A 144,179-nucleotide genomic window follows, 5' to 3' on the forward strand; every position below is an offset into this window, starting at 1 on the left:
GTGAACAGCAGTGTATTTATTTTAGGAGACAGTGCGGACACTCCACCAGAAGAGCCACGGAAAAGTGCCCACTTCTAAGTGCCACACAGACATGCAACTTAGCTAAGTCCCTTACCACGAGCCCGGCAGCCGGAGGCAATCTATGCATGAACCAAAGCAAATATAACAACTCCACCTAGGCATGAGCCAAGGTAAATATAACTGCTCCATCTATGCATGAGCCAATGCAAACATAACAGCTCCATCTATGCATGAGCCAATGCAAATTTAACAACTCCACCTAGGCATGAGCCAATGTAAATATAACAGCTCCATCTATGCATGAGCCAATGTAAATATAACAACTCCATCTATGCATGAGCCAATGCAACTATAACAGCTCCATCTATGCATGAGCCAATGCAAATATAACAGCTCCATCTATGCATGAGCCAATGTAAATACAACAGCATCATCTATGCATGAGCCAATGCAAATATAACAACTCCATCTATGCATGAGCCAATGCAAATATAACAACTCCATCTATGCATGAGCCAATGCAAATATAACAGCTCCATCTATGCATGAGCCAATGCAAATATAACGAATCCACCTAGGCATGAGCCAATGTAAATATAACAGCTCCATCTATGCATGAGCCAATGTAAATATAACAACTCCATCTATGCATGAGCCAATGCAACTATAACAGCTCCATCTATGCCTGAGCGAATGCAAATATAACAGCTCCATCTATGGATGAGCCAATGCAAATATAACAACTCCACCCAGGCATGAGCAAATGTAAATATAACAACTCCATCTATGCATGAGCCAATGCAAATATAACAGCTCCATCTATGCATGAGCCAATGCAAATATAACAACTCCATCTATGCATGAGCCAATGTAAATATAACAAGTCCATCTATGCATGAGCCAATGCAACTATAACAACTCCATCTATGCCTGAGCCAATGCAAATATAACAGCTCCATCTATGCATGAGCCAATGTAAATACAACAGCTCCATCTACGCATGAGCCAATGCAACTATAACAACTCCATCTATGCATGAGCCAATGCAAATATAACAACTCCATCTATGCATGAGCCAATGCAACTATAACAGCTCCATCTATGCATGAGCCAATGCAAATATAACAGCTCCATCTATGCATGAGCCAATGTAAATACAACAGCTCCATCTATGCATGAGCCAATGCAAATATAACAACTCCATCTATGCATGAGCCAATGCAAATATAACAACTCCATCTATGCATGAGCCAATGCAAATATAACAGCTCCATCTATGCATGAGCCAATGCAAATATAACAACTCCACCTAGGCATGAGCCAATGCAAATATAACAGCTCCATCTATGCATGAGCCAATGTAAATATAACAGCTCCATCTATGCACGAGCCAATGCAAATATAACAACTCCATAATGGACTTCCTCATCTGAGAAGTTCTCCAATCCATGTCAACTGATCTGACCACCTCTCATCTTCTTCTCCCTTAACGTCTCATAAATCATTCATAGCTCCTCGTTAGCCTCCAAAGGAGCCTCCCGCTCTGGAGCCAGAGATCAATAGGAAAATGGGCAAAATGACTTGAATTGTGGACATGTAACCCAATAAAATACTTGGGGCCATAATTAGGATGAGGTATGTGTCACTCTTGCACCATGCATGGTGATGCTAAAGTGACGCAAACCTTAAGTTATATTTTTGAAGCCACAGAAAGCCACTTAGCCTGGCTTTGAGTGGCTCCAAAAATATGGATTAATAGAATGAGAATCACTGCAATGCCTTTGTCAGAGCTGTGAATGTTTTCCATGGGTGTTGCCTGGGTGTTCCCACACAACACCCATGGTTTTGAATGCATTTGTAGTTTTTCAAAACATTGTAAACCTGGCGGCGCACCAAAGTCTTATGCCTTTTGAGGAGAGATCTGACAAGGAGAAATATCTTTATTTTTCCCTGTTTTTCCTTTTTGTATGTGTGCTGAATTCTGCGGCACACATAGAAAGAGCAAAAGCCTCTCAAGATTGTTTTGTGTGATGGAAGGTGCCCCTTCATGCGCTAAAACAATCTTGCATGCAATAGAGAGGATTGTATTGGCACTGGGGAGCCCAATGCGCTCCAGCACTGGTGGAAAAGTCAGAAATGTACAGTATGGCTTAAATATGGTGCAATCCTGCCCTTTCCCAGTGACCCAGTGCAACGCAGAAAGATCACATGTGCTGCACTGCACCACTTTCTAATAATCATGACCCTAAAGTTCAAGTGATCAGTGCTATGGTACTCCAAAGAGCTGACCAAAGAAATAAACATATCTAAAACCTGATCTTAAAAACCCAGCACACCTGTGTTTTGAAAGGAACAAATAAAAAAAATATATTTTCAAGTAATTGGACTCCTTTAAAAATGGAGAAAGGAGAAGTAAAAATATCTCCTAACATGTTTTTTATTCCAAACAGCGGATTAATCCCCTCTCACTGTATGAGAGGGTCATACCAGACCTTTACAAATAAGGCGTGTGGAGTTTCCCACCTTCTTTATTTATTTATTTATTTAAACAGTTTTATATAGCGCTGGCAAGACCCAAGGGTATCAGAGCGCTTTACAGGAGAAGGACAAGATCGAATAATATCATAATAAACTCAAACCAAAAAGGAACAGGCAAAATATGAGAACAAAAAGTAATGGACAATAGAGAAAAATCAAAGGTGCAGGCAGTAACATTAAGAACCAATCTGGGCAGGGCATTGGATGACTGAGTAAGTGGAACATTCCAGAGTAGATGGGAGAGGGAATAGGGGTAGGGTGGGGTTAGGGAGGGAGAAAGGAGAGAAGAGAACATGAAGATGAATGAGGTGAGTACAAGTGAACAGGAGGAAGGAGGTAGGAGTTAGATGTGGGGAGTTAAGCAGGGGAGGCCGGTCAGGGAAGAAGCGGAGAGGGAACATGGTAACATAGGGGTCAGGTAAGGAAACAGCTGGGAGGTAAACAGGATTAAGGACCCCAATATTTGAGGAGAAGGTGTCGTTTGAGATCTTTTTTGAAGCTGAAGTATGAGGGGTTGCAACATAGATCTTTGGGGAGGGAGTTCCAATTGTTGGGAGCATTACAGGTGAAAGAGCGTGCTTGGGTAGATTTCTTGTTAACCAAGGGAGGGACCAGCATGAGGGCAATGGTGCTTCTCAGTTCTCTGGAGCAGCCAGCTTTGTGAAGTTGTAGGGAGAGTTACAGTGGGGTTTGAGGATGCAAGGCTTTATGCGTAATGCAGGCTTTCTTGTAGATGGATCTGCCATCCAGGGGAAGCCATTGGAGATCTTTGAAGATGGGGTAGATGTGATCCCACCTCTTAGAATCAGAGATAAGCTGGCAGTGAGGTTAGGGACTGACTAGATTGGGGTCAGGTGGACTTTAGGTGTACCTAAGAGCAGAGAGTTGCCATAGTCGAGTCTGGAGAGAACTAAAGATTGAACAACAGATTTAAAGTCATCAACAGGGATGAAGGGCTTGATTTTTTGAGGTGAAGGAGTAAAAAGAGAGCTCCTTTGGCAGCGCTTTTTATGTGAGGGGAAAGGCTGATGTTATGGTCAAGGCTAATTCCGAGAGATTTGACTGAGCTAGACGTGGAAAAGGAGCATTTGAGAGCATTAAGGTCAGAGAGCCAGTGTTGAATGGGGAGCTGGTTATTTTTAGGGGCAAAGAGAATGATTTCAGTTTTTTTAGGGTTGAGTTTCAGGTGGTTGAGATGGAACTCTTGTTGGATCTTAGGGTGTCGTTTAAGTGCAGAATGTCTGATTAGGATTTAATTTTGCAGTAAAGTTGGGTATCATCTGCATAGAGGTGGTACTTGATACCTGCTTTCTTTAGAATGAGGGTGAGGGGCTCCATGAAGAGGTTAAATAAAGAAGGAGAGAGAATAGACCCCTGGGGAACACCCAGGGAGAAAGGCATAGGTTTAGAGAGGCAACTGCTGATTTTAATTTGTTGGGATCTGTGCTGGAAGAAGGAAGTGAACCATTCAAGAAAGCGACCATTGAGGCCAAACTGAACTTTGAGGGTATTGAGTAGGGCAGAGTGGTTGACAGTATTGAAGGCAGCAGAAAGGTCAAGAAGGATGAGAAGGCAAGCCTCACCATTGTCAAGGGAGTGATTGATGTCATCAACTATGTTGAGCATTGCAGTTTCAGTGCTACAACTCTTTCGGAAACCTGAATGCAAAACATCCAGAAGGCAAAATGAGTCAATGTGTTTGTCTAGTTGGAGCTGGACGCATTTTTCAAGGGCTTTGGAGAGAAGAGGTAGATTAGATATGGGGCTTAGATTGTTAAGGTCATTAGGGTCAGTTGTAGCATTTTTGAGGATGGCTGAGATTTGGCCCAACTTTAGGGAAACAGGGACACAACCCGTGGCCATGGAGGAGTTTATGATGGTAGTCCAATAAGGAGTGATGATATGCTTAATGTCTTGAACGATATTGGCGGGGAGTGGGTCCAAGGTACGAGAGGAGGGTTTGAGCTTGGAGATGATGTTGAGAACTTCTAGCTCGGTAACTGGGCTAAAATGAAGACAGGAAGCAATGTTTTTAGGCTGTGCGCTAGGGGGGGAGAGATCCTGGAGGGTGACCGTGAGCGGGAGATGAGCAGGGTGAGAATGGGGAAAAGGATAAAGAGGGGTCGAGGGAGAGAACGGCGGCAAGGGTGAGAGGACAAGGAGGGGAGAGACACATTGCGGGGGGAGTTGAAGCAAAGGATGCGTCAATCTTGACAATATTTTCAGAGAAGAAATTCGCAATTACTTCACAGTTCTCGGTGGTGGCGGTCAACTTGGGGGTGGCAAAAGCAGTTTGTTTTTTGATAATGTTGAATAATTCCCTGGGTCTATTCTTGGCTCGATCAAGTTGAGCGCGGAAGAAGGAGGCCTTTTCACTAAGGATGTGTTTTTTGTAGTTATACCTAGCGGATCTGAGGAGGGCGAGGTTAGAGGGAGAGGGGTGTTGTTTCCAAGAGCGCTCGAACATTCTGAGTGCACGTCTCTCATTGCTGAGTTCAGCATTAAACCAGGATTTGGAAGGAATGTTTTTTTGAGGTTTTAATTTGGCTGGAGCAATTTGGTCAAGGACTTCGATGATTGTTTTGTTGTAGTGTTCAGTAATATCATTAACATTTTGTGAGGGAGGAGGAAGTTGAAGTTTAGCTTCGTGTTTAGACTCTAGTACCCCTTGGGGAATAAGGTGAAGGTTTCTGGTTAATTTCTTAAGTTTAAGGTTTATGAGGGGAGGGGAAGGAGTAAAGCTGTTGATCATGAAGAGGATGAGGTGATGGTCCAACCAATCAATGGGGACAATGTGCGAGAGGAAGGCTAAATCTTTGCTAGTGATGATGGCATCTAGCGTAGCTCCTTAGTCGTGTGTAGGGGATTGGCAAAGTTGGATCAAGTCAGTAACGTCAAGAAGGTCTTTGAGGGTGAAAACCGAGGGGTCATTCTTATTGTTCCAGTGGATATTGAAATCTCCGAGGAAAATGTTATTGGAGTAGGAAATCCAGGCTTGGGAAAGTAGGTCAGACAGTTCATCTACAAACAATATAGGGTCACCAGGGGGTGATAGATATTATGTAGCCGAATAGGGGGGGGGGCTGAACTATAAATTCAGCTACAAGGTATTCGAAAGTGGTTTGGTCAGAGTTCTTGACAAGTGAGATAGGGAGGCCATCATTATAGATGATGACTAGACCCCTCCCCCCGATTTTGACAGGCCTATTTTCTCTGAGGATAGAGTAACCAGGGGGGGAAGAGCATGTCAAGAATAGGAGAGGAATGAGCCTTGAGCCAGGTTTCCATAAGAAAGGCGATATCAATGGCTTCTCTGAGGAGAGTCTTCGAGATTTCTGTTGCATGACGTGCAGCCGATCGACAGTTGATGAGCATGCAGTGAAGGGGTTTGGGATTGATAGCAGGAATAGTTTCAGAGTAGACAGTGGTGCGTTGTGGGGGAGGTCTAGGCAAGCAAGGGGAGATGGGGGCGCGGCTAATCCCCAGGATCATGGGGATAGTGGAGTGAGGAATATGCTTTTCCGTAGTCACAAAATATAGTGGAGGGGGCTTGGGCGAGCCAGCGACGTTAGCGGTGACGTTTATCGCAGGGGTTGCCGAAAAGGAGGGCAGGGGAATGTGAGATTCACCAGTCAAAGGGTTGGTGGGTAGGAATTATTTGGGACCCCTAGGTCCAGGGAGGAAGTATGGGTAGGCGTAGGAGGATGGATGGGAAGGCAGTTACGAGGGAGTCCATCTTAGAGGATGTCATGAAGAGAGGTGCCTCTTTCAGGGGAAGAGTGTCGCCGAAGGAGATGGGATGGTTGGAAGGTTCAGTATCACGGAGGGTGATCAAGTCTTTCCTGAGGGATGAGAGTTCCAAAGACAAGATAGAGAGGTGGAGATCAATGTTAAGAAGCCATTGAGTTAAGAAGGAAAACGATAAGGGGGTCCGTGGTGATGGGGGCTTGTTCCAAATTGTCCTGGGAGAGAGGGATAGGCAGTGGGAGAGGGCGGACCCCAGCAGGTGGGACGAGAGGGGTGATCCCGATTCTGACCTGATGAAGGCTGGCTGTGTGGTCGTCCACTAACTCAGAGGTCTGATGGATGCTGTGTGAGGACGAGGGGGGAGTGGCTGGGAGCACTCAAGTCTTAGAGGTTGAGGATCGATAAGATTGGGTGGAATAGAAGAACATTGTGGTGCGGTAAGGGATAGGGAGTGAGGGGATTCAGTGTGTTGGACGGGGAGTAGGGGCATCAGAAAGAGTGGGAGAGGAGGAAAGAGGGGAAGGAGGGGCGAGGTTGGGGTTGGGTGTGAGGGGGTCAGGGGGTCAGGGGGAGGAGAGGGTAGAGGGGAAAAGAGAAGAGGGATCAGACAGCAGGGGAAAGGAGGAAAGAGGGGTACAAGGGAAGAGGTTGGGGATGGGAGAGAGAGTGTCAGAGGGGAAGGAAAGGGTGGAGGTCAGATAAGACGGGGAGGAGTCAAGAGAGGGAGCAGGTGTAGTGGTAGCGGTCAGATGCAGGGACTGGGATTGAGAGACTTCGAAGATATTAGAGGATACAGGGGAGGTGGGGCTGGATTTAGGAGCAGTGTTGTTATGAGGACTTTGTGTGTTTGTGCGGCTGAGGAGGAATGAGAGGGTGAGGATAGTAAATCGTAAAGGTGGTTGAAGTGGTGTTCGAAGATGGTGAGGTTGTTTTCAGAAGCTTGAATGAGGATATTTTTGCTGATTTAAAGATGGAGATGTCAATTTCTCCAGAAAATGTGGAGGATGGATTGTGGATAGCTTCAGGCCATATGGAATTTTGGTACATTTAGGTGGCGGAGGAAGATACTTTTCCATTTAGAGGGGTGCTTAGAGTAGAAGATGTAGTTGGTTTTAACAATGGATGTAAGGCTTAGGTAATTATCTACAAATAGGGTTTCTTGGTGACAAATTTGGAGTTTATGTTTCAGGTTCTTTTTGGCATTTTTAGTGCGGTTGGGAGGGTAAAGGATGGTCCAAGAGTTGAAGCCAAACCTGGTGATTAAAGTGTCGGGCGGAGTGATGGTGTGATTGTAGGGAGGCATAGTAAGACAATTAGGATGATCGAATGAGTGGGCAAGAGAATTAGTGGGGTGCAAGATGGAGGGGGCGAGAGGACGGGGGAGTGAGAAAAGTCAGAGTGAGAGATGTTATGTCCAAGGCTGGGGCAAGAGTTATGAATTGTCGTGGGTTGAGCTAGAGAGGAGTTGGAGTACGGAGGGAAAATCATAGTTAGCCACCTAGTTTTGAGTTAACACAAATGGGGAGGAGAGGGTGACTAAGTGGTATGCCGGGGGGAGGATCACGCGACTTGGATGAGGAGAGGGAGATGTTGTTTGCATTTCTATTCTTTGAAGAGAATGTGAAAGAATTAGTCTCCCTTACACATCCTGTGAAATACTATGGTAACAACAACACTTCACAGAAATCTAAGATCATTCGTTTTTCGTTCAAAGAAGTTACCCCCAAAAGGAAATGTTTAATCCCGCTAGCAGGATAAAGTGTCTCATTTTTTTTCTCAACACTTATTGTCTCAGGCCAGAACAAGATCTCTTGGATCTGAATGTTCACCCAGCCTCTAAGCTTTCCTTCCTGACTAATTTTTTAGAGGGCTGTGTGAAAACTCATTTCAAACTCTTTAGAATAGATGAACTTCAAGAAGGTTTCAGGTGTGAGAGATTGCAGGCTGCACTCCTAACAGACACTTTTTTTTTAATTGTAAGAAAGGTTTATTTCAACAAAAAATGCTTGAAGATTTATAACAATCATAATGTGATCATATTCATGCAAGATACAGCTGTTAATAAAAGACATAGGCTGTAATGAAGATGAATCAATATAACGCTTGTTCTCATAACTAAGAAATATTAAACAAGGTGGATTTGAAACTTCTTCATTGAAAGGCTGATGGCAAATATATCATCTAGATGTGCTTTTGAGAAACACAGTAACAGGAGACCATAGTGAATCATGCTTGATAGCTAAAGAAATAGGTGAAACAAACTCTATCCAATCTGTGGTTGAAACACGCACCATGCAACCAGGCTTTAAAAGATATCTCTTTTGGATTTTTCAATTTTTTGTGATTTTCTGAAAATCAACTCTCAAAAACAAGCCAACAAGTGTAATATTTAAAGAACTTTGTTTCTAATCATCAGAGGATCATCCAAAAAATAAATTTTCATGGTTAAAAGAAATGTAAGTATCAAAAATAGAAGGTGTCTTTCTCCAAAGGTTCGTCCAAATATATGGGTGTAGTTCCATGAAAAGAGCATGTTTTTCAAATAGCAGTTGCAAGTACAACATGTAGACTGTAAAGTAGATTGTATTGTGTTAAGTGCTGATGTATTTAACAGACTCCTAATATAAATATACAATACATTTAAGTTATTTTTGCAGCTCTAGAAAATGTGCATATTTGTAACCAATGCTTATTCTACAAGTGTACTGAATAGTTGATATTAGAATCTCATTTCCATAATCATTCGGTTTCCATGTGAACATTAGAAGCAGCGCAAACTTTGCAAATTATGGATGCTACAGCCCCTGCTCATAAAATACTAGAGACTCTATCATTGAATGGAACATCCACACTAAATCATTAAATCGTTTCCAATTTGAAAGTGGAATTTTGAATAAAATATATGCTTTAGAAAACAGGTGTGCTGGGTTCTGTAATTAAATTACCTACCTATAAAAAACCTTTATGTCTCCACGGGCACCAAAATATAGTTTTATTATGTGTCTTGATAGAATTGCTATACAAGATTGCAAATTGAAGAACATTATATTTTCTATCTTGTGGGATATACAAAAGTTGTAGTAATCTACAATCATTTTTGAGAGGACGTGTTGGCATGGCAGTTGGTCTTTGGCTGCATGATGATAATTCCATGAATTAAAAAGGTGAAATATATTATTTTTCAGAACAAAGGGTCTCTGGCTGCATGACAAAAATTCCATGACTTAAAAGGTGAATATATTATTTTTCTGAACATAGGGAGGAAAATTAGGTATGTGCATCATTCTACCAGTATGAAAATCCCTTTATGAAAATGGAATCATGATAATATGGAAATCTGGAAAATTAACACCCCTGTTTTGTTATTCTGCTTTAATCTCAGAAGGGACAAACATGGGTTTTCCCATTCTGCAAAAATGGAATATAAGTTCACTTAAGACCAGGCTGCAGTGTTAATGAGAATATTAAGATAACATAAATAAAATAATGGGGACAATCCAGTCAACCTCACTATGATAAATGGAAATAATTCCATTTAGTGACAAAAGTGCTCATCTTATCAAAACATTCTTCAAATTTGTAATCTTGTGTCCTATTTAAAATTAGTTTTTACCTACCTAAAGAGTTTTACATTGATCAGTGTTCTATTTTTTACCTGATAACTAAAACAATAACAAGCCACTTAGTCATAGAGACAGGAATAGAGTGTTAGATATAAATAAGAACAAAATGTCTGTAAAAGCTGAAATATCAACTTGTCAATCCCCATACTTAACACCTAGAATGTTTAAGTTTTGTCTTGATGAAGGGGATTCCCCGAAGCTTGTTCCAGGATGATTGTTTTGCGGTCTAGGGAGGACCTGGCCTTTCAGTTCGGGCTGGACTGTGCCCTTTGGGGAGCATAGTCAGGACTGATTTACATATGGCTGTGTTCAAACTGGAATGGCATGGCATTCATACCATTAATGGAATTAACCCATATTTGTGATGGGTCAATGTTTGATTTGCTCAGCATTCAGTCCATCAATTGTTTGTGTAGCAATTTTCACCCTGTAGGGGATGGATTCAAGCTAGCCTGGATGATGAGGGGCGATACCCTAAAACCTGTCCCAAAATGCTTATTTTCTGGTCCAGGGAGGACCTGGGCTGTCAGTTCGGGCTGGACTGTGCCCTTTTGGGAGCAGGGTCAAGACTGATTTGCATATGGCTGGGTCCAGTCTGGAATGGTGCAGTGAGCAAAAGGACAATAGATTTAACCCAGATATGTGACTGGGGGTGAATAACAACCTTGTGTATCCAATCCTTGACAAAGTAGTGAGCATAGGTTCATTATCAATGAGATAGGAAACACAGCTTTTGTGTGGTATTGACTATTTCCCCCCTGAATGTTGCACAAAGTTCAATGAAGGACAATATCCATCATCTTATTCTGAGACATCAGGTTCAGTCTTACATTTCTCAAACACACCAGGAATGGTAATAAATTTGGAAGTAGATTTACAAACATTTTGCACTGAGTTTGCATTACAAAAATAAGGCAAACCAGTTAAAATTTTTATTTTTTCTCATTTACTTTCCTGCGCAAATCTTGTTACCTAAAAGTAATGCAACACAGTCTCTAGCGCTGGTTTGCATTACTTGGCACCAAGAGGGTGCTCCATGAACGGTCCCAGGCAACCACCCATGGTTTTTATTCAAAACCCTATCTACGAACTTTTGAGACAGGATTTTGGGTAAAAAAAATGACACCATTTGAAATCGGTTGTTGAAAGGATAAATATTTTATTTCTTGTTTTTTTCTACTTTGCCTGTGTGCTGCACTGTACATCACACTTACAAATTGAAATAAGTTGTAAACGAAGTCTACGCATAGTATTTTCTACTGGAAGGGGCACGATTGTTGCAGGAACATTCTGCACAAGCACTAGGTAGAGAAGAGCAGAGATTCACAGCTTGGTAAATATGGCTTTCTTCTACTCTCTACTTCTCATGGAACTCAGCAAGCATTTTAGCGCTCCACAGCATTGCATTAGAATTTGGTATGTTGGTCCCTTAATGTCAGCAAAAAAGCAGACAAAAAGGGCCACTAAAGTGGGCTGCTTACAAATGTCCCCCCACTTTCTGCCCCATTGTGAACTGTGAACTGCTAGATGCTGTGGTAGTTGATCCGTAAGTGTCCTGGGTCCTGCTAACCAGCCCAGCACAAGTACTCTTTCCCTTAAACTATATACATGTGTATTGGTTCGCCCAATTGTCAAGTACTTTTACTACTCTGTAAGGCTCTTGTATATCGAACCAGTGTTACCCAGGGCGGGTATGTAAAAGGGGTACCTTGCCCGCCACATGATTTTGCCCCCCTGAGTCGCCTGCTTACAATTAAAGTCTGATGGTCTTCCATGTCAGCCCTGTACGAGCAGCTTGCCTGATCGAATTTGAACTTGCGCACAACATGTGTGATAGGGTCTCCTTACTGCATTTAATATATATCTGGTACCCCTAAGGTAAGCCTCCTATAGCCTAGGAGGCAGGGTGCATTACACCATATGTGAGGAAATATATGTGTAAGCAAATATTGCCCATTAGTAACATTTGAAACATAATTCTGCCGTAAGTGACCAGCAGTCAACTGGATAACATGGGCTGGCATATGGGCATTACCTACATGTCTAGCTCCATGATGGCCCGGCAGATTTTTTTCATGTTTGGTTTCGAACACCATGCTTTTTAACCCCGAACACGGCAGTGATGTCACGGTTTAACGAGCATGTACCTAGATGGCAGTTTAGATGGTGTCCACCAAGTTATCCCAGTGTTCTCATGCCTAAGCACACTTTTCTGAAGGTTTGCCTGTAAGACTGAAGTCTGACCTTCTCCTGGGGAGTCTGTGCCACTCGTACAGGTCAGAGACAAAAGACCTGTGCTATGCAGCATGGCTAGTGCTTAACTCGGTGTGGCGGTGAGCCTCAAAAGCTTCACTGATGCTACTGGACATAACAACTGTCCCCCGCTCAAGGACTAAGCCACCTCTTGCCCCAAGCACTGTTTTGTGTGGGAAGGTGGGAAATTATCTGTGCTGGAGGCATTCACCTCTATAAAGGCTGACCACACCTCTAGTGGCTAGCAGCTGATTTGTACATCCGAGGATCGTTTTGGACATCTTGAACTTAGCTTTTAAACCAGGTTCTGTCTATTTTTAGGGAGATACAACCACAGGATGCCGCTACTACTGGGACGGATTGCCTGCAGGACTAGATGCCAATTGAATATTAGTCCTCAAATCCATTAACATCCCCTAAATCCAGGATTTAAGGGGCACCCTAGACACCAGAACCTCATATTAGGTGTTAAACAAGAAGAAACCTGTGTATGCATAAGAGCAGAACTGTGCAAAGGATAGGCATGAAGTACTGCACCTCTGACAGCCACCAGGCCCTCGCTAGACTACAACATGCTCAGGAACAGAGACTGGTTCCGAAAGACATGTCACTTGAATAGGATTTTACCTGAAGTAAATGAAAAGACTGAAGGCATTTGGCAAAACAGGAACACGTTTATTTAATTTAACACAGCAGCTGGTAGAGTATCGACAGAGTGTGTCTGAGGAAAGTCTCACTTTGTACATGTTTTGGAGTACAATATATTGATCTCGAGAGATACAATAAACCAATTCTGCAGTCTTGAAAAAGCAACTCAGTCATAAGTTAACAATTTTTTACTTCTGATGGCGGGCACAGATGTCTCTCAACCTCGAGGAGAGCTGGTGTGGGCCATTATGTATGTGTCCACCAGGTTGACCCAACCTGTCGGGATATGGCTCGGTTTTGGTGAATATGTAAATACATTTATCAGGACAATGTTGTCCCCCTCTTGTACCGATATGGCGGAAACAGCTCTTATATGATCAACCTCATTGAGAGTCTAGAATACAACCCTATTGAAGATACCCTAGAAACATTAGACATGGAATCCATGTACATGAAAATCCTTCAAAAAGAAAGCCTTGAGGTGATAATGAAAATTTTAAAATCCTGCCCTGCACCGTGCCATAGTCCAACAGTGTTCATTACAGATTGTTTGGAAATTGTATTATTAACAACAAACTATTTCATGTGTAAATCCACATCCTACCAACAGTGCTCAGGAACTTTGATGGGAGCAATTTGTCCCCCTAATTTGGCCACTTTGTATGTTGGTAACCTTGAGATAGAATATATTACTACTACTACAAACCCTTTCTATGAGAATATCAAATGCTGGAAACACTATATTCATAATATTTTTATGATCTGGAGTGGCCCAGACTTACTTGAACATTTCATATCATATCTGCACACGTGTCAGTCATCTCTTAAATTCACATATGATACCAACAAGGAATAGGTCCCATTCCTAGATATGGAAATCAAGAACAAGGAAAATGTACTTATTGTGAGCCTATAGGAAAAGAACGGAATGGAACACACTATTGCAATACAGAAGTTTCCACCCTGAGCTCTAAACTATGGACTTTCAAATGGCCAAATCTTGAGGCTGACCAGAAATTGCACCCAAAAAGAAGACTTTTTCGGAGAGGGCTCTATTCTGAGCGGCAACCTAAGAGAAAGAGGGTACCCAAAGGGACTAGTCAAAACCTCTAGGAAAAGAGCATTGTACAGCCCACAAGAAGCAATACTCAAACCTAAACAAAAGATCCCTTGTAACTAAAACATTTGTTATACCACATTTTGTCCACACAGTACGAAAATTGTCAAAACAATTAAGCGGCACTGGACTACTTTGAATGTCATGGGTTTATTCAAGGAACTTTCACTTCTTTTGTACAGAGAAAGGGAAAAACATTAGAGATGATCTAGTACACTCAGACACCAGTATCACCAACCAAGAAGAAACAATCCAAAGCATATCGGGACTCCCGTCCATCAAGGGTCATTACAAATGTGGTGGGTCTATTGCCAATACAACACCAGTGAATTTGTACATGGAAATATAAAGATAACCCTACAAGAGCACACTAATTGTACAACTTCTCACGTAATCTATTACATATGGTGACCTTGCAACCTAATATACTTTGGTCAGACATTACAACTAGTGAAGGCACAGATTGGACAGCATAGAAGTCGAATACAATGTCTAACGGAAAATGATCCGTTAGTGCAACACTACACAGAAATGAATCATACGGCTGAAGACGTACGCTGGCAGATCATTGAGAAAGCGAGGTCCCCAAAATGTGTCACTAATCCTACAGCGCCTAGAGTTCAAATGGATAGAGAGTGCAACTCTATTAGACATGGAGTCAACAGCCTACAGGAATGGCACGAGTTTTTCACTGAATTAATACCATGACCCATCCATCACTATATAACTTTTGCACCTAACCCCGGTCAACCCAGGAGATAGGGTTCCTGGTAAATATTTTTGTATTTCATGACTTTCATCAGGAATGAACTCGGCCCACATGATCTGTATAGTGATGTACAATCAGTAATGATGTACTTGTAAGATGCACCTATGTAAACATGTTCAGATATTCACTGTTATGAACACTTGTCCAGTGATTATTTCTAAATTATGTGTGTGCAAGTTCAATAGATGAAACATGGATATATACCATTGAATTATTTCTCACTCTTGGACCATGCCTTGATCATCTCTGTGAATTGTGCAGGTTGTATAATAAGAGGATTTCCTATCATGTATTTTAACTGTAACAAACTTTAACGCTCTTAATTTGGTATTGACTGACACAATGAGTATGGTTTATCAATACCCCTGATGGATTAACACATTGCCAACCGCCACCCCCACCTTTTTCTCTGAGACTAAATAATTAGTTCGGATCAGATTCCTATCCGCCGATGCCTTCACATAATTCTTCACCTTTAAGATTGCTACTAGACATGGGAGAGTTGACTCTCTAGCCTCACTCAACCACAGTCACACATGACCACATGATCGCAGCAGAGGACACGTCCTCCGATGTCAAAAGACCTCCTTAATCACAAACCTGGAAGACATGTGCAAGGGTGCGATAGACGAGACCGTGCAGAGCAACGCCCCGGGCATGCCAATCAGAAAATACACTGACAGCCTCTAATTCAAGTGAGTATAAGATTGGAACCTTGACCATGGGACCTCTGCTACCTACCATCCAAGTAACCCTGAATTTATCCCTCCCCAGGCATTGCCGACATCGACCCACACCCCTTGACAAGCCGCTTTTGAATACAAACAAAAATGGTGAGTCCGATTATACCATACCCGGTCACCCTATGGAGATTATGTCATTCTTGACATCCTGTTACCATTATCTTTAAGCATGACGGTCAACAGGGGTTGCTCAACTAAGTTTCGCGTTCCACGGGGAACACAAAATTACCCCAAATTCTGCTTGCCGCGGCTTTGCGAAATTTTTTGCTTGTTCGCGTTCTCAAAAAGCGTGTTCGCGAGATATTTCCCCCCCCGAGCAAGCAAAGAGCAATTGCCAACAGGAAAAAACATCGCGAACAAGCAATTCCGCGTGTTCACGGAATTTATGCGTGTTCGTGGAGGTTTTTTACCATTTTGCAGAGATTTGTGTAACACGATTACACAAATTCCACCCACCCCTAATTTACCATACACCTACAGGTGCTCTTTCCATGAATATAAAACTGAGGAACAATTTAAACAAATGGTGAGTTTCCATAACTACAGTGTCACCACACATAAGCTATTAGCTCGTGGTTTGGTCTGATAAAACACCCTCCCCCTCCCCAGGTTTCCAACATTTTTGGATATAAGAAGAAATAATCCAGCATCTGTAATAGCGCTGGACACCTCTAGCTTAGGTGCTCCATAGGTAAGCCTATTTAAATTCACTAAACGTAGCCCTCACATACCGCTCCTTAGACTCTACTATTATTAATTTAATTAATATTAATGAATGCATTTGCAGTCCCCAGGATACTCCTGTCCTGAAGAGACGCTCACATTTCAAGTAGTATCGAAACATCATCGCCAACCTCTAAGGATAGCCTAAATAAAGCACCAGAGAAGGAACCGGTTCTTGGTCCGGATTATTGAATCAGAACCACACAGACATGCCAAGACACTCCAATAACGTTTTGTTTGATTCTAAGTCACTATATGTCCCTTTTAAATAGAGGGTTGGTTATGGTCACTTCCATGTGTCAAAATTTTCTATGTTTTTTTCCTTTTTAGAGATAACATCCCTAGGAACTGCTGCTTTTGCTTTGTATTTATAATCAGACTCGTGTGATATGATATGCCTGAAACTAATGAATAACTGCATTACTCATTGCAGCTGAGCTGATTATAAATTGTCATATCCCATGGGATACTTTCTTCTCAGAATAAATAATTCAAATGTAGTGCTGTAATTGATGAAGGGTAGACGGACTCTACCTTATTGTTAATTCAACGCCCTTTTTTGTCTATGACTAAATTAACACACATTTAAAGCTTTGTGAAAAAAGATTTTTACCTAAAAATGAGTTCCATGTGATCAACGTTTGCAAGGTAGTAGCTAATACCCATTTCGCATGGACATATGGGTCGCTCTTGTTTCTTTGAAATATAACTTCTAATTTAAGCAATGCCTGATCTGTGAGACCAAAGGTGCTCAGGAAGTGGACGAAACTGGGATTTTTTTTTTCTAATTTGCATCACATGTTTCTCAGAAGTAATGCACAGCTTTGGGAAGTCAGAATATCATCTGCTACAACTATACACTACTGTCAATGCAACACGATCTCTACATTATACATGGAAAGGTCCTACACGGGTGGTAAATAAAGGGGACGCATCCTTTACCAACAGGCAGAAGCATGACCTGCTTTCACTCCGCAGTCACTACACCGACTGTGACGTTACCACGTGTTCCTTTACCATGCATCCTTGTGACTCATGTGTGCACCAGGGTGCCTCCCTACTTACCTTTGTGAGCAATGTCTGTGCCAGCTTGCCTTTCTATGTACCCTTTTAACCAATGGCTGTGCCAGCTTGCCTTTCTATGTACCCTTGCGACTGATGTGTGCATCCCCTTGCCTTCCTTTCTGCCCTTGTGACTGATGCATGAATTAGCTTGTCTCCTTATCCATCCTTGTCACTGATGTGTGTGTCAGCTTGGATACTGATCTACCCTTTTGTCCCATATGTGCATCAACTTTCCTCCCTTTGTGCCCTTGTGACTGATGTGTGTGTCAGCTTGGATACTGATCCACCCTTTTGTCCCATATGTGCATCAACTTTCCTCCCTTTGTGCCCTTGTGACTGATGTGTGTGTCAGCTTGGATACTGATCCACCCTTTTGTCCCATATGTGCATCAACTTTCCTCCCTTTGTGCCCTTGTGACTGATGTGTGTGTCAGCTTGGATACTGATCCACCCTTTTTGTCCCATATGTGCATCAACTTTCCTCCCTTTGTGCCCTTGTGACTGATGTGTGTGTCAGCTTGGATACTGATCCACCCTTTTGTCCCATATGTGCATCAACTTTCCTCCCTTTGTGCCCTTGTGACTGATGTGTGTGTCAGCTTGGATACTGATCCACCCTTTTGTCCCATATGTGCATCAACTTTCCTCCCTTTGTGCCCTTGTGACTGATGTGTGTGTCAGCTTGGATACTGATCCACCCTTTTTGTCCCATATGTGCATCAACTTGCCTCCCTGTGTGCCCTTGTGACGGATGTGTGCGTCAGCTTGGATACTGATCCACCCTTTTTGTCCCATATGTGCATCAACTTGCCTCCCTGTGTGCCCTTGTGACGGATGTGTGCGTCAGCTTGGATACTGATCCACCCTTTTGTCTCATATGTGCATCAACTTGCCTCCCTGTGTGCCCTTGTGACGGATGTGTGCGTCAGCTTGGATACTGATCCACCCTTTTGTCTCATATGTGCATCAACTTTCCTCCCTATGTGCCCTTGTGACGGATGTGTGCGTCAGCTTGGATACTGATCCACCCTTTTGTCCCATATGTGCATCAACTTTCCTCCCTTTGTGCCCTTGTGACTGATGTGTGTGTCAGCTTGGATACTGATCCACCCTTTTGTCCCATATGTGCATCAACTTTCCTCCCTTTGTGCCCTTGTGACTGATGTGTGTGTCAGCTTGGATACTGATCCACCCTTTTTGTCCCATATGTGCATCAACTTGCCTCCCTGTGTGCCCTTGTGACGGATGTGTGCGTCAGCTTGGATACTGATCCACCCTTTTTGTCCCATATGTGCATCAACTTGCCTCCCTGTGTGCCCTTGTGACGGATGTGTGCGTCAGCTTGGATACTGATCCACCCTTTTGTCTCATATGTGCATCAACTTTCCTCCCTATGTGCCCTTGTGACGGATGTGTGCGTCAGCTTGGATACTGATCCACCCTTTTGTCTCATATGTGCATCAACTTTCCTCCCTATGTGCCCTTGTGACCGATGTGTGTGTCAGCTTGGATACTGATCCACCCTTTTGTCTCATATGTGCATCAACTTTCCTCCCTATGTGCCCTTGTGACCGATGTGTGTGTCAGCTTGGATACTGATCCACCCTTTTGTCTCATATGTGCATCAACTTTCCTCCCTATGTGCCCTTGTGACTGATGTGTGTGTCAGCTTGGATACTGATCCACCCTTTTGTCTCATATGTGCATCAACTTTCCTCCCTATGTGCCCTTGTGACGGATGTGTGCGTCAGCTTGGATACTGATCCACCCTTTTGTCTCATATGTGCATCAACTTTCCTCCCTATGTGCCCTTGTGACCGATGTGTGTGTCAGCTTGGATACTGATCCACCCTTTTGTCTCATATGTGCATCAACTTTCCTCCCTATGTGCCCTTGTGACCGATGTGTGTGTCAGCTTGGATACTGATCCACCCTTTTGTCTCATATGTGCATCAACTTTCCTCCCTATGTGCCCTTGTGACTGATGTGTGTGTCAGCTTGGATACTGATCCACCCTTTTGTCTCATATGTGCATCAACTTTCCTCCCTATGTGCCCTTGTGACCGATGTGTGTGTCAGCTTGGATACTGATCCACCCTTTTGTCTCATATGTGCATCAACTTGCCTCCCTGTGTGCCCTTGTGACGGATGTGTGCGTCAGCTTGGATACTGATCCACCCTTTTGTCTCATATGTGCATCAACTTTCCTCCCTATGTGCCCTTGTGACGGATGTGTGCGTCAGCTTGGATACTGATCCACCCTTTTGTCTCATATGTGCATCAACTTTCCTCCCTATGTGCCCTTGTGACTGATGTGTGTGTCAGCTTGGATACTGATCCACCCTTTTGTCTCATATGTGCATCAACTTTCCTCCCTATGTGCCCTTGTGACCGATGTGTGTGTCAGCTTGGATACTGATCCACCCTTTTGTCTCATATGTGCATCAACTTGCCTCCCTGTGTGCCCTTGTGACGGATGTGTGCGTCAGCTTGGATACTGATCCACCCTTTTGTCTCATATGTGCATCAACTTTCCTCCCTATGTGCCCTTGTGACGGATGTGTGCGTCAGCTTGGATACTGATCCACCCTTTTGTCTCATATGTGCATCAACTTTCCTCCCTATGTGCCCTTGTGACCGATGTGTGTGTCAGCTTGGATACTGATCCACCCTTTTGTCTCATATGTGCATCAACTTTCCTCCCTATGTGCCCTTGTGACCGATGTGTGTGTCAGCTTGGATACTGATCCACCCTTTTGTCTCATATGTGCATCAACTTTCCTCCCTATGTGCCCTTGTGACTGATGTGTGTGTCAGCTTGGATACTGATCCACCCTTTTGTCTCATATGTGCATCAACTTTCCTCCCTATGTGCCCTTGTGACCGATGTGTGTGTCAGCTTGGATACTGATCCACCCTTTTGTCCCATATGTGCATCAACTTTCCTCCCTTTGTGCCCTTGTGACTGATGTGTGTGTCAGCTTGGATACTGATCCACCCTTTTGTCCCATATGTGCATCAACTTTCCTCCCTTTGTGCCCTTGTGACTGATGTGTGTGTCAGCTTGGATACTGATCCACCCTTTTGTCCCATATGTGCATCAACTTTCCTCCCTTTGTGCCCTTGTGACTGATGTGTGTGTCAGCTTGGATACTGATCCACCCTTTTTGTCCCATATGTGCATCAACTTGCCTCCCTGTGTGCCCTTGTGACGGATGTGTGCGTCAGCTTGGATACTGATCCACCCTTTTTGTCCCATATGTGCATCAACTTGCCTCCCTGTGTGCCCTTGTGACGGATGTGTGCGTCAGCTTGGATACTGATCCACCCTTTTGTCTCATATGTGCATCAACTTGCCTCCCTGTGTGCCCTTGTGACGGATGTGTGCGTCAGCTTGGATACTGATCCACCCTTTTGTCTCATATGTGCATCAACTTTCCTCCCTATGTGCCCTTGTGACGGATGTGTGCGTCAGCTTGGATACTGATCCACCCTTTTGTCCCATATGTGCATCAACTTTCCTCCCTTTGTGCCCTTGTGACTGATGTGTGTGTCAGCTTGGATACTGATCCACCCTTTTGTCCCATATGTGCATCAACTTTCCTCCCTTTGTGCCCTTGTGACTGATGTGTGTGTCAGCTTGGATACTGATCCACCCTTTTTGTCCCATATGTGCATCAACTTGCCTCCCTGTGTGCCCTTGTGACGGATGTGTGCGTCAGCTTGGATACTGATCCACCCTTTTTGTCCCATATGTGCATCAACTTGCCTCCCTGTGTGCCCTTGTGACGGATGTGTGCGTCAGCTTGGATACTGATCCACCCTTTTGTCTCATATGTGCATCAACTTTCCTCCCTATGTGCCCTTGTGACGGATGTGTGCGTCAGCTTGGATACTGATCCACCCTTTTGTCTCATATGTGCATCAACTTTCCTCCCTATGTGCCCTTGTGACCGATGTGTGTGTCAGCTTGGATACTGATCCACCCTTTTGTCTCATATGTGCATCAACTTTCCTCCCTATGTGCCCTTGTGACCGATGTGTGTGTCAGCTTGGATACTGATCCACCCTTTTGTCTCATATGTGCATCAACTTTCCTCCCTATGTGCCCTTGTGACTGATGTGTGTGTCAGCTTGGATACTGATCCACCCTTTTGTCTCATATGTGCATCAACTTTCCTCCCTATGTGCCCTTGTGACGGATGTGTGCGTCAGCTTGGATACTGATCCACCCTTTTGTCTCATATGTGCATCAACTTTCCTCCCTATGTGCCCTTGTGACCGATGTGTGTGTCAGCTTGGATACTGATCCACCCTTTTGTCTCATATGTGCATCAACTTTCCTCCCTATGTGCCCTTGTGACCGATGTGTGTGTCAGCTTGGATACTGATCCACCCTTTTGTCTCATATGTGCATCAACTTTCCTCCCTATGTGCCCTTGTGACTGATGTGTGTGTCAGCTTGGATACTGATCCACCCTTTTGTCTCATATGTGCATCAACTTTCCTCCCTATGTGCCCTTGTGACCGATGTGTGTGTCAGCTTGGATACTGATCCACCCTTTTGTCTCATATGTGCATCAACTTGCCTCCCTGTGTGCCCTTGTGACGGATGTGTGCGTCAGCTTGGATACTGATCCACCCTTTTGTCTCATATGTGCATCAACTTTCCTCCCTATGTGCCCTTGTGACGGATGTGTGCGTCAGCTTGGATACTGATCCACCCTTTTGTCTCATATGTGCATCAACTTTCCTCCCTATGTGCCCTTGTGACTGATGTGTGTGTCAGCTTGGATACTGATCCACCCTTTTGTCTCATATGTGCATCAACTTTCCTCCCTATGTGCCCTTGTGACCGATGTGTGTGTCAGCTTGGATACTGATCCACCCTTTTGTCTCATATGTGCATCAACTTGCCTCCCTGTGTGCCCTTGTGACGGATGTGTGCGTCAGCTTGGATACTGATCCACCCTTTTGTCTCATATGTGCATCAACTTTCCTCCCTATGTGCCCTTGTGACGGATGTGTGCGTCAGCTTGGATACTGATCCACCCTTTTGTCTCATATGTGCATCAACTTTCCTCCCTATGTGCCCTTGTGACCGATGTGTGTGTCAGCTTGGATACTGATCCACCCTTTTGTCTCATATGTGCATCAACTTTCCTCCCTATGTGCCCTTGTGACCGATGTGTGTGTCAGCTTGGATACTGATCCACCCTTTTGTCTCATATGTGCATCAACTTTCCTCCCTATGTGCCCTTGTGACTGATGTGTGTGTCAGCTTGGATACTGATCCACCCTTTTGTCTCATATGTGCATCAACTTTCCTCCCTATGTGCCCTTGTGACCGATGTGTGTGTCAGCTTGGATACTGATCCACCCTTTTGTCTCATATGTGCATCAACTTTCCTCCCTATGTGCCCTTGTGACCGATGTGTGTGTCAGCTTGGATACTGATCCACCCTTTTGTCCCATATGTGCATCAACTTTCCTCCCTATGTGCCCTTGTGACCGATGTGTGTGTCAGCTTGGATACTGATCCACCCTTTTGTCCCATATGTGCATCAACTTTCCTCCCTATGTGCCCTTGTGACCGATGTGTGTGTCAGCTTGGATACTGATCCACCCTTTTGTCTCATATGTGCATCAACTTGCCTCCCTGTGTGCCCTTGTGACGGATGTGTGCGTCAGCTTGGATACTGATCCACCCTTTTGTCTCATATGTGCATCAACTTTCCTCCCTATGTGCCCTTGTGACGGATGTGTGCGTCAGCTTGGATACTGATCCACCCTTTTGTCTCATATGTGCATCAACTTTCCTCCCTATGTGCCCTTGTGACCGATGTGTGTGTCAGCTTGGATACTGATCCACCCTTTTGTCTCATATGTGCATCAACTTTCCTCCCTATGTGCCCTTGTGACCGATGTGTGTGTCAGCTTGGATACTGATCCACCCTTTTGTCTCATATGTGCATCAACTTTCCTCCCTATGTGCCCTTGTGACTGATGTGTGTGTCAGCTTGGATACTGATCCACCCTTTTGTCTCATATGTGCATCAACTTTCCTCCCTATGTGCCCTTGTGACCGATGTGTGTGTCAGCTTGGATACTGATCCACCCTTTTGTCTCATATGTGCATCAACTTTCCTCCCTATGTGCCCTTGTGACCGATGTGTGTGTCAGCTTGGATACTGATCCACCCTTTTGTCTCATATGTGCATCAACTTTCCTCCCTATGTGCCCTTGTGACTGATGTGTGTGTCAGCTTGGATACTGATCCACCCTTTTGTCTCATATGTGCATCAACTTTCCTCCCTATGTGCCCTTGTGACCGATGTGTGTGTCAGCTTGGATACTGATCCACCCTTTTGTCTCATATGTGCATCAACTTTCCTCCCTATGTGCCCTTGTGACCGATGTGTGTGTCAGCTTGGATACTGATCCACCCTTTTGTCCCATATGTGCATCAACTTTCCTCCCTATGTGCCCTTGTGACCGATGTGTGTGTCAGCTTGGATACTGATCCACCCTTTTGTCTCATATGTGCATCAACTTTCCTCCCTATGTGCCCTTGTGACTGATGTGTGTGTCAGCTTGGATACTGATCCACCCTTTTGTCTCATATGTGCATCAACTTTCCTCCCTATGTGCCCTTGTGACCGATGTGTGTGTCAGCTTGGATACTGATCCACCCTTTTGTCCCATATGTGCATCAACTTTCCTCCCTATGTGCCCTTGTGACCGATGTGTGTGTCAGCTTGGATACTGATCCACCCTTTTGTCTCATATGTGCATCAACTTTCCTCCCTATGTGCCCTTGTGACTGATGTGTGTGTCAGCTTGGATACTGATCCACCCTTTTGTCCCATATGTGCATCAACTTTCCTCCCTATGTGCCCTTGTGACTGATGTGTGTGTCAGCTTGGATACTGATCCACCCTTTTGTCTCATATGTGCATCAACTTTCCTCCCTATGTGCCCTTGTGACCGATGTGTGTGTCAGCTTGGATACTGATCCACCCTTTTGTCTCATATGTGCATCAACTTTCCTCCCTATGTGCCCTTGTGACTGATGTGTGTGTCAGCTTGGATACTGATCCACCCTTTTGTCTCATATGTGCATCAACTTTCCTCCCTATGTGCCCTTGTGACCGATGTGTGTGTCAGCTTGGATACTGATCCACCCTTTTGTCTCATATGTGCATCAACTTTCCTCGCTATGTGCCCTTGTGACCGATGTGTGTGTCAGCTTGGATACTGATCCACCCTTTTGTCCCATATGTGCATCAACTTTCCTCCCTATGTGCCCTTGTGACCGATGTGTGTGTCAGCTTGGATACTGATCCACCCTTTTGTCCCATATGTGCATCAACTTTCCTCCCTATGTGCCCTTGTGACCGATGTGTGTGTCAGCTTGGATACTGATCCACCCTTTTGTCTCATATGTGCATCAACTTTCCTCCCTATGTGCCCTTGTGACTGATGTGTGTGTCAGCTTGGATACTGATCCACCCTTTTGTCCCATATGTGCATCAACTTTCCTCCCTATGTGCCCTTGTGACTGATGTGTGTGTCAGCTTGGATACTGATCCACCCTTTTGTCTCATATGTGCATCAACTTTCCTCCCTATGTGCCCTTGTGACCGATGTGTGTGTCAGCTTGGATACTGATCCACCCTTTTGTCTCATATGTGCATCAACTTTCCTCCCTATGTGCCCTTGTGACTGATGTGTGTGTCAGCTTGGATACTGATCCACCCTTTTGTCTCATATGTGCATCAACTTTCCTCCCTATGTGCCCTTGTGACCGATGTGTGTGTCAGCTTGGATACTGATCCACCCTTTTGTCTCATATGTGCATCAACTTTCCTCGCTATGTGCCCTTGTGACCGATGTGTGTGTCAGCTTGGATACTGATCCACCCTTTTGTCCCATATGTGCATCAACTTTCCTCCCTATGTGCCCTTGTGACCGATGTGTGTGTCAGCTTGGATACTGATCCACCCTTTTGTCCCATATGTGCATCAACTTTCCTCCCTATGTGCCCTTGTGACCGATGTGTGTGTCAGCTTGGATACTGATCCACCCTTTTGTCTCATATGTGCATCAACTTTCCTCCCTATGTGCCCTTGTGACTGATGTGTGTGTCAGCTTGGATACTGATCCACCCTTTTGTCTCATATGTGCATCAACTTTCCTCCCTATGTGCCCTTGTGACTGATGTGTGTGTCAGCTTGGATACTGATCCACCCTTTTGTCCCATATGTGCATCAACTTTCCTCCCTATGTGCCCTTGTGACTGATGTGTGTGTCAGCTTGGATACTGATCCACCCTTTTGTCCCATATGTGCATCAACTTTCCTCCCTATGTGCCCTTGTGACCGATGTGTGTGTCAGCTTGGATACTGATCCACCCTTTTGTCTCATATGTGCATCAACTTTCCTCCCTATGTGCCCTTGTGACCGATGTGTGTGTCAGCTTGGATACTGATCCACCCTTTTGTCTCATATGTGCATCAACTTTCCTCCCTATGTGCCCTTGTGACTGATGTGTGTGTCAGCTTGGATACTGATCCACCCTTTTGTCCCATATGTGCATCAACTTTCCTCCCTATGTGCCCTTGTGACTGATGTGTGTGTCAGCTTGGATACTGATCCACCCTTTTGTCCCATATGTGCATCAACTTTCCTCCCTATGTGCCCTTGTGACCGATGTGTGTGTCAGCTTGGATACTGATCCACCCTTTTGTCTCATATGTGCATCAACTTTCCTCCCTATGTGCCCTTGTGACTGATGTGTGTGTCAGCTTGGATACTGATCCACCCTTTTGTCTCATATGTGCATCAACTTTCCTCCCTATGTGCCCTTGTGACCGATGTGTGTGTCAGCTTGGATACTGATCCACCCTTTTGTCTCATATGTGCATCAACTTTCCTCCCTATGTGCCCTTGTGACTGATGTGTGTGTCAGCTTGGATACTGATCCACCCTTTTGTCCCATATGTGCATCAACTTTCCTCCCTATGTGCCCTTGTGACCGATGTGTGTGTCAGCTTGGATACTGATCCACCCTTTTGTCCCATATGTGCATCAACTTTCCTCCCTATGTTCCCTTGTGACCGATGTGTGTGTCAGCTTGGATACTGATCCACCCTTTTGTCCCATATGTGCATCAACTTGCCTCCCTGTGTGCCCTTGTGACCGATGTGCGCGTCAGCTTGGATACTAATCCACCCTTTTGTCCCATATGTGCATCAACTTGCCTCCCTGTGTGCCCTTGTGACCGATGTGTGTGTCAGCTTGGATACTGATCCACCCTTTTGTCCCATATGTGCATCAACTTGCCTCCCTGTGTGCCCTTGTGACCGATGTGCGCGTCAGCTTGGATACTGATCCACCCTTTTGTCCCATATGTGCATCAACTTTCCTCCCTATGTTCCCTTGTGACCGATGTGTGTGTCAGCTTGGATACTGATCCACCCTTTTGTCCCATATGTGCATCAACTTGCCTCCCTGTGTGCCCTTGTGACCGATGTGCGCGTCAGCTTGGATACTGATCCACCCTTTTGTCCCATATGTGCATCAACTTGCCTCCCTGTGTGCCCTTGTGACCGATGTGTGTGTCAGCTTGGATACTGATCCACCCTTTTGTCCCATATGTGCATCAACTTGCCTCCCTGTGTGCCCTTGTGACCGATGTGCGCGTCAGCTTGGATACTGATCCACCCTTTTGTCCCATATGTGCATCAACTTTCCTCCCTATGTGCCCTTGTGACCGATGTGTGTGTCACCTTGCCTCTGGGTCTCCCAGTGATTCACGCCATGCATTAAGATACTCCCAAACCTGGTCATGGGTTCTATTTCATCCTTTATGCCTTTCCTTTTAGGGTTATGTCATATCTCACCCTTGAATGCTTGCCACTGCTCTCCCTACAAGTCAACTCCCATGTGTCATCTGAGGCGAATCCAAGTTGTGTAAATGAGAGGGCAGCAAAACCCACACAATGAATAAGATACTCCCAACATACCCTTCACGCCCCTGGACCTCTCTCCATCAGTATGGCTGCTGTGTGATAGACCAGCCTAATGTTATGTGGGGCTCTCTCTGGGAACTGTCTGAATCTGAACAGGTTCATTCTCAATAGCAGGTCAGGTTTTATTTTGCATATCTTTTTTTCAGAATTAACCATCCCTCCTTCTGTACAGGGTCAGTGGTGTATAGACAAGATTAGTGCAGAAACTCAGATTTTTTTAACCTGCTGTGTTATCTTATTTGCAAAGTTAGCAACAGTGAAGATTTACATGCTATGCTGGTGTGAGTTTGTAGCACTTACCTTTCAGCTTTTCTGTCTTCTGCTGCACCCCTCCCCCCCCCCACCAGTGTTGCGTAGATCAATACACAGGTCTATGTAACATCACTGTAGCTCCATGAGAACAAACCTTCAAGCACACCCCTCAGACACAGTCCTCCCTGTGTTACAGCCGCAAGCAATGTTCATGCCATGGTGCTGTCTCTCTTCTCTTGGCAGTGTCAGGGCACTAGATTTATCACTCAGACATTCCCCCAGGAGCAGTCCTCCATCTATCTACACTACTATGTTCTCTACAAGGCTCTAGGGACTATGGCACACACAAATCCCAAGCAGATACACATCTTCTCGTGACATTCTGCTATCACTCATTACTGAATCCCAGCTGAATATGTCTTCAGCTGACAGCCAGATGTCCCCATGAGATGTCTCCAATCAGTTTGTAACTGCTTTGTTGTGTTTCTGTTTCATAAAATATTTGGCCACAGTGATCACACCGCCCAAGGAATGACAAGAGTTTAACACAAAGGCTGAAATAAGGGTGCTCAGAAAAGCTAGTGGCACACACTGTTGGTTATTCTGAGGTTGATGTAGGTTGCTGTGGTCACCGATACACAGGGACATAATCTGGCAGTCAAGAATGTCCTATGGCCAATGGAGTCAGGAATGGTCTTCATCAAATGAAATCACAGGTTTAAATGCTGATCTGCTGTGATCAAACCAAATTGCTATGTTTTTGCAAAGCACATGGAAGATCACAAACGCAACAAAGTCTCTCCTTGTATGACACTGTAACACACCTACACACTCCTCAGAATACCTTACTGTGCAGACATCCCTTCTGCTCAAAATCACACATGGATGCCAGGACTTGTTCATCATTGGAAACACATTCACCAAGAAATAACAACGATCTAAATAGAGTGAACCTTTTCAAACACATTAACAATTTGTGTTGTGGGTAGTAGGAGGCCCACCAATCAATACGACCCATCCATAAACTGGCCTCTCACCCAGGCTGCTGCTTCCCTATTAAATATTCAATAACAACTTTATGGATATTTAAACACACTCCACATGCAGTGCAAGGGGATATACACTGGAAGACACAAGCCACTGAAAGCTGATCAGCCAAGACTAAAGGTCATTTAGTTCTCAAAACACACTCTCACACACACACACACCCGTGTCCACGCACACACACACACACACAGACACACAACCTTTCGTAATATGGAGACTCAGGGCCCTAAATGTATCTTGCTTTTCGGACTGTCTGTCCTCCGTGATGGAGGTTTCAAAGCCTGAATTATATATTGGATGAGAGAATCACCATCTCCCTTGATGGAGGTGTTACTGTCCCACCATTGGTTCTCGTCCTTCGATGGTGCACATTATTCTGCCTTCAAACATTACTCCATCGCTGTGGGAATAACAGTAAACCACCAGCCACATTGATAGACTTCCATCATATGGGTCCCCAGCATGTATGTATTGATTGAGTAGACACATTGCAGACCTGATCTGGCTTGGTGCATCCATGTGATATATTATATATTTAGATATCTTGCACTCTGGTAACAAGCAACCATTAGGTGTGTGTGTGTGTGTGGGGGGGTTAATTTGTACCACCCACATTATACTTCAACTATAGCATGTTGGCACTCTGTTTTTATGAGTCTGGTCAACAACCTGAGCTCTTTAATTTTAACTAGAAAGAAAATGGAGGCATGGTTATCATGATAAAGATAGACTATCATATATGACAGCTCGCAGGAATTACAAGAGCTCCATTTTATCTGCCATAGCAGCCTTCTTTTCAGAAAAAATTTCCAACGCCCAAAATAAATCTAGAGAAATCTTGAGAGTCGTAAACGATCTGTGTAATGATGCCAGAACCTCTCCTTCTCAACCCCCATCCCAATTGATGTGCAATCAGCTTAATGATTTCTTTAAGGAGAAGATTGACATCATAAAGGATAGTATCCAAACTACCCATCTCACTGAAGTTAGCTCGGAAATCTGCAGAAACCCACACAATCTCCAGGCTATCCCTCCCATCGACCCACCCAAATTGATGGAGCTGATGAATCGAGTAAAGTCTGGATCCCCCAATGACCCCTGTCCTCCGCATATATTGAAGGAAGTCTACTCAACACTCCCTCAAGGAATACTCCCCCTCCTGAACAGATCCTTATCACAGGGAATAGTTCCCAACTCATTTAAAAATGCCTCTTTATTTCCATTAATTAAGAAACCCGGGTGCTGATTTATCCAATCTATCAAATTATCGCCCCATATCTCTCCTTCCATATGGCGCCAAGTTGCTCGAAGCCCATGTGGCTAGCTGCATTTCCAACTTCATAGAGACATCTGACTACCTGGAGCCAAACCAAGCTGGATTCCGCCAGGCACACTCCACCGAGGCGGTGATCCTCGCTGTCCAGAATACTCTAAGGACCAACGCCGAAATGGCATACACCAGGCCCTCGTACTCCTGGACCTGTCGGCCGCGTTCAACACGGTGGATCATACCATCTTATTACACCGTGTTGAACAAGCCGGCCTTAGCGGCTCGGCATTTGGCTGGATTAAGTCCTTTCTGATGGACCGATCCCAGGCAGTCAAGCTGGAGAACTTTATGGCAACTAAACTTCCCACTACCTGCGGTGTTCCGCAGGGTTCATCATTATCTCCCCTTCTATTTAATTTATACCTCAAACCGCTACTGCAATCACTAAAAAACAGGAAAGTTACCATCTACAATTATGCGGACGACCTGCAGCTGGTATTCCCTCTAAACTCATTGGACTCTGTTGAGGAATTCCAGACCACTATGCTGCACATTCAGGGCTGGATGGATCAGAACCATCTAAAGCTCAATCCTGGAAAGACCGAGCTGGTACTCCCAGGTAACAGTGTATTGAGTTGGAGCCCTCATTTTTGGCCGACTTCAATGGGTTCTCCTCCATCTCCGTCTCAGTCAGTGAAGAGCCTTGGGGTCACTCTTAACTCCGACCTTTCACTGAAAAGTCAGGTCGGAACGGTGATCTCTTCCAGCTTTTTCCAGCTACGAAAGATCAAGAAAATCGCCCATCTGCTTACCCAATCTGCTCTTATTCAGGTGGTAATCACCTTGGTCCTTTCCCGACTAGACTTTTCCAACTCCATTTATTTGGGCCTCCCCCTTGCTCTTTCTAAACGCCTGCAGATTGTTCAAAATCAAGCTGCTAGATTAATATTTAAAAGCAATCGCAGGAATTCGGCCAAACCTCTGTTAGCTTCCCTTCATTGGCTCCCTATAGCCCACCGGATTACCTTTAAGGTAGGCTGCATAGTTTTCAAAGCCCTCCATGGCAAAAGCCCTAGGTTCGTCAATCATTTGATAAACAAATACGAACCGACCCGTAACCTTCGTTGTGCCCACTTGTCCCTCCTCACGTTGCCCATGTTCAAAAAGAAACGACTTGGTGGATCCCGATTTGCTTACCTTGCCCCAAAAACATGGAACTCCTTCCCCCTGTCACTCCGGAACTGTACTAAGCTGGCGGAGTTCAGGGGCGCTCTGAAGACCTGGTTATTCAAGCAAGCGCACGGTTAGGGTATTGTTTTACCATCTGTCTCACTTTAGCGCCATGAAACCCCTGGGTGACCGTGCGCTTAATAAATTCCGAATAACATAACATAACATAACATAACAATAAGATATTGTAATGAGTAGGTTGCCACAAGGAACATGTATTTTAAAAATTGAGTCATTAAGTCCACAACTACTTCAACAGTGGTAGTAGACCATGACTACACATCTCACAATACGTCTTAATGGATACGTTAGATGTATGTGATATTGCACTTTTGTCACATCATATGTCACCTATTAGACTTTAGAAGTCTGTATTAGACCTGTCAGCCTTAGCGTTGTCTGCCCCTAAATATTTTGCCTCCTCTCCACCATTTTGCTGTGCATTATATCACTGCTAACAAGACAGTCACACAATAGAGGTATTAGGTGCACCTCAAGGGGCCAACATCTGTAATGATGGGGCAGTCAAACCCACTGTCTAGAAGTTCCTTCCACCTTCCAGAATGAGGGCAGCAGGGTATAAAAAAGGGAACCCCAAATGCCAACTCTTTTGTACACTTCTGGACCTGTGGGTACTCTGCCAGGAAGAAGGGAAGCTGTGCTGAAAGGGCTGTTCTGAAAGCAAGGCCAATATTAGGTACAAAAGTAACATGGTTGTTAACTGTCACTGTGTAAACTATACATTAAAAAAATCACATTCGTTGGATTATGTAATCAGTGATGTCATCAATGATGTCATTTGAGATGTCACCAGAGATGTCATAGATGATGCCATAGAACATGTAATGAGTGAGGTCATAAGCAGTGCATGCTGGGGGTGCAGGTTATGGTTAGTTCTGCTAACAATAATTGGCGAATCTCTGTATTTCTAGGAACTTCAAGGTTTTTCCTTCAATGTAAAGTAATATTATGTTAAGCCAAACCCCGCTGTGTATGGCACAAATGTGGGCAGGGAGACAGATCAAAAGTCTGATCCCATCCGGCAGGAGCATTTTCAAGGATCCCACCTGCTGGGAGCGGAGTTTGCTTTTACTCTCATTTGGAAAATGCCCTCACCATACAAAGCAAGCACATGTCTCCCTGCCTGCTCCAAGGGACACGGCAAGTAAGCAAGCCCTGGAGCATGACTTAGGGAAGCATACTGTGTGGCCGCACTCCCATTTTCATGTAAATAGCATCCGTAGTGGATGGGGTCTCATGGCGTCCTCCGCTATTTGGGACATTTCAGCCCCAGGGTGGGCTCTCTTGGGCCAGTAATGGTTCCATATGCAGAGCTGAATGGGGGAATGGATTTTAATAAAAATGAATTCAGTAGTTAATCCGGTTATAAGAGTTTCAATCTTTGTTGTACTTGCTGGACAGAGGGTTATTGTGGCTATTGTGGCAGGGCATCTCTGCGTGTTGCATGGTGCACTGCAGGGGATACTGGGGCTCTGACTCCATGCTGCATGTTACTTTAATCACTGAATGTACTCTGATTGCTCTCAGTCCCCGTGTGGTGTGCCATCTTTACTCCAGGGGCTGGGACACATTTTGTCGGGTGAGCAGTCTAGTTTATGGTGACTGGCTCTCCAGCGCCTATTTAATGCAACCCAAAATACGCGGATGCATGCAGCCAGTCAGTGCACGTCGACATCCGAACTGTGGCCAGCACCACCCACTCTGTTCAAATTGCAGGAAGTAGGACCAGAATGTGGTCAAGAGAATCACTTATGTCTTTAAAGGTTAAATCATGTCCAGGTAATCCTTGCGCAAATTTGGAAGATGAACTTTCTGAATATCACTGCCCAGAGTTTAGTTTTGAATTTAACACTCATTTTGAGCGTCTGATGAACTTTCTAATGAAAAAGACACAAGGATAAGAACCTATTTGATCAATTGTAGATCTCTACCTAAACCTGCTGCTGACATATAGGTAGCTCTGATGGATAAACGAAAAGGTGAACGTCATCATCACTAGCTTCCTATGCATTGTGCCTCTGGTGGCCCACAGATATGCGACCTCCTCCGATTCCGACAGAGGCAGCTAAAAAACTTGCCATTAAGTGAGTAACTGACTTATTCTTTACTACACAAGAATGTCAGATTTCGTCAACATGCTTTGGGAGGTTGCGTTGCATTAGGGAATTCTTCCATTTGCTTCCAGAGGAGAGCGCTAGTGACTTCCCAGTTGGACTACGCCAAAAGCTTGTAACCGGGGCTACCAGCTTACCTGAGACGTAGATTACCGATGGTTCAAAAAGCCGCAGTGTGGCTGATTTGCCAGGTCCCTTTCTGGCAGCATGTATCCCCCCACCTGAGACACTATATTGACTCCCAGTGGCTAGGAGGATTGAATTCGAGGCTCTGCCCTTTGCTCTCTAAGCAATGGTTGATTGGGGCCCAGGCCATCTTAAGCATGGGCTCAGCTCATATTATTAGGAGTGGACGCTTAGATCTAACCACCAGCGACTGCTCGGCGACCTGTGGTATGATAAGGCCCGACAATGGGGTCGATCCTTACAGTAAGGACCACAAGACCGTCAAACCCTTTGCCAGCATGCTTGCATAAACTTGAATCGGAACCCATGTTCAGGACAGCCTTACAATATGGCTTTTCGAGCAGGGATAATATTTGTCAGTTGTGAGGTCTCTGATGTAGTCTGTGTAGCACAGGGAAACCTCTGTTTGAGGTAGCCATGTGCTTTAGTAAGTTCTATTATTTAAGGCACAAAAACAAAATGATATATTGGGTCGTGGTATACCACGGAAACATGCTGATGAAAAAACACAATGTAATTGGTTAATGATAGTCTTAAGAAAATTGAAAAGGTAGCTATCTTGTTTAGTCACACTTCAGCTGTGTTGTGTGTTTAACTGTAAAATGTAGGTCAACAACAGAGTTTAATGTACAGGATGGATTCTGTTTAGCACACTCTGTAGTGGTAAAAAAATGTAGTTTTAATGATATATCTATTTTTTAAATAAAGGTTTACAGAGTATTGCAGTACTACCGCTAAAGTATCTAGAAAGTACTTGTGTGCTTAAAAAATAAAAACGTTTATATCAAAGCATTACATCGGTCAAAATATGAGGTCGTTCTTAAAGAGCCTTTGTTTCTTTAAAAAAATTAATCTAAATACATTAGCAAAGTCAAGTTTTGAGGTTTGTAAGAGAAAGATGGTTTCCCTACGTAGCTTAAGGTACAAAATGGACACTAAAGTTCAGCTTTTGAATAGTTATTATCCAAATGAAAAATGGAATACATTCCATGATCTCTAAGATATTCTAAATCTGTCTTGTTTACAAGTCCTCAAGTTCTATTCAAATATTGCAGCATTTATACTCAACCTCTTCCACTTTTGTCTCTTGCAAATGTTGGAGAAGACAAAATGTGTATTTGTAAACATAGACCTCAAGGTGGAAAATGCCCCTTTGATCTCCATTTCTGGTCTCATCCCAGTGTAGTGACCTATAGCATTGCCATACCGGTGGATAACCTTAAAGTAGAGATGGTCACACAGAGAAACAGTCCAATTGATGTTGTTTCTACGCTTTCAAGGCTAATCAGCCTCAAACTCCAATTTCTTGTCATGCTCTGTGACCCAAAAAATGGAACTGTGCCCAACAATCCACACATGAATGACCTTGCGTGCATGGATATTGAAGAATGAAGAACTCCGTAGCAGACATAGAAACATATACAAAGTTAGTTGATTGGCCATTAAAAAAACATAATGTTGAAAGGAGCTCAATTATTGGCTTGAATACAAATGTGGCCACTAATGTTGTATAATACTACCAAAAACAACAAAGCGATGTTACAAAATAGATTAAATAGCAGCAATGATTTTTTACAGGTATTACAAAGACATGTGAAACACCAAAAACTGGTCACTGAAAATCATCCCCATAGAAAATTAGATATTAAATACAAAAAATAAGAAAGGCATTATGTTAATGATTATTAAGCCAAATTGTGTTATAAATCAAATACAGCCCCATACTATCAAACACATATTTATGCTCATATGGCTTTGTACAAAATAGAAAACTAGATAACAAATACAATGAATAAATAAAGCATTATCTCATTTGTTAATATTACAAAGTAAGCTGTAAACAAGTTACAATCTTCCTAAATAGCAACATCACCCACATAGATTCTGATGACTGTTCAAAAGCATAGCAGCTCCATTTTTTCTTTAGCAAAAAAAAGAAATTTCAAATTCCATTTCATCACCTAAATGTTTTTCCATAAAAGTTCATTGTGGAATGCTGTTTGACAAATAATGGAGGTAAAACCAATAAACTATTAACATTTATATTACAACAGTCGCTACTGTAACCATTGAATTCTTATGAGTTCCGTACAACAGTTTTGCCCCCATTCAATACAATGCCTACACAACTATACCTGGAGAAGAGAAAAAACTGCTAGAAGCACATTAAATCAATAGACAGAAGAAGAAGGCCTAGAGGAAACTGATACTATGTGTAAGAATCATTATGTTTGTACTATTTTAACAGAACGTAAGCAAAGTAGTAAAAAGGTTCATACTAAATATTTGACAAAGACAATACTATTAACAGTTAGTGACTGTAACAAATGGGACACTTTTATAATAAGAGGCAAAATTAGGAATATAACAGCAATGCATTATGAAACTTGTGTCCTCAAAATTCTGGAAATAGACAAAATCACACAGAAAAAATATTTTCAACATATTATTGAGAGCATTTCACGTGAAGCTATTAATTTTCATAATAAATATCAATAACTATTGACAATTTGCAAAAGGAAAACATAATAAGAGGAAGCATTGAACCAGGGGCTGGAAGCCTACACACTCAAAACCAGACTTGAAAGACTGAAGATCAGGCTCTCACCCTAATCTGAATGGGGTTGAACACGAAAGACTGCGATGCATGCTGGGAATCTCCGTGACCCCTCAAGAGCAGCTATGATTGTACCTGCCCTGGGACCGTAACCCTACTGTCGCTGCACAGCCGAATCCAAGAGGTGATCAGTAAGACCATCACTCAAGTGACTCTTTCTCTTCCCACCCATTTCCCAGAGAAAGAGGCGATCTAAGGCCATATGTCCCTAATGTCTTCTGCATTTCCGACTGCAAACATGTTTTAACTTATGTACAGAGCACAAATTGCAATTTGGTAACATGTTAATAGATCACAGTTTTAATTTAGTGATTCGGTAATTGAAAGAGGCGTGTTTAGGGTGTGCCTTTCAAATACCGAATTGTTCAGCTATGTATTGAAGTTTTGCAACAGAATTACGGTCACAAAATATTCATTTTTTACTGGCACCTCAAGAGTGTTCGGAAGCATCCTCAAATGGAAAGATGTCCCACAGGACCCCTACCCCTTTATAAATGTTGACTTAAATAATGTATAGGAGCAGCCAGTGCTCCCAGGCACTACAGCCTACTCTTAAAAATTGATTTAAAGGTTTAATTTTATATTTTGAAACACATCCCTTTTTCTTTTATGAAAAAAAGGCTGCATTGAAAAGAAAACTGATTACTCCATTAAAAAGGAATTGCAGATATGGTGGTCTGCTAGCCCAACAGGCCACCTTCCCTGGGATTGCGGTACTTGCTATGGGTCACAAGTTGCAGCCTACCCCATTAAAACTCATGCAGTACGTCTATTGTGGCACCATTAGGAATCTCTAATACTAACTTGTCCATTTCTATGCATTAGGAATTGTAATTTCCTAATTGCGATTTGCCAACAATCTCAATTAGGAACTCGTAATCTCTGATTCTGTACTTATAGCCCCAACTGATATCTTTCCTCTGAAGCAAGAGAGGAGCCTAAGTAGCCACTGGGATGAATTCTTCCTGATCCGCCACATGCCTGAGGTCCCATCCAGCCATTTGACTGGCTTGATACTTCGCCACATGTCACGTGTCATGCAAGGGTGACCAAACTTACCCAATCATCAGGCCTCCTTTGGGTGCTGGCCTGCTGACACACAGAGACAGGTTTCTTTGACACTCTACTCAGTTTAGTTCCATTGGGATCACAGCCCTTAAAAATGCAGACAAATTCACACAAAATATGCACTAACTTTTTTGACAGAGTTGCGGCATCTAAAGCAGTGGTGACTTTTTTGTCGCAGAAAGACAATGTGAAGTGGCTGAAGAAGGTCCAAGTGCGTTCACTTGAATGGATACCATGGGGATGCATTGCAACTGTTCATGCTCTAGGGGTGTTTATACTTCCATGTTCCATGTTCCTTTCCTAAAGGGGTTTTTGACACAAGGGGGTATATTCATGAGAGGTTTGTGTCATGCTTGTACCACACATCGTGGTACATTTGTGATGTAACCCTCTAAGTCAGATTGTTTTAGCCACGCAAAGCTACTTTGTGTAGCTTTGAATGGCTTAAAAAGCCTGGGGTACTGCAACGATGCGCACATTGCACCGTTGATTTACTCTGCACAAAGGAGGCGTTCCATGGGCACTGCGCGGATAGATTTTGACGTATTTCCAGGTTTAACAAATCTAGTAAACCTTGAAAAAGATACGTATCCGCAGCGGAGGCTTAACAAGGAGAAATGAATGTATTTCTTCTCGTTTTTTCCTCTTTCTTTGTGTGCTGCATACTGCAGCACACATAGGAAGAGGAAAATGCATGTGCGGGGGAGATCCCCTTCATGGACAAAGACAATCCTGCCTACAACACAAGCCCCCTTGCACTGCGGTGCAAGGGTGCCTGCGTGGGCTCTCAGCAGCCAAAACAGCTCGCGCAAGGTAAAGGGAGAGGAATGGGATACATACACTGCATTTCTGAGCCTTTCCCTGTGATCCAGGGCAGCACAGCAGTGTGACATCCTGTGCTGCCATGCACCATGAACTCATAAATGCGTCCCAATATGTTTTTGCTGCTGGCAGAGCGGTCTGACTGCTGGGTCAAGGATGCATAGGGGCATGTTTATGAGCAGCGTGGTGCAGGAGCGACACAACTACAACATGTGACTTATAAACCCTGCAAGGCCACCTTGCCTGACCCTGAAGGGCTTCATAAATCTTGAGTAATGCAAAGCATTATTCTGCGCCAGTGAGGCATGGCCATGGGTGGTGCGTGGGTGTTCCGTGGGCGGTGTGGTGGATGTTCCGTGGGTGGTGTGGTGGGTGCTCCGTGGGCGGTGTGGTGGGTGTTCCGTGGGCGGTGTGGTGGGTGTTCCATGGGCGGTGTGGTGGGTGCTCCGTGGGCGGTGCGGTGGATGTTCCGTGGGCGGTGTGGTGGCTGTTCCATGGGCGGTGTGGTGGGTGTTCCGTGGGCGGTGTGGTGGATGTTCCGTGGGCGGTGTGGTGGGTGCTCCGTGGGCGGTGTGGTGGGTGTTCCGTGGGCGGTGTGGTGGGTGTTCCATGGGCGGTGTGGTGGGTGCTCCGTGGGCGGTGTGGTGGATGTTCCGTGGGCGGTGTGGTGGCTGTTCCATGGGCGGTGTGGTGGGTGTTCCGTGGGCGGTGTGGTGGGTGTTCCATGGGCAGTGTGGTGGGTGTTCCGTGGGCGGTGTGGTGGGTGTTCCATGGGCGGTGTGGTGGGTGTTCCGTGGGCGGTGTGGTGGGTGTCCGTGGGCAGTGTGGTGGGTGTTCCATGGGCGGTGTGGTGGGTGTTCCGTGGACGGTGTTGTGGGTGTTCCCAAGCAACATCCATGGATTAAGATGTATTCCCAGATATTCCAGAAGTGGTAGGCCTTGGAATGCGCCAAAAACCAAATCCTCCCCAGGTGAGGAGAAACATCTTTCTTTCACCTAATTTTTTCTCTCTCTGCGGCGCACATAGAAAGAGGAAAAAGCCGCAGGAGATTGTTTTTTTGCAGGAAGGTGTCTGTTCCTGCAGAAAAGCAATCCTCCTTACAATGGTAAGCAACCAAGGTCCTGCGTTGGTGCTAGGCAGCCAAAGGGAGCCGGTGCTGGGTCAAAGGTAGCAATGTGCCGTATTGAATTAAAGGCGCTGAGCTACACTGCGTGACTTGGCAATAAATATGTCCCGTAGTGTTCTAGGCTGGAGTGTGGTGCAGGCAGGGGCAGGCTGTCATATCAAAAAACAAGAAGTGCAGGTGCTCACATAACTCTTTTAGGATCAGCTGTGTACAGGGGGGAATTACTACCTCAGTGCTTGTGGCCTGTGCAGTTCATTTGAGCGTATGTTGGCATAGATATCACTGATATGCCTCTTACGTTTTTAGTAGCTTGAGGGCTGTCACGGCGCTACCAACAGAGTAACCCAGTATCAATAAGTATCTTTCATAATCTGGCAATGCCATGGCCGGATCATAGACACAGCAAAGTCAAAGGTTAATGTGCTAATAATCACTTCTTTACAAAGGATTAAGACAGCCAGTCAAGTCCTCTGCTGACCTTAGTAGAATGCTTTACGGTGGCAGGGACATGCAAGCATACTTTAAAGTGCCTGTGTTTGGTAGAAAAGATAAGGAGGCCAGGATATGAGGTCTGTACATCCATTAAATATGTGCTTCTGTGGTTTAATATACGAGGCCACACAGGAAAAGCATGTGCCAGCCACATTAGAGTTGCCTACAAGTATGGCCATAGGAGATTGTAGATGTTATTATTGACTGCATGTCCCCCTGGGTTTGGCAGTTCCACTATGGACGTTAATCTTTCTGAGATATGCGTAGGACGATTTTAGGTCTTGAGCCTGGGTGCACTAATATGGGTTGTTTTCCATTATGTTTAGGTTGTGATTATTATCACGAATTTTGACTAGTATCACGATTTTTGACTATACTGTGTTGGATTATTATTTGGAATACTAAGGAGAAAATATATACCTACAGATTCTAAGACCTTGACTTAGGTATGGCTGCTTTGATTTTAATTATATCTTTGCGTTAGTACTATGTGCTTGTTTGAAATAATTTGAAATAATATGAAATTGTTGCTAAGTGTCTCACACGATTTTGAAATGGCCAATTCTGGTTATTTATAGGCTTTCTACTGCAATAATAATAGACGTCGGACTATCATATCCTCTATCTTAATCCCTTGAAGAATAGATTAATCGACAATTGAAGGGAGAGACATATTTATCCAGGTAGGATAGTTTTTGATATAACTATGTGACATTTCGCTACCGCACTGAAACTGATGGTTGTATATTTTAACTGTATACACGCGTGTATCCGGCCCAGGGCTAAGATCATATGGAACCAATGTGAATGTTTGGTTTCCATATAAGCAGTAATGATATCCTCCCCAACTCTCTCGGCACAGGTATATACTTGTATATGGAACCCTTTCTACTACAGAGCATTATTATGGTTGGAGATCTGTTTATTCTCTAACTTATTTTTGGGAGAGACAGTGAATCCCATTCATGGTGGTTATACTATGAGGTTCTTAACCCACCCCTAACCGGATATGCTCAGTGGTGTTTTTTTGTGCATCGACGTTTGTGGCCATTAGTATTATGTCCTTTGTGATGTGTTTTATATATTTCTTCTTTCCAGTTAGGTTAATTCAGACATTATATAAGAATAAGATTGTTGATCGAAAGACACCAACTTGATCTTTCGAGTCTAGGAAGGATCCAATATACATCTGTGGAAATCATTGTACATGGTGCTCACAATCACATACGGTATGCAGAGACCCTTCTTTCCCACTCTCTTTCGTCGTCTTTTTTATTATTTGTAATGTTGCTTTGTTACTCTTAAATAATTACGGTGTCTTAATAATACAAGAATTGGTTAATTGTCAACTCAGGTTGTATGAGTCCGTCGTTTTTATTGACAACATTAAGAGCTCATTATGATTAATGAAAAGTGAGGTTGTAGTCCTCCAAAAAACTACAGACAAAAATGTATTGTCATGCAACTTTATGGTGTGTATTTTTAAATGTGTACACATGTTACATGTATTTATATTTATTTATATGGTTGTATGTATTTTTATATGTGTTTTTATTTATATTTGCGTGACACTTTGTCTTTATGTATATTTGATTATTCCAGCCCTGAAGAAGTTCTGGTGTTCAGAACGAAACGCGTTGGCTGATGATTCTCTTGACAAATTGATATAAGAAAATAAATACGAATTGAGTAAATATCAAGAATTCTTGTTTGGAAGAGGACTCTGAGAAACCGGAATTGACTGTATTACATTTGAGTGGTGCCCAAAAACTTGGTGATAATCATTTTGGACTCGTGTTTCACGTGTGGTGCCCTTGGACAGAGGGCATCAGTTTTGCAAGTGGCACACTGAACTTATTTGCGAAATAACTATTATCTTTGGTCGATATGAGATTGGTGCTATATCTTGGTGCTTATATCCACTGTCCATTCTCTGGTCTTAGATTGACTGCATGTCTCTTGAATTGACATCTGACAGTGGCAGAAGGGCACATCTACCCCCCCTGTCAAGTGGAAAGTGTGAGTGCAGCAGAGCTCAGTCATCCTCAGAGCTATTCATATTGAATCAACCACTTCAGATGTTATTTAATGTGAAATTCGATACAAAAGATATCTATATATTTGTAAATGACATTAGCAATAGCTACAAAGACATTACCATCTTCCCAAGCCTCAAAGACCACTATACTGGAAACTAAGTATGAAGAGATATTCTTACTTTAAATAGTTTTGCCTTTCTAAAACTCTTCATGGAGCCATTGGGTCTATCAGTCCAGGACAGAAGATTGATAAAGGTGCCCAGCTCCACTTTGGGCCCATAGACTCATTCACTGATACTGTAGAATTCCCACCATCACTGGACACTGTAGTGTAGTTCCTATATCCCTGATAGGCTCTGCGCATTGGAATGATATACACTATAGATTTGACATTGGACTGAGGTCAGTATGTCTCTATCCAGTACATTAAACTTAATTACTTGTGTGTGCCAGCTAACTCAGAGGTCACTGGAAACTTCTCGAATGAACAAAAAGGGATTAGTCTCTGATAACCGCATTGACATGACAATTTTGTTTCCCTTAGAATTGGAACACATCTCAGGATCGTGGAAACAATAGATAACAGCTTCACTCAGTCAATTGTGCAGGCTTAGTTTCTACAGAGTTACACAGAAATAGAGAGACAGGCATTTCAATAAAAAGGGTTTATTGAACAGTCTTCCTTCTCATGCAAGAGATATGAGCTGATACAATCGTAAGACAGAATGCGAAGTATAATACAAACTGCGTTAGCAGTGAGATAAAATAATACTGTAATAGCATAGTTTGTAGCTATCACATATATTCATAAAAATACAAACATAAATAACACAGGCTAAAATGTAAACACTCATCTGTTGCTTCTAAAATAGTTCTACCCCAGTGTACCTAACCTAAGTGTAGTACGAAGTAAGAAGTAGGTGCTGTTTTCTAAAGTATAGCTAGCTATAGTTTGTTTTGCCAAGAGTTGCCAAGAGTCCCTCTAGGGCTCGATCTCTAACACCCCACAAGGGGAGTCAGAAACACTGGAGCTGGATTCTCTGTGAGGATGATGACAGCGTCTGGTCAGTGCGTCAGGTGGGAAACTCAACTTCCTTTCGAACTTGTCGTGGCAAACTGCATCGTGTAAGTATGTAGCCGAGCTGTGCTGTACCCGGGTTTGTCATGGCAAGTGAAGGTATATTTATACCTTGAAACTATTTAGGAATGCCAGTATTGACATAAAAGTTGGGCAGAGGAACGTCATGAATGAACCCCTAAGGAATAGATGTTCATGCATAATAAACAAGTTCTTGGAGAAATCAATAACCCAAGAAGTGCTAAAAACATGTCAAAAATACATTTTAAAAATGCATTAAAAATGTTGCTAAGCATAAAATGCAATTATGCTATACGCATTAAAGCAATGGTTCACTCTAAGCATATGTTGACATTTGAATGCTACATGAATGAATCATAAATATATATACATATGATGAAATGGCTTGTAAATACAGAAGAAAAAGATGGGAAACCATTTCATGTCAGATTACATAAATCATTTGTTTGTGGACAAGGTGACATGTTGTCTCTGGAAGTAAGAATTATGTTCTCTATGAATAGTTCTACTACAAGCAGATTAATGTGCCAAAATAAAAAATACACATTTGGAGAAAAAAAATTCATCATAGGAAAAAAGTTCCAAAGTTAGTTCCTTGATGTGAAAAATTGAAGGTCAAATTCAGAGTTTCTCAGTACACTGTGTGCTAAATCAAAAGTCAGGGCGTGGGCTTGGAGAAAACATGAAACCTTCTATTTCTATAGACAAAAAGTCATCTACCGTTGTAGGTGAGAGTTGGAATACCTCATTCAGAAGACTAACTGCACATATATGTGAGCCATCGCCTTCAGCATTAGAAGCATCAGCAATGTTCGTATTGGATGTTACCTGCATGCCTGTTGTTTCCTCTCGTACCTCAGCAGCCGCAATTTGCGTCTGTGGGATCTCAATGAATGCCGTCATCAGGATTGGTAGCCGCTGGGAACAACACAGAGCATGGGCTGTTACTGGGTCCACCAGAGTATCAATATCTGTTGGCATGACTGATGGGAGTGTTAGACAGATGTCTAGCATGCATTCTTCACCGCAAAGCAGGCAGCATAGAACAGGTAAGATGCAATCTTGTCAGATTGGTCTGAATATCAGAAACCATGTGGTATTTAGTTCTCGTAGATGAGGTACACCCAAAATTTGGATGACAATACATCTCCAGTAGAGCTCTCTTCACAGTGAATTGGGTGTCGCTGGGGCGCTGGAGATTTGGCTTGCCATATCGGAGCAGTAGGAATAAAAACAGGTCCTCTGCAACGAGTGCTAAAAGGAGTGGCAGTCCACCAAACACAGAGTGCATGAAGTTTGGAATGATTCTGAGGACTGCTTGAAAAGGTGCTAACAGTCCTGAACACACGTTCTTAAATACATGTACAATACATCTCGTATCAGACATGTTTAAGATACATTTCTGAGAAATGCATGGGGCAGTTAGAATTCAAAAGTGCATGTACCTCAGCAGAAGTCCTTGCAGCTTGTAGATCAAAGGTTTCAATGGCACAGTTTGTTGCAAAAGAATGGCTTTCATTCTCCTTAGAGTATCATTTCGTATAGAAGAAATGTCCAGTGAAGGCCATAAAGGTGTCTCCCTGGCTGTCTGTATTTGCGGAAACAAAACTTGCATACAGAAAGTGACCCTGGATGTAACCGTTACTAGATATGGGATACCTGGCAATATGTCACAGCAGCTGTGATCATTCAACATGAGGTAACTTCCATTTGAAAGTAGTCCAAAAATTGGATTAATCACTGCAGCTGGTTAGCCTTGCAGGTGACAGGATAAGTTAGTAGTGGAACAATCACAGGCCCTATGTAAATTAATACCCTGACAAAGAAGAGAACCGCTTAGTGCATTTTTACAGTTTGTACCGCTAAGAAACACTTCACGCCCCCCTCTCCAACATCTATGTGTATAAGATAAATCCTAAGATGTCTTGATGTGTTTTTTACCCAACCTTTTATATTTGCCTGCTGGTATATGTTTTAGGCAATACTGAAAATGGAAAGTTGTAACAGGCAGAGTAATTGTACCATGTATGATCCATTCGGTAGCTGTTTTTTCTGCCTTGTGAATGGTCATTTTTCCAGGTTTTCAGTGCTCAGAACCGTATAGTCTGCTCCCCTTTGTGCCAGTTTGATCTGTTTATCAGCTTTGTTATATTATGTTAATAAGATTTTTAAAGCGCTCTGCTACCCAGAGGTGTCCTGGCGCTGTACACTACCATCTGAAAAACAAATTATGGACAACACAGTGGGCCGGAACGGTTTACCTGGAGGTTTTCAATCCCTTTCGAAACAGGAGCAGTTCTGTCGAGCTCTTTAAAGAAAAGGGAAGACTATTCCAAGCCTTAGCAGCACAATAGCAGAAACTCTTCCACCCCAGCTCTGTTTTGCCAAGCGAGGGAGAGAGACTCTTTGGCTTGCATTGAGCGAAGGGCCCTTCCAGGAACATGCCATTGAAAAGAATGCTTCAAAAAATCAGGGCCAATACCATTTAGGGCTTTAAATACCAGGCACAAAGCCTTAAACTGAATCTGAGAACCAACAGGGAGCCAGTGAGGGGCTCTAAGTTCTGCCCTAACTGAGGCAAATTTGGGAATCCCAGCAAGCAGTCTGGCTGCCGCATTCCGCACCATCTGGAGCCTTGCCAACTGCCCTTTCTGGGTGTTAATGAAGAGAGCATTGCAGTAATCCAGACACAAGAGAATGAGTGCTGTGACTGCTATTTTCATGCTGTTTTCCGGAACGAAAAATGTGATCTTATGCAAAATGTGCAGAACAAAAAAACAGGAGGAAACAACCCCACTGGCTTGATCACAATAAGCCAGTTTCGAGTCAACAATCACTCCAAGATTTTTTGCCCTATTCACCGGAATTGGGAGTGTGCCCATTGTGTCTGGCCACCAATCGGTTGTCCACGGATGGGCAGAGTTCCCAAAAATAATGACCTTGGTCTTCCCTGCATTCAGCTTGAGGCAGTTTGACGTCATCCATGCGGCAATGGCCTGCATGCAGTTGTGACAATTTACACCAGTCTCTGCCTCCATGCCTTTTTTAATAGATAACACAATTTGTGTATCATCGGCATATGAGGTTAGCTGGAAACCAAATGATCTGATTAATGGTGCCAATAGAGCGACATACACATTAAACAGTATCGGGCTAAGCAAGGAGCCCTGCGGGACTCCACAAGGGAGAGAAAATGGCTTGGAGCTGTCCCTGCCCAGATCCACTGTTTGAGTTCTGTTTGCCAAAAAAGACTTCAAGAGGGCCCAGGGTTTGCCGTGGACTTCGACAGCTGATAAACGGTCCATCAGCACTTTGTGATGAGCCGTATCAAAAGCGGCTGAGAGGTCAAGCATGATGAGTATAGCTGCCCCACCCTGATCCAAGGCCTGTCTGATCTCGTCTGTAGATTTTATTAGCGCCAGCTCTACGCTGTGCTCTGATCGAAAACCAAACTGCGTGTTGTCAAGCAGGGCATTGGACTGAAGATAGCGACTAAGTTGACCATTCATGGCCCTCTCAATCATTTTACCCGGAAAGGGAAGACGAGAGATGGGTCTATAAATACTCAGATCTGTAGGGTCTAAGTTCGATTTTTTTAATAACGGCAAATAGAAGCTATCTTCAAAGGCCCAGGGAAATTACCTGAGTTAAAAATAGAAGCAAACAGTGGAGTAAGAGCTTCCCCCATGATTTCTGGTACTGCCTTCAATACAGAAGCTGGGAAGGGGTCCAGGGGAGAACCAAACCGGATCTCTGAGATCAATTTAATTATTCCTTGCTGTTCCAGCAGAATAAACTGATTGAATCTGGGGATGAAACCCCTCTGGACAGCACTTGCTGAGGACAGCACATCATTGAGGGTGAGAGTAAATGAAGAAGAGATTTTTTCGACCTTTTGTGAGAAAAAAGTAGCTAGGGTCTCGCACAGTTCAATATTGCTCTCAGTCTTAGGACTGGGGGCCGTTGTAAGCAAAGAAATTGTTTTAAACAAGGCTTTAGATGATGAACTAGCGATTCTAATTTGTTCGCCAAAATAAGCCTTTTTAGAATCACTAAGAGCACCGATCGCTTAGAGATACATGGCTTATGTGTTGACAATGCTTTACAGGCAGAGTCCACCCAATCTGTATACTTAGTTGTGGCAGTTTCTACATCATAGGAAAATATAGGTAAATAATTTTTTTGCGTGTTATTCAAAGCAGTATGATCTATGTTCTTCCAATCCCTAAACATAAGAGCTGTCCTAGTAAAGGGTGGAGGTGGGCCATGCTTGTCGTATTTGAGCTGAAATACCACCGCCAGATGATCTGTCCAAATATGTTTTTTTACCTTGGTGTAGATTACATTTGGATTGTTAGAGAAAATGACATCCAACATATGGCCAGCGCAGTGAGTAGGATCAAGAATTAACTACCTAAGATCACCTCCACTACATATCTGCTAAATATCACTAAATATCAGTGAGATTGAATTCTGAAAACAGTGACGCAGTGTTGATTAAATGCCAAGGAACGTAGCCTGGACGACAGAGTCGTTAACCCATTGTCTACTACAGAGAGAGATTTCTCTAAATTAATGCAATCAATTTCTCGTATTCGTTCTGCAGTCTCTGCTGGGGTAATCTTCCATATTTTGTTATAAGCAGCGTAGATACCATCGTATCTGAAATGTTTTTGATGCAGTTTTCTTGGTCCTAGCAAAAAATCCCTATGGTCTTCACCTTCTTTAAGTAAAGATAAGTGTTGTTTTACTTCCTGCAGTGTAGCTTTCTGTAGCCAATCAAGGATAGTTTCCCTACACTGTATGTTGTTACTACCCCTGGATGCTGTCTTTGAACAAATCGTGGGTCTGGCCTATTGATAGTGAAACCCTGTGTTTTGTTCAGAAATCTATCTTGACAGCTGTTTGTGTCTGTGGGCCAGAGCAACCATTTGTTCCAATCTGGATCTGATCAGTTGTGATGCAAAATAGTATGTATGTCGACCTCCCCCCGTGTAGTGCTATCACTTGCAGGTGCAGGTATAGACAGAGTGTTCATGTCTTTGAGCTTGGCTATCCCAAGGCAAGATGTTTGTTGGACAGTGTCATTCGAAAACATAATTTGCTCAGGGATGATACAGGCTCTAACCAAAGCTTCTACCCCCTGCACTTGCCAATCTTTTGTACCCCAGGCAGATTTTGTCTCAATGTTGTCTTTCCAAAAGTCAAAACCCTGTCTAGACAGTTGGGCAATAGAGGCTGCAGAATAAATCTGTTTTGTATTGTCAACATATTTTTCATTCCTTTCTTGTTCACATTTTTAAAGTAAAATGTTTCAGCATTGGACACATTGAACCCTGAAAAATATGGAAACTTAATTGCAAAAGTTTTCGAGCTACCCGTTGGAGGTGTAGGACAATGTTCCCATTGGTTATATATAAATACATTTCTAGGTGACGCAGATTTGTGCTAGAAATGATGACCATAATGGTTACAACAATACATTTGTTCATAGTATGATGAACCCTCTAAATATTCATGAGTTGTGAATACTGCAGACATTTCTAGATCAGTCATCATGTTATTAATCATCAGAAAAGGTACTAGAGGTACTAAAGTCACTTAATGAATTTCTTTTTGTTTGTTTTATTTTTTTATTCAGGTATTTTCCCAATTTTTTGGTGTACAGGGCACAGTAAAACATCACATTCAACAAAATCATAAATTAGTATTGACACAAGCACAGAATATAAACTGAGCATGAAGAGGGAACCAAAAACAAAGAAAAAAACAAAAAAATCCAAAACAGAAGCAGGAGAGAAAAGTTCGAACAATACTATATCATATAACATCGTATAGATAAACCAAAGCCTCATAAAATACATCCACAGAAAGAAGAGCAAGAGGTCGAGGAGGAAAGGCCAAGGATAATCCACAGTGTACTAAAACAATAGAGAATGAAAAAAGGAATAGAAAAAAATACATAGCAAACTACAGACAATCTTCATCCTTCCATCTTTTTATAGGTTCCCAAATTTGTATGCCTAATTTCCTTCCCTTTTTTCCCTTCCTTGCATAAATTGCTTTCTCTAAATTATATATCATAAGTAGTTTAGCTATCCATTGATGGTAGGTCGGTGGGAGGCGGTCAAGCCATGTGGAGGCGATGCATAACCCCAAGACTGCCATGACTACAAAAATAAAATATCCCCATTCTGCCTGTCTATCAGCATCATTCACTCCAATCAAAATTATTGATGGTGTTAAATTGATTTCTATTCCTAATGACCTTTGGAAAAACAACCCAATTTCATTTTGTGTTGTTTGCAAATGAGTGCATGTTGCAAAGATAGGTACAATGTCAGCCTCCAGGCTGGCACATCTTGGGCAGTTGATCCCCGTTGTCCCAACCCATTGTGCAATTTTTGCAGGTGTATAGTATAGTAAGTACAGAGTTTTAAAATGTTGTGCCTGGAGAGCCGCTGAGCATAGAATTTTCTGTCCCATCTCTAGTGATAAAGGGAAGCTTTCTTTTCCTATACCCAACTTCAGCACACATTTATCTTCATATTTCTCCATGTCATCCTGCTTATGATCTATCAGTTCAGCGTAAAACCTTTTGATTGTGCCTGGATAATGTCCATAATTGAATTCCTTTCAAACCCCACCGGTCCTCCCTTTTTTGTCACCATAAAGCTTCTAATTTGTAAAAATTCTAAGAAATGTCTTGAATCTAAACCATACACCATTCGAATATCTGAGAATTGCATCATTCCCTGTGTCCCCCTAATATCACCAATATTTGTTATCCCCTGACTCCCCCATTCTGCAAACACTGAATCAGAAAATAAATCTTGGGGCAGAGTAGAATTATTAATCATTCTGGTATACGCATTATCTTTCCCTAGACAGAATTTTTTTGTGAAAGCTTTTCAAATATTATGCGCTTCAATGATCGTTTTAAATCTAGTCCTTTTAAAAGAACTAGAATCAGTGTGTTTCAAAAAGGCATTCTCCGCCTCAGCCCCCAGAAAAAGGACAAATATGGCTATTGTGCCTAGCTCATCCTGCCCTTCCAGCTCATCTCCCCGCAATAAGCCTGTCATACAGTAAAGTTTTAAATCCGGCAGAGCCCACCCTCCCCTTTCCCTTGGAAGTGCCATAAACCTTAATGCTCTTCTGGTCTTACCTTGTGAACAAACAAACCTATTAATGATGTGTTTTAAAATCTTAAACTATTTTGCTTCAAAAAACAACGGAACTGCCCTAAAAATATAAAGAAACTTTGGGAGGATAAGCATTGTTACAATATTGGTACGTCCTACTATGGAAAGATGTAAGTTGTGAAGCCTGTCCAAATCCTTCTTAACTTTGATAATTATTGGAGTTATATTTGCTTCAACTAAAGTATCTAACTCCGAAGGGATTGTTACCCCTAGATACACTCCTGACTCAACCACCCGCTGGTCGGAACAATCCACATTCCTGTTCTTAATTATTTGCTTCTTGGAGGTATTCAAAGCATATCCTGAGACCTGACCAAACCTCAAAGCTTTAACCTCGACCTGCATTATAGCCTCTGTGGGGTCTGGAGTGACAACCGCCACGTCATCCGCATATGCCAAAATCTTACAGTGACCCCTGATTGTAGGCAAAGGGGGAATATTGTTGTTCATCTCCATTCTGCGTATCAGCGGGTCCATATACTTTGCAAATAGCAGTGGGGAGCTTGGGCATCCCTGCCTTGTTCCCCGCTTAATTTGAAGTGGCAATGTGTACCCCGCATTTACCCGTATACAGGCTGCCGGGGCTGTGTACAATACTTGTATTGCTCTGACAAACCCATCCCTGTAGCTGGCTCTTCTTAAGATAAACCACAGATAGTCCCAGGAGACCCAATCAAAAGCTTTCTCAGCGTCTAATAACATCACTGCCATCGGGTCTCCTGCAACTACTGAGGCATCAAATAGGGTAATAACCTTCCGTGCGTGGTGGGTGGTTCCTCTCCCTGGGATAAACCCATGCTGATTGCTACTCACCACTGTGTCTATTATGCTAGCAAATCTTATCGCCAGTGCCTTAGAATAAATCTTTGTATTAGCATTCATCAGGGTGATTGGCCTATATGAGCCAGGTTCACTAGACGGCTTCCCCTTTTTTTAAATAATCACAATATCCGCCTCGGCCCAGGAGCTGGGTATAGATACCCCTGCCTGTGCCTGCTGCATTGTATTTATGAAATCCTGGCTAAGAGTATTCTAAAAGATTTTAAAAAACTCGATTGGGATTTGATCTGGCCCAGCCGCCTTCCCGGAATGGAGACTCAGTATAGCAGCCAAGATCTCTTCTGGCTCTAGGGGTGCGTCTAGTCTTTTGCATTCCTCCTCCGTTAGTATAGACACCGGTATATCCTGCAGGTATGCACATATTTAGTCAGGGTCTTTAGATTGCTGCTCATCATATAATGTAGTATAGAATTGCCTAAAAACTTCATGTATCCCCCCAGAATCTGTGAGATGTCTTCCCGCACTGTCCTTGATCTCTCTCACCACTCCTGTAGCTACTTTCTGTCTAGTGCGTACCGCTAGGGTATGTTCCACCTTTTCACTAAACTCATGGCACCTCCCTCTGTTTGCTAAAAAAATCTTGGCAGCTTTGTTAGCTATATCTTCTTTTATCTCCATTTTTGCTTTAGCTACTTTAATAAGCACTTGATCAAGCGGTGCCCCTGCTATCACACATTGAGACAGCTCCTCCTCAGCATTCAGTACAGCCTTAGTTAATTCTGTGATTTTTACCTGCTCCTGTTTTCGTTTAAAGGAGTTGAAGCTTACGGTCTCCCCTCGAGCACCCGCCTTAAAGGCATCCCATACATTGCCTGATGCAGTACTATCCCTATTATTCTCAAAAAAGGTTCTAATCCATTGCATCATGTGCTTTATATAGTTATCGACTTTCAGCAAACCTATCTCAAACGTCCAGACCCGCTCCCTTCTATATGTTGTTGCTGTGCTTAGGTTAGATGATTGTGTTCGGAAAGTATCCGAGGGAGCCTTTTGATTTTTAATTGAGACAACAGAGAGTTAGATGAGAGGAAATAGTCTAACCTTACACATACCTTATAAGGGGCTGAGTAAAAAGTGAACCCTTTTTTCACTAGGCTTTAAGCTACCCCAGACATCCACCATTCCTTGCAAGACTGCGAATTGCTTGGCAAACCATTTTTTTCCTACCTTGATATCTCTCACTGGACTCCAAACCCAATCCCATGGCACTATTATTATTAAAATCACCGGCCAAAATAATACGTGGGGACCAATTCCAGATCCCAAAAATTAAAGATCTCTGGATCATCTTCCGTTGAGCCATAAGTTGAAGCTAGGGTAGTCCACTCCTCATCAATTAAGCATTCTACAAGAACCCATCTACCCCACTGATCTTCAAGTTTCTTTATTATTATGATGTCCCTGTGTTTAGATAGTATAGCAACTCCTCTATTCCTGGACCCTTGTTTTGAGTATGTTAACACATGAAATCCTAGTTTTTCCAAAAGATACCCTTGTGTCCCCTCGATGTGTGTTTCCAGGAGACACACTAGATCTACCCCCATAGTTTTCAGTAATGTGGCCACCCGCTGTCATTTCTGCCGATCATTTAAACCACAGACATTCCATGTGACTAGTCATGTACCCATTTAAAAAACATCCGGCAATTGTCCTAACCAGTTATCCATGCAGAATTTACACAACTTACTGTCATTATTTTCTTCATTACATATTTCAGACATTTGAACTTCATCGCTATAAGTGCTCCACACCTTCCAACTTGTATCCGTTCCCTGTATACCCAAGAGCTGTTTCAATGTGCCGTGCCCTGTACACACTCCCTGACCCAACTCCCACCCCCCCCGAGAACCCACCCTGACGAGCCCCCCCCTTACTGCCAAATAGGTCAATCCTGACCTATGTGTGACAGCTGTGACCCCAGGTTGCCCCCCCCTCCCCTCCCCTCCCTATTTACATCCTTATTTATTTTTTATTTCTTAGTATTTTGTAAAGCGCATGGTTACACTAACAAGTGTGTCCCTGCGCTGAAAATGCTAAAGATGTTTCCAAAAGTTCATACTTATTTCCGATCTTAGTCCTTGGGGAAGAGGATTGTTTTTAGGTCTCTTCTAAAATGTGGCTCAGAGGGTTCTGTACGCAGTTTTTCTGGCAACTGGTTCCATGTCCTGTTACATCCTTTCATTTACTGACACTGCTGTTAATGCCTAGTCTAATGCTGAGGCCTTCAGGCTTTAACCTTGGCTACTTAATTCACTTCTCCATATTTCTAATGGTGCGATTTTCGATTTGTCTGCCTCAAGGCAACTGTCATATTGCTCTGGTCTCTTTAATCTTTAAGTTCAGTAAGATATGTTTGGGCCTTAACTTCCGAGTAAAATACCCTGAACTGCCCATTTTCCCCTACTTTGAGCCGACATGGGAAGATCAGGAAAGCCTTGCAGCCTAAGTTCTGAAACTGTGATATTAATTGTCTCATCCGCCACCTTCTCTCGACTGTGGCGTGACAAAAGTCAGGCCGGGCAAAAAATGTTGTACCATTATTGGTGTACCTAGCTACAGGTTTAGCCTTGATCATAATTTCTTCTCTCAACAAATAATTCCCTACATAAACCAAAATAGCCCTCGGCTTATCTGCTGTATTTCCCTTTCTCTGAACCAAAAGAAACTGGTGGGCATGTTGCACCTCATTTTCCCAACTCTACGCAGTTATTTCAGGGAGTCCCCCTCTGAGCAGTTCAATAACCTATTCCCGCACATCTAGTCCCTTCTTCCCTTCTGGTACACTGAGTAGCCTTATATTGTTGTGTCTTTGTCTATTCTCGAAATCCTCGAGCTTCCATAGAACGTCAGACGATGTTTTCTCCTGGTCCTGCCTGAAATCCTGCCATTTTGCAACTTCATCTTCCAATTTCTCAGTCCTTTCTTCCACCTCCGTGACTCTGCTTGCCATATCTGCATACAATTTATTTACTTTTCGCAGAGACCCCTGTATTTTCTGGTTTGCCTGCCTAGCTCTTCGGCTTTCTGATCTGGCCTCCCCTTGCATCTGCTTCAGGGTTGTATATAAGAGCTCGAGCATAGAGGCCTGTGTTGGACTATGAGAGTGGGGCTGTTGAGGGTTGCATCCTGCCCCCTCTTGATACAGCTGTGACTTGGTGGCATAGTCCCAGTCCAATTTTTTTGCCACCTCTGGCTGTGAGGGGCCTGTTGTCATTTTTGACCTGCTGCGAGGTTTACTCTTGCTGTTTTTGGATTTCCGGTGAGTGCACGCCCTGTGAACTGTATTCCCTTCTCCCTCTGATGTATCTAGTTCCAGCTCTGAGTCATCAGTATAGGTCTCTTCCGCTGTTGAGAGCAAGCCTGATTCCTCCTCCTCCTCCACATCCTCATCATCATTAAGAGAGAAGAAGCATTCGTCACTAGGTGACCCAGGAATTGACATGGTAGTAGTAGCTGACATTTGTATATTGGATATACAGGTAGCAGATAATGCTTTAGCTTTCGGTGATCTGCTTGATGCAAGGACGCTAAGATTTCCTCACGCTGCATTCCCGATTGCTCCGCACTGAGAACCTTGGATTCTGTGTCGGGGATCTGCACATCGGTATCCAGATCGACAGCCTGCGTCTCACGCTGTCCATCCACCTCGTTGTTGCTAGGCTCTCTTTGGTTGTGGTTGTCGCTGGCTCCCGCATGGATGGATGACTCTGGGGTTTGCGAGGATGCTGGGGCAAATGACTCGTATAAGGTAGGCTGTCGTAGATTATTTTCTTTTGTTATGTCTTCTCCATTCTGTTGCGTCTTATTTCCTCTTCTTCCTATGCTGCCCTTATCCTTTTTTTCCTTTGTTTTCTTGCTGTTCGGGGCTTCTCTGGGCTCTTCGGAATTTCTCTCAATGACCCTCCGGGCTTGAGCTTTTGTTCTCAGGCTAGAGGCTGGACCACCGGGATCGCTGAGAGCTGCTTTATCCTTATCCTTTTCTTTTTCTTTCTGCTCCTATTGTTCTTTCTGCACTTTCTGGATTTTTGGTGCCATGGCTTGCATCGGACTCCGCCAGCCAAAACGTTGATTCTGTCTCTTTATCCTGCCAAAAAGCCTTGCAAAGTAAGGTTGTGGGTGTCTTATTCCACTCGTAGATAGCCAAGACAAAAAGGCGCTGAGTCCAGTTAGCTATACAGGGCATACTTCAGCATACATCAGAGGCGATCAGCAGCATTCCGCAACAGTGGTCAGGAACCATGGGAGAGGGGAGAGAGTGTGACTACTCCCTACAGCCAGTCAGCGGCCATCTTGCCTCCCAGCACATCCCCTCCGTTTCGCTTAATGGAATCTTCAAAAGTTCTGACGGGCCAAAAATTCCATATTCAGTTCTGGGCCAAACTATACCATCTTGCACAGGAACACCTGTGATGTTCACTGCTGACAAGTCTCTTGCTTCACGATGAGATGATTTGTGTGGCTGGAGAAGTAAATTCACTCTTTTACTTGCTGTGTCCATTTGAATATATTTTCCATTTATCAGCAGGCCCAGAGTTATTACCAGAGCTAACCAAAGTAGAAAGAAAAATATTCCCAAAACAATCCATAGTTCAATCCATGGTGAAACTAGATAAGTCTTTTTCAGGTCATGAAAAAAGTTGGTTGCTTGTTCTTTGAAAGTTCTTTGTGCTGGCGTTGTTTCAGGTTTGCTGGGATCCCCAGAAAACGTATCAAAGGTAATGAAATAGCCAGTTCAGTCAATGGTTGGAATTGCATCAGGATTCGTTGAAATCACTGGAACCAATTGATCACTTGTTACTTCATTGTAGATAGGTGTATCAGGACGAACTGTTATTTGGGTCTCAAGAGGTAAGAGCTCATAGCTTTGTTGCTTAGTCCTTCATTTCTTAAAGTTGTAAGGCGTTTTAGATTCCGAATGGATTTCGCCGATTCATGCCCTTGTATAGGTACAATTCACGTTGCCCTTATATAGCCATAGAAATCAAGCCCTTTTTTAGGCATAGCTCATGCAACTCAAATACAGGCATGGCTACTTCCATCCGTTCACCAAACGTCACAACGATTTCTTGGAAAAACAGCTTAAGCCGTTAGGGACTTACCCTTGCTTGAATATTTATTTCTCCAAGAACTCAGCTAGTTTTACAATGAGCATCTATTCCTTAGGGGTTCATTCATGACGTTCATATGCCCGACTCTACATCATTTGGCATTCATAAACACCTTCAAGGTATAAATATACCTTCACTTGCTATGGCAAAGCACTGTGGTTTCGGAGCAGATCGACAACCTACTTGCCCGATGCAGCACGCTACAGCAAGTGCCGAAGGAAGCCGACTCTTGAGCTGACGCACTGATCAGGAAGCTGCCCTCCTCTGCTGAGGAATCCAGCTCAAGTGTTTCTGACTCCCCTTGCGGGGTGTTGGGAAATCGAGCCCCGAGCCAGAGATACCAGACCTTCTTCATTCTAAGGTATGGAGCTGATTAGAACCTAGAGAAACCTTTGGTAGATTCTTGGCAAAAACTTAACCTATGCTAAAGACCATACTTACTTCTTCCCTCGTACTACACTTAGGTTAGGTACATTGGGGTAGGCGTATTTTAGAAGCACCAGTTGAGTCTTTTAGCCTATGGTATTTATGTATGTATTTTTATGTGGCTTGGAAACCATACAATGCTATTACAGTATTATTTCATAATTCTATTCTAGCTGTGCGCATTATACTTTGCATTCTATCTAACTATTGTAGCAGTTCACCTCTGTTGCATGAGAAAGAAGACTGTTCAATAAACCTTTTATTGAAAACGCCTGTCTCACTATTTCTCTGCCACTCTGTAGAAACGAAGCATGCAAGATTGACTGAGTGAAATACTTATCTATTGTTTCTACGACTCTGAAGATATTTTCCAGTCCTAGGGAAACAAAGTTGTCATCTTTATGCGGTTGTCAGAAACGAATCCCTTCTTGTGAATTCGAGAAGGTTTTTAGTTACCTCTGAGCTAGCTGGCACTCACAATTAAGTTTAGTATATTCGATAGAAACCTACTGACCTAAGTCCTACGTCAAATCTATAGGATATATTATTTCAATACGCAGAGCCTTTTGGGAATATAAGAACTACACTACATTACTGTGGAATCTTCAAAGTTGATGAGTCTCTCAGTTTGAACCTCTTGGATTGTAGCTAGAGGAGTGTGTCTGCTGTATTGTCGGAGTCCACTTGGCCTACTGTTTAGTATCGGCCACATAGTGTGGTTTGATCAGGTCAATGGACACAAATCTTTTCTCCTTTTTACCAGCAAGGGGCGGCAGAAGTACTGTTCTAGATCCGTGGATTACTAGGACAGGTACTGGTTGTCTGTAAGAAGCCTCAAATTCCTTCTTGTCCATGATCTTTTCTCTGACTAGATCACCAAGCTTTGGGATCCAGACCGGCCTTGCTGCGACGGCTGGTTTTTCCCCAACAATGGTTGGCTTCGGGAACACGTTGCTTTGTTTCGATCTTAGTTCACTTAAGTCCTGTAACACAGCCAAACGATCTTTGATATCAAATTTCTTATTTTCCACCACTGTTCCATGACAATCAAGGTCCGGTAACAACATTTTAGTCCCAAATTGGACCTCATATGGAGTGACACACCCTAGAGAACTTCTTGGCAAATTATTGAATGATCATTGGACCCCATAAAGATGTTTGACCCACCCATCATCCAAACCTAAGACCCTAGTTGTTATAGGCTGCTTTATGTCCCGGTTTTTTCTTTCCACAACGGAATTTCCCTCAGAATGGAATGGAAATGAATACCGCAATGCTACGCCCAAACTGGCTATGGCTTCTTTGTAAGCTCGAGAGCTAAACGCAGGGCCCTGGTCACAGTGTAGTATGCCTATTGCATATGTGCCGATAAAGACTCGAAAACCTTTTATAACAGTTTGTGCGTCAGCCGAGAGCTGAGAACACATCCACAGGAACCATGAACATGAATCCACTGCGACCATGATATATTTATAGTTACCATCCCTCTGTAAGGGACCGCAGTGGTCCAGGTAAACACAAGCTAATGCTTTATCTGAAATTAACAGCAGCGTTTCACAGTAGAGACTTTCATCTTCTGACATATTTCACAGTCCAAAACATAGTTTCTATTATGTTTCCTAATGCCTGGCCACCAGGATCTCTGTTTTTTTTTTTATTTCAAAATATTCTTTATTGAAGGTAAATTTTTTCGTATACAAAACAAAGGCAAAACATTTGTAATACTTGTACCGATCTTACAAAGTTGCGGCCTGGTGGGGCCATGAGAGAGAAAAAAGAAAGGAAGAGAAAGAAAAAGAAGGGGGGTTGGGGGGGGTCACTGTTCCAGATATGCGTCGAGAGCTTCCCACATGTTATCTTTAGCGGTATGATTCGCCGTCTTGTGCTTGGCAGTGATATTGTCAGCCCCCCGGAGGAACGTGACCCAGTTGAACCAGCGTTTGAAGGTGGCTTTGCTGGTGTCCTTCCAGTTACCCAGGATAGTTTTCACCGCAGCCGTCAAAAGTACATCGACCAGGTCTCGTACTTCTTTGGACTGAAGTTCTGTTGATAGGAAGGCAGTGGCTATCCCCGCTAGTCCTCTTTGCGTCTTGCTTCCTGTGACTGTGTCTATGACGTTATAGACCTTGTTTCAGAAAGTTTTGATTTTTGGGCATTCGTATAGCATGTGGGATAAGTCTCCTGTTGCCCTCTGGCAATTCCAGCATATACTGCTCTCGCTCGCTCCCACTTTCCCTAGTTTCGCTGGTGTCCAATGCAGCCTATGGAGTAACCAGTATTTGGTTTGTGCTAGTTGTGGCGTGATTTTGTTTTTGGACGCTGCCGTCCATAGCCTGGCTCTTTCCTCCTCGTTTAGGGGTCTTTGTATGGTCTGCTCCCAGAAGGCTAGTGTCTTGTTGTTCAGAGATGTGGTGCGCGGTGTGATTAACTTGTAAATTTGCGCTGTTTGGTGGCCTGTCTTGTTTAGGTTTTGTGTGTATTGTATGATGGTGGGTGTCTGTTTCGAGAGGCTTGCTTTGGTGACAGCCGCTTTGATTTTAAGGAATTCGTAGAACTCCTTGTTCGGTAGGGAGGTTGTCTGCTGTAGTGCCTTGTAGGTGAGTGGGTTATTCCCTGCTTCTAGTTGTGATGGCGTTGTGATGCCTCTGCTGTACCATTCCTTGCTGTCAAGTGTTTTCCCCTTGTAAGTAATTTTTGTGTTGTGCCACAGTGACTCCCATTTGGTGCCCTTGATACTCACTGCCATTTCTCTGTCTACTCTCAGCAGCGCTGTCTTTGTGTTATGGATTATCGCGTTTTTGCCCTCTGGGTGTTTGTGCGCCGTCAGGGCCATAATTGGATCTGCGCCACCTAGAATGCTCCTTTCCAGGTCCAACCATACCGGCGTGTACTCTGGTGTTGGGGTTATCCAATGTAGTCCCTGTTTGGCAAGGCATGCCGTCTGGAAAGCCTTGTAGTTTGTGAGATTCAGTCCGCCCTGTTCTTTTTTAAGTCTGACTTTCGCTAGGCTGATTCTCGTTTTTTTTCCTCCCCAGAGGAAAACGTTGATGCTTTTGTCTATGCGTTTGTGGAAATCGGTTGTGAGTGTGAGAGGCAGCATGGAGAGCATGTAGTTTAGCATGGGGGTGACCATCATCTTTATTGTCTCAATTCTTCCCCACCAGCTTATGAATTTGGGGCCCCACGTGTCTAGCCTGGACTTTATTTTTTTTAACATCGCCTCCTCGTTGTGATCTAGTGTTGTTCTTAGGTCTCTTCCGAAAAGGAGGCCTAGGTATTTCAGTGGTTTTGTCTGCCACGTCAGGCCTGACGAGCCCAGTACAGTCCTGGTGGTGTGGCAGTTCATAGGTTTACATTCTGATTTCTCCCTATTCAGCTTGTAGCCTGAGACATGCGCATATTCCTCTATTGTTTGTACGAGTGCCTCAATTGACTCTTGTGGGTTGTTTGTGGTGATCAGAATGTCATCCGCATATGCAGCTAGCTTGAAGGCTTGCCCCTCTATCTGCACCCCCGTGATCAGGGGGTTTGATCTGATCATGTGGAGGAGTGGTTCCAGGGCCAGCAGGAAAAGCCCTGGTGAGAGAGGGCATCCCTGCCTTGTCCCTCTGCCTAGTGTGAATGTGTCCGATGTGGCTGCATTCACCACCACTCGAGCCCGAGGGTTTTTGTAGAGGGCCATGATCATTCGCCTGTACTTCTCGCCCAGTCCAAACTTGAGCATGCACTGGTTCAGGAAGGGCCATGAGACTCTATCGAAGGCTTTTTCTGCATCTAATGCGATCATGAGAGCCTTCTCCGCACTGCTGGCCGTGCGATTGATTAGATGGCATAGCAGTCTGGTGTTGTCTTGCGAGAGTCTGTTTTTCAGGTAGCCCACCTGAGTTTTATGAATGAGCGAGGGGAGATATGTGTTTAGTCTCACTGCTATGATTTTTGCGTAGATTTTGCAGTCCACATGATTAGGGAGATTGGCCTGTAGTTGCGTGGGAACTGGGGGTCTTTCCCTTCCTTGGGGATGACAATAATGTTTGCCTCTGCCATTGAGGCAGTCATATTGCCTTTATCCGCGCATGCCTGGAATATTCTGACTAGGGTGTCCTTGAGTAACGGTTGGAATTTTTTATAGAAAGCAGCTGTGAAGCCGTCCGGCCCTGGGGCTTTGTTCGGTTTTAGTGAGTCTATGGCCATCCCTACTTCTGCTTTTGTTATGTCTTGGTCTAAGGCCTCTCTCTGTTCATCGCTTAGTTTGGGTAGCTCGCGCTTCTCTAGCAGGTTAGCTCCGCCGTCTGCCTCTAGTGAGGCATCAGCAGTGTATAGGTCTTTGTAGAACTTCCTGAAAGTCTCAAGGATTTGTTTGCTAGTTGTGTGTGTCTTGTTATCGGCGTCTGTGATTCCCGCTTCTACGTGTTGCCTTTGCTTGGCTTTCAGGTACCCAGCCAGGGCTTTCCCTGCTTTGTTGGCCGAGCATAAGTTAATGGATTTGTATTTGTTGATCCATGTGGAGGCTCTTTCGCTTAAGATTCTATTTAGCTCATATTTTTTTTTTGTTAGTGTTGTGAGTGTATTCCTGTCCATTAAGTTAGCCGTGTGATTCCTCTCTAATTCCTTAATCTGCTCCTCCAGTTCTTTGATTTTTTTGTTCCTGCCCCTGTTCATGCGTGCTTTAATATTCATGAGTCTTCCCCTTATTGTTGCTTTAAGCGCGTCCCACAATGTTGCTGCCTCTGTGTCTGCTGTGTCATTGTACAGGAGATATTCTTTGATCGCTGCCTCTATTTCGGTAATGTTGGCGGGGTTCTCGAGTATATCACTGTTAAGGCGCCACCTCCTGCTTGGTGTTTCGTTATGCTTGCCACTTAGTGAGAGAGATATGTGTGCATGGTCTGAGACTGTTATGGGCCCTATTTCAGTTGTGTCAGTCAGGTGTGTATCTGTGTCGGACATGAGTATGTAATCTATCCTACTGTAAGAGTTGTGGGGGTGCGAGTAGAAGGTGTATTCTCTGGCACTAGGGTTTTGTAGCCTCCACGGGTCCGCTAGTGCGAGTTTGGTGCATAGGTGTTTGAGTGTGTTCTGTTCTTGTGCTGTGTGGCTGGGTCTGTGTGGGTGTCTGTCTGTGGCATTATCCATCGCCTGGTTCATGTCCCCTGCCGCGATTAGTAGTTCGCCCAGTGGGATCTTGTTTAGTTCATTCTCTAGTTCCTCCCAGAATTTTTTGTCTACCGCGTTTGGCCCATATATGTTTGCTATGTGTATTATTTCGTCACCTCTTTTAATAGAAGTGATCAGCCTTCTCCCTTCGGTGTCTGCCTTATTGTTGTGAACCTGGAACTTCCCTTTCTTACTGATTATGGTAATGACTCCTCCCTTTTTGTTGACTGCCGGTGAGCATAACACCTCGCTGATCCAGTTGGCTTTGAGCCTGTTAGCGTCTTCCGCGGACACTCTAGTTTCTTGGAGGACGTATATGTCAGCCTTCAGTCTGTTTAGGTATTCTAATGTTTTCCGTCGCTTGACGGGGTGGTTGAGGCCCTTGACGTTAAGAGACACTATTTTTATGTCCGAGACTATCTGTGCCTGGCCGCGAGTGTCAGGTGGCATCATAGTATGTTTGTGCTGTCGCTTTGCCTTAGAGATGGATCTCTGTCTCTACTCTTTGGTCTGTGCTTGCTTGCCAACTGCCCCCTGACCTTGGCGCCCCCCTGGGATGTAGGATGGGATGGTGGGTTGTGTGTGGATACAGGAAAGAAGAGAAAGAAAGAGTAGTGCTTCCACCAGGCTAAGATTGTCCGTGCTACATGGCCTCCCCCCCGGCCCTCACCCCCTCCCCGCCCTCCCTCCCCCCTCCCCCCTGTCAACATACTGTAAACGTGCGACAGCAACGGTTCCCGCCCTCCGCTCCCCCGGGTCCGTACGAAGCAAGTGAAACACCTCATAGCCCCCCCCCCCCCCGTGCTGCGCCGTTTTAGGTAAAGGATATTGTCTTCCAAGTGTACAAAGTCCTTGTTCCTTGTGTGAGGTAGTTTTTGTTCCCTGAGATCGATGACGCTCTGCATGCTATGAAAGTCATGTGTTCCTAGGTTGTCCGCGGACCGTAATCTTCTTGTTGAGGTAGTTTCTTTTTCTGATGAGGTAGTCCCTATTCTCCAGAGGTAACTGTTGTTTCTGAGGTAGGTTTATTATCTGCCTCCTGCTGCCCCTTTGTCTTCCGCCCCAGAGCTGTCTGAGGAGGCTCTTCTTTTTGCCGTACCGGGGCTTGTCTGTCCAATCTCTTCCTGTTCTGGCTTCCTGAGGTACTTGCGTAGTTCCGCTGGGTCGTCGAACATACGTGTGTCCTGCCCGTCTGTTATCCTCATTCTCGCTGGGCCAACAAAGCTGAAGGTTATCCTTGCTCTTTTCATGGCGTCTCTAAGTGCGAGAAAACCTTTCCTTGCTTCCACCGTGCCTCTTGAAAGGTCTTGGGTGAAGATTATCTTCTTGCCCTTCCAGGTAGGGGTTTGGCCTCTTCGTGCGAAGGCGAAGATGGCATCTGTGTGGCTGGATCTTAGTGGTTTGCAGATGATCGTTCTTGGACCTTTCATGTGCGCTTGTTTTGTGGCGGGGATTCTGTAGGCTTTGTCAATCTCCAAAGCTTTCTCAAATTTTATGCCGGTCAGCTTGGGTATCAGTGTCTCAAGTAATGCTGCACAGGAGCCTACTCCCTCCTCCTCGTCCTCTGGTATGCCCAGGATCCTGATGTTTCCTCTCCGGTTTTTGTCTTCTTGTTCCGCGAGCCTTCTCTGTATTTCGCTGGAGACCTTGGAGATGTAGCAAATATCTTTTTCCATGATGCCTGATTTGTCTTCTATGTCGCTGATCCTTTTCTCTGTCTCCGCTACTCTGCTCGCTATTTTGTTCTGATCTGCACGTATGGTGGTGAGTTCTAGCTGGACGTTGTCCATGGAGATCTTTGTGGCCTTGGCCAGGTCATTGGCTTCGGTTATTTTTTTGACGAGCAAGTCCATCGCAGACTCTGTGTTTTTCAGATCTTTCATTTTGATCAGAGAGTCCTGGTCTTTCCTTATCTTTTTTGTATCGCCGTTCAGCATTTCCAGACCTCTTCTTTCTTGGTGTATGGACAGTCTCTCTTTCTTTTTCAGGGTGGGCTGTGCCTCCTTTGGTGTAGCGTTCTTGGTATACGTGGCTGTGCCTGTCTTTGCAGTGCTGCCGAAAGTGAACCTGCTCTGCCACTTTATCGACCTGGTTCTTGTTTTCCCGGACGCCAGGGCTACCTTCAGAGCTTGGTGTTGACGCCTGGTATGGCCACTGCGCTCTTTGCCTTTGTCCGCTGCCTCGCTTCAGCCACCCTTTCCTGTGTGCCTTGGGTCGCGCTTCCGTTTCACCTCGTGAGCGTCGTCGCCCAGGGCTTGTATTTGTCCTGCTAGTGCTGCCTTTATTGCGGTGTGCCAGTGTGGTTTGCTTGTGGTTTGCTTATGCGACCGCGTCTGCCCCCCAGCCGCTGCGGGCTGATGTGGTCTGGTTAGGATTGCCTCTCCTAAGATGGCCGCCGCTTTTGCCCTCCTCTTTACTGGCTGAGCACTCCTGATCGCCGGCCGCCACTTGATGTGCTCCGGTTTCGATGGGCTGCGTTGTTAGCGGACCAACCGGCTGGCGCTGCCCTATGTGCGATGTGATTGCGTTGTTTAGTTCGCACATCCGCGCTCTTGTCTGCTCTGGGCTGGCTGGTAAGGACTGCCCCTTCCAAGATGGCCGCCGCCTTTTTATCTCATCTTTTGCCGTTTCAAGGTGTGCTTCCGATTGCTGTGCCTTTGTGCCTGCTAAAAGGCCTGTAGTGCCCGTTCCCACGTGCCACTTTGCTCCGGCTTGGCTTGCGTTGCTCGGCTCAGGCGTGCTACCGCAGCTACCGCAGCAGTGTCCCTTACCCTTTCCAATATGGCCGCCGCCGTTTTGTTTTGCCGTTTCGATGTGCACCGCCTCGGTTTCCGCCGACCGCTACACTGGCTGCACTCCGCTTGGTGCGTGACAGGCAGGGCTTCTTTGCGCTGCTTGGGAGCTGCCTTCGTGCGTTCGCGCTGCAGATTCGGGGGAGTGCCTCGCTACCACCACTTGTGCACCACTTCGCTACAAACCGGCTTCGCCACCCACCTTTGCCTTCGTGTGTGGCCGCCTGCAGGCCGCTTGCTCAACTTCTGCGCCTTCTCGCTCGGTACACGTCCGGTGATGAGCTTGGTTGGCCTTGCTTCTGTTGACCGCTGCACTCCTTGTTGTGCTCCAGCTCGCGATCAAGATGGCCGCCTTGTTTGTCTACAGGTTAGAGTTGTTCCTTTTGTGCGCGCGTCCGTCCGGTTCTTTGTACAGCCATCCACCGCCTCTGCCGCCTCTGCTATGGATGGTCTTCCGACCGTATTTATCACGTTGCCACGTTGATCCTGGCTTAGGATGCTCCTTATAGTTCCCAGTCGTTGTGGCTGGGGCTGCCTCTTTACAGCTCCGCCATCTTGGGCTTCACTTCGCTGTTCCGAAAAGTGGGTTTTTTGCTGGTTATGCCGTTTGTTGCTTACTCAGGCCTTCCCCATCTGCTGCTCTGAGTGTTCCCCTACAGTTTCGGCCGTTTTGTGCGGGAGACCGAGGGCTATCGCTGGTTCTTTTCGCTGTTCTTTTCCCCGGGGTCGCGGAGCACTCGAACTTAAGCGACCGCCTTCGTTGCCATCCAAGCCACCAGGATCTCTGTTTTAATAACGATACAGTGGGGGAAACACCTGCATGTGCAGAGGCGATCCCTTCATGTGCTGCTAGGATTAGCCCTATCCCCCACTCCAGGGATTCGAGCAAACTGAACATTGTTCTCATCGGTTATATATGAGTATTTGAGTGGAAACCCTTTAGATAACACTACACCGCTGCCTTTGCTTGAATCATTGACAGCCAGTATTATTTCACTGTCTATTTTAATTTTTGAACAAGTGATTGCAGCTACGGAAGCCGTTTGCACATCCCACTTTTCGGCTTCATCAGCCAAAGAATTCCCTTCAACGTGAACGCCATCACTCTGATGACTCAGCGTGTGTATCACATGAGTGTTTTGTAGTCCATCTCGCAACAGAACTACTTGTTCCCAAAGCGTTTTGTCACTTGATTGTGCCACCTTTTGCATCTTTGAAACCATTTTGAAGTCAATTCTGTAAATATTCATTATATGATTGAACACAGTAAAAAGAATCGCCCACGATGAGTGTGGGAAATCGCGATCTGTATTTTCAAGTGCCATTATGAATGCTTGCAGTTCAGCTTGCTGAGCTGTACAATCTCCTAGAGATTGCGTTTTTGTGACCAAAGATCTGAATTTGCCATTGCGCATACGACCTTTAACAATTGCGCATGCTGCAATATAAGCTTGTTTACCCTCTGTAGCGGGTTGTGAGGATCCGTCAGTATAAAATTATGAATTCATACTGTTCAAGAGGGAGAATTTCAGTAGGCAGAGGACATTCATGTTTGTGTTGCAGGAATGCTTGTATTTTCAAAAAAGGATCAAACACATATGAAACATCAGTTACAGCAAGAGAATTAACCCATTGTATCCATCTTGGATGTAAAGCTTATGCATTCGGAATGCTCGTTTGTGTAACTGCCTCTAAGGCTGGTACAGGTGTCACAACAATAATGCGTTTTCCCTGTGCAAAGGCTCTTTCTTTTGCTACAGCGGCTTGAACTGCTGTCAGAATTTTTTCTGTTGATGTAAATTTCATTTCTGCTTGTGTGTACAAATGTGATTTGTAAGCCACTGGTACTTTTTCACCTTTGTTAAAAGTTAAGTAGGTGAATCTGCATTGACCTGGAATTATTCGGATTACTAAGTTGCGTATGTTTACGCGCGTTTGTAAGTGTTTAGTTGCTAACATGTCAGCTTGTAGTGAACGCAAACATTATATGTTATCTTGTGTCCAATTTGTGATTTTGAATCAGGTTTGAATATTTCGTAGAGAGGTTTAACCCTTTCTGTGTAATTTAGAATGTAAGTTCTTCCAAAATTCAGGAAACCTAGTATTGACTGTAAGTTTTTCAGCGTTTTTGGATGTTGGAGCAGCGCACACTTTTCTAAAAAGTTGGCTGCCAGGCTTTTGCCTTTACTTGAGAGCTCATATACTAAGAAAAAGACACTGAGGTGGGCAATTCTTGATTCCTTGAAATTGAATTTGTAGCCCTCAGAGGCAAACCCCAGTATAATGGTGTTTACCCTGTTCAAGTGCCTATCCAGGTCATCGTCTGTCAGAAAGATATCATCGACATATGACAATGCCTCGTCATCATAAGTGTGTAGTAAGTCTGTTACCCTTGTTGAGAATAACCCCGGGCTATTCTTGAACCCTTGAGGGAGTTGACGGAAGTGACACAGGGTCCCCATTATTGAGAAAGCTGTCAAATACCTACTTTCAGGTGCAATGTTTTGGCAAAAGAAACTATTAGAAATATCTAATGGGGTTTTATATTTTTTACACACAATGTTATTCATTAATGCTGTACTGTGTGCATTTTGCACTGCAAATGTTTTACAGCAAGAGTTTAGGTATCTGTAATCCAAAACTAGACGATATGTATTGTCAGGTTTGAAAACAGGAAACAAATGATTGTTCATTGATGAGGTGCATGTTTCAATCACAGCTTGGTATTCAAGTTGATCTAAAATCTCCCTGACCTGTTTTTTATCTTCTTGCTTAATTGGGTACTGCCTTTGAGCAGTTGGTTGATTTTTTAACTGTATTTTATGGTGAGGTGAATCCACATCCCATCCTACATGATTTTTGTTTAATGCTGGGGCTAGGGCAACTGCCCATTTCCTAGCATAAGTATATTTTAAATGTACTGGAACATGGTTGGAGAAGGCTGGCATAATGATGTCTTCACCATGTGGGCATTCCCTGACAAATTCTGGTGGCCTGTCCTGTTCCACTAGAAGTAAATAATACACCTTTGAAAGATGCTCCCAAAAGAGTGCTTTCACTTTCTGTGGTATGTCTCCCTCCATTGGGAGTGTTATTTCATATTACTTATGTGGATAACTAACCCTGGTGTCTGCAGTCTCAACTTGAATGTCTTCATTCAGGTCCACTGTCTCCAGAAGTCCCTTTAGGTTCTGGCGAGCTATTGTTACTTCTGCTACACTGTCCAGCATTATCAGAGCCCATTCTCTGTTCTTGAGTTGTGTTCTCAGAATTCTCGGCATGTCTGATCTTCAGACCTACTACCTTCTTTTTGGTGAATTGAGGTTTTGGTTTGTGTTTCTGAACGTGTTGATCGTCTTTGGACTTCACGCTTTCTTCTTTGTGGTCTGACAGTCCTCTTCTTTTGGATGTCTGTGACGATATCTGAAAGGTACGAGAGTAAGCATGGGCTGAAAATTCGTTCCGCTCGCGGAATTTGCGGATATTCTGCGATTTCGCGAATCTCGTGAAATCACGGTAAAATGCCCGAATCAGCGGGGATACATTTGCAGTCAAGCACTTACAGGGTTACAACAACAGGTGCAAAAGTTGAAGCTAATTTTTTGTAACCTTTTACAAAAGGGTTACAAAGAAATGAACTTCAACTTGGGCACCTGCTGCGGTAAGCCTGTAAGTGCTTCCTAGCGCCTTGTTGCCTACTTGCAACTATTCTCTGACCCTGCTCTGACCCTTGAAGCAGGGTCAGAAAATAGTTACAAGTAGGCAATGAGGCGCCTGTCTTTAAAAATTAAACCTCAACAGGAAGCACCGACAGATATAAAAACAAGCATTTGCAATGCAATAGGTCTCGCATTAGGAAAGTTTGAGCTATTGGTCTTGTAAATGAATTTTTTTTTTATTTATGTGTTGGTTTAGAAAATAGCTAAATTAATAGCTTTGTCATTTACAATGCCAATAGTTATAACTTTCGCAAATGTGACACCTATAGCATTTGTAATGCAACATGTTTTGTATTTACGTGACTTAGATGTATTGATATTACAAATTACAATTGCTTTTAATTTTTTTAAACAATTAATACTTAAATAAAAGTGATTTTTATTTATAATGGAAATAGCTTAAACTTTTGTAAATAACTTTTGTGAAGATTATGCTCAGTGTATTTTATTGTGACGAAAATCCACGAACAGAAGTGAAATATTAACATCTTTTTGTGACATTTTTAATAAAGCTTGAAACATTGAGAGAACATATTTGAGCCAGTTGTTGTTGAATGGTTGCGCAGATTGATGCTGGGGTGGTGCTGTGGTGGCGCTGAGTGGTGCTGTGGTGGTGCTGAGTGATGCTGTGGTGGTGCTGAGTGATGCTGTGGTGGTGCTGAGTGATGCTGTGGTGGTGCTGAGTGGTGCTGTGGTTGTGCTGAGTGATAATGTGGTGGTGCTGAGTGATGCTGTGGTGATGCTGAGTGATGCTGTGGTGGCGCTGAGTGGTGCTGTGGTGGTGCTGATTGGTGCTGTGGTGGTGCTGAGTGATGCTGTGGTGGTGCTGAGTGATGCTGTGGTGGTGCTGAGTGGTGCTGTGGTGGTGCTGAGTGATAATGTGGTGGCACTGAGTGATAATGTGGTGGTGCTGAGTGATGCTGGGGTAGCGCTGTGTGATGATGTGGTGATGCAGAGGGCAGAAAGGCACAAAAGCAGTCTAACAGAGGACAGAAGGGCAGAAAAACAGGGAAAAACGAGTCTAACAGAGGGCAGAAGGGCACAAAAAACGAGTCTAACAGGGGGCAGAAAGGCACAAAAACGAGTCTAACAGAGGGTAGAAGAGCACAAAAAACGAGTCTAACAGAGGGCAGAAGGGCACAAAAACAAGGGAATAACAGTGGGCAGAAGGGCACAAAAACGAGTCTAACAGAGGGCAGAAGGGCAGAAAAACAAGGTAAAAATGAGTCTAACAGAGGGCAGAAGGGCACAAAAAACGAGTCTAACAGGGGGCAGAAGTGCAGAAAAACAAGGGAAAAACGAGTCTAACAGAGGGCAGAAGGGCAGAAAAACAAGGGAAAAACGAGTTTAACAGAGGGCAGAAGGGCAGAAAAACAAGGGAAAAACGAGTCTAACAGAGGGTAGAAGGGCACAAAAAACGAGACTAACAGGGGGCAGAATGAATCCCGCCCTGCGTGTTTGTCCACGAAGATGCCACCTTTTTGTGCAATACCTCTACTCAACTGGAATACTTTCTACTGTCTAATCAGTAAGTGCTCCCTCGTTGGCTAAATGTGTAGGGGCAGATTTACAATAACTGGCGCATCCCCAGGGATGCGCCAGTTATTGTGGGCGGCAGCTCCGCCACCCATGGTGCGCCGCATTTACAATGGGTGATGATGTGGTGATGCAGAGGGCAGAAAGGCACAACAATCAGTCTAACAAAGGGCAGAAGGTCAGAAAAACAAGGGAAAAACGAGTCGCCCATGCTTATACGAGAGGAACGTGTATCAGAGTCTTGATACCTGTCAGGTTTTCTCAAAATATGCCTATTCCTGAGTTTATACCTCCTTTCAGAGGGCTCCTTTTGAGGAGACCTACCTCGGGAATGAGAACGTTTCTCTTTTGAATGCTGTTTGTTATTTTCCCACTTCTCTTTAGAAGAGGTAGGATTGTTTTTAGTAAAGTCCTTTTCAGGACTTTTGGACAGTTGAGGTTTAACTGGTTTCCCACCCAAACAGTCCCTGCATAATTCTTCATAGGATTTTTCAATTATTCCGGCTAGTGCTTGTTGTTGTCCTGTTACATCAAATTCCCTTAATTTCTGGCAGAACACCACTGATGCTGCTTCTCCTTTAATATTAGATGATATTATTGTTGAAACCTGGTCGAAATTGTTCAGTAACTTCATACCTAAATTTAGAGCAGGCTCTGCCCCGTATTCATTTTGAATCTGTTTCAGGACATCAGGTATTACCACCATAGATGGAACACCATTTGTTTTAGAGTAAATGGCAGCAAAGACTGTGCCCCAAGTAGTGCAGTCTTTCAGATGTGGCGTAATCCCCAGTGATAAGCAGATCATTAAGATTCTGTGTATCTCACAAGGGGTAGTATCTGGAAATAGTGCTTTGATTTGAGTAATGTTTTGAGCTATCCAGAACGGAATTTGTTCATGTTTTGCTGCCAATTTACCCATGACTGCGTGTAAAGTCTGTGAAGTGATTTTTAGTGTATTCCCCTGGTGAGAGGTTTGTTTTAGAATAACTATTGAAGGTTGGACTGTGAAAGTCTGCATGACACATTGGACTAATTGTCTGTAGATTTTGATTAACTCATTGAGTTGAGCAAATAATTCTACGTTTGTCATGTCTTCGATTTCAGGATGAGGTGTGTAACCTGCTAAAACTGGCCATGTTGCTCCTGGTCTACCTAGTGGACCGAGCCTGGTAATGTGATTTAAGTGTTTTAGGGCACCTTTAAACCAGAGCTGATGCTCCTGGTATGTGAGTGGAATGCCAATATCCTTGAAAGGAATATATTCCTCTGGTGGAATATCTTCTTTGTAGAATGAAAACATTTGAGTTACTGGATTTGATTCTGGGAATACTATCCATGAGTAGAATACCTCTGTCTGGTGAGATTCATGTGCTTCTATCACAAAAACCGCTCTACCACCTCTTGGTGTTAGACCATGTCTTATAAGTTCGAGAGTGATAGCTCTCCTTAAATTAAGAGTAATGATTATAGCATTCTCATCGGTTTCATTAAAACCTGTAAAGTTAAAAGCTGCTGCGACATCGTTGGGTACAGCACCACCGGTTTCGGTGTTGTTGTCACTATTGGACATTGTTTAATGAAAAATGCAGATCAAGTTTCAAGGGAACAAAGATAAGGTGCACAATATTTTGGAACACTGTATCCTTCAACGTTGAACAAACCAAACAGCTAATACATAGGATTTTCGTCCTACTCAGCTACGGCTGATATTACCCCTACCCACTCTAGACGTCTTATCAATCAATCAATCAAGCACAGAATTTGTAGAGCGCACTACTCACCTGTGAGGGTCTCAAGGCGCTGGGGGAGGGTGGCTGCAGCTAGCGGTCGAAGAGCCAGGTCTTGAGTAGTCTCCTGAAGGTTTGTTGGTCTTCTGTCTGGCGTAGGGATAGAGGGAGGGAGTTCCATGTCTTGGCGGCATGTTGGGAGAAGGACCTGCCCCCGTAAGTGGTTCTGTGGATGCATGGGACGGTGGCAAGTGAGAGGTCGGCGTGGCGGAGTTCTCTGTTGGGTACGTAGAATGACAGTCGGCTGTTGAGGTATTCTGGGTCGGTGTTGTGGAGTGCCTTGTGTGTGTGGGTCAGGAGTTTGAAGTTGATTCTTCTGTCGATGGGGAGCCAGTGCAGGTCTCTCAGGTGGGGGGGTGATGTGATATTGGCGGGGGATGTCGAGGATCAGACGTGCAGAGGCATTCTGGGTTCTTTGAAGTCTGCTGATGAGCTTGGACGGGGCTCCAGGGTAGAGGGTGTTGCCATAGTCGAGTCTGCTGCTGTTGAGGGCTTGGTTGACGGTTTTCCGTGTGTCTGTAGGGATCCATCTGTAGATCCTGTGGAGCATGCGGAGGGTGTAGAAGCAGGTTGAAGAGACTGCGTTGATTTGGTTGGCCATGGTGAGTTTCGAGTCTAGTATGACTCCCAGGTTGCGTGCGTGGTTGGTTGGAATCTGGGCGATTCCCAGGGAGGTGGGCCACCAAGAGTCGTCCCAGGCGGAGGGGTTGCGTCTGAGGAGGAGGATCTCCATCTTGTCCGTGTTCAGTTTGAGCCGGCTGTCTTCTATCCAGTTCATACCACGGTGAAGGTTGGCTTTGGCAATGAGGGGGTCCTTGGTGAGGGAGAGGATCAGCTGGATGTCGTCGGCATACAAGATTATGTTGAGGTTCTGGAGTCTGGCGATGCGGGTGGGTGGCGCCATGTAGACGTTGAAGAGTGTCGGGCTGCGGGATGATCCTTGCGGGACACCGCAGATGGTCTTGGTGACTCTTGTGTGGAACGGGGGAAGGCGGACTCTTTGGGTTCTGTCGGAGAGGAAGGAGGTGATCCATTCCAGGGTCTTGTCGTGGATCCCTGCGTCATAGAGACGTGTGCGATGGCAGACGGTGTCGAAGGCAGCAGAGAGGTCCAGGAGTATGAGGGCTGCTGTCTCGTGGAGTATTATGAGTAGAGGGTCTCTGAGAAAAGCACGACTGAGTTACTACAGTATCTAGCGTTAAATTAGTGCCTTACCAAACCGTTGGGCGCCATGTAGTGTAGTTCATATATCCCTGATAGGCTCTGCACATTGGACTAATACACACAATAGATTCAACATAGGACTGAGGTCAGTATGTCTCAATCTAGTACATTAAACTTAATTACTAGTGTGTGTCAGCTAGCTCAGAGGTCACTAGAAACTTCTTGAATGAACAAGAAGGGATTAGTCTCTGACAACAGCATAAACATGACAACTTTGTTTCCCTTAGAATCAGAACACGTCTCAGAATCGTGGACACAATAGATAACAGTTTTTCACTCAGTCAATTGTGTATGCTTAGTTTCTACAGAGTTACACAGAAATAGAGAGACGGGCGTTTCAATAAAAAGGGTTTATTGAACAGTCTTATTTCTTGTGCAAGAGGTATGAGCTGCTACAATTGTAAGATGGAATGCGAAGTATAATACATACATCGTTAGCAGTAAGATAAAATAATACTGCAATAGCATGATTTGTAGCTATGACATATATTCATAAAAATACATACATAAATAACACAGGCTAAAATGTAAATACTAATCTGGTGCTTCTAAAATAGTTCTACCCCAGTGTACCTAACCTAAGTGTAGTATGAGGTAAGAGGTAGGTGCTGTTTTCTAAAGCATAACTAGCTAAAGTTTAGTTTCGCCAAGAGTTGCCAAGAGTCCCTCTAGGTTCTAGTCTGCTCCATACCTTAGAATGAGAGAGGTTGGAATCTCTTTCCGGGTCTCAATCTCTAACACCCCACAAGGGGAGTCAGAAACACTTGAGCTGGATTCTCTGCGAGGCGGATGACAAAGTCTGGTCCGTGTGTCAGGCGGGGGACTCAACTTCCTTTCGAACTTGCCGTTGCGAACCGCGTCGTGCAAGTATGCAGCCGAGCTGTGCCTTACTGTCATTTGTCATGGCAAGTGAAGGTATATTTATACCTTGAAGGTGTTTAGGAATGCCAGTATTGACATAAAAGTCCGGCAGAGGAACGTCATGAATGAATCCCTAAGGAATAGATGTTCATGCATAATGAATGAGTTCTTGGGGAAATCAATAACCCAAGCAAGAGGAAGTCCTAAAGGCTTAAGAGTCTGGTTTTCCAAGAACTCCTTGTGACGTGGATGGACGGATGTAGGTGACCATGCCTGTATTTGGTTTGCATGGATAATGCTTAAATAAGGGTTGGATTTCGATGCCTAAATAAGGACAAAGGGAATTGTGCCAATATAAGGGCATACATTGGGAAACCTATATACGGTATCTAAATCGACACACAACAACACATGCTGTTATTTTGTAGTGTGTTGGCACAGACAATGCTAGGTCTGTGCTATTGAGAAAGTAGACTGGTGAAAACACTCAGCGTCAGTCAGCCCTACAACCTGCTTGGAAAAAGTCAACAAATGAAATACTCTTGCTTCGCAGGGCTGCCTTCTTGCACAGCAATAATCAACATGTTTATGTCTAAAAGTGATATCCAGGCTGAGAGGCCTGTCTCACATGTGTGTATATCTAAAGTGAGGGCATTACAAGCTGCAACATTCCTTCACAGAACCATTAATATCAATACATAAATCAATGGAAACTCACTAACCTTGCCTTACATCTATGGCAGCCAAAGTGAGTACTTTGGGGGTGGTGGAGGTCTGGTCAAGCTAGATGTTATGAATGTCCACAAAAGACACATTTGCATACAAAATATCTTAATGTGTGTGTGTGCTTCAGATATTCACAGGCTCTCCTAACAAGAGAGCAAGGTCACTCACTCACAAAGGACCAAAGCACAGCACTGACCGACAGCCTGGAAAATTGATCATTGTAATGGCGGCAGCACTCTCATTTCTTTGATTTACAACAATATGATGGCACCAGCCAAGCACACATCAACAAAATATTGTCAACTGCTGGAGTCTCAGGCGTGAACCACTAGAGCCTGACTCAATCATCATTCATCAGAGGTCAAAGGCGTGCCATTCATTTGCATAAAAGCTCAGCCATTGGGCAATTTGGAACAGTGCATGGCATGGGTACCCTTGAAACACTTTCCCAGGGGCCAAATAACGTGGTCTGTGGGCGCATCAATACTAGGCGGCTGTGGTGAAGGGGTGGGTGTAATGTGAGCTTGGGGTAGTAAAGCATATACAAGGTGTGGACTGTGAGTTCTGGATATTTGTGTGGTTTCTGTCCTTAAATTAAGTCCTTATTTGCTAAAAGAGACATAGATATGACAATACTGTCTTATGCTGTTTCAGAGTTGTTCTCCCTTTACCGCATCCCAGAGTAAGCCTTTTCTGCATGCTATCACCAACTTTGGTGAGTCACGTGTACAAAAGAAATGACTTGATTATTGAACTGGAATGATCTTGAATCTTGGCCTTCTCAATCTCCTTCTGCATCGTGTCTCTTCTCTGTAAACATTAGAAGCACCTGGGAACAGGCTGAGTTATCCTTTGCAAATACCTCACCACAACCACATACAAAAGGTCTGCAAATCACTGTGAGGGGCAGACACACATACCAAACCTCCACCACTAGACATGAGACAGTGAAAGGTTTTAGCCTTGACATTAGGAGGCTTGATGTTATGACCTTGCCTATGCTGACTCTGAACTCTGCACTGAGGTATGAGCAGGTTCCACAACGCAGTGGCATTCCTTTGACAAAAGCCCTCCTTTAGCCAACCACCTGAGCATTCCCACTCTGAAGGTGGTGTGAAGAGCAAGATGGAAACTATGGAACCAGGAAGCATGGCTTTTATTAACCACAGCATTCCCTTCTAATGAACTCTGTGCTCTCAACCTATCCCTTTTGGAACATCTTTTTTATGGAAATATAAAGAAGTTAAATCAAACTAAACACTTGAAACAAGTGGTAAGAAAACAAACTGTACCCCAAAAATCATTGGTTTTACCAGGAAGGAGAGAACACCTATCGGCTTATTTACAAGCCCCTTGCATCACCGATGCCATACTTTCAGTATGGGAAAAAGTGGAGCACCAGTGTCGGAAGGGGTTTATGAATGAGCCCCTAACCTCATAGTCCACCCACTAAAATGAGCTCTAAGTAGAAAGATATTACCTTGACACGAAGAGACTTGTTTCTCCAAATTGTTTGATTTTGGTCAAATCATATCCTTCTGGTGCCTTTGTCCCCTCCTTTGCCATTATATGATAGAGTGGCTAAGGCCAGATGCTGTACTCTGGCTCATTTTAAGGTCATTTCTCTTGGGTCCGAAGCCCAAAAGAGACCAAGCTTTATGTGGCTTCTGTCTACCATGTATGCTCTAACCTCATGTGCCAATCATTGAAGTCAAATCAAATCACATTTGATGTAAAATGAGAGATTGAAAGAGATAATCATGTAATGGCTGAATTGCACAATGCGATACCAGAAAACCTGGGATAAATCATGGCTTCCCTGCTTGACAAAACTGTGTGAATCCTGGCAATTTTCATATTTCAATTTCCCTGCCTTTCCTTCATTATCCCATATAAGATTACCTTGAAATACATCAGTTCAGCATGTGTGCTGTACAAAACCTTGTCTTATGTTTGATTTAATAAACTATAATTTTGGTTTGTGGATAGAAAGGATGCACATGACAAGTTACTTGCCCCTTAGTGCACTAATGACATTGTTGTCAGGGCAGTGGGGAGGTTTGTGTTTCTAAGAGCAACTTTTTAAAAAGCACTTTTATCGAATGGCTCTCAACAGAGAGTTATAATCTGCTTTACTAAGGTGAAACACTTTCACACTTTTTTTTCATTCTGCAGAGAATGTTCCATATTTTTACATTTGCTGCACAATAACTTCACACATGAACATGTTCTAAAGATACGTGGTGCATGGCATGTTCTATGATTATTTCCAAATCTTTTTTTTTTAACTTTCTGTTGATGTTCAACAACTGCTTTTCAGTTTTACACCTTTATTGATGTTACCACTCATTTAAATGCTGCTGTTCACCAGGGAAGAACACGTCAGGGTCACTTCGGCCACAGGTGACTTCCGGTGCTTTATCAGCATCACTGGTGCACAGTGAGCTTTATAAAATAAAGCAAAACACTTACAAATGTGTTAATCTCGATAACATTGATGCCATATCACTATTAACAAATCAGCATCCTGAGCTCTACATCAACCTAGACTCAGAAACATGGGATCAGGCAGGCTCTACAGCACAGGCCTGAGGTTACTGATTGACACATCACACTTGCGGCCATCGCACGCCAGCACAACCTCAACATCATCTCCTACGCCGACGACACCCAGCTGATCCTCTCCCTGACCAACGACCCCGCCGCCGCCAGAACCAACCTCCACGAAGGGATGAAAGACGTAGCCGAGTGGATGACGACCAGCCGCCTGAAACTGAACTCAGACAAGACGGAAGTCCTCATCCTGGGCTCCTCGCCCTCCGCCTGGGATGACTCCTGGTGGCCCCCCGCCCTAGGCACCGCACCCAAACCGACAGACCATGCACGCCACCTGGGCTTCATCCTGGACTCCTCCCTCTCCATGACCAGACAAGTCAACGCCGTCTCCGCATCCTGCTTCAACATCCTGCGCATGCTACGGAAGATCTTCCGGTGAATCCCCACCGAGACCAGGAAGACGGTCACCCAGGCCCTCGTCACCAGCCGACTAGACTACGGCAACGCCCTCTACGCTGGAACCACCGCCAAGCTCCAGAAGAGACTCCAACGGATCCAGAACGCCTCAGCCAGACTCATCCTCGACATCCACCGTCGCAGCCACATCTCCGGACATCTGAGAGACCTGCACTGGCTCCCCGTCAACAAAAGAATCACCTTCCGTCTCCTCACCCACGCACACAAAGCCCTACACGACCAAGGCCCGAGCTACCTCAACAACCGCCTCAACTTCTACGCTCCCAAACGTCACCTCCGATCGACCAACCACGCTCTCGCCGCCGTCCCCCGCATCCGAAGAGCGACAACAGGAGGAAGGTCCTTCTCCTACCTGGCCGCCAAGATCTGGAACACCCTCCCTACCGACCTCCGCCTGACCCAAGACCACCTCTCCTTCAGGAAGAAGCTCAAGACCTGGCTGTTCGAGCAGTAGTGGCACACCCCCCCCATCCCCCCCCTAGCGCCTTGAGACCCTCTGGGTAAGTAGTGCGCTCTATATATGCCTTGATTGATTGATTGATTGACTGATTGACACATCACAGGTGCGGTTTCAATAGCGGGCAGACAAATGGTCAAACAGGAAACTCAGACCCATCCCCCAAATAAGCTCAGCAACACCCCAGTGGTCCAGGAAAATTGGCCCCAATAAAGCACACATGGCCGGAGGGGTGCACCCATTCCCAAAACATCATAAAGTCAGAGACCACCTAAAGTTAGGACACACATGCAATCAACACACAGTACACGCATTGATCACACACTGCTCATGCTGGACATCTGAACATGTTACCAACTGTCCCCCATTCTTTCCACGCCAATCTGGATTTATAATCAAGGGCCTTATTTGTGACTCCACTGGTAAGGCCCACATTCTTTTACCAAGTAAGGATCTCCAGAAGTATTTTTATGATACCCTAAAACTGTATAAAAACCTCACTCAGTTTGATTGCACTCTGAGACAGTCCTCTGACCTGCTTATGTTACTGTGCTCCCGGTTGAAGTGTTTAATTAATCTACATGTAGGAGAGTAGGGTCTGCTTCCTATGGTTACCCCCACTTTTTGCTGCGATTTTCTGTTTTTTCGACTTTAGTATGGCTGTCGTCCTGCTAATCAGACCCACAGCCCAGCTGTTCTCTCTCTAAATTGATACCATGTACTTTAGGTACATACCTGATTGGTTACTGGGTCACCCTTGTGAGTCCCTGTATAGTGTACCATAGGTACCCAGGGCATAGGTGCACCCACGGCCTACCAGGGGCTGCAGCATGTATTGTTCCACCTCTGGTTGGGGTCCAAACTGACACCACAGGTCTGTTCACACAGCCTGGGTAAGGTGGTGTAATCACCCCTTACTTAGATATAGTATATCTATATCTACCTTATATATAGGCACATAGTAACCAATAAGCCACTCCTATGGCAGGCATTAACAATTCTGGAGGCAGAGTGCTTGGTTTTATGTGAGAGGGTGCCCTGGCATGAGCTGAGCCCCTCTGCAGCTTTCGGAACCATCTCCTTATAGCTGTTCTATGATATAGCCATACCATATACTCTTAAGTGCATTATAATCCTCGCGGTTAATGCTAACTTTGGTTTGGCTTTATCAAAACATGTTGTGTAAGGTGTCAAACACTTTGGAATACTACAACTCCGCCAGTCCTGGTGGTGAGGGTAGCATTCCACCCTTCTAGAGGGTAAAGACATGTATTTACTGCTTTACCCGGTTAAACTTAAACAGATCCTCAGTATCACAAAATGGATGCTGCTGCCACAGACACAAGTCTGATCTCCTGCAGCTGGGGGAAACTCCAGCAGGGGAGGCTTGGACAATAGGTTTCCTGCCCAGGGAGGTGCTAGCACCTCTCCAGACAGGCTTTATTGTATTGGGGCAGGGAGGGCTGCATTCAGTGAATGCTTTTCCAGACACTGCCTGGGGCACACAAGGTGCTCCATGCATTTCCCAGTTCAAACCGGTTGCTGGGGCACTCAACCCCAGCTCTGGCACGAAACTGGACAAGGGGAATGAGTGTAACCATCCCCTCCCCACGTCCACCCATAGGAGGGACCTAAAAGGTAGTCCACTCCCTAAACTCAGTATAAGTATAGGATCCCAGTCCCTAGGACTTTAGATTACCCTGGACGAAACTCTGAAACATATATCCTGGACCTTCGACGTTCCATTTCGACTGGAAGATGGAAAACATCTCCCTTGTGGTCAAGGAGTGACCACCCTGTTCAAACAGACACCTGAAGCAACTTTGCCAGTCTGCATTGTTGAGGTTCCCGACGGATCCCAAAGACTCTGCAACACAGGACATGGACTTCCAGACATCTCTGGCGCTGCTCGATGTTCCCAGCAAAGCTGAGACCCGAGGCGGACATGAGAGACGTGGGACCGGAACTCCTGGACATCCTGCATTTTGCAAGCTGCACCTAATTCCCGAGGTATTTCGAAGTTTTGCATTGGGGTGCTTGAAGCCCCAGCCCCGAACAATATTTGCACCGAAGCTCAGGTCACCACACTCCACGAGTGTCCCGTGGGGCCGGTTCCTGCCTTTCAGCTCAACACGTCTTCCTGGTTACTTTCCCATTGGCTAGTGAGCCCCTGGAAGACTTCCTTTTGAATTTAACTTGCTTTTCTGGTTGCTCCAGGCTTGCTCCAAATTCTCCCCAAAAGAGAAGTTCCTCAGACCAGCTGGTCTGCACCGAGGCCAAACTCGATATCTTGCGTGTATTGCATTTGCCAAGGCTCGTTAGGTCCACTCCGGATACTGACACCGCAGTCAACTAGATATTTCATGAGACAGCTCGAATCCAGCTCCTGGTCATTGTCAACGCCTCCTGGTCCTCGTGGCTGAAGAGACAAGCTTCACCTTTTCCCCTGAAATCTCCCAACATCGCCTGGTTCCTTACTGGTTCCATCCTTGTCACTGGACTGTGACCCAGACACTGTCCCTTCTGCTTTCAGATTCTTCAGATCTTTGATCCACCCTTGGATCCACCCGGACACTTTTCCTCTGGTTGCCTGCAGCCCTTCTTCACAACTCTCCATTGGAATCAACGACGAAACCAGACACGATAAGATACCTATGCACCCGGCTTCCCTGGGTGAGGTAACTCGAGTACTCCGGTGCTCCTGTGGGTATTTACTCTCCTAGTGTCCTAGTCTAAAAGGGTTCCATCGTAGTTCACTCCTTTGTGCCCTTAATCTGTAACTTTGTAACTTGTTCGTTTCCCATAGAAAGTCAATGGTAACCCATGACTGTGTTTAGAAACAACATGCGTCTCCCGTGGGCCTCCTACTTCCTAACCTTTGGTTGTTTAGAGTAGCCCCGTCGATTCCACAGGCCCTAGGCCTGCTTTCTAGTTCTCACGTGGTTCTTATAACACTATTTTAGTATATGGTTTGTGAGGCTCCTAGCGCAAAACGTATACTGTGCAAGTTATCGTATGCCAATTAAGTTCCTTGTAGTGTACTTTTACCTCTGACCTCATAAAGAGTCCAGAGGGGTTGTGTTTAGAATAAATACATATATATTTGATATATACCTTGTGTGCTGTGCTTTCATTTGGAACTCAAGAGATTATAAATGGTAAAACAACTTGCTTAACTCGCCTCTAAGTCTTAGCCTGAAGGCTGCTCTCCACTGCTACCACGAGGATAGCTTGTCTCTAAGGTTGACTTTACAACCACCATCAATAAGGGTCGATTACACTGGTGCAAGGTGCCCACTAGAACTAGTGGACATCATATCCCAGGCTAACTTCTCACACTATATGTTCCTCTTTTGCTGAACGCTTCTTGTCTTTTGTTTTTTCAAGGTAAATTCACATTTGAGCAACATTTTGGAGAGCCACAAAAGGGAGATTTGTACCTCGGACCCATCTGCACCCAAAGGAAATCGACCCTGCTTGGATGGATTTACATCGATGTAGGAAGGATGGGGAGCAAATGTCTCAATTGATTGGAAGTTCTTTTGAATCCGTGAGGTGGAGGTCCATCCTGAAGCTGTTATCTCATGGTAAGAGACCACATGTGATCCTGGGTCCCCGGCATTTGGCATATGGCAAATTAGGAAAAAGGGCAAAATAGGCAATGTTACCTATTTTATGTGTCTGAACTGAGTTGTCGCAAGGTGGCCTTAGAGGCGTTTCCGCAGAGGTCACCTTTTTTTATAGTAAACACAATATATGGTATGCCTGTTCCCTGGGAGTGGTACAGGGTTGAGGCCTCACTGCTTGGACTTCTGAGCCTGATAGAAGATGGTGTACATGGGCCCTGAGTGGGAAATTAATCTTATTTTGTATTCAAAAGAGTTTTCTCAGTGCTTCCGGTTTCTTAACACTGACGGTATATCAAAGAAGTTAGAGGTGTTTGCTTGGACCGCTGGGCATGACACAGATAGAATGCTAAGCCCTTGGGTGTGAAATAAGTTGCAATTGACAAATTTGGGAAAAAGATTTGGATCTGGGAGATCAGGCGTAGATTGTGTTTAGGATAGACGGGCTTGTGATTTTTCGATTTATTCCTTTTCTCCATGAATAAATTGTCATTTTGGGTGCCGAGATCTGCATTTCCTGCCTAATTTAGGTTGGAGTTTTAATTAACAAAGCAGTCTCTTTCTAGACCTCGAGCATTTGTCAAGTGCTGCTAATATCGCTGACCCCCTGCGGAGGTTCATTGGCTAGCCTAGTTTGGCCTAAAACCAACCTCCGAAGAAGAAAGGGTGAATCCAAAAATGATCTTGAAGAAAGCATTTAAAAGCCTGGGCTGGGTTCTTTATGGAGTTTACCCAAGTTTTTAGAAGGGCACTAAACAAATCCATCGAGCTGCAAAGCTGGCTGGAATATAAAGGAGAAGTGGCCAAGTGCTGCATGGGGGGCTGGCTGAAATCACATGACGATCAAAAGGCCACCTATGTTATAAAGAATAAGCGGAAACTACTGTCCCTAAGACATGGAGAAATTCAGACTTTTGACTTCATGCCAACTTGGCCTGAAGAATGTCAAAGAGGTGCCCTGACATGTCACTTGTGTCTCCAGATACCCAGATACACTAAACGCTGCTGCAGGTCCTCTGTATCTGCCCCACTCGAGCCCACCAGCGGCCAACCCAGCTGAAGAAGGAATTTAGGGGCATATTATCAAGGGGGTTTATCTCCGCTTTTTTGGCTTTAAAAGCCAAGAAAGCAGAGATAAAATTATCTCCCTGTGACCTAGCTGTCGCTAACACCAGTTAGCGACAGCTAGTAGGAGATAGCGACCATCTTGGGCCCCACTTTGCACGTCAGTGATATTTATCACTAATGACATGCAAAGTGGGCGTGCCAAGAGGTTAGCGACTGGAAACAGTCGCTACCATCGCTATCTCCTATTACCAACTTTTGGAGACATTCGCGCTAAGCGCGAATATCTCCAAAAGCTAACACCTGCCCTGAGCAGTTCTTAGCCATGTTATCCAATGGGAGGTGGATAACATGGCTAAGAGCATTAGCTCGGTAATGCATGAATATCGCTGACTTTTCAGCGATATTCATGCATTTCGGCCGATTTTTATCGCTTAGGAGATAAACCTTGATAAAAATCGCCGCAGCTCGGCGATTAAAATATCGCCGCTAAACCAACATAGCGATAATTATCGCTAGTTGTTGGTAATATGCGCCTTAATGCGTTAGGGATTCGAGGCTGAGGGTCAGCAGCGCACGAGTCACTGGACCCCAGATATTCAATGCTTGACATACATCTGGCGCAACTCCTGGACACTTTCAACCCTGGTCAAGGGATTCTCAGATACAGTCCAGGGCAGGGTCAGCTGGCTAAGAGATGCTCCCAAGGAGTCTGCAGAGCCCAGCCAGGCCATGCTGGCTGCCAGGGAGGCTGCAGAGCCCAGCCAGGCCATGCTGGCTGCGGGGGAGGCTGCAGAGCCCAGCCAGGCCATGCTGGCTGCGGGGGAGGCTGCAGAGCCCAGCCAGGCCATGCTGGCTGCGGGGGAGGCTGCAGAGCCCAGCCAGGCCATGCTGGCTGCGGGGGAGGCTGCAGAGCCCAGCCAGGCCATGCTGGCTGCCAGGGAGGCTGCAGAGCCCAGCCAGGCCATGCTGGCTGCGGGGGAGGCTGCAGAGCCCAGCCAGGCCATGCTGGCTGCCAGGGAGGCTGCAGAGCCCAGCCAGGCCATGCTGGCTGCGGGGGAGGCTGCAGAGCCCAGCCAGGCCATGCTGGCTGCGGGGGAGGCTGCAGAGCCCAGCCAGGCCATGCTGGCTGCGGGGGAGGCTGCAGAGCCCAGCCTGGTCATGCTGGCTGCCGGGGAGGCTGCAGAGCCCAGCCAGGCCATGCTGGCTGCGGGGGAGGCTGCAGAGCCCAGCCTGGTCATGCTGGCTGCGGGGGAGGCTGTGCGTATATACACCCCCTCCTGTCATGAGGGTTATTAAACATCAGCCCTGTCAGGGCGGCTTGTTAGTGAGAGCCGGGGCTCTTGGCTCATTTTGCTGACCCGCTTGATTTGTATGTTCGACCCCCCCCCCCGTGTCCCCCTGTCTAAATATCTTCCCTGTAGCACTTTATTCGCAGTTTCGCCCCCAGCGTCGGTCTTTGTTCATTTCTAATCTTTGTATTGTCACGGAGGCTGCTGGAGGGACCCGCCTCACCGGCACTTCATGTTATCACGATGCACTTTACAGGCCGTGTTGCCCCCAGGTGTGATATGAAATGCTACAGGTTCTACCACTCAGTTGAGATGCATATGGATTTTCTCATGATTCTAAATGTGGCGCACCCCACTTTGGGGCAGCGGACCGTGGTTCTCAAGGAGGTTTGCCCCCTGGAATTACTTCGACCGGAGGCCTCCCGGCCTCATGACGCTGAAGGTGAACGGGTAAAGGGGTCTTGCCTTAGAGTTGCTTTTAGGAGTGGAGTGGAGGGGGGTGGGGGGGGGTTGTTTTTCTTTTCTTCCTTTTCCTCTTTTTTACCCGACTTATCTGTAATGTCTATTGTATATTTAATAATATTCATGATTTGTAGTGACTAATACACAATTCGAATTGTCACTTTCTTTGTCCCGGAGCCTATCTTGCCAGACTATCGGACTCACTTAGTCCTGTGTACTGCACGTGGCTCCCCCTGGTCCCAGGATCGCAGGCGCTAGCAGCGGCTCAGGCATCTTTGAAACGTCATCATTTGTTCTCTGTCCGTTTTTTCTTTGATAGTATTGACATTGATGTTGGGTATATTTGATGCTGTGGTTATTTGATGCTGTGGTGCTGATAAATTCAGGCAACTGTGTTTTGTCCTGAGTATTGTGTTTTGTCAAGGTCCCAATGTGCTATGTGAAGGTGTTGCTATTTTCAAAACCGTTATTTCATATGACAGTAAAGTCTTGTATTTTTCTGCCAAAGTGCACAAAGTTTCAATAATTGCCCTTTTTCCAAGTTGTGACCCTTTATATGCATTGTTTTTACGTTTATGAAATCTAAATATTGATGTATCTGTACCTAGCATTGTGCTCATAGCACGTAGTTACAATTAGCAATCCCCAGGTATAGTTTTTATCCAGGGTCACAGTAGGATTTCAAGATTACCTACAAAACTGAAAAACTAGAGTACATCTGTCCCTTAAAAATATCCAGGTAATCATGGAGTAATTCCAGAAACACATGAAAACACTTAGCAAGTATTGTCACAAATTGCAATCACACACTAAGGTAGCCACATTGTCCTGGCCAAAGGAGGGAACCTACGACATCAACGTAATTGAACACATGAGGAACACATAGGGACCGAATCTGCAGGACAAACAAAGGGACAGCAGAGAGGCACTATCAGGGCTGTGAGCCATCTAAAGCAGACCCAGGTCGACTCTCCTATCCCACAGACACCTCCCCCACTCTATACAAATATGGAGATGCTCTCCCTGATGCTGGCTACCCCTGCATCAGGATACACCAACCCACCAGTTGAGGAAGCTGATGGGTCCCCTACCAAACAATGAGCTGTTAGGTCCAGGCATGGGATTCTAACAGGCCAGCAGGCCCGGGCAATGCCAGTGCTAGAGCTCCTTAAAGTTCGATCCCCCCTTCGTTGTGTTCTGTGCATCGAATCCCTGTGGCACGGAGAACATGCACTCCCATCAGGTCAGGTGAACACACCTGAGTGACAGGGAGAGTCATAGTGATTCTGGACAATGGTACAATTAAGGGGATGGGCAAATGGATCTCACTACTCCAGGGACTGGCGAACAGGTGGAAGCCACAGGGTTTGCTCAGGTAGCCAAAGAAATGATGCAAGCGAGTTTGAAGACAAGTTATGACCAAGAAGAACACAGCATAGCCCAGAGAGAAGGATGCAATCTAGGTGGGACTTACAGAAAAGAAGTGACTAAGGAGAGAGAGAGAGAGAGCTTGCACCCTGGAAGCACAGCAAAATGTCAGTGCATACAGAGGTAAGGCTTCCGTTTGAGATCCAGAGTTCCAAACTTCACCAGATCATCAACCCAGGAGAGAGGCTGACCAGGAAATAAGAGGCCAGGGTATCCTGGTGCAGACTGAACTAAGACGTAGAGAGAAACAAGATGGAACATTTGCGTGCACATGAAGGAAGCAGCGACAAAGCCATCTGCTGCTCATCCCGAACGCTCAGGACAGATAGATGGTGGCCAGAGAGGAAGGTGAGCTCTTTGCATGCCCATTTTGCTATGTGCTAGCCTGTTGGACCAGAGGGAAAAAACCAGTATGGCAGACCCTGGCCAGAAGAGGGATCACTCGATTCATAGGACATGGCTCCCCGGAAGACTGCATCTGGCACGGAGGGGGAGATCCCGAGTGGATCTTCCCCTCCATGCAGGATTGCCTAAGAGGGTACACTAAATCAGGGTAAGATCAGTAGAGTTCCCTCAAGCCAAAATGTACTCGCTACCACAGAAGGGCACATCAGGGACTATCCATGAGCCCTGGGCTCAGATGGATAAAGAAAGGCAAAGGACCAACTTGCAGCCCTTGCTAGATGGAGCAGGGAAATGGATCTCATGGTTTGAGAAGAACACTGCAGGGGTAACTCTAGCGATAGGCGCTGTTAAAAGGCTGCTGAGTAGCCTCATCTGAGAGAACACTAGCACAGTGTTCACCCAATCTCGCATCCTTGCAGTCACGCTGACAAAAACCGAGCATGATGGGGCTCGATTAAATTCGTACAAGCACCAAATATTGACGGCCTGGAGGCAAAATCTCTCGGAGCACCCTGATGTAGGAGAGTTAATGGCAGAAATTATGAAACCTTGAGAGACCATAACTGAGATTCTAGATCGAATGAGGGAATGATGGGGGAAAGAGACAGGACAACCATCAGCTGACATGGGCACACAAGTGTCATATTCTTTTATAATATCCTCAAACAGGGGATGTCCACCGTGATAGAGACCAGCCTGGACAGTATAGTGGGGTTAGACACCAATCCCTACCAGGAGATACAGGTCCATATATGGAAGCAATAAAAGGAGAGGGAGAAACAGGAACATACCCAGAGAGAAACCGCTAAGTTGGCCCAACTCAAGTTGAAAAAAACGTCCCTTGAGGGGGCCGCGTTAGCTGCTAACATGTAAAAGGCACCGGTCTTGAAGGGTCCCTAGCGCCAAACACCAGAGGGTTTCAACCTAACTATAATGGCAGAAGTCAGGTAGGTTGGCTGAAGCCATACCTGCAAGAATGTCACTAATGCCACAGAATGGGTCATATGACTGACAGACACTGGGTAAAGAAATATTACGAACAGAGGTCAATAAACCTGGACCAGTCCCCGCAAAAACCCACATCCACAAAACCAAGCCCAGAGGAACCCGAATTCACCCTACACACAGCCTCAGGGACCACTCCAAAGGGATCAGGTAGTTGGACGAACATGTGACAAACACAACAAATGACAGGAATCCCTGCCCACAAGGGATCGGGCCACAACCGCAGCAGGGAAGGGCAGCTTTCACACAAGCACACTATCCAAATGTGCAGTATGTCAAAACCCCCAATGCGAAGCATCCATTTCAGGCACACCTCACAATTCACGGTACTAAAACTCAAAGAAAGACCAATGAGACAAGATTAGGAATTCAAGTCTTTACTTGTGTTCAAGAATTCAAGTCTTTACTGGGTGTGGTTTGTCTCTCGGGTATCCTCACTGGAGTCTGCCATTCATGGTGCCTGGGGGAGCCTAGGCCCCAGTCTGCTGCTGACCTCCAAGGGCAGGGCAAGTTGACCACTCCGGGGGAGGAGGGCAGTCTGACGAGGGGACAGGGCATCTCCCAGCCCAGTCCTTCAAACCAGGTCCCCAGCACCCAGAAGTCAAGTGGTACGGGCTCCAATTACCACATCAAAAGACCCCTCTTTTTGGTTTCCAGCCAGAGAAAAAATTCCTTCGTGGCATGAGGTTCCCACAGCACCGCCAAGAAGCTAACAGCCTCTAGCCAATGGCGGCCCCCTCTAAGTTCTAAAATAAAGCCATCCTCCAGTGCTGGGAGCCAGGATTCCCATTCACTCAAAATAATGAAGACCCCATAAACTCCACTACACAAGATCCAACAGGTTGTGAAGTAATGCATGGCAGTGAGTCAGTCAGGAGTGGAGGTCTGCCCAGGTAACCAACTGTCCCAGTCCAGCACCTTCACTAGACACATGTCAATGTGTTCTTCAGCAATGCTTCTCACCCTTCTCCCTTAAAGAGTTCCAAGTATCCAGAGCCTGTGTGCAGGGTCACGCCCCTCTAGAGTTATAACAGAAAGGTGCTGCCAGTTATAAGTTCCTAATCACAGCTCGGAGCCGCAGGTCCCAACACTCAGGAAAAGATAGGGTCCGAAAGAGGGGAGGTGACGGGGTAAAGTAAGTCTGTAAGTCCATTAAAGCTTCTTGCAAGATCCATACACAAGAATTGGCTCACCCTCATATCAGGGCTATCAATCACCCGAACACACCAGGCCTCACACACATCATCGGAAGGAATCTGTGAGCCCAATCTATGGCACTACTAGGTGGAATGCAAAAAACTAGGAAATTAGTAAGAGTCAAAACAAAAGAACAACATGTCCCCAGTAATGTGACTGTCATAAAGTGTGGGTTAGATAGGGGAACGTCCTGAACCACTAACCCTTAACAATGAGTGTATTGAACAACGAATCCTTAACCACGACCTTTACCAGAACCACAACCTCATTAACCACTACTGTACACGAATAACGACCAGCTGAACCACAACTTACTAAACCAGGGGAAAGTGTCAAAATATAAATATTTAACCTTAAATACAAGTGCAATTATAATAAAATAATTTAGAACGGAATGTTGATTTGTGGATATATTTAATAATTTATGAATGTGTAATAATATTGTAAAAAATCATTTCTACATTTCCTGATTTTAATTACGATGTAGAAATATTAGGGTGTTTTAATTTAGCGTGTTAGGCCAGAAGATGGCAGTGTTGGGTTGTTTTCCAGTGATGTTATTAAGATCAGTGCTCAATGCGACTGTTCTCTCTGGTTGTCAAAGTTGAAATGGTTACAAAATGGTGGATGGCCTTTTTTAATGTTTCTTTTAAGTGAATTATTTTTACAAATAGAAATATGAACTGCAATCCATTTTCAAAAAATATATATTTTCTGTGAGAGCTGTATTTTTGTAAGTTGGTCAGTATTTGAAATAAACGATTATTAGATTGATAATTTAAAGATTATTTCATTAAAATTGTTCAGAACGTAGTGGTTTGGCTTTGGTAGTGGTTTGGCCTTCGGTTTAGGCATTTGTTGTTTAAGTGATAGTTGTTTAGTCATACAACCAGTTAGATCATGTAGGTAAATATTCAACTAGAGATAGGAAAGGTAATATTGACAACATTGATGCCCATCTTTATAATGAGACACGCATATAGGAGCGAAATCGCATTAATTTCATCAAACTTGCCTGTCAAGAACTCTCTGTGTACTCCAACTCAGAAATAAGTGGTCAGGCAGGCTCCATGACAGAGGCCTGAGGTTACTGATTGACACATTAAAGGTGTGGGGTGGCACGTAGCTTGGAGACGAATACGTGAAGAGGAAATTCAGCTCCATCCCCCAGATAAGTGCAGTGACACCACAATGGTCTGGGGAGATTGGCTCCAGTTAAGCACACATGGACAGAGGTGTGCATGCATTCCCAAAAAATCGTAAATTCAGATACCACACAAAGTTAGGAACACATAGCCAAACAGGACACAGTCTACACAGTACATGCAGTGATCATGTGCCTCTCGTGTCAGACACAAGAAGCCTTACCCACACACCCCCATTGTGTCCATGCATGGTTAAGGCCCACCTGGGTTTATTAACAGGGGCCTTATTTATGACTCCACAGACAAGGCCCACATTTTTCCACCAAACAAGGATCGCAGGAATCTAATTTAAACTGAGGGGCTTATTAAAAGTTTGGCGGTCTGACCTCCCTAGAAAGCGTGTCCGCGTAGTTCATGGAACTGCTGTGCCGGTTATCTCCCACATGCTGTATTGCGAGTTGTGCCTTTTAAAATGCTGACTGTGGCTACATCTGTCTTCTCAGTAGGAACGTGGTGGTCTTAAAATTTTAACAGTGCATCCAATGATTCTGTCAGGTTTGCGGTACACCCACCGAACGTATTACGACTACATAGTTGTACTCTCAGTCCCATAGCGGTGCTCAATGGCGGTTGCCAAAAAAAAAGAGCAAAACAGTGATCTTTGGATGGATTTAAAACTACACACCTGATAAGCTTTGGCAAGCGACATGTCTGCAAATCACACTATAAAGTACCCCCATACCTGACCAGCATCCTTTGCTTCCAAACTGCAGCACTCAGGGAGAAAATTACAAAAAACAATTTGATGGACAGAATGTAGATCAATGTCTTACATTCACCCCAGTACAAGGATCTGGGCCTAAATCCATCGTTTTTTGCACTCCACACCACCCTGGGTTAGATAATGGCTTTATGCAAATCAGCTCTGACCCTGTGCCCCATGGGAACAGACCAGTCCGAACTACACAGCTATATCTTTCCCAGACCGGAATCAAGCATCCGAGGACCGGACCGGTTTCGAGGTAACACCTCTCATCAGCCCGGCTAGCTTGACTCCAGTGGTGTGGTGGGCTCTGGGACCCACGTCTGAGCTACCCCAGTACACTCAGGGAGAAAATTACAAAAAACAATTTGATGGACAGAATGTAGATCAATGTCTTACATTCACCCCAGTACAAGGATCTGGGCCTAAATCCATCGTTTTTTGCACTCCACACCACCCTGGGTCAGATAATGGCTTTATGCAAATCAGCTCTGACCCTGTGCCCCATGGGAACAGTCCAGTCCGAACTACAACAGCCATATCTTTCCCAGACCGGAATCAAGCATCCGAGGACCGGACCGGTTTCGAGGTAACACCTCTCATCAGCCCGGCTAGCTTGACTCCAGTGGTGTGGAGGCTCTGGGACCCACGTCTGAGCTACCCCAGTACACTCAGGGAGAAAATTACAAAAAACAATTTGATGGACAGAATGTAGATCAATGTCTTACATTCACCCCAGTACAAGGATCTGGGCCTAAATCCATCGTTTTTTGCACTCCACACCACCCTGGGTCAGATAATGGCTTTATGCAAATCAGCTCTGACCCTGTGCCCCATGGGAACAGTCCAGTCCGAACTACAAAAGCATATCGCCATTGTCTAACCCAGGGTGGTGTGGAGTGCAAAAAAACGATGGATTTGGGCCCAGATCTTTGGACTGGGGTGAATGTGTGACATTGATCCACATTCGGTCTATCACCTGTTTTGTTTGCAAATTTGCCATAAGTGCGCTGGGGATGCTCAGACGTGGGTCCCAGGCACTCCACACCACTGGAGTCAAGCTAGCCGGGCTGATGAGAGGTGTTACCTCGAAACCGGTCCGGTCCTCGGATGCTTGATTCCGTTCTGGGAAGGACATGGCTTTTGTAGTTCGGACTGGACTGTTCCCATGGGGCACAGGGTCAGAGCTGATTTGCATATCGCCATTGTCTAACCCAGGGTGGTGTGGAGTGTGTTAGACCTGGCACCTTGGCGTGAGTTTCCCTTCCACTTTTTGCTGATGTGCCTCCGATGTTTTGCTGGTTTTCCGATACTCAGGGCATTGCGCCACGGCCGACCCGTGCCGCAGTGCAAGTGCTCCCTACTGTAAATTGTACATGTGATTGGTATCCATGATTGGTTCATTGGATTTACTGTTAGTCCCTAGTAAAGTGCACTAGGAATGCCGGGGCTTGTAGATGCCAATACTGAAATGGGCCTGCAGCGCTGGTTGCGCCACCCACCGAAGCAGCCGTAAAGATGTGTCTGGGGACTGCCACCGCAGAACCCGCGTGCAGTCTCGTACTGTCACGCTAGCTGGGCAAGTGCACCCACTTGCCAGCCCCTGAACCTTCCCTTGACTGCATATTAGTCACCCCTATGGTAGGCCTGCGGGCAGGGTGCATTGTAGGTGTAAGGTAGGACAAGCCCTGATGTGTGTGGCATGTCCTAGTAGTGACTTACAACTAAAATCGTATTTCACTATTGAAGGCTACCTGCTTCCGTTAGGCCAGATTGAGCTGCTGGAATTATTACACCCTGTAATCCCAGCAGGCTCAAGGAGCATGGTAGCGAGTCGTGTTTAGTATGCCTGAACTCAGGATGATAAAATATTTCTTTTAGTAAAGTTTATTTTAATATCCTGTGTTTGCATATGCTACTTTTAGAAAGTTAGCATTTGCTTGCCTAACCATTTCAGCCGCCTCTGCTGGTATGTGTATCTGACTGTCTGGGATGTGTGAGTGACAGGGCGGGAGGATGACAGGTGGTGAATGCGCAGATTACACCTTAGTGGGAGGTAGGAGTGGCTCTTGACTCTGGATCTTGCTGTGCTCTGCCACCACAATGCTGGCTCCACCCTCCCGGGGAGCGACTGATGACTCAGCCGACACCTGGCCCAGGAAGGGCGAAGCCCCATCAACAAGGTACTCTGGCTGCCCCTGTCCGCACAATGCTGGCTCCACCTCCTGTGGGGCGTCTGATGCGCCTGCCCCTCACACTGAAAGCAGAAGCCGGATTACGCCACCAGAGTACTCAAGGACTGAAAGTGGCTATGCAAAGGCCCCCCTGGCCTGCGAGAACAAAAGAAATACCGTATAAAAGAAGGAGCCCTGCTCCTAGTAAATTAGATCCAGTTTGGGCTACAGAAGGAACTCTGCCCGACGAGAAGGACCGGGAAGGACAAGAAAGAGTGCTGGCTCTTGCCTGTGTCTGGTGCCTTGCTGCCGAAGGAGAGGAAGAAGGAAAGACTACAAGAAGACTTTTGCTTTGAGAAACTTTGTGCCAAACTCTGCTGAGAGACCTCCAAGGGCTTGCTGTGAACTTGCCCCCTGACCAGCGCCCCAGGACCAGTGGGCGCTACATCCTGAAGAAAGCGACTGTGTGTGCTGCTTATCGCTGCAGTACCGACGGAGGAATCTCCTCCAAGGCAACGACATCCACCTGACCACCGTGACCGGGGCCCAAAGCAACAGCGAGAGCAACGTGAGGTCCAGCCACCGCTGGCCCGAACACCGTGACCGCAACTGCACCAGGAGCCCGAGAGCAAAGTGAAGGAGGACCTGTCCGGTCCGAGCTCCCGAGTTGACTGCGCCACGAGCAGCCAATCCAATTGCAAAGACGGACAGTCGCCCTGTGAGAATCCCCCTGGTCGGTATCCTGCCCGACAGCTCAGCTGTGAGCGCACAGCTGCAAACCGGCACTTGGCTGGGTACGTCCTGCACTTGAGGACCGTACTGCCACTTGCCGCCACCACACGGCCGCCGCCCCAGGGTCGGAGCAAACGACGAGGAAAGGACCCTGCCGCCACAGAGCACCGCTGCCCCGGATGACCCGTGACCTGCCGGCTGAGAGCCGCAACGAACAGTGACCCCGGAAAAGCAACGCGACGTGGGACAGCTCCCCTGGAAGCCGCCCGCTCCACAAGAAATTGGAAAGGTACTGTGTTGTATCCTCCCGGTGCGAGCGACCTGCAACCCGAGCTCACACCGTGCCCTCCGCTCCTAACGCGAGCTGCCTCTGAAACCGAGGCTCGCACTGCTCCTGGCCCTCGAGGCCCACGCGGAGAGCGCATTGAGGCGCTACGAGACACTGAACCTTGTCGAACCTGGGCCGAAGGCCCAAAAGAACACTTATTGCCGAAAGAGAACTGTGGCAACCTGAACTTAAGTAACCTGGAACCGTATTGAAAGTTTGATAACTGTATTTACGAGCCTGCTTGAAATTTATATAAAGAGATATATATTTTTACAAATACAGTTTGGTGTCATTGTGTGGTGGGTTGGTTGTGACGGTGTGATATTGCAAATGTTTAACCCTATGTGCCCCCGAGATTAGCCTAAGACTGCTTAAGCCACACTACCTAGAGGGTAAGCAGAGGTTGTCTTGACGGTAGCCCTCAGCCCTGACGAGGAAGAGGAGAGTCCCTGCTTGTCGCTAGTGTTGCACTGCGCCAACTAGAGGCTCCCCCTTCCTACATTGGACGCAGCGGTGAGGATTTTCGAATTTACATTTGCAGTGTTTATACCTTAACTTCTGACCGTTGCACAGTGATTACAGTCCAGTTACTTGGCCACAGGTTTTGTTGAGAAAAGGTCCCTACTGAAAGAACCATGCCGGGCACGAAGAGCTTGGATGGAGTGGAGTCCACGACCTCTGAGGTGTTGGAGGTGGAGTGGGACGCCGCAAAACTAGACAAATACTCAAAGAATGAACTGAAGTTTTTTTGCAAGAAACTCAAGGTTCCGCACGCTGGTTGCAAGAATAAGCCAGAGCTCTACAAGGCCCTGAAAGCCTGGATAGAGTCCAGAAAGGCCCCGGAGGATCAAGATGCCCTCGCGGAGCAAGATGCAACTGAGGAGCAGAATGCACCTGGGGATCTGGTGGATCTCGAGAGGCAAGACAGCGTGCACAGCTTTGGTAAAGGCCTGTCGCTGGAGGAGCTGGCGGACAGGAAGGAAAAGAGGGATCATGAAAGAAAGCTGGCAGAATTAAAAATCCAACTGGAGCTTGAAACAAAAAGAATGGCGCTGGAAGAGCGAAAGCACCAAATGGATTACGAATTGAAAATGAGGGAGATGAGTCTGAAGGAGAGAAACTTGGATCATCCTCCCTCTGGTGGCAGCACATCGCCAGTGCAGGTAGAGTCAAGAGTGCACATCCCTAAGGACGTGGTTAAGGAGTTCTTTAAGGGGGATGACATAGGACAATGGTTTAGGGCATACGAGGTAGCCATGTCCTCCCACCGGGTCCATGACAAGGATTGGGGAGCGGGGTTGTGGGGAAGGTTCCTTAGCGAAGGGCGAGCTACCTTGCTAGATTTGCCCGTTGAAAACCAGAGGTCCTATTCCCACATGAAAGAAGCTTTAATGAACAGGTACGGGCTTACCCCTGAAATGTAAAGACAGAAGTTTAGGGGATGTACTAAGCGGCCTGGGAATACGTATGTGGAGTATGTGACTTACTTTTGCAGAGCACTGGATGGTTGGTGAAGGGTAGCAAAGTGAATGTTTTCAAGGTCTCTTTGATTTAATTGCATGGAAGCACTTGTCTGATCACTGTTTTCCTGAGTTACGCCAACACCTGATCGATAGCAAGCTGTCCAACCTGAGGAAGCTTGCTGAGGAGGCGGACCGCTGGCTCAGCACCAGGGTCCACAAGGGTCCCGTGGGAGACTCCGCCAAGAGTGGGCAGGGTCCCCAGCAGAAGAGTGGGGGGGACAAGGGAAAACAGAAAGGGTTCCAAAAAGGCCCCCAAAGTAATCCCCAAGGGAACCCGCAGCAGGGTTCTCAGCCTCCCCCACCCCCGAAGCAGAATGGGGCCCCGACAGGTAAACCTGTTCCGAAGGGGCCCTTCAATTGTTTCAAATGTGGCGAGCCTGGGCACATATCCAGTGACCCCAAGTGTCGCCTGTTTGGAAAACCCGCACCCACTGGTGCTCCGCCCCGTCAAGTGACTAGTGTTCACTTAGGAGAAGAAGTGATGGTCTCGGGGGGTGGAGATCCCGTTCACATGACCCTAGTCTCACTAGGAGACAGTGAGATGATCCCTACAAACTACCTGCCCTCTAACACTAAGAAATATGGGCAGGTGGTGATCATAAATGGTAAGGAAGCTGAGGCTCTTAGAGATACAGGAGCCAGTGTGACTGCAGTGAGGCAGCACCTGGTGTCTCAGGAGCAGGTTGTACCCCATGCCTACTGTAGGGTTATCAATGCTGATAATTCAGAGAGTCAGTGTCCGATGGCTCAAGTTCCCTTCGAGTGGGGGGGGGGGGTCTCTGGTACTCTGCAGGTCTGTGTAAGGAAAACCATGCCTGTTGACTGTTTGCTAGGGAATGACTTGGAGCACTCCCCTTGGGAAAAGGTGGAGAAGACGACTCACCTGCGGATGGTGGGTCTGCCTGACTGGGCGTGCGTGACCACCCGGTCAATGGCAGCCAGTAGGGGTGATCAAGAGGTCCTGGGGCCTGAAGGAGAGGCCCAGGAACCGGCCTTAGGGAGAAGGCGCAGGGGGCGCGGGAAACCGGCCCCTGAAGTTCCCACGGTCCAGGAGGAAGCAGACCTTGGGGGGATGCCCTGGAGCCTACAGGGGAACAGATTGCCGAGCTGGGGGACCTGCCTGAGCTGACCCATTGGCAGCAAGAAGGAGGACCCTCCAGGGAGGAATTCTGTAAGGAGCAGAAAGAATGCCCTTCTCTCGTGGGTATGCGGCAGCAGGCTGCAGACCAGGCCAATGGTGTTCAGGCCAAAACACATTATGTGTACTGGGAGAACGACCTCCTGTATTCAGAACCTAAGGCTGCTGAACCTGGGTCAGCCCGTGTGCTGGTGGTACCCCAGAAGTTCAGAGCCTTCCTACTGGGTCTGGCTCACGATGTGCCTTTAGCAGGACATTTGGGGATGGACAAGACCTATGACAGGCTTGTCACCCACTTTTACTGGCCCCAAATGCACAAGAGCTCAGACGCTCATTGTAGAACCTGTCCGACTTGCCAGGCAAGTGGGAAGACCGGAGGGAAGAACAAGGCTCCCCTCCAACCCTTCCCTGTGGTCGGTACGCCATTCCAGCGAGTGGGTATTGACATTGTTGGGCCTCTGGACCCCAAGACAGCCATGGGCAACAGGTTCATCCTGGTCTTGGTGGACCATGCCATCCGGTACCCTGAAGCCATCCCTCTGAGGACAGTGACGGCCCCCGTGGTGGGACGTGCACTGATGGGTATTTTCTCATGAGTAGGATTCCCTCTAGAGGTGGTGAGCGACAGGGGGACCAACTTCATATCCAAGTATATAAAGTCCCTTTGGCAAGAGTGTGGTGTGACTTACAAGTTCACCACGCCTTACCATCCCCAAGGTAACGGGTTGGTTGAAAGATTCAACTGGACCCTGAAAGGCATGATCATGGGCCTGGAAGGTCCAATGAGGCGTAAGTGGGACGTCCTCTTACCATGCCTGCTCTTTGCATATCGCGAGGTACCACAGAAGTCCCTAGGGTTCAGCCCCTTTGAACTGCTGTACAGTCACCCCGTGAGAGGACCACTGAGTTTGGTAAAGGAAGGCTGGGAGCAATTTCCCAGGAAACCTCCCCAGAATGTATATAGCTACATGCTGGCCTTCAGAAACCAAACCAGGCGCTTCAGACAACTTGCCGAGGCAAATCTGGAAGCAAGCCAGGAGGAGATGAAGCGGTGGTACGACCAGAATGCCACTCTGGTCGAGCTTCAGCCTGGACAAGAGGTGTATGTCCTGGCCCCAGTGGAGCCCTGTGCCCTTCAGGATAAGTGGACAGGTCCATTTGAGGTTGTGGAGCGCAAGAGCCCAGTGACATACTTGGTGGACATGAAGACCCCCAGGAACCCTTTGAGGGTCCTACATGTCAACCGCCTCAAGCCCCACTTACGAAGGTCCGAAGTGGGCATGTTGTTGGCAACTGATGATGGAACGGAGGAGGAGTCGGAGCCTCTTCCTGACCTCTTAGTGGCCTGTGAGAAGGACGGGTCAGTGGATGGAGTTAACCTCTCACCCACCCTGACCCCCGAACAACAGGAAGACTGCCGCCAGTTGCTGGGGCAGTTTCCAGATCTGTTCTCCCTGATTCCGAGTGTCACAGATTGGTGCGTCCATGATGTGGACACCGGAGACAGCTTACCTGTGAAGCATAAGGCTTACAGAGTGACTGACATGGTCCGGGCCTGCATCAAGGAGGAGGTCTCCAAGATGCTTGCCCTTGGGGTGGTTGAGTCTTCCAGCAGTCCTTGGTCCAGCCCCGTGGTCTTGGTCCCAAAGGCTGCTGCGCCGGGAGCCACACCCGAACTCCGGTTCTGTGTGGACTACAGAGGACTCAATTCAGTCACGAAGACTGACGCGCACCCCATCCCCAGAGCTGATGAGCTCATTGATCGGCTAGGGGTTGCTCGGTTCCTCAGCACGTTTGATTTAACGTCTGGGTACTGGCAGATCGCCTTGACCGATGGGGCAAAGGAGAGGTCGGCATTCTCGACACCAGATGGGCATTTCCAGTTCCGGGTTATGCCATTTGGGATGAAGAATGCCCCGGCCACCTTTCAGAGGTTGGTCAACCAGGTATTGGCGGGGCTGGACGAGTTCAGTGCCGCCTACCTGGATGACATCGCGGTGTTCAGTGGCACCTGGCCAGAACACCTGCGACACCTCTGGGAAGTGTTGATGGCCCTGCGCAGAGCAGGCCTCACAATCAAGGCAAGCAAGTGCCAGATTGGGCAGGGTTCAGTGGTGTACTTGGGACACCAAGTGGGGAGTGGCAAGGTAGCACCCTTGCAACCCAAAATCGAGACCATCCTGGCTTGGGAACCCCCCAAGACCCAGACTGCAGTGAGAGCCTTCCTGGGGCTCACTGGGTATTACAGGAGGTTTGTCAAGGGCTATGGCACGATTGTGACCCCCTTGACAGAGCTGACTTCGAAGAAGCAGCCCAGGAATGTGATTTGGACTGACACCTGTCAGAAGGCTTTTGACACCCTGAAGACTGCCATGTGCACGGCGCCCGTGCTCCTGGCTCCTGATTTCTCCAAGGAATTCATAGTGCAAACAGACGCTTCAGAGCATGGTGTAGGGGCTGTTCTTTCACAGATGACTGAGGAGGGCTTTGACCAACCCGTAGCCTTCATAAGTAGGAGGTTACTTCCACGGGAAAGTAGGTGGAGTGCAATAGAGCGTGAAGCATTTGCTGTGGTCTGGGCGCTGAAGAAGCTAAGACCCTACTTGTTTGGGTCTCACTTCCGAGTTCAGACGGACCACAGGCCCCTCAGATGGTTGATGCAAATGAGGGGTGAGAACCCGAAACTGTTGAGGTGGTCCATTTCTCTACAGAGTATGGACTTTATGGTGGAACACCGCCCTGGCACCGATCACGCCAACGCTGACGGTCTGTCCAGATTTTTCCGCCTTAGTGATGTGGAACTCCCTGGGGAAGGGTAGTTCCCCCCGCATTTCAGCTGGAGGGGACACATGTTAGACCTGGCACCTTGGCGTGAGTTTCCCTTCCACTTTTTGCTGATGTGCCTCCGATGTTTTGCTGGTTTTCCGATACTCAGGGCACTGCGCCACGGCCGACCCGTGCCGCAGTGCAAGTGCTCCCTACTATAAATTGTACATGTGATTGGTATCCATGATTGGTTCATTGGATTTACTGTTAGTCCCTAGTAAAGTGCACTAGGAGTGCCGGGGCTTGTAGATGCCAATACTGCTAGTGGGCCTGCAGCGCTGGTTGCGCCACCCACCGAAGCAGCCGTAAAGATGTGTCTGGGGACTGCCACCGCAGAACCCGCGTGCAGTCTCGTACTGTCACGCTAGCTGGGCAAGTGCACCCACTTGCCAGCCCCTGAACCTTCCCTTGACTGCATATTAGTCACCCCTATGGTAGGCCTGCGGGCAGGGTGCATTGTAGGTGTAAGGTAGGACAAGCCCTGATGTGTGTGGCATGTCCTAGTAGTGACTTACAACTAAAATCGTATTTCACTATTGAAGGCTACCTGCTTCCGTTAGGCCAGACTGAGCTGCTGGAATTATTACACCCTATAATCCCAGCAGGCTCAAGGAGCATGGTAGCGAGTCGTGTTTAGTATGCCTGAACTCAGGATGATAAAATATTTCTTTTAGTAAAGTTTATTTTAATATCCTGTGTTTGCAAATGCTACTTTTAGAAAGTTAGCATTTGCTTGCCTAACCATTTCAGCCGCCTCTGCTGGTATGTGTATCTGACTGTCTGGGATGTGTGAGTGACAGGGCGGGAGGATGACAGGTGGTGAATGCGCAGATTACACCTTAGTGGGAGGTAGGAGTGGCTCTTGACTCTGGATCTTGCTGTGCTCTGCCACCACAATGCTGGCTCCACCCTCCCGGGGAGCGACTGATGACTCAGCCGACACCTGGCCCAGGAAGGGCGAAGCCCCATCAACAAGGTACTCTGGCTGCCCCTGTCCGCACAATGCTGGCTCCACCTCCTGTGGGGCGTCTGATGCGCCTGCCCCTCACACTGAAAGCAGAAGCCGGATTACGCCACCAGAGTACTCAAGGACTGAAAGTGGCTATGCAAAGGCCCCCCTGGCCTGCGAGAACAAAAGAAATACCGTATAAAAGAAGGAGCCCTGCTCCTAGTAAATTAGATCCAGTTTGGGCTACAGAAGGAACTCTGCCCGACGAGAAGGACCGGGAAGGACAAGGAAGAGTGCTGGCTCTTGCCTGTGTCTGGTGCCTTGCTGCCGAAGGAGAGGAAGAAGGAAAGACTACAAGAAGACTTTTGCTTTGAGAAACTTTGTGCCAAACTCTGCCGAGAGCTCTCCAAGGGCTTGCTGTGAACTTGCCCCCTGACCAGCGCCCCAGGACCAGTGGGCGCTACATCCTGAAGAAAGCGACTGTGTGTGCTGCTTATCGCTGCAGTACCGACGGAGGAATCTCCTCCAAGGCAACGACATCCACCTGACCACCGTGACCGGGGCCCAAAGCAACAGCGAGAGCAACGTGAGGTCCAGCCACCGCTGGCCCGAACACCGTGACCGCAACTGCACCGGGAGCCCGAGAGCAAAGTGAAGGAGGACCCGTCCGGTCCGAGCTCCCGAGTTGACTGCGCCACGAGCAGCCAATCCAATTGCAAAGACGGACAGTCGCCCTGTGAGAATCCCCCTGGTCGGTATCCTGCCCGACAGCTCAGCTGTGAGCGCACAGCTGCAAACCGGCACTTGGCTGGGTACGTCCTGCACTTGAGGACCGTACTGCCACTTGCCGCCACCACACGGCCGCCGCCCCAGGGTCGGAGCAAACGACGAGGAAAGGACCCTGCTGCCACAGAGCACCGCTGCCCCGGATGACCCGTGACCTGCCGGCTGAGAGCCGCAACGAACAGCGACCCCGGAAAAGCAACGCGACGTGGGACAGCTCCCCTGGAAGCCGCCCGCTCCACAAGAAATTGGAAAGGTACTGTGTTGTATCCTCCCGGTGTGAGCGACCTGCAACCCGAGCTCGCACCGTGCCCTCCGCTCCTAACGCGAGCCGCCTCTGAAACCGAGGCTCGCACTGCTCCTGGCCCTCGAGGCCCACGCGGAGAGCGCATTGAGGCGCTACGAGACACTGAACCTTGTCGAACCTGGGTCGAAGGCCCAAAAGAACACTTATTGCCGAAAGAGAACTGTGGCAACCTGAACTTAAGTAACCTGGAACCGTATTGAAAGTTTGATAACTGTATTTACGAGCCTGCTTGAAATTTATATAAAGAGATATATATTTTTACAAATACAGTTTGGTGTCATTGTGTGGTGGGTTGGTTGTGACGGTGTGATATTGCAAATGTTTAACCCTATGTGCCCCCGAGATTAGCCTAAGACTGCTTAAGCCACACTACCTAGAGGGTAAGCAGAGGTTGTCTTGACGGTAGCCCTCAGCCCTGACGAGGAAGAGGAGAGTCCCTGCTTGTCGCTAGTGTTGCACTGCGCCAACTAGAGGCTCCCCCTTCCTACAGAGTGCAAAAAAACGATGGATTTGGGCCCAGATCTTTGGACTGGGGTGAATGTGTGACATTGATCCACATTCGGTCCATCACCTGTTTTGTTTCCAAACTGCAGCACAGCAAGACAGACAGACATTTTCTACTTTTTTGAGAAGGCACCCCTTTTTTCATCTTCCATTTAGCACTCTCTACTACCTATAATTTTATTTGTAGCTCGTTTTTTTACCTCTATAATTTGTTTGTTCTTCATTCATATACTAACTCACATTTTTTTCCCACAAAGCAAGAGGTGACAGTCATGTTCGATGAAATCATCAGAGTAGAGCCAGACATTTTTGCGTCTCAAGTTCAGCAGACTCCTGTCAGCAGGAAAACCAAAATGTGGAACAGGATAGTCAACAGAGTGAACACTGTTGGTAAAACCCTGAGTACACAGGGAAACATTAGAAAGAGGTGGAACAACCTGACGCTGAGTGTAGGTACCAAGTACAACAGCCACCACCTGGAGGCTCAAAGGACTGGCGGTGGCTCTCCCACCACAAAACCATTACAACTCTTACCCTGGGAGGAGAGGCTCTTGGCCACCCTCCATACTCAGGTATTGTCAGGAATACAGGGGGAGTGAATTATGATACGTTACACTTCAACAACTGCCACAGTATCACAATTCCCTCTTTGATCTCAACTCTGCCTTGCCTATTATGTACTCTTTCTACTTTCCAAACATGCAATACTCAAAGTATCTCATGTAGGTTACCATTACACAAGTGTTTCAAAAGTGATATTGAAGTGACTACAACTATCATGAGGCTCTGTATCTCCAACTCTAACCAAGATGTCACACTCTTTTTGCCCTTTGCTCACTTGTCTTCCGTGTTACTCCTGATCTTCCCTAGTCATGCAGGTTAACATTACTGAAAATTTGCTAATGAGACATTGAAGTGACTACTACTACCAGGAGACCTTGTCACTCCAACTGTAACTCACATGCTACACTCTTTTTGCCTCTTCTCACTTGTCTCCCATAATGTTAACTGCTCATGCAGGTCACCATTTTAAAAGTTATCCCTTCTCAAGTGTTGGTTAAGTGACATTGAAATGGTAACATTGCTACTCTAACCAAGATTCTACACTCTTTTTGCCCCATTGTCACTTGTCTCTCATTGTGCAACTGATCTCCACTCATCGTGGACTGTGCAACGTACTCCACTCAGATATATGTATGCATTCTTTGCTTGACTGCGACTCTGTTCCTGGCAGGTCACTCCTCACGCCGCACAGCTTCACCTGGTGTGCCCATGTCCCTTCTCCTGGATCTCGCTGCTGCTGCGAGTTCGAGCTCCTCCTTCACACGCAGGCTCCCGCCTGTGCCTCATCCCTGGTGGCCCAGTGATGAGCCGTAAGTATCTGTCTCCTCGCTCTGTTCCTTTTTGGTGTATTTCTTATTTCTGTATTGTATTTCTTAGCTGTAATTGTATTGTTTTGGTAATTGTAATTGTATTGTAATTGCGCTGTAGTCTGTTTTACACTGCCCCTGTATTTCGTTCTCTGTCCATTTCTCCCCTTCAGCCCTTTTTCCCCTCCCGCCGCTGTGTCCCTTGAGTTCCCATCCCCCTCTCTCGCCAATCGCTCCTGCCTCCCAGATGCTCCTCCCTCCCTCCTCCCTTCTTATGGCAGCCATGTGCAGCGGGTGTGCCATTGGCAAGCCAAAGGTGCGCCTAAGGCAAGCCCGTCTGCACCTGGTCCGCGACCAGCACCAGACCCCCTGGCTCCTGTGAACGCCACGATACCCGCTGCCACTATGACGCCAGCACCCTCCACACACTCAACACTGGCAGATCATACACCTGCTTCCAGGCCACCCCGAAGCGCACGCAAGGACCCTTTTCCTACCAGAACTGCAGCTACACCAGCCTCCAACCCCCACCATGCCCACCACGATAGGAGGCAACAACCTCCGGTGCACACTACTCAACACTCTTTCCAACCGCAAGCACGCCATCTAACTCTGGGTTCTACTCGACTCTTCTTCCCCAGATGTCGCCTTCCTGACGGAGACCTGGATGAACCCCTCCTCGGTACCTGACATCGCCATAGCCATTCCTGACGGCTACAAGATAATCCGAAGGGACCACACCAACAGAGCAGGAGGAGGAATCGCCATCGTCCACAGAAACACCCTCAGAATCTCGACCAGCACTGACGACACCCTCAGCACCGCCAAACACCAGCACTTCCAGACCCACATCAACCCCCAACACCACCCTCAGAGGAACCCTCATCTACAGACCACAATTCAGCGACTCCATCGGCAATTTTGTCAGCACGCACGCCCTTGCGTCACAGGACTGCATCCTCTTCAGTGACCTGAACTTCCACCTCGAGAACACCAACGACAGCAACTCCACCTCCCTGCTCAACAACAGCGCCAACCTCAGATTCAAACAGCTCGTCATGACTCCCACCCACTCCATCGGACACACGCAATACCCCATCTTCTCCGCCAGCAACCGCATCACCTTCAACTACACCACCGACCTCCACTGGACCGACCAACACTGCATCCACTTCACCTTCGAGAAGCCCACCGAGCACCACCACACACAATGGGCCCCTCGCCGCTGCTGGAGCAAAGTCATCGAAGACCAGCTGAACACCACTCTCGGCTGCTACTCATCTACTGACACCACTGACACAGCTGCCCACAACCTCAGGCAATGGTTCGACGACTGCGGCAACACTCTCGCCCCGATCAAGAAACCCCTTTAACAGACGCACTGACATAAAGGCCACCAAGTTCACCGCCGACCTCCTGGCATCCCCCTCTTCTACTCCACGCCCTAGTAGACACTGTTAACCCAAGCATTAATGCAATCATTAATTCTTCATTGACCACTGCCGCCATCCCGCCCGAATGGAAAGTAGCCGCGGTAAAACCTCTGCAAAAAAACCTTTGGCTGACCCCACCGTACTCTCTAACCTCCGCCCCATTTCGCTGCTCCCACTTCTCTTCAAACTTACCGAGGCAGCGGTAAATAAACAACTGACCAGGTATTTGGAGGATAACGAAATTCTTCACCCTAACCAAGCAGGTTTTAGAGCAAAACACTCTACAGAGTCAGCACTATTACACACGGCAGAGACACTTAAGATTGCAATGGACCAAGGAAAAAAGGCCGTCCTGGTTCTGCTAGATCTTTCGGCGGCCTTTGACACGGTCTCACACCCCGTGTTAATTGGCCGCCTAGCAGAATCAGGAATAGCAGGAACTGCCTTAGAATGGCTAAAAAACTTTCTCAGCCATAGGAAGCAAGTTATCACATTGGGAAGTTACTGCTCAGACGAAAAAGCGTTAAGAACAGGAGTACCACAGGGCTCCAGCTTGAGTCCAATACTTTTTAACCTTTACATGACACCCTTAATAGAGCTAATTACATCCTTCCACATTAGCACGAAATCCTACGCTGATGATACTCAGCTCATCCTCGTCTTGGATAATAACACCACAAAGGCAGAGGAAAATCTGAGAGACTGTCTTGCCGCAACTTTTGATTGGATGAGAAATCACCATCTCAAATGTAATTCAGGCAAGACTGAAATTCTTCCCTTTGGCCAACAAAACCTTTTTTCCCCCAAAATCTGGTGGCCTCAGGATGCTGAAGCCCCCTCAAATACCATCACGACGGCCCGCAACCTTGGGATACGGTTTGATGAAGCCCTATCGTTTAGACAACAAGCAGGCATTGTGGCGGGGTCTTGTTTCAACATAATCAAGGGCCTCAGGAGGTTATTTGACCTTCTCCCCCTTACAGCCAGAAAGACGGTAGCGGTGGCCCTCATTACGTCTCGCCTAGACTACTGCAACAGTCTTTATGCAGGCTCTAGTAAAGCTGTATTGCACAAATTGCAGATGGTCCAGAATGCCACCGCCTGTCTCGTGCTGAGATGGCCTAGAAAGTCGTCTGCTTCAGCAGCACTTAAAGCCCTTCACTGGCTGCCGATCCATAAAAGGGTGCTTTTTAAAATTTTACTTATCACTTACAGAGCCTACCATCAGTTGGGCCCCACCTATTTGTCCAGAAGGTTTGGAAGATACGCACCATCTCGCTCATTGAGATCCTCCAACCTAAACCTACTTGCTATCCCCAAATTCAGACTCACTACTAAAGGAGGAAAATCCCTTGGAGTATTAGGAGCAAGAGCCTGGATTAAGCTCCCACTCCAATTGCATCAAATTCCATCGGAGAACCTTTTTCGAAAGGCTCTCAAAACCTGGATTTTTAAGATCACTGATGCCTCCTGTTTAGCATTAATTTGACTTTCCACTTTCAGATAGACTGATCACCTTCTACTGAGTCATCACCTGGTTCCTTCGCTCTTTCCCACGTATGACCAGCGCCAAGATGCTCCATGGAGTGTAGGTCGCGCTTTACAAATACAATATCATATCATATCACATCATATCATATCATATCATATCATCCAAGCAAGCCTGCCACAGGCTCGAGAAGAAGTGGCACCATGCACAGACATAGCCTACAAGAGCGCCATCCGCAGCCACCACCAACTCATCCGAACCACCAAAAGGACTGCCTGCAAAGAACACATCGACAACAATGCACAAAACAGCAAACAGCTCTTCACCATCGTGAAGGAATTCTACAACCCCAGCGCCAACTCCAATGGCATCCTACCATCGCAAGACCTCTGTGACTCCCTAGCCACCTTCTTTCACCGCATTCTCACAGACATCCACAACAGCTTCAACAACCAGGCCCCCAACAGATACCGACACCTCAGACCCATCGCCCCCCAGCTACACCGACCCCCTGCTTTCCTGGACCCACATCAATGACAAAGAAACCATCAAAAAATGTACACCATCCACTTCAGCTCACCATCAGACCCCTGCCTGCACCACATCTTCAACAAAGCAAGCTCCCCCTTCTCAAGAAACCCAAGGCGGAAGCCTATCTCCCTACTCCTGTTCCCAGTGAAAGTGATCGAGAAGATTGTCAACAGACAACTGACCTCCTTCCTCGAAGAGAACAACATCCTAGACTGGTCACAATTGGGATTCAGCAACAATCATAACACTGAAACAGCCCTCATCGCTGCCACGAAAACCATTAGAGCCCTGCTGGACAACGGAGAAACTGCAGCCCTCATACCCCTGGACTTTTCAGACGCCTTCGACACCGTCTGCCACCACACCCCACGCACACGCCTCCACAACACAGGGATCTGTGACAAAGCGGGTCACTTTTTTATTTATTTTATTTATTTATTTTATTTATGCAATTTTATATAGCGCAGACTTTACCCGAAGGTGTCAGAGCGCTTCACAATAGGAACAGAAATGATACAAACTGAGAACATTACACGAGCAACAGATTGCAGAGGCATACGTTACGTTACATACGGTAAAGTGATTATTGTGACCAAACAAGAATACATGAGGTAGTAAAAATTGTGAGAAACCAAAAATGCATGAGGTAGACAAGGTAATTGTGACACTTGTGAGCAAACAAAATACATGAGGTAGTAAAAATGTGGGCTACCAAACATACATGAGGTAGTACAAAGTGCACAGGAGGAAAAAGTGACAAGTGTGCAGGCTACAAGAGAAAATAGAGTATAAATTGCGGTATAATACTGCAATATATGTTAGACACTCAAGCACAAGAACAAACGATTACGTAGGCAAAAGTGGCACTTGTGTAAGTATCAAAGGTAAAAAACATGTGCGAGGAAGCAAACCGTGTGTTACAGGGGCAAAGTGGTGAGTGCAAGTTGCAAGAGGGTACCAAACACAAGTACATGGATAATACTGCAATAAAAGGCAAACACTCTAACCGCAAGAACACACTGGGAAGGCACTTCCATGGACATGAGAAGTAGAAATTATCAGTAGTGGGAGATCTTCCTTCAGATAAAAGAGAGTTACTTTTGGAGGTGTCTCTGGAGGAGGAGAGCTTTGAGGTCCCTTTTAAAGGCCTGGGAGGAGGCGGTGGTCCGGAGCTGAGGCGGGAATGAGTTCCAGATTCTCACTGCGTTGCCTGAAAAGGATTGGGCCATCGTTCTTTCCTTCTTGAAAGTGGGAGGTTCAAGCAGTAGATTCTCCGCATTGCGTGAAGGTCTAGAACCTCCATAGGGTTTCAGTTTATTCGCCAGGTAGAGAGGAGAAGAGGAGTGCAGGGCTTTGTGGGTGATACAAGCGGTCTTGTAGATAGCTCTAGCCTCAAAGGGAAGCCAGCGGAGGGTAGATAACATCGGTGTGATGTGATCGCTTCTTTTGGCCCCATAAATGAAACGAGTTGCTGAGTGGAAAACAGACTTAAGTGGGGACAAGTGGGATTTGGGGAGGCCAGTAAGAAGAGAATTGCAGTAGTCGAGTCTGGAGAGGACGAGTGCTTGCACCAGGGTTATAAGGTCCCGCTCCGCGAAGAAGCGACGGATTCCCCAAAGAAGGCGCAGTTGGTATCGAGCTGATTTCGCAATGGAATTGATGTGGGGAATTAGATTGAGTTTTTTGTCTAGTATGACACCAAGGGATTTGGCGCTGTCGACAATGATGGGTTTATTGTTTAGTAGATTCATCTGATCCATCCATGATTGAACCGGGGGAGGAGAGAGTGAGGAGGAGAAGAGGAGGAATTCAGTTTTGGAGGGATTCAGAATCAGTTGATGAGTTGACATCCAGTTTTGAATGGAGTCGAGAGTGGAGCTTAGGATGGAGAGATCGTGAGTAGAGGCAATCTTGAGGTAGAGTTGAGTGTCGTCAGCATAAAGATGATAGTGAATCCCGGATTTACTTAGGAGATTTCCCAGTGGTTCTAAATAGAGATTGAACAGTGTGGGAGCAAGTATCAAGCCTTGGGGAACACCTTGACCTACCGCCACAGGAGGTGAAAGACTGTTCGCTATTTTGATCATTTGGGATCTGCCAGAAAGGAAGGATGCAAACCATTTAAGCACAGTGCCCTCCATGCCCATTCTCTGTTGAAGAATATTGAGGAGGGTGTTGTGATTGACAGTGTCAAAGGCTGCGGAAAGGTCAAGGAGAATTAGAAGACAGGACCCCCCTGAATCGAGTATCCTCAACGCGTCATCAACCACTTGCAGTAGGGCTGTTTCAGTGCTGCAGTTTTGGATGAAGCCGGATTGACAGTGGTCTAGAAGATCATTGTCCTTGATATGACAGGAGAGTTGTTTTGCTACACATCTTTCTGTGATCTTCGCCAGAAAGGGAAGGTTAGTGATGGGGCGGAAGTTGTTGAGGTCATTCGCATCAGCAGTGGGTTTTTTCAGAAGAGGGGTGACCTGCCCAGTTTTGAAGGAGGCAGGAAGGGAGCCTTGCCAGAGGAAGAGGTTGATCAGAGTGGTCCAATAGGATAGGGAATGGGTATAGAAGTCAATGGCAATGGCACTGGGGATCGGGTCAAGAGAATGGTTGGATGGCTTCGTTTCTCGTATGCACTTGAGAAGGGCATCTTCAGATATGGGATCAAAGCTCTGCCAAATGGCTAAGGATTTGCGCTCCTCTGGAGGGGTAGGATGAGCATCCTGATCCACAAGTGATTTCACTTTTTCATCGAAGAAAATAGCAAAATCCGCTGCTCTCTTTGTAGAATCATCCACCTTGGAGGTTGGAGAGAGCAGTTAGGCATTTTGATGAGATCGAATAGTTTTTTGGGTCTATTTTTGGCGGAGTCAAGGAGGGTTTTGAAGTGTGTCGCTTTCCCAAGGAAGATGTGCTTGTGGTACTTGGATCTTGCTGAGCGAAGCTTGGCCAAATTGTCGGAGGAGGGCACTTGCCTCCATTGTTTCTCCAGGGATCTTAGCTGCTTCCTTTCCTCATAAAGGGATTTGTTGAACCAAGGTGCTGAGGGAGTGGGCCTTAACCTTTTGCTTTTGAGTGGAGCGACTTATTTTCAGCTGCAAGAACTATGAGGCTTTGAGAGGTGAGTTCGTCAACATCTAGGTTCGGGTTGAGCCTTGGAAGAGATAACAAAGCTGATTCACAGAGGGGACCGACATCAATATTTTTAGCATCCCGGAACCATGAGATGGCCCTCTTGGGTTGGCCAAGAGTTATAGAGTGTGAAAGTTGAAGAGAGAATGGGATGAGGAGGTGGTCAGACCAATCTACATGAATTGGGGTAGTGGTAGAAAGCATGCCTGCTTTAGAAATAACAAGGTCCAGGATTGCGCCCTTAGAATGGGTTGATTCAGTGCAGTGTTGGATAAGATCGTTAGTAGAGAGGAATGGGCCAGTGAGTTCGCAGAGGAGTCTTGCGGTACTCCCCAGTGGAGATTGAAGTCACCCACGAAGGTCTGATTGTCACTTCGCGAGTATTGGTCGCTGATGAAGTCGGTGAGTTCATCCATAAACGAAGGGCCACTACGAGGCGGGCGGTAAATGACATGGAATCTGAGTGGTGAACGGTGTTGCAATTGAAGCTCAAGAGAAAGGCATTCAAAGGTTTTGGAGGAGCTGTTAGGAGAGGCCTTGAGTTGGAGGGTGTTTCTAAAGATGACTGCAACACCTCCCCCCGTGTTGTCAGTTCTGTCATTCCAAAGTAAAGAGTAGCCTGTGGGTAATAGGAGATCAAATATAGAGTGAGATGTATCTTTGAACCAGGTCTCTGTGAGGAAGAGCATGTCAATATTATGAAGGGTGATGGTATCGGAGATTTCAAGTTTGTGTTTTACTGCAGATCTGCAGTTGTGAAGCATGCAGCGCAGCTCTGTCAAGACTGTTTTGGTGACGGGGGCACTAGGGCTCTGAAGGGTGATCGGGATATTGTACTTATGAGGGCGTGCTCAGGGGGGTTTAGGTGGATGCTTTGTTCTGACAGAGGTGATGATCGGAATGGCGTAGATAGTGGGTTTGCTAGGGTATGCCGGTTGAGGAGGGGTGGCGTTCAAGGGCTTGAGTGAGTTAACAGAGTTTCCCGACGATAGGTTAAGCTTGGCTGTACTGGGGTGAGGGGGCGAGGTGCATCTCGTGGGAAGTTGGGAAGGAGTAGCGGTGCAAGAAGAGGTGACAATCTTAGAGCATAAAAGTGAAATGGCAGCTGTAAGCTGGGAGATGGAGGTGATAAGAGAGCCTAGCGTGTTTTCCAGTGAGAATGGGACAGAGCACGGAAGGTTGGGTTGGGGAAGGTTGGGTGGCTCTATTGAAACAAGGGGGGGTGGAGTGGGTGGTGGCAGGCAGGGAGAGGTGGCAGAAAAGGAGGTAATTTTGGGTGTGGGGTTCATAAGTGGGGAAGGGTGGTGGGTGAGAGCGGGAGTTAGTGAAACGGAGGTTAAGGGCGAGTTGTCTATGTTGGTGTTGCAAGAGGGAGAGGAATTAAGGACAAATTTAGGGGGAAAGGTGTGCGGAACACGGCGGTTGGGTAGAATGAGAGGGGAGGCCTGTGTGGCGTCATGAGAATGTAGGAGGTTTGGGAGGAAAAGAGGTGCGGTGGTTGTGGAGGACCTGTCAGCTAGGAGAGGTGGCTGCGAGGGAACGGGCATCAGGCCGAGTGAGGGGTGTTGGGAGAAAGGGGAGTTGAAGAGAGGAAGTGGTTCTGCTGGGCCCGAGGGAGGGAAGTGGAAGGGGTTACCGGGCGGGGAAGGGGAGTAGTGCAGCATTACTGGCGGAGTAGGAGGGAGGAGAGAGATGCGGTGGGTTTGAGGAGAGGACGGGGTGAATAACGAGGGGAGGAGGGGGTAGGGGGGAGGGATGGAAGGGGTGAGGGGAGCATAAGGAAAGTACACTTGGGGAGAGGGACGGAGGAGAGGTGGGCTAAAAAGGGGGGTGATGGGAAGGAAGATGGGGGAGGAGAAGAGATTGGAGAAACGGGATGGTGCAGATGGGACGAGGAGCGTATTGGCTTGTGGTAAGGTTGAAGTGATGTGTGGAGGGATATACTGTGAGGGGGGAGGAATAGGAGGGGAGGTCACACGGGAGGGGGAGGGAAGGGGGCCGACCTGTGCTCCTCGAGGGAGCAGCCAATTGGAGTGAGGTGGGGTCTGCGGAAGAGAAAGGGAGTAATGGGTGGAGCTGGAAGGAGAGTGATGGGGGAATCCGGTTGCAGAGGAGGGGAGTAAGGAGGGGAAGAGGCAGTCAAAGAGCGAGAGGCAGGAGTCTTTGCCTTGGATCAGGACAGTACCGTTGTTATAGAGTGAGATAGTGAGGTTACCTTTGAAGCAAGCAGAGGGGGTAATTTTTAGTTTTTTCCCATGGGGGATAGAGGAGGAGGAGGTGACGTTGAGGGAATAGCAAAAACTGTTGGACCAGGAGGGGATGTCACGAGTGAAGAAAATGAAATCTTTTTTTAGCCTCCCAAAACGACTATTGTAAAATTGATCCACAAAAAGGGAATCTGGGAAACGTTCAATAGTGTTATGTTTCCATCGTTTAGTTGCGGCTTTAGACAGGCTAGGAGGATAAATGATTTTGTAGCAATTAGTTCCAGCCTTAACTCGGGGGGTGGCCATGATGGTGAAAAGTGGCGAAGGAGTGTGGGGGGGGATAAGACGAAGGTGTTACTGGGAAAGCGGTGGAGAAGAGAAATAGAAGGGCATAAAGGGGGCACATAGTCCGGACGTTAAGGTGAGGATATCAGAGCTAATGTGCCGTTTGGGACTAGCAAAGCCTAGGTGTGCAAACCAGCCTCAACATCTTAAGATTATCAGTAGAGGTGCTCAGGGCAGGGTGCGGAAAACATACTATATGCAAAGCGATTTCTAACACCAACAAATACCAACTGGCCTGGCGCCCTACAAGTCTTGCAGACTCCTTGTCCAGCTGGCCATTTCGGATGGGGACTCACATGCCCTAAAACCATAGTGTCAATAAGTTCAAGTGCACTTGATACACAATAGTAGCATACGGTATATACGGTGAATTACAAAGTACAAGGTGTAAGTGTAGGTAAAATACTGATAATATATAGGGGTAGGGTACAAAAAATATGAGGTAGCACACGATACAGTTTACACAATGTACAAAAATATACGTAAATATATGAGGTATCAATCGGTGCATTCCAGGATAAAAGTGAGATATTCCAGGATAAAAGTGAGATAGGTGCAGCTTGCAAAAATGTACAATAGACAACTACAAGAATGGTACTAATGATGTACTGAGACAGGATACCGGTGCAACCAAAAAGCGGCATGATGGTATATGTGAGGTATCAGTCGTTGCATTCCAGGCATAAAAGTGAAATAGGTGCAGCTTGCAAAATGTACAATAAACAAATCAAACAATGATATACTGATACAAGGTACCGGTGCAACCAAAAGCTGCATGAAGCAGAAATGACATTAGTGAGCAGCCAGAAATAATTGAGGTAGCGATCTGTACATTACTAGTAAGAAAAGTGAGGTTTGTGCAGGTTACACAAAATGTACAAAATACAAGTAGAGGTATAGTACTGCAATAAAAGGTAGACTCTTAGTCACATGAGGGTTTAAATACAAAGCTATGTAAAGTGTGCTATCTAACAAGGCCAGGTCTTAGGGAATGGTCGGATAGAGAGAATGACTAGTCCAAGATGGCCGCCCAAGAGGGAGAGAGACCAATCTAAAATGGCCGCCAAATAGTGAAGATAGATAGTTAGTCCTCTTTTTGTTGTTTTGCTTTGAGAGCAGGGAAGTGCAGTTTCAGTTTCTATTCAAGCAAGTCCAGTCCCTAGCTTGCTGGAGGGAGTCTTATCTCTGCTGTGGAGGTCTTGTGTGGGGGAGTTAAATTGCGGAGCCTCGTGACTAAAAGAAGGTACAGGATGGGATTTATGACTACAGTTTTATGGCGTCTGTAGGTTCCCCTACTCGGAGGGGAACAAACCGATGCACAGCATGTAGACCTTGGTCTTATTCACTAAACATTTTTGATGAAAAACAGTCTGATTGTTGAATTATCAAGTGTTTTATTCTTCACGTGGTATGTTTGTATTCATCTGTGTATTATACATCAAAGGCAAGTTACTGGGTGATCCATAATTCAATCATTGTAATCCAAAACACAAATTCCCGATGCATTTCGGGCAGACGCCCTTTCTCAAGGGAAATGCTCTACAAAAAAGAAACAAATTGAACCAAAATCAATAATATGCAGGCGGTTAAATATTCGACCGAATAGCAGCATGTTGAAGCCAGATTTAAGGTGACTAGACAGCAAGTGACGAAGGTTAAAAATGAAATGTGACAAAAAATACACCGGAGAAGCCAAGTAAAGTATGGTAACCAGAAAGGTGCATGCAAACAAGAAACGGAAATGATAGCAGAAAGTTACACAAAAATAAACAGAGTTGCTAGACCCTAAAACGGGTAAGAACAAACATCAACCTGCTTGGTAGCGCTCAAGTGAACTTACTTGAAGTTGTTAGTAAAGTGCCTCGCGGCGTAACAGCGGTGTGATGATACCAATGTAAGAGGTTCAAACGTGTGTTTAAATAGTGTGTAAAACATAAAGGTAGGACCCAAGATGTGCAATTAGTGAACAGTGAAGAAGGACATCGAACAGAGGAAATCGGTCGCCATCTTAGAACGGGTGTAAGAACAAAAAATCAGTGCCATGAGGTACATTATATAAACAATAGTGATAGACATAAAGTTCTTAATGAATCATAAGTAGCACAAAAATTCAATTCGGTCGTTCAGCCCATTTGGTACCATCGTGGAAAGGAAACGGATCCAAAAGTTCTCACGTTTTAGTAAAGTGTTCTTGTTGTTGTAAGTGACTGGTACTTGTTCCAAGATCAAAAATTTCAGTTGTGCAACTGTATGTCTGGATTCAGCAAAGTGAGAAGCAACTGTGGATTTCAGATTGTTGGTACGTATATTGCTTTTGTGTTCTAAAATCCTTGTGCGGATTTTTCGTTTTTTGATATTGGTAATTTCCGTAGACAGTTCATCCAAAGATTTAGCCAATTCCTCGACGATCAACAGGATCAAGTCGAGGGAACATTTGTTTAATATTGCGTACCAGCGTTCCACAAATTTAACGTTGTTTTTGCATAAAAGAGGCTTGAGTGGGACACGAAGGCCCCGGGGGATCCGTTGTACACGGTGGTACCGTATTAGGGTACTTGCATGTAATTTCTGGTTGGTTTCCTTTTTTAAGAGGTAGAGCAATTGTTTAAGATTACTCTCAGCTCTGCGGGTGTTGCCAGCAGCGGAAACTTCTTCCTGGATTAAATTGTAAATTGTGTTCGCGTCATCTGTGGTGTAGGCGAAGGTTGACGCTTTTTGATCAGTCATCCCTGAAACTGTGTCGAAGTTCATTTTCAAAGCGCGTGCTGAGGTCCGTGGACAGAGTAAGTAGAGAATCTAGTTTAAGTGGGCACTCGCACAGCGTGGGTAAACTTGAGTTGATACGGTTGTAATGGATTGTAGCGTGCAATCGGATAAACACTGTCTGACCAAACAGTGAAAGCACAAGAGCTAAGAAGTCTGAAGGTTCCCCTACTCGGAGGGGAACAAACCGATGCACAGCATGTAGACCTTGGTCTTATTCACTAAACATTTTTGATGAAAAACAGTCTGATTGTTGAATTATCAAGTGTTTTATTCTTCACGTGGTATGTTTGTATTCATCTGTGTATTATACATCAAAGGCAAGTTACTGGGTGATCCATAATTCAATCATTATAATCCAAAACACAAATTCCCGATGCATTTCGGGCAGACGCCCTTTCTCAAGGGAAATGCTCTACAAAAAAGAAACAAATTGAACCAAAATCAATAATATGCAGGCGGTTAAATATTCGACCGAATAGCAGCATGTTGAAGCCAGATTTAAGGTGACTAGACAGCAAGTGACGAAGGTTAAAAATGAAATGTGACTAAAAAATACACCGGAGAAGCCAAGTAAAGTATGGTAACCAGAAAGGTGCATGCAAACAAGAAACGGAAATGATAGCAGAAAGTTACACAAAAATAAACAGAGTTGCTAGACCCTAAAACGGGTAAGAACAAACATCAACCTGCTTGGTAGCGCTCAAGTGAACTTACTTGAAGTTGTTAGTAAAGTGCCTCGCGGCGTAACAGCGGTGTGATGATACCAATGTAAGAGGTTCAAACGTGTGTTTAAATAGTGTGTAAAACATAAAGGTAGGACCCAAGATGTGCAATTAGTGAACAGTGAAGAAGGACATCGAACAGAGGAAATCGGTCGCCATCTTAGAACGGGTGTAAGAACAAAAAATCAGTGCCATGAGGTACATTATATAAACAATAGTGATAGACATAAAGTTCTTAATGAATCATAAGTAGCACAAAAATTCAATTCGGTCGTTCAGCCCATTTGGTACCATCGTGGAAAGGAAACGGATCCAAAAGTTCTCACGTTTTAGTAAAGTGTTCTTGTTGTTGTAAGTGACTGGTACTTGTTCCAAGATCAAAAATTTCAGTTGTGCAACTGTATGTCTGGATTCAGCAAAGTGAGAAGCAACTGTGGATTTCAGATTGTTGGTACGTATATTGCTTTTGTGTTCTAAAATCCTTGTGCGGATTTTTCGTTTTTTGATATTGGTAATTTCCGTAGACAGTTCATCCAAAGATTTAGCCAATTCCTCGACGATCAACAGGATCAAGTCGAGGGAACATTTGTTTAATATTGCGTACCAGCGTTCCACAAATTTAACGTTGTTTTTGCATAAAAGAGGCTTGAGTGGGACACGAAGGCCCCGGGGGATCCGTTGTACACGGTGGTACCGTATTAGGGTACTTGCATGTAATTTCTGGTTGGTTTCCTTTTTTAAGAGGTAGAGCAATTGTTTAAGATTACTCTCAGCTCTGCGGGTGTTGCCAGCAGCGGAAACTTCTTCCTGGATTAAATTGTAAATTGTGTTCGCGTCATCTGTGGTGTAGGCGAAGGTTGACGCTTTTTGATCAGTCATCCCTGAAACTGTGTCGAAGTTCATTTTCAAAGCGCGTGCTGAGGTCCGTGGACAGAGTAAGTAGAGAATCTAGTTTAAGTGGGCACTCGCACAGCGTGGGTAAACTTGAGTTGATACGGTTGTAATGGATTGTAGCGTGCAATCGGATAAACACTGTCTGACCAAACAGTGAAAGCACAAGAGCTAAGAAGTCTGAAGGTTCCCCTACTCGGAGGGGAACAAACCGATGCACAGCATGTAGACCTTGGTCTTATTCACTAAACATTTTTGATGAAAAACAGTCTGATTGTTGAATTATCAAGTGTTTTATTCTTCACGTGGTATGTTTGTATTCATCTGTGTATTATACATCAAAGGCAAGTTACTGGGTGATCCATAATTCAATCATTATAATCCAAAACACAAATTCCCGATGCATTTCGGGCAGACGCCCTTTCTCAAGGGAAATGCTCTACAAAAAAGAAACAAATTGAACCAAAATCAATAATATGCAGGCGGTTAAATATTCGACCGAATAGCAGCATGTTGAAGCCAGCCAGATTTAAGGTGACTAGACAGCAAGTGACGAAGGTTAAAAATGAAATGTGACTAAAAAATACACCGGAGAAGCCAAGTAAAGTATGGTAACCAGAAAGGTGCATGCAAACAAGAAACGGAAATGATAGCAGAAAGTTACACAAAAATAAACAGAGTTGCTAGACCCTAAAATGGGTAAGAACAAACATCAACCTGCTTGGTAGCGCTCAAGTGAACTTACTTGAAGTTGTTAGTAAAGTGCCTCGCGGCGTAACAGCGGTGTGATGATACCAATGTAAGAGGTTCAAACGTGTGTTTAAATAGTGTGTAAAACATAAAGGTAGGACCCAAGATGTGCAATTAGTGAACAGTGAAGAAGGACATCGAACAGAGGAAATCGGTCGCCATCTTAGAACGGGTGTAAGAACAAAAAATCAGTGCCATGAGGTACATTATATAAACAATAGTGATAGACATAAAGTTCTTAATGAATCATAAGTAGCACAAAAATTCAATTCGGTCGTTCAGCCCATTTGGTACCATCGTGAAAAGGAAACGGATCCAAAAGTTCTCACGTTTTAGTAAAGTGTTCTTGTTGTTGTAAGTGACTGGTACTTGTTCCAAGATCAAAAATTTCAGTTGTGCAACTGTATGTCTGGATTCAGCAAAGTGAGAAGCAACTGTGGATTGCAGATTGTTGGTACGTATATTGCTTTTGTGTTCTAAAATCCTTGTGCGGATTTTTCGTTTTTTGATATTGGTGATTTCCGTAGACAGTTCATCCAAAGATTTAGCCAATTCCTCGACGATCAACAGGATCAAGTCGAGGGAACATTTGTTTAATATTGCGTACCAGCGTTCCACAAATTTAACGTTGTTTTTGCATAAAAGAGGCTTGAGTGGGACACGAAGGCCCCGGGGGATCCGTTGTACACGGTGGTACCGTATTAGGGTACTTGCATGTAATTTCTGGTTGGTTTCCTTTTTTAAGAGGTAGAGCAATTGTTTAAGATTACTCTCAGCACTGCGGGTGTTGCCAGCAGCGGAAACTTCTTCCTGGATTAAATTGTAAATTGTGTTCGCGTCATCTGTGGTGTAGGCGAAGGTTGACGCTTTTTACTCAGTCATCCCTGAAACTGTGTCGAAGTTCATTTTCAAAGCGCGTGCTGAGGTCCGTGGACAGAGTAAGTAGAGAATCTAGTTTAAGTGGGCACTCGCACAGCGTGGGTAAACTTGAGTTGATACGGTTGTAATGGATTGTAGCGTGCAATCGGATAAACACTGTCTGACCAAACAGTGAAAGCACAAGAGCTAAGAAGTCTGAAGGTTCCCCTACTCGGAGGGGAACAAACCGATGCACAGCATGTAGACCTTGGTCTTATTCACTAAACATTTTTGATGAAAAACAGTCTGATTGTTGAATTATCAAGTGTTTTCTTCTTCACGTGGTATGTTTGTATTCATCTGTGTATTATACATCAAAGGCAAGTTACTGGGTGATCCATAATTCAATCATTATAATCCAAAACACAAATTCCCGATGCATTTCGGGCAGACGCCCTTTCTCAAGGGAAATGCTCTACAAAAAAGAAACAAATTGAACCAAAATCAATAATATGCAGGCGGTTAAATATTCGACCGAATAGCAGCATGTTGAAGCCAGATTTAAGGTGACTAGACAGCAAGTGACGAAGGTTAAAAATGAAATGTGACTAAAAAATACACCGGAGAAGCCAAGTAAAGTATGGTAACCAGAAAGGTGCATGCAAACAAGAAACGGAAATGATAGCAGAAAGTTACACAAAAATAAACAGAGTTGCTAGACCCTAAAACGGGTAAGAACAAACATCAACCTGCTTGGTAGCGCTCAAGTGAACTTACTTGAAGTTGTTAGTAAAGTGCCTCGCGGCGTAACAGCGGTGTGATGATACCAATGTAAGAGGTTCAAACGTGTGTTTAAATAGTGTGTAAAACATAAAGGTAGGACCCAAGATGTGCAATTAGTGAACAGTGAAGAAGGACATCGAACAGAGGAAATCGGTCGCCATCTTAGAACTGAAATTTTTGATCTTGGAACAAGTACCAGTCACTTACAACAACAAGAACACTTTACTAAAACGTGAGAACTTTTGGATCCGTTTCCTTTCCACGATGGTACCAAATGGGCTGAACGACCGAATTGAATTTTTGTGCTACTTATGATTCATTAAGAACTTTATGTCTATCACTATTGTTTATATAATGTACCTCATGGCACTGATTTTTTGTTCTTACACCCGTTCTAAGATGGCGACCGATTTCCTCTGTTCGATGTCCTTCTTCACTGTTCACTAATTGCACATCTTGGGTCCTACCTTTATGTTTTACACACTATTTAAACACACGTTTGAACCTCTTACATTGGTATCATCACACCGCTGTTACGCCGCGAGGCACTTTACTAACAACTTCAAGTAAGTTCACTTGAGCGCTACCAAGCAGGTTGATGTTTGTTCTTACCCGTTTTAGGGTCTAGCAACTCTGTTTATTTTTGTGTAACTTTCTGCTATCATTTCCGTTTCTTGTTTGCATGCACCTTTCTGGTTACCATACTTTACTTGGCTTCTCCGGTGTATTTTTTAGTCACATTTCATTTTTAACCTTCGTCACTTGCTGTCTAGTCACCTTAAATCTGGCTTCAACATGCTGCTATTCGGTCGAATATTTAACCGCCTGCATATTATTGATTTTGGTTCAATTTGTTTCTTTTTTGTAGAGCATTTCCCCTGAGAAAGGGCGTCTGCCCGAAATGCATCGGGAATTTGTGTTTTGGATTATAATGATTGAATTATGGATCACCCAGTAACTTGCCTTTGATGTATAATACACAGATGAATACAAACATACCACGTGCAGAATAAAACACTTGATAATTCAACAATCAGACTGTTTTTCATCAAAAATGTTTAGTGAATAAGACCAAGGTCTACATGCTGTGCATCGGTTTGTTCCCCTCCGAGTAGGGGAACCTTCAGACTTCTTAGCTCTTGTGCTTTCACTGTTTGGTCAGACAGTGTTTATCCGATTGCACGCTACAATCCATTACAACCGTATCAACTCAAGTTTACCCACGCTGTGCGAGTGCCCACTTAAACTAGATTCTCTACTTACTCTGTCCACGGACCTCAGCACGCGCTTTGAAAATGAACTTCGACACAGTTTCAGGGATGACTGATCAAAAAGCGTCAACCTTCGCCTACACCACAGATGACGCGAACACAATTTACAATTTAATCCAGGAAGAAGTTTCCGCTGCTGGCAACACCCGCAGCGCTGAGAGTAATCTTAAACAATTGCTCTACCTCTTAAAAAAGGAAACCAACCAGAAATTACATGCAAGTACCCTAATACGGTACCACCGTGTACAACGGATCCCCCGGGGCCTTCGTGTCCCACTCAAGCCTCTTTTATGCAAAAACAACGTTAAATTTGTGGAACGCTGGTACGCAATATTAAACAAATGTTCCCTCGACTTGATCCTGTTGATCGTCGAGGAATTGGCTAAATCTTTGGATGAACTGTCTACGGAAATCACCAATATCAAAAAACGAAAAATCCGCACAAGGATTTTAGAACACAAAAGCAATATACGTACCAACAATCTGAAATCCACAGTTGCTTCTCACTTTGCTGAATCCAGACATACAGTTGCACAACTGAAATTTTTGATCTTGGAACAAGTACCAGTCACTTACAACAACAAGAACACTTTACTAAAACGTGAGAACTTTTGGATCCGTTTCCTTTCCACGATGGTACCAAATGGGCTGAACGACCGAATTGAATTTTTTTGCTACTTATGATTCATTAAGAACTTTATGTCTATCACTATTGTTTATATAATGTACCTCATGGCACTGATTTTTTGTTCTTACACCCGTTCTAAGATGGCGACCGATTTCCTCTGTTCGATGTCCTTCTTCACTGTTCACTAATTGCACATCTTGGGTCCTACCTTTATGTTTTACACACTATTTAAACACACGTTTGAACCTCTTACATTGGTATCATCACACCGCTGTTACGCCGCGAGGCACTTTACTAACAACTTCAAGTAAGTTCACTTGAGCGCTACCAAGCAGGTTGATGTTTGTTCTTACCCGTTTTAGGGTCTAGCAACTCTGTTTATTTTTGTGTAACTTTCTGCTATCATTTCCGTTTCTTGTTTGCATGCACCTTTCTGGTTACCATACTTTACTTGGCTTCTCCGGTGTATTTTTTAGTCACATTTCATTTTTAACCTTCGTCACTTGCTGTCTAGTCACCTTAAATCTGGCTTCAACATGCTGCTATTCGGTCGAATATTTAACCGCCTGCATATTATTGATTTTGGTTCAATTTGTTTCTTTTTTGTAGAGCATTTCCCTTGAGAAAGGGCGTCTGCCCGAAATGCATCGGGAATTTGTGTTTTGGATTATAATGATTGAATTATGGATCACCCAGTAACTTGCCTTTGATGTATAATACACAGATGAATACAAACATACCACGTGAAGAATAAAACACTTGATAATTCAACAATCAGACTGTTTTTCATCAAAAATGTTTAGTGGATAAGACCAAGGTCTACATGCTGTGCATCGGTTTGTTCCCCTCCGAGTAGGGGAACCTTCAGACTTCTTAGCTCTTGTGCTTTCACTGTTTGGTCAGACAGTGTTTATCCGATTGCACGCTACAATCCATTACAACCGTATCAACTCAAGTTTACCCACGCTGTGCGAGTGCCCACTTAAACTAGATTCTCTACTTACTCTGTCCACGGACCTCAGCACGCGCTTTGAAAATGAACTTCGACACAGTTTCAGGGATGACTGATCAAAAAGCGTCAACCTTCGCCTACACCACAGATGACGCGAACACAATTTACAATTTAATCCAGGAAGAAGTTTCCGCTGCTGGCAACACCCGCAGCGCTGAGAGTAATCTTAAACAATTGCTCTACCTCTTAAAAAAGGAAACCAACCAGAAATTACATGCAAGTACCCTAATACGGTACCACCGTGTACATCGGATCCCCCGGGGCCTTCGTGTCCCACTCAAGCCTCTTTTATGCAAAAACAACGTTAAATTTGTGGAACGCTGGTACGCAATATTAAACAAATGTTCCCTCGACTTGATCCTGTTGATCGTCGAGGAATTGGCTAAATCTTTGGATGAACTGTCTACGGAAATCACCAATATCAAAAAACGAAAAATCCGCACAAGGATTTTAGAACACAAAAGCAATATACGTACCAACAATCTGTAATCCACAGTTGCTTCTCACTTTGCTGAATCCAGACATACAGTTGCACAACTGAAATTTTTGATCTTGGAACAAGTACCAGTCACTTACAACAACAAGAACACTTTACTAAAACGTGAGAACTTTTGGATCCGTTTCCTTTCCACGATGGTACCAAATGGGCTGAACGACCGAATTGAATTTTTGTGCTACTTATGATTCATTAAGAACTTTATGTCTATCACTATTGTTTATATAATGTACCTCATGGCACTGATTTTTTGTTCTTACACCCGTTCTAAGATGGCGACCGATTTCCTCTGTTCGATGTCCTTCTTCACTGTTCACTAATTGCACATCTTGGGTCCTACCTTTATGTTTTACACACTATTTAAACACACGTTTGAACCTCTTACATTGGTATCATCACACCGCTGTTACGCCGCGAGGCACTTTACTAACAACTTCAAGTAAGTTCACTTGAGCGCTACCAAGCAGGTTGTTGTTTGTTCTTACCCGTTTTAGGGTCTAGCAACTCTGTTTATTTTTGTGTAACTTTCTGCTATCATTTCCGTTTCTTGTTTGCATGCACCTTTCTGGTTACCATACTTTACTTGGCTTCTCCGGTGTATTTTTTAGTCACATTTCATTTTTAACCTTCGTCACTTGCTGTCTAATCACCTTAAATCTGGCTTCAACATGCTGCTATTCGGTCGAATATTTAACCGCCTGCATATTATTGATTTTGGTTCAATTTGTTTCTTTTTTGTAGAGCATTTCCCTTGAGAAAGGGCGTCTGCCCGAAATGCATCGGGAATTTGTGTTTTGGATTATAATGATTGAATTATGGATCACCCAGTAACTTGCCTTTGATGTATAATACACAGATGAATACAAACATACCACGTGAAGAATAAAACACTTGATAATTCAACAATCAGACTGTTTTTCATTAAAAATGTTTAGTGAATAAGACCAAGGTCTACATGCTGTGCATCGGTTTGTTCCCCTCCGAGTAGGGGAACCTTCAGACTTCTTAGCTCTTGTGCTTTCACTCTTTGGTCAGACAGTGTTTATCCGATTGCACGCTACAATCCATTACAACCGTATCAACTCAAGTTTACCCACGCTGTGCGAGTGCCCACTTAAACTAGATTCTCTACTTACTCTGTCCACGGACCTCAGCACGCGCTTTGAAAATGAACTTCGACACAGTTTCAGGGATGACTGATCAAAAAGCGTCAACCTTCGCCTACACCACAGATGACGCGAACACAATTTACAATTTAATCCAGGAAGAAGTTTCCGCTGCTGGCAACACCCGCAGTGCTGAGAGTAATCTTAAACAATTGCTCTACCTCTTAAAAAAGGAAACCAACCAGAAATTACATGCAAGTACCCTAATACGGTACCACCGTGTACAACGGATCCCCCGGGGCCTTCGTGTCCCACTCAAGCCTCTTTTATGCAAAAACAACGTTAAATTTGTGGAACGCTGGTACGCAATATTAAACAAATGTTCCCTCGACTTGATCCTGTTGATCGTCGAGGAATTGGCTAAATCTTTGGATGAACTGTCTACGGAAATCACCAATATCAAAAATCGAAAAATCCGCACAAGGATTTTAGAACACAAAAGCAATATACGTACCAACAATCTGAAATCCACAGTTGCTTCTCACTTTGCTGAATCCAGACATACAGTTGCACAACTGAAATTTTTGATCTTGGAACAAGTACCAGTCACTTACAACAACAAGAACACTTTACTAAAACGTGAGAACTTTTGGATCCGTTTCCTTTCCACGATGGTACCAAATGGGCTGAACGACCGAATTGAATTTTTGTGCTACTTATGATTCATTAAGAACTTTATGTCTATCACTATTGTTTATATAATGTACCTCATGGCACTGATTTTTTGTTCTTACACCTGTTCTAAGATGGCGACCGATTTCCTCTGTTCGATGTCCTTCTTCACTGTTCACTAATTGCACATCTTGGGTCCTACCTTTATGTTTTACACACTATTTAAACACACGTTTGAACCTCTTACATTGGTATCATCACACCGCTGTTACGCCGCGAGGCACTTTACTAACAACTTCAAGTAAGTTCACTTGACCGCTACCAAGCAGGTTGATGTTTGTTCTTACCCGTTTTAGGGTCTAGCAACTCTGTTTATTTTTGTGTAACTTTCTGCTATCATTTCCGTTTCTTGTTTGCATGCACCTTTCTGGTTACCATACTTTACTTGGCTTCTCCGGTGTATTTTTTAGTCACATTTCATTTTTAACCTTCGTCACTTGCTGTCTAGTCACCTTAAATCTGGCTTCAACATGCTGCTATTCGGTCGAATATTTAACCGCCTGCATATTATTGATTTTGGTTCAATTTGTTTCTTTTTTGTAGAGCATTTCCCTTGAGAAAGGGCGTCTGCCCGAAATGCATCGGGAATTTGTGTTTTGGATTATAATGATTGAATTATGGATCACCCAGTAACTTGCCTTTGATGTATAATACACAGATGAATACAAACATACCACGTGAAGAATAAAACACTTGATAATTCAACAATCAGACTGTTTTTCATCAAAAATGTTTAGTGAATAAGACCAAGGTCTACATGCTGTGCATCGGTTTCTTCCCTCAGTACGACACTCTTCAACGTCTACATGGCACCGGTCGCCAAGATCGTACGATCGCATGAGCTGAACATTATCTCATACACTGACTACACCCAGCTCATCCTCTCCCTCATCAAGGCCCTCAACACCACCAAAACCAACCTCCACAAAGGTATGAAGGCCATCGCCAAATGGATGAAGAACAGCCACCTGAAACTGAACTTGGACAAGACGGAGGTCCACCCCCTCTGCCTGGGAAGACTCATGGTGGCCGGCCGCACTGGGAGCTGCACCAATGCCCACTGACCACGCACGCATCCTGGGGGTCATCCTGGACTCATAGCTGTCTATGACCCAGAAAGTCAATGCTGTCTCCTTCTCCTGCTTCTTCACCCTCCACATGCTCCGCAAGATCTACAGATGGATCCCCACTGAAACGAGAAGGACGGTCACCCTGGCCCTCATCAGCAGCAGGCTGGACTACGACAATGCCCTCTACGCAGGAACCTCAGCCAAACTCCAGAAACAACTACAACGCATACAGAACGCCTCTGCACGTCTCATCCTCGACATCCCCGCCACAGCAACATCACATCACACCTGAAGGCCCTGCGCAGGCCCCCGTCAATAAGAGGATCACCTTCAAGCTCCTCATCCACACTCACAAAGCACTCTGCAACACCGGACCAGCGTACCTCAACGAATGACTCACCTTATACACCCCGAACCACCAGATTTGCTCCGCTGACCTCGCCCTCGCCACCGCCCCCACATCCGATGATCGACTGCCAGTGACAGATCCTTCTCTCACCTCGCTGCCAAGACTTGGAACACCCTCCCCCTCCGCCTACAACAGACACAGGACCTGCTGACCTTCAGGAGACTTCACAAGACCTAACTGTTCGAGCAGTAGCAGCACCCCTCCCCTCCAGCGCCTTGAGACCCTCACGGGTGAGTATTGCGCTCTACAAATGGAATGATTGATTGATTGATTGACTTTGTTCTAGACCCATCAACTGGAACTAATGATGGCATCAGTGACACCATAACAATGATCTAACTAAGCTGAGTAGCAGGTGACCCCGGACTCCCCACTTCTCACATGATGAACAATGCTAATAATATAACCAAGCTGGGTATTTGCCTATATTAGCCTCAACTAAGCCTTGAAATGGACAAATAACTGTTAGGACCACATTGTGGGCCTCATTTAAGAGGCCCTTACGCTGCTGTTGCATCACTTTTTGTGACAGGTATAATGTACGCAGGGTGGGCATTCAGATGCTGGAAAGCCACATAGAAGCGACACGTCTGTGGTGTCAGTGCATCAAATCCATATGCCTGCTTGAAGCAGGCGTAAGGGGTGACACATGAGAAACATGCAGCTTGTCCAATGTGAAAGGACGCATTGCTAGAGTTTGTTTGGTTTCAGACATACTCCGGCAATGCCCCAATTTTGCGCCTACAGATGCGTCAGGATTTTTACAGCTGTAAGTGATTTCCCCCATCGTGAACATGGCCCCTGCTGCATGCCGCTGAACGCTCCCCGAACTCTCTTCAGGGTCAAGACCTGAAGATATTGTTTGGTCTACCGCTGCAAAAGAGATCCAGTGTGCAGTGATGCACATGTAATCAGTCACCTGACAACCGGTCAACATGTCTGTCATCTTGCGGATGGTGTGAAAAACACTCTGCTGCAACGCTCGTCCAACCATCTGCTGCACATTGTGATGCAGTGCTGGAACAGTCACTCTTGCTAAACAGGTCCTACTTGGTACCTTCTATTTTGGACAGATGGCTGCCACAAATTCTAAGAATCTAACTCCTTCCAAAAAAGAAAAAAAGAGGAGGTCCAGCGCTAACATTTTTACCAGATTTTTTCTGTTCCTTCCCAATACAGGCTGGAGCCCTTGACAACCGTTTTGTTTCCCATTTCGCTCTGGCAGCATTGACCTACAAGTGACTTCCTTCTTTATGCTATTGTCATTTGTCTCACACAGGGAGACTTTTACTGAGTTCACCACATAGTATGTTGCCATTAATTATATATTAGTATATATACCTGTAAAGTATTACCCTAAAGATCCCTGGAATAATACCATATAGAGGTTATGTTTTGGTAGTTGCTATTTACCTGGACACTGGGTGCATTTGTGATACAGTCAGATAGCGAATATTTTCTGCTATTTGCATGGTCACTGGCTACATTGTAGAAACTGCTTTCTTTTTGGCCTGTGTCCTTAAAAATAGCAGAGAAACTGCACTATTTACCAAGCGTATGGCTAAATGATAAAGATTCTGCAATGTTTGCCTAACGGGCGTGCAAACAGCAAAAAATCTTAAATAATTACCCTTGCCATTAGCTAGAGATTCTGCTCTGATAGTCTGGTGGTCATGTAAATAGCAGAAAAGCTTAAATATTTACCGGATCAATGGTGAAATAGTAGAGATTCTGCAGGGTTTAGCCTGCAGCCATGCAAATAGCAGACACATTTTAATATTTACATGGATACTGGTGAAATAGACAATTCTACACTGTTTGGCCGATGGCTGTGGAAATAGCCAGAAAACGTAAATATTTACCCAGCCGCTGGCTATAAGGTACAGATTCTGAACTGTTCAACAGGTGGCCAAAGAGCATAAAAATAGCAGGAAAACATAAGTATTTTTTGGGCTGCTGACTAAATAGTAGAATTTTGCGCTGTCTGATTGGCAGCCATGCAAATAGCAAAACAACTTCTGTATTTTCCTGGCGATTGGTTAAAATGTAGAGATTCTACAGTGTGCAGCTGGCAGCTGTGCAAATAGTAGAAAACCTTCTCTATTTACATGGCCACGGGTTAAATAGTAGAGATTCTGCACTGTTTGTCTGGCAGCTGTGAAAATAACAGGAACGCTTAAATGTTTACCCAGCTGCTCCTCAAACTGTCTAACTAGTAGAGATTCTGCGCTGTTCAGCTGTCAGTTTGTAGAAAACTCCCCCCACTTTTAGGCTGCCATTATCCTGACCTAAAGGGACCCCTTCCCCTTTGCTCATTAGTTACAACCCCAACCCAGGGGTCATTAGCTTATTTATTTATTTAAGAAGTTTTATATAGAGCTAGCCTGACCTGAGGGTATCGGAGCACTTCACATCAGTTACAGAGCAGAGCAAAAGAGAGCAGAAAAAAGTACAATAAAGCGAGACATTCCAGATAAGAGTAACAGTAGTGACAATGCTGAAGAGTGCCATTTCACCGCATCCAAGAGGGGTGCGGTGTCAATTTCAGCACTCGGACTGCTCCAATCTGTTCACTAGGGATAGATCGAGGAAAAGGATTTCGAGCTGACTTTTGAATTTAGCAAAAGAGGGAATAGTTCTGATGTGTGGAGGAATAGAGTTCCAGATTTTGGGTGCATTTCCGGCGAAAGACCTGGCTGCGGTTTTTTGTTTTTGTGATTTTAGCGGGATGAGAAGTAGAGTGTTAGAGATTCTGAGGTTCCTGTTCTGACCTGCTTTTTTTGAGTTTAGCTGCCAGATATTCAGGTTTGCCTGTGTGAAGGGCTTTGTGGGTGAGGCAGGCTGTTCTGAAGTTCGCCCGCATTTCTATTGGTAGCCACTTGAGGTCTTTGGGTGCAGGAGAGATGTGATCAAATTTTTTTATTCCAGTGACCATTCTGGCAGCTGTGTTGAAAGTTGTTTTCAGAGGAACAAGATGTGTTTTAGTTATTCCCGAGAGGTCTGCGTTTCCATAGTCCAGTCTTGACAGCACCAATGCTTTGGTGGCTTGTTTAAGATCTTTGGACAGAATGAAAGGTTTTATTTTGTTTAGTAGCTTCAGGTTGAGGAAGGCGCTCTTAGCCGAGATCTTAATGTGTTTGGTCATGTCCAGTTTTGAGTATAGCGTGATGCCTAATGATTTAACAGAGTCGGCCAGGGTGAGGTTCCCATTGAGTGCATCGATAGCATTTTACCACTCGACCATTTGTGGGTTCTCTCCTTTGTTCGAAATGAGGAGTAGTTCGGTTTTGTCCGGATTCAGTTTTAATTTGTTACTTTTCAGCCAAAGTTGCACTTCCCTTGGGATTTCATTGAGTCTTTGAATGTATTTAGCAGAATAGATTTCCAATATAATTTGAGTGTCATCAGCATATAGGTGGAAAGGGATGTTAGCTTTCCTGAGTAGGGTGGTGAGGGGTTCCATGTAAATGTTGAAGAGTTGAGGGGAGATCACTGATCCTTGGGGGACTCCCCTATAGACTGGATGAAGGTCGGACTCAAAGCTTTTGATTTTGATTCTCTGGGAGCGGATGTGAAGGAATGAGGAGAACCAATTGAGGACCACCTCGTTTAGACTGGACCTTTCTTCGAGAGCCTTGAGGAGAGGTTTGTGATCTACTGTGTCGAATGCTGCCGATAGGTCTAGGAGAATGAGGAGGCAACATTGGTCTGAGTCAAGTTATTTGTGGATGTCATCGATTATGTTGAGGATCGCGGTTTCTGTGCTGAAACCTTTCCTGAATCCCGACTGATGGGAGTCGAGAAGGTTGGTATTGTCCAAGTGTTGAGTTAATTGTTGAAGTACACATTTTTCTTGGATTTTGGAAAGAAGAGGAAGGTTGGAGACGGGTCTGAAGTTGTTTAAGCTATTTATATCCAGGCCTGGTTTTTTCAGCAGTGGGGTGACTTGATAGAAAGATATTCAAAGGAGCTATACTTGCAGGAGTCAATTACAGCGATGTCTATGTCCTCCTTATGGATGATGGCTACACCTCCACCTCGTTGATCTTTTCTATATTTGTTGATGATGGTGAAACCATGGGGCACAAGCATAGCTAACCAGGGAGGGGAGATCTCATTTAGCCATGTCTCCGTGATGAAGGCAATGTCTAGATCGTGAGAGAGGATGGCTTCTGCTAATTCCGTTGCATGTTTGGGGGGTGATCTACAGTTAATGAGCATGCAGATAGTATATAGTTTCTTTTTGCTAGGATACTCTCCTGATGTGGCCCTTGGTATGGAGGAGAGGGAGGGCGGGGGACTTGTGATTTTCAAGGGGGAGTAGTCTCTTCTGAAGCCTGTGATCACTTGAATATTGGATTTAGGGGAGGCTGTGGGAGGAGAGTCGAATGTGGAGGCTAGGTCCGCTGCTTCTTCCGCGGACATTGCTGCTTTAGTTCTAGAAGGTCTTTGTGTCTGGATCTCAGCATCCTTTCTTGGGGGACTCTGTACCCCTGACACGGGGGCTTTGATTCTTGTGAGAGTCTGTAACGGGATCTCAGCGTCGATTTTAGTGGGCCTCTGAAGCCAGTTTTCGAGGGCAGATGAGGGCCCGAAATGGGGTATTAGAAGGTTAGAGTTGGTCGGTGAAGAGGCCCTGGGATGGGATTGCTGGGGCTTTCTAGCCTTGTCTAGGTTGGATATGTTTTCATAAAGTCCTCTGAATATTATTTCTAACTGACTTTCTAATAGGGCCAGCCGGTGCGCCATGTGTTCTGGGGCTGGGGACATGCAGTTTTGGGTAGAGACATCTCGCAGGGTGGGGCAAGGTCGAATTGTGAGGTCTAATGCTAATTGGGTCAGCCAAGCTGCCTCTGTTAGTGACCCTTGGTAGGGGGTTGAGTCGTGAGCTCTTCCTCAATGATTCTGTGAGAGTGAAAAGGGGGTCAATAGACCGAGCTGGTGGGATGGTGATGGGATGTTGGAGAAGATGAGTCTGTGGTGGTGGTGTGGTCTGATCTTCCTCAGAAGATTGACGGTTGTGATTAGTGGGAACGGAGGAGTGGGAGGAGTTTCGAGAGGGGAGGCTGAAGGACCTCACCAGGGGAGTGGAAATAGATATTTATCAATGGACTGTGAGAGCAATTGCAGTCACAAGCTACCAATTAACCCTTATTTTTGCAAGTCAGAAACAACTGCAAACTTTTTTTTGCCAGAAATTTCCAACTCATATATTTTTTTTATACATAATTAGAAACACTTTGTAGTCACAATGCTTGTGATTTTGACCTGAGGTCCTTAGTGATCAATCTGGCCTAGATGCTGGCACTCATGTGTGGGTCTTAAGGCCCAAAATATTTGAAGGTTTCCAAGTTATTTTGACAGACATGGCACAAAATGACACTCCTTTAAACTGTGGGCCAAGACATAGCAAATTGGGAGGCACTTAATGGAGGTGTCTCATGCCCCACAAACATTCCTACTCTTTTAAATGTATCTGCAGAGGTGACTAATGATAAAGAGGAGTATCTTTGCAGGACCAAACAACACAATTGAAAATGAGTGTGAAATATGTTTTGATTGAACCTCAATTAAAATATTATGCAAAGGTTCCATATGTTGTAATGTTCATGTGTATCTCAAAGGAAGCTTCAATAAATTATATTCCTGTGGAGTCTTGTTCATCTGATTTTCTATTGAACTATTCGTAACAAAAACACATTGCAATCAGCCTAGCCAACGTGTTTCATCCCTTCAGGGCTGAAAATTAAAAACATAGCAAAACAATATGCACTGTATGTACATATAAATACAAATATCTATCCCAATATATCAAACAAAACATATTTACATATCACAAAAATGCAAACTCCACAAGACTCCCTACCTAAATACAATTTCACAGCTGCAATGTACGGTTTGTTTTTTAAATTTCATTGTTCTACTCTGTTTTTCAGTCACTAGACTTTATTTTGGTCGAATGACCTTAAAAGTGCAACATGTAATACAATACATGGTAAAGTAAGGTAAAATCAATATATATAAAAACAAATGTATGTCTGTCTGTCTGTTTGTCCTTTATGCATTACTGCACCATTCATCTGATCGCCATGAAACTTTGGGAAGTTATTGAGTACACTCCCGTGAAGGTTTCTGGCATAAAAATGTTTTAAATATTGCCCCCCCCAGGGCCTACATAATCTTTTGAATAAGGAATATTACCATTTATTTATTTTCAGCGAATTTACGAGCATCGTCAACAGTTATGCCCCCAAAAGGAAATCGAATGGTCAATCTACATCTGAAGCATGAAAGAAAAAGGCATTGCGAGCTTCAGAAACAGACTAGCAATGGGAAGCAAGATTAGAAGCTGTTTGAATACAAACTGCTCAAGCCTGTTCTTCTCAAACGAACGAGCAATGAGAATCAAGATTGGAAGCCGATCGAGTACGCACTGCTCAAGCCCGCTCTTCTCAAATGAATGAGCAACGAGAATCAAGATTGGAAAGACATCGATTACGCACTGCTCAAGCCCGCTCAAATGAAACAGGAGAGCAACGAGAATCAAGATTGGAAACCGATCGATTACGCACTGCTCAAGCCCGCTCGAATGAAACAGGAAAGCATCGAGAATCAAGATGGGAAACCGATCAATTACGCACTGCTCAAGCCCACTCGAATGAAACAGGAGAGCAACGAGAATCAAGATTGGTAGGCAATTGTGTACACACTGCTCAAACCCATTTGAATGAAACAATTGACCAACGCAGAGCAAGACTGGAAACCAATCGAGCACACAATGTTGGATCCAAGAAGACACTGCACGTTGACTTGAATCTTGCTGTGTTCCATTACGAGGTTGATTATGATTACAGTCTTCATCGAAGTGTCGTTATTGGAAAAATGGACAAGTTATGCAAATTTTGCCGAGCATTGAAATTCAAGAATGAAACTCCAGGAATGTGCTGCGCAGGTGGAAAAGTGAAATTGCCAGAATTGCATTTACCACCCGAACCATTATCAACATTGGTATCAGGTGACACAAGCCAGTCGAAATATTTCTTGGCAAACGTACGCAAGTACAATTCATGTTTCCAAATGACATCGTTCGCTGCAACTGAAATCATACGTGACAATTACATGCCAACGTTCAAAGTCCAAGGGCAAATTTATCTTCGTGCTGGATCACTTCTACCACTGCCAGATTCAGATCACAAATTTCTCCAAATTTATTTCATGGGAACCGCTGATGAACAGGTTGATCAACGTTGTCAATTCAATACCAGCCCTAATCGAGAAATTGTTGATGCATTAGAAAATGTATTCGATCAACACAACAAATTAGTTTGACTGTTCAGAACAGCCCTCGAACAAATGGCAGCTGATGATTACGTTGTTGTCATTGGAGTTAACAAAGCACCAACGGGCCAACACGAAAGACAATACAACGCAAAAACAATTAATGAAGTGGCGATCGTCATAGTTGGCGAACAATTTAACTTGCATGATATAGTTCTTCATCACAGAGATGGTAATGTTCAGCGAGTCTCCGAAACTCATCGCTCATACGATGCATTGCAATGTCCAATTATATTCTGGCAAGGAGAAGATGGATATTATTTCAACATCAAAATAAGATATCCACAAACACATGAGGACACCAATAAGAAAGTCAGTGCCATGAATTACTATTCATATCAATTGATGATTCGTGAGAACCAAAACAATCACATTTTGAAATGTCGGCAATTGTTCCATCAATCCATCAGAACGTGTTTCCGTACAATTGGTCTTCTACGGCGTATCTTCCCTTTCCTACCAAACACCTACAGGAAAACGCTGGTACAGGCACTAGTCCTTGGACGGGTAGACTATTGTAATAGTCTACTCATTTCCGCCAACCATGAACAACTTCGTAGACTGCAGGTGGTGCAGAACACCGCGGCAAGACTCATCCTGAATGCCCCTCCCCGCACCCCTTCCCGTCCTCTCCTTTCCCACCTTCACTGGCTTCCAGTGCAACAGCGGGTACATTTCAAACTCTGCTGCATTATGCATAAGTGCACCTATGGGTCTGGTCCCAAATATCTAAAAAGATATTTTCTTTCCCTACTCTCCTGGACGCGCTCTGCGTTCCAGCAACACCATGTTGCTGCATGTACCTAAAATTACCAGAGCGAGACAGGGTGGCCGAGCACCCTCCCTTAAAGGCCCCTTGTTGTGGAATTCCCTCCCACCTCAGCTGAGACAAATTTCCAACCTCTTTTCCTTTAGGAAGAAACTAAAAACACACCTGTTCACACAAGATTAATTTGGCCTTTCTCTCTGTCACCCCCTCAATAAAGTTTGCCCAACTTATACAGAAGCTACGCGCGGAGATACCCCTTCTGGGCTGATTCAGGCGCGCTATAAGAATATAAATAAATAAATAATAAATAAATAAATAAATACATTGTCGATATATATGCAAAAATCGAGACTGAACAACTTCTCTTCATTCGATTGAATCAAACCAAACTGTGCTCAGAAGAATATATTCATTTACGCGACGCAATTGCTACGGATGGCAATCCCAAAAAACTGGGAAAAATGGTCATACTGCCAGCTACATTCACAGGAAGCCCACGGCACTTACATGAATACGCACAGGATGCAATGACTTATGTTTGCGCAGACGGCCATCCAGATTTTTTCAGAACATTCACGTGCAATCCTACGTGGGATGAAATGAAAGAACTTCTGTTGCCTGGACAATCGTCTTCTGATCGCTATGACATCATCGCATGTGTGTGTTCAAACAAAAATTGAAATCCATGATGGATTTCATTGTCAAACATCATGTTTTTGGAGAGACACGCTATTGAATGTATTCCATTGAATGGCAGAAAAGAGGATTACCGCATGCACAAATTTTGATTTGCTTGATCGACACAATTACACCAGACAAAATTGATGAATTCATCTCAGCAGAAATACCAGATGTCGACATTGACCCAGGCTTATTCTAAGTCGTTATCAAAAACATGATTCATGGTCCATGTGGCGCGATCAACAACAATTCACTGTGCATGAAGGATGGAAAATGCACGAAACGATATCCAAGAGACTTACACGCCAAAACTATCACTGGAAATGATGGATATCCACAATATCATCGTCAATCAACTGAAGATGGTGGCAAATTCATCACTCTAAAAGTGCGCAACAATGACATTGAAGTCGATAATCGTTGGATTGTGCCATATTCACCATTACTCTCAAAGACGTTCAAAGCACACATCAATGTTGAGTATTGCAATTCAGTGAAATCAATCAAATACATTTGCAAATATGTCAACAAAGAAAGCGATATGGCAGTTTTTGGAGTGGAAAATGCATCTGCATCAATCGATGAAATCGAAAGATATCAATTGGGATGCTACATTAGTAGCAATGAGGCTGTTTGGCGTATTTTCTCATTTCCAATTCATGAACGTCATCCAACAGTTGTTCATTTGGCAGTGCATCTTGAAAATGGACAGCGCATGTATTTTACAACGGAAAGTGTAAATGCAAGAGCATTTTCGCCACCGCAAACAACGTTAACAGCATTCTTCTCATTGTGCACAGATGATTTGTTCGCAAGAACGCTACTTTACTCAGAAGTGCCAAAATACTACACATGGAATGCAACAGCAAAAAAGTTTCAACGTCGTAAACAGGGCAAACCAGTTGAAGGACATCCAAATTTATATTTGTCCGACACTTTAGGCCGTCTGTATACAGTTCATCCAATCAATCAAGAATGTTTTTACTTGCGATTACTGTTAGTTAACGTACGTGGACCGAAATTCTTTCAAGAATTGGGAACAGTAAATGGTAAAGTATATGCGACCTATTGAGAAGCTTGACAAGAATTAAATCTTCTTGAAAACGATGCCCATTGGGACACAGCACTCGCTGATGCATCGAATACAGCTCAACCACAGCTAATACGCACGTTATTTGCGATAATATTGACAACGTATTTCCCATCTAATCAGAAATATCTTTGGGGAAAATACAAAGATTACATGAGTGAAGACATCCTACGTCGTTTGTGAGCAACGAATCCGGACATGCAATTCACACCAAACGTGTAGAATGAGGCGTTGGTTTCGATCGAGGATATATGTTTGGCAATCGCTAACAAAGGATTGGTGCAGTTGGGAATGTGTGCACTTAATCGATCTGCAAATGACGCTTATGATCATGATTTGCAACATGAAACACACTTCGATGTCGATAATTTGGGTACATTTGTTGAAAACAATCTTCCGAAATTGGTTCCAGAACAATGCATTGTATATGACACAATCATGCAAGCAATTACAAATCAAAGCGGTGGATTCTACTTCATAGATGCGCCCGGAGGTACAGGCAAAACGTTTCTCATTTCAATCATTTTGGAAACCATACGATCACAGAATAAAATTGCACTGGCAATTGCATCATCTGGAATTGCGGCAACACTTTTGGATGGTGGTCTAACAGCACATTCAGCACTGGAATTGCAGTTGAATTTGCAAACCACTGACACACTAACATGCAATATCACCAATAATTCCAGAATGGGCAAAGTTCTCCAAACATGTGAACTTATCATATGGGTCGAATGCACAATGGCTCACAAAAAAGCATTGGAAGCGCTTGATAGTACACTGCAAGATTTGAGGGGAAATGGACAGCCCTTCGGTGAAGCACTCATTTTATTGTCTGGTGATTTTCGACAAACTCTGCCAGTTATACCAAGTTCAACACCGGCTGAGGAACTTAATGCATGTCTCAAATCATCAGTTCTATGGCGACATGTAAAGAAATTTACTTTGAAAACCAATATGCGTGTTCAACTACAAAATGATGCATCCGCCGAACGTTTTGCAAAACAATTGCTGGATATTGTGAATGGGAAGATGGCAATCAACAGATCTACACAATGTATCACATTGCCAACAAACTGACATCAACTAAAGACGAATTGATTCAAAATGTTTTCCCAAATATCGCACAGAATTACAAAAATCATCAGTGGCTCAGTGCACGTGCTATATTAGCAGCTACGAGCAACCATGTAAATGCCATCAATTTCAGCATTCAAAACGGAATACCAGGTGAAGCGACAACGTATAAGTCCATCGATACTGTGATGAATCAAGACAAAGTTGTCAGTTAACCAACGGAATTCTTGAATTCACTGGATTTGCCTGGTATTCCACCGCACATTTTGACATTGGCAATTGGCGTGCCCATCATTCTTCTCCGAAACATCAATCCACCACGATTTTGCAATGGTACAAGGCTTTCAGTGAAAAAGATGATTTACAATGTCATCGAAGCTACAATTTTGAATGGGAAATTCAAGGGTGAAGATGTACTGTTGCCACGTATTCCAATGATCCCAACAGATATGCCATTTGAATTCAAATGTTTACAGTTTCCGGTGAGACTCGCTTTTGCAATGACCATCAACAAAGCACAAGGGCAATCGCTGCAAGTGTGTGGACTCTATTTGGAGAATCCGTGCTTCTCACATGGACAACTGTATGTGGCCAGCCCATGCTTTGGAAAACCTTCTGATTTATTCGTGTACGCACCAGACAGAAAAACAAAAAATATCGTGCATCCACAAGCACTCGAATAAATAAATAGAATTTAAACGACACTTTGAAATGTTTTCCATATTAAAATGAATACGTTTCAATAAAAATGACACAATGTATATTGAATGTTAACATAACAAGTTTCCTTGAATGTCCTTTCTTATGAGATCGCAGCAACGCGCAACAGGTAAGCTAGTACATATTAAAATACATATATTACAAAACACAAGAACAATTGTCGAGGATTAGGCTAATACCAAGTGACAGCCAATATTATCAATCCATCCTCTCGAATGTACAAGTAAATCCAATAGCAGCAAAATGTCTAAGAAGACCTAAAAGTGGGCTAAAAAGGGTCCACTATGCTGTCCAGGTTCTGTTCTCCAGAATTTCTTTTTATTTTGAAGTATTGTGGCACCAATGTAGCCTGATTCATTTTCAATAAATAGTTCCTCTACAGCCCTTATACTCATCCTATAAGTTAATGTAGGAAAACAATTATCTAATCCTTGGGAAGATCAAAACAATCACTTCACCACAAAGTATAAGATTTTGACTCATGTCAAATTTCCTCACAGTGTCCAATAAACAATGTTGACTGGTATAGTACCACATATTTCTTCTATAAATGGAATAATAATTGTTTTGTGTGATGGTATGAGGGTCTCAAGAAAGATCTCAACCAATAGGTGTTTGCAACAAGGATGCGTGTTGCACCCCCGTTTGTTTTACCTGTTCTATCTGACTTAGCACAAAGGCTAGTCCGGACATGCTGTCACCCGTACGACTAGGCTCAATAACTCCGTCACACCTCTCAGATGCCAATGATGTAGCATTAATGCGCATAACACAAGTCGGCCTCCAGAGAGCGCGAACAGAAAGGCAGGATTATGTTGCAATCAGCCACTGGAGATTGACACAAGTAAATCTAAAACCTTGCAGATCCAAAACTGATCAGGCCGCAAACTTAAGATCTGGCTGAATGGTAAGATGCAGAAGGAGGTTACAACCTACAAATACCCAGGAGTCTACATAGAGAATAGATTCAATCAACAAGAACAAAGGAGCATCATGAAAACAAGGGTTGATGCACTAACATATGCCTCCAGCACACTAGCAAACATTGGAAGGCCTTCTTTTTAAACCATTGCTAACAGTAAAACCCAACTTAGAAAATGCTCAACCCTCCTAAACAAACTGCTTACTTCCACCTATAAATGGACATTCCAGCTATCTAAAATAGCATCACTAGTAAAGGTGTGGCTTGAATTAGGACTAAAAAAGGAAATACTGTGAAGGATGTACTCCACCATAAAAATCTGGCACAAAATAAAACTCAATATGGAATACTCAGAAATCACTGAAGCATTATGGAAAAATAAAAAAAATCCTCATACCATAAATACCTACAAAAGGACTCCAAACCATCAAATCAGGAGATCTGTGAAGCAAGAACGTGCCTTGCCTAGCTTTTAAGTAATGTTCGGGTGTGGGTCACGCACTCCTCAGTGAAGTTAGGGTAAACAGGTTGTGGTGTGCATCAGAGATATCACCCCCTGACAAAGAAGGTGTGGGAATCCAGCTCATGGTTGGTGACACCTAGTGTAGATGTCAACTCCCTGAGCACAACCTAAATGAAACGAACGAAGTTTCTATATCATATGATCCAAATGTCGCCAAGAAATTAAACCAAAATTGTTGTCATGTTTCTCATGTTTAATTCACATGAATTTCATCAATGTCCACGAAGTTCCATTACATTTGTGCATCCAAAATCAATGTATAGGTGATAGTATCCCAATGCATTTCGGACACATGGTCCTTCGTCAGGGGAATCCTAGACAAATGAAAATGAAGTAATCTAAGTATAATCCACCGGGTAGCAAGTTTAAAGAAATCAAGTTATGCTCTAACAGTTATGCATGCGCTTTATCGATGGTAATGAGTAGTGAGTCTAACGTGAACCGAAAACGTGCACTAGAAAGAGTAAAATCCCACTGTCCCCAAACGTGCACAGCAAATGAAACAAGCCAAGCTTACGGCAAATGCAAAACGCTAAACCAGATCACAATAGGTTAAATGTCATCGGAAAAGAAGAAATGATTAAGTGATCACCGTGAACGAGGAATCATCACCGTGGTAAAAAAGTCTACGCGTTATTAACCAAGTGAAAAACGTATATTGTAAAGTGTTAGCACTTATGAGAAAGTCAGAGCAAGATCGCGCGTCTAGCCAGTGCGCCCTTCGCCATGATGTGTGCAACGAGCGTTCCGTGTGTGCGGAAGTAAATGAAGAGAGAACAGTGTGTATAGAAAGAGGACTGTAGATTTAGCGGCCATATTCGAATGGTGTAACGGAGAGACCAAAGTGAGTGCATAAACTATCAGTAAGTTGGAAAAGAGAGAAGGTGAAAAGCGAACTAAACAATGAACATTGAATAAGGTGACGAGAAGGTTACAGTGATTCCATGGTTACGTGCCAATAAACAGATAACAAAAAACGATGCATGTCAAAGTCATATTTCCACAAAAATTGAAAGAGTACTCTATAAATAACATTGAAATTCCATTCGATCATTGAGACCAGAAGGTTTCATTGATTGAAGGAATTTGATCCAATGGTTTTCACGCTGTAAAAAAAAGTTGTTGTTGTCTCTGTCGTCACGCTTATTGACCACCTCCACTGCAGCGAACCTGAGCTGACTGATGTTATGTCTGCTGTCCTTAAAATGAATAGCCAAGTTAGACTTCATGTTAACTGTCCTTATATTGCTCTTATGTTCATTTATTCTCTGTTTCAGCTTGCGTGTAGTTTTCCCAGTATATATCAGCCCACAGGGGCATTTATCAATATATACGACATTCTCAGTGTCACAAGTAGCATTCAATTTCAATTTGATGTCGGTTCCCTTCATAGGGTGTTTGATCACTGGACCTTTGATCATGTTGTTGCAGTTTTGACAATTAAGACAAGGTTGATTGCCTTTATATTTGATCGTAGATGTAGGTTTGGGATTTGTTATGAGTTCTTTGAGATTGTTGCCTCTTTTATAGGCAAATAGTGGTTGCTCACTGAAAATACCATTGAAATCCTGTTCTCGACAGATAATTGGCCAGTGTTTCAGAATGGCAGTTTTGTATGCCCTTGAGGCCTCGGAATATTTGGATACGACCACTTGTCTATTCTTGTTGTCTTTAGGTTTAGTGATCAGAGCTTCTTGTCGTGTGATGCTGTCACAACGTTCTTTGGCATGAGCCAAGATAGGTTGAGGATATCCTCTCTTAGCAAAACGTTCCAGTATATTGGTGGCTTGCTCCTCATATTTGGTAGTATCGGATGTGATACGTTTCACACGTAGTAGTTGTGAAAATGGTAGATGATTTTTCAATGGTTTTTGGTGATAAGAGCTGTAGTATAGGATGTTGTTTTTGTCAGTAGTTTTTCTATAGAGATCGGTCTCTAGGTGATCTTGAAGCCTTGTCACTCTCACATCCAAAAAGGTGATGGATTGCTGACTCATTTCTGATGTAAATTGAATGCGATTGTTTATTTGGTTGAGATCAGTTACTGCTTTGTGTAAGGAGTCATAGTCTCCTCGCCATAGAACAAAAATGTCGTCTATGTAACGCAAGAATGTCATGGCATGTGTAATCCAAGGTGTCTGGTTCAGGATATTGTTATTCTCAAAGTATATCATGAATGCGTTAGCATAGACAGGTGCCGCACAATTGCCCATGGAAGTCCCGGACAACTGTGCAAAGAATTGGTCATCCCAAGAAAAATAACTCTGATAAAGAGTGAAATGCGTAAGTTGCATTAGAAAAATTTGCAGGTCTTGTGAGAGATCAGAGTGTACCAAAATGTTCTCAATTGCTTCCATACCTAAATCATGAGGGATGCTCGTGTATAAAGATTTCACATCTATTGAACATAACCAGATTGTTTCATCTTCTCCAAACCTGATCCCATTGAGTATCTGTAAAAAATGTGTGGTGTCCTTTATGTAGGTACGAGATTGTTGAATTAATGGCTGAAGATATCTGTCAATGAATTTGCCCGTGTTCTCATGGATGCTTCCACGTGTAGACACAATGGGTCTAAATGGGGGCTGAGTTATACTCTTATGAACCTTTGGTAGCATATACATGCTGGGTGTGCTGGGGTTGATCGGTGTCAAGAATCTCTTGGTTTTAGGTTCAATTGTTTCATTTTCTTCCGCCATGGTTAAAATGTTCATCAACACTTCTCTGTATCTGTTGGTAGGATTGAAGTGGATCAGGTCATAGGTGTTCTTGTCTGACAGGTGTTCTCGAACTTGTTCTTTATAAAATGTGGTATCCATAAGGACTAGCGCGCCCCCTTTGTCAGCGGTTTGGTATGTGATGTCCACCTTTTTGGCTAAGTTGTTGAGTAATGAGTATTCCTTTTTGGTCAAATTCAGGTGTTTCTTCTTCCTAGTGTAGTTGATGTTGTTAATGTCATTCTTTACTAAGCTTTCAAAAATATCAAAGGATTTGTGACTTGTAGGTGCCATGTATGTACTTCTGGCCCGTAATCCTCTCAATTGATCTTCCTGTTCCTTGTTTTGTGGAGGAGAGATATTTTCAAAGAAGTGCCTTAAACATAGATTACGCATGAATTTGAATAAGCTAATTTCTAGCTCAAGCTCGTTGGTGTGGCTAGTGGGAATGAATGACGTGCCTTTTTGTAATACATTGACTTCTTGTTCTGTTAGGGTATATGAAGATATGTTGATGACTAAGTTGTCTTCTTCTTTGGTTTGTCCACCCTCTGGTTCAATGTTGTACTTCTCAACTCCCTCTCTCTCTCTCTCTCTCTTTCTCTTTTTCCTTTTCTTTTGACCTGGCTCCTCCTGGGTCGTCTCTTTCTCCCGGGCCTTCCTCTAAAAAAGGAACCGCGGAGAGGGTGGAAGGTTCCGTGCTAGTTGAGGGTTTTTGTAAGTTGACGCGTCTTTGTTCAGTGCGTGATTCCTCCTCTGAAGATGAAGTCTCTGTCGTGGTGTTGGTGTTAGCTCTTGGTGGTCTATTTTGTCATCTCCTAGCATATACCTCAGCCCAAGAGTACACTTCCCCCAGTTTATAGTCTATGGTATCTCTTCGATACTTGCGTAATTTCCGTTCATTTATCTCCCTAGTGTGTTTGTCCAATTGGACAGTAATATCCTCCAGTATCTTGGACCAGTCTTCCTTGGGTAGCATGTCACTTAGTTCTTGTTTACATTGTTGAATTTCTCTGTTAAGTTCCTCCAAGGCTCTGGATAGTTCATCCACTATTAATAAAATTAAATCTAACGAGCATTTGTTTAAAATGGCGTACCATCTTTCAACAAATTTCGAGCTGTTCCTGCATAGAAGTGGTTTTAGCGGGACTCGGAGCCCCCTTGGGATCATCGAGCTCAACGTATCCAATGTAAACAAGAACTAAGTGACATGCTACCCAAGGAAGACTGGTCCAAGATACTGGAGGATATTACTGTCCAATTGGACAAACACACTAGGGAGATAAATGAACGGAAATTACGCAAGTATCGAAGAGATACCATAGACTATAAACTGGGGGAAGTGTACTCTTGGGCTGAGGTATATGCTAGGAGACGACAAAATAGACCACCAAGAGCTAACACCAACACCACGACAGAGACTTCATCTTCAGAGGAGGAATCACGCACTGAACAAAGACGCGTCAACTTACAAAAACCCTCAACTAGCACGGAACCTTCCACCCTCTCCGCGGTTCCTTTTTTAGAGGAAGGCCCGGGAGAAAGAGACGACCCAGGAGGAGCCAGGTCAAAAGAAAAGGAAAAAGAGAAAGAGAGAGAGAGAGAGAGGGAGTTGAGAAGTACAACATTGAACCAGAGGGTGGACAAACCAAAGAAGAAGACAACTTAGTCATCAACATATCTTCATATACCCTAACAGAACAAGAAGTCAATGTATTACAAAAAGGCACGTCATTCATTCCCACTAGCCACACCAACGAGCTTGAGCTAGAAATTAGCTTATTCAAATTCATGCGTAATCTACGTTTAAGGCACTTCTTTGAAAATATCTCTCCTCCACAAAACAAGGAACAGGAAGATCAATTGAGAGGATTACGGGTCAGAAGTACATACATGGCACCTACAAGTCACAAATCCTTTGATATTTTTGAAAGCTTAGTAAAGAATGACATTAACAACATCAACTACACCAGGAAGAAGAAACACCTGAATTTGACCAAAAAGCAATACTCATTACTCAACAACTTAGCCAAAAAGGTGGACATCACATACCAAACCGCTGACAAAGGGGGCGCGCTAGTCCTTATGGATACCACATTTTATAAAGAACAAGTTCGAGAACACCTGTCAGACAAGAACACCTATGACCTGATCCACTTCAATCCTACCAACAGATACAGAGAAGTGTTGATGAACATTTTAACCATGGCGGAAGAAAATGGAACAATTGAACCTAAAACCAAGAGATTCTTGACACCGATCAACCCCAGCACACCCAGCATGTATATGCTACCAAAGGTTCATAAGAGTATAACTCAGCCCCCATTTAGACCCATTGTGTCTACACGTGGAAGCATCCATGAGAACACGGGCAAATTCATTGACAGATATCTTCAGCCATTAATTCAACAATCTCGTACCTACATAAAGGACACCACACATTTTTTACAGATACTCAATGGGATCAGGTTTGGAGAAGATGAAACAATCTGGTTATTTTCAATAGATGTGAAATCTTTATACACGAGCGTCCCTCATGATTTAGGTATGGAAGCAATTGAGAACATTTTGGTACACACTGATCTCTCACAAGACCTGCAAATTTTTCTAATGCAACTTACGCATTTCACTCTTTATCAGAGTTATTTTTCTTGGGATGACCAATTCTTTGCACAGTTGTCCGGGACTTCCATGGGCAATTGTGCGGCACCTGTCTATGCTAACGCATTCATGATATACTTTGAGAATAACAATATCCTGAACCAGACACCTTGGATTACACATGCCATGACATTCTTGCGTTACATAGACGACATTTTTGTTCTATGGCGAGGAGACTATGACTCCTTACACAAAGCAGTAACTGATCTCAACCAAATAAACAATTGCATTCAATTTACATCAGAAATGAGTCAGCAATCCATCACCTTTTTGGATGTGAGAGTGACAAGGCTTCAAGATCACCTAGAGACCGATCTCTATAGAAAAACTACTGACAAAAACAACATCCTATACTACAGCTCTTATCACCAAAAACCATTGAAAAATCATCTACCATTTTCACAACTACTACGTGTGAAACGTATCACATCCGATACTACCAAATATGAGGAGCAAGCCACCAATATACTGGAACGTTTTGCTAAGAGAGGATATCCT

This window comes from Lissotriton vulgaris, chromosome 6 (genome assembly GCF_964263255.1).
Source record: "Lissotriton vulgaris chromosome 6, aLisVul1.2, whole genome shotgun sequence".
Classification (NCBI taxonomy): domain Eukaryota; kingdom Metazoa; phylum Chordata; class Amphibia; order Caudata; family Salamandridae; genus Lissotriton; species Lissotriton vulgaris.